Raw genomic sequence first — 144,179 nt, forward strand, 5'->3', positions numbered from 1 at the left:
AGTGTTTTGTTTGTTTATTTTTATTTGTTTTATTTCTTTATTTTTAATTTTACTATTACTTTTTTTTTAGGAAAAATGGTGTTTTGAAGGATGAATATGATGAAATCTCACGAGAGAACTTCACAAGCTGCTGCAAACCAATATGCCACGGCAAAGCTAGATGTAATTGAGGCTTTAACAAGACGCAGTCGTGGCACCTGTTCAAAAGGAGATGCTTCCACATTGGGCTTATAATCTTCCGGTCATTCTGGACAAGATTTTGCCATCATTTGAGGATGCCACGATATTTGTAAATGTCACTCAGCAAGACACTACACCCAAGCAGACGATGCTAACCCAGTCAATATGGATTAGATGATGTCTGAAGTCATATGTTGGGCATATGAAGACCTCAACATCAAAGCACATTGAAGGCCCTAGCACACCACCTGCTGAACCTAGTTCTAATCCTGACAAAAGCCCCACATCACTGAAGAAGTGCACCAGACGCAATACTACTAGCACTTCCAGCGCGACTCCACCACCATCTTAGGAAGACAAGGTACCTTGTATTGCATTGCATCGCATCACATAGCATGTAGTCTAGTTTTAACTTAGTTTTTATTTAACATTGAGAACAATGCTTCTCTCAAGTTTGGGGGATGTAGTGTTCTTTGTAGAACACGTGCATAATAATATTAGCATAATGTTATGCTATGGCATCAGTAAATGGTAGGACAGTTAGATGAAATGTTTTGATGATACCTGATGAAGATGAACTTTTTAGGCTAGAAATTGAATGTAAATGACTATTGAGAATGATAGAACTGACTCTAGGGCTTGATGCTTTGTGAATTATTATTACACGATTTGTATGTTCTCTATACTTAATGAACTTAGGAAATTTTTATGAAAGAACTTTGGTTAGCCTTGGCATTAAAATATAGTATTATGCTTAAATGATAAATCAATTAAAAAAAACTCCCTTATCTTTGTATTTTGTTTAATCATGAATAAATGCTTCGGCATAGCTGTAGAGGGATACTCCTCTTTGCCGTGGCATTGCCTGAAACTCTCTTTAATAAATGGCAGCCACGTGCATACGAGTGAATGAAAGTAGTCACGAGATGACTCTGTCTGACTAGCTTGGGGGTGGAAGGTATGCTCCCTTTCACCTAGAGTGTGAGATGGTAGGTGTGATGAGATGACTCCCTTAGTAGCAACGTAAAAAAAGAAAAAAAAATAAGAAAAAAATGTGTAGTAAGTGAAAAGGGAGTATAAATGTGCTTAATGAATGAGTTAATGCCGTGGCAAAACTAGGGAACTCAATTAGAAATTGTCTAAATTCGTTAAGTATAGATTAGATACAATAAATCACACACACAACACCATAAAGGATCTTGACCTAGGGAAAAGTACTTGAATTCTTGATATGTCTAGCATGTTGAAGCCAATTGTTCTGAGGGTTGAAATTCAATTTTTGTCTTGTTGTCCTACTGTTGAAAATTGCCATGACATTTTGATTGTGTTAATTGTTATCCATTTCTTGAGGACAAGCAATAGCTTAAGTTTGGGGGTGTGATAACTCTGTAAAAAGACTACTTTTAAGGCCTTTTTGACTTAAGTTATTGTTTGTTTAAGGGTACATATAGGTCATTTTAGATGTATGTAGCTGCATATAATTGCATTTTTGGTGGGTGTGCCATTTTATTTGCTTAAGGTGCTATATGAGGAGGAAGGTGTGGTTTTTAGTGATGTGCAGGAAACAACAAGCAAAATAGGCGAGCTGGGAAGTAATGCCGCGGCATCACACGTTGTTGAAGAAGATTGAAATGCCTCGGCATTTATGGTGCAGAAAACGACAAAAATATATAGTTGTTCATGGATAGCTGGCTCTGTATGTGAAATGATGGCTGTAACAGCCTGCTAGGGGACCACTGACACCTGGAGGATAAGGTTCATGCACAATATGTGATTCTAGGGGTATGAGGGGTATTTTGTACCCAACAATATCCCAACAACCTCATCATTACCCCTAGATATTTTTATTATATATTACACCTCACAAGAGAGAGAGTGTGTGGAAGAAAAAAGACACATACGGTAGCAAAAATCACATTTTTATTTTCTCTTTTCCTTTATTCTTCCTTGGGATATTCCTCCATTGATAAAGCTCCAAGAAGTGGCGAGCTAGGTGCCGAAAGGAGCTAGCGAGCTAGGTGGTTCGTGGTGGCCGAGAGGAGACCTCCGGTGGCGCGTCGAAGGCTTCTTCTCAATTTCCCTTTTTACTGTTATTTTATATTTATTTGTGGGTTGTGGGAACAAATATTTTCATGACTTTGTGTTTGGATATTTTGAACCCAGCCATGAACTAACTTATTTGGTGGTGGTTGATTTAATGGATGTTTAAGCTTTATTTTTAGTGGTATATTTAAGTTTATTTTGGTTCTTTATTTGCTTTGCTTATGAATGCTCACCATCTAGGCTTGTAAGAGGCATGAAATATCCATTTCTTAGATGAAGGTTAGGTATTCGGAAGAATCCTAAGCTAAAAATACTTGTAAGTATTCAGAAGAAATGCAAGATAAGATCCTCATAAGCAATGGGTTATAGTATTTTCAAGGGGCTTTGAACCGGCCTAGGAATATTATAACCTAATCCCTTAGATCTCGAAAGAGACTAGGATATGATTTCAACGACTAAAAAGGGTGTCTTTATTAATAGGGTAGGCTGTCCAACATCGTTGAGTGAGAGCAGATGCCTTGGCATCCTATTCTGTTAGGTTCTTTAGAACACTTTAGGAAAGCCCTGTCGAGTAAGTAAAGACCAGTTAGCTTAAATATACTTGAGAAATAAGTTTAGCATCCTTAGATCAATCCCTACCACTCATTCCATTAGAAGCTTGTCACGTGAGGATTATTTTCTTTTCTGTTTTTACCATTTTTCATTGCCTTGACATTTCACCATACTCAACATTAAACATCCATCATTGCCATTGCATTTACATTTACATTTGCTACACCATCAGACCATCACTCCATATCCACCAGCATACACATTTACATTGCCGTGACATTTGTATATATCAAGACTAACTATACTTAGATAGAATAGTGCATTACTTTGGTTAGACTTTTGTAATTTCACCCAATCCCTGTGGAGATGATACTCACTCATCATTATATTACTTGAGCGATTTTGTATTCTTGCACATTATTTGCGTATAATTTATATCATGTTGCTTTCCCCCAACCTCGACTTGTTGGTTAATATTTGTTCCACTCTGAAGAGTCAATACATTGCATTGTTCTTTTCTAATAGATTTAGTGCCTTCAATGTCTCTCGGATTCGTCCTTCCTGACGTTCTTTTAATGCCACAACAATCTGACCAACTTGACATTCTAAAGCTCTTAGAGAAGGGCTATGGCTTTGAAGTAAGGCACATTGACTATGAAGTAAAACTGCTTGATTCTTAATTGAAGTACAATGGTCTTGCAATATTATCTTCGTTGTAAATATGAAATCTTGAATCATGACCTCCAAATAACTAATGTTTGCTAAAGATGAGGCTCCCTTGTTTGCATTTTGACATGGCATAGTGTTTTGATAGCATTTAGATTCAGTATAATTTTCCTGACGAGTAGGTTGACTAGCATTAGGGGCTCCTTAATTTCTCATTAGAAATTAGGGTATTGAAGCCATCCTGCATTATAGGTGTTAGAATAGGGATTGTTATTGCCTCGATTAAAATTACCTAAAAAGTTGACGGACACATGATTAGTTGGACATTCTCTTTCATGATGATTACTTGGCACAATAGATATGCCAAATTAGTTGCTTTCACTTCCTTTACCTCAGTAGAGCGTTATAAAATTTTCAACATATTAGTGATAGCTGAGAGTTGAGTGGACACAGAGTCCTTGGTATCTAACTTAAATTCTCTAAGGGTTTTTCACCCAGTTCTAAGCCTTGAGGAATGAAATTGATATTCATTGTTAGCAATTCTATCCAAAAGAGAAAATGATTCAATATGTGATTTATCCATCAATGTCCCATTTACCATGGCATCGAGCATCATTTTTATGGTTGCATTGACTCCATTATCAAACATAACTACTTGAGTCCAGTCTTGAAAACCATGATTAGAACATTTGTGAAGCAAACTCTTGTAACGATCCCAACATTTATACATAGATTCATCATCACCATGGCGAAAAGATGCTATATCATTCCTTAGCTGAGTGTTCTTGTTTGGCGGGTTACAGCACAATAGAAAACTTTTGCAAAGATCGGCCTATGATTCCATTGAACCAGACAGAACACCACTCAACCAAGCCCTCACTTGGTCATGCAAAAAGTATGGAAATAGCTTTAATTTCAACACATCCGTATGCACTTCTTATTGGTAAAAAGAATCACAAACCTCCAAAATGATACGAATAAGCTTCCTGGAATCTTCAGTGGGCATGCCCCTAAACTGTCCTATAGAATTCAGCATGTTGAACATCATAGGTTTGAGCTTAAAATGGGTTGCTTGAATTTTAGGTGCCACAATTCCAGGATTCAGATCATCCGGCCAAACTAATTAACTTAATGTTGTCAATCCCCATTAACGGTGCCAAAACCTTGTTGCGTGTTGTGAGTACTATAAAATTATATACAAATGATGTGCAAGTATAAACAATCAAACAAGTAATAAAGTGATGAGTAAGTATTATCTCCACATGGATTGGTGGAAATGAGTTTGACCACAACACTACACTAATTTATCTAAATATAGAAATGATATATACATTGATGATGTTTCGATAATAGAAATGTGAGAGTGAATGAAATGATGGTGAGGAAGTGTGATGGAGTGAATAATTTCATAGAAAACGAGTAGTTTATAATGATGAATATGATGAAAATGTTGAGGCAAAGTAAAATGGTAAAAATAGAAAATAAATGAATAACTTGACAATCCTCACAAGGGAAACTACTTTGGAAATGAATGGTGGGGAGACACTTAAGGAGATGGAAACTTATCTCTCTAGCTGATTTAGTCTTCTAATGTTTTACTTGTTCGATGAAGCTTACTAAAAGTGTTCTGGATATCTCTAGTCATAAGAACCTAACATAATAGAATGCCATTGTATCTTCTCTTGGTCTCAACTAAGGCAACCTATACTATTGATGATGCACTAGTCCTCATAGTCATTTAAATCCTAGCTTAGTCTCTCTCAAGCACTAAGGGATTATGCTATAGTAATTAATTATACCCCATTGATTATGCTAATCTTACTTAAGTTTCTCTTGAACACTTAAGAATTAATAACTAGATTTTTCTCGAGCATCTAGTCTTCATCTAAGAAATGGACACTCTCATGCCTCATACAATCTTAAAAGATGAAGCAAACATAAACAAAATAAGTAAAAACAAAAGAAAAACAATCATCAACCATTAAAATAAAGTTTTCAAGCATCCATCAAATGAACTCCCACAAAATATAACTTAGTTAATGGAGCAAATATTGGAGAAGAATACACAAGGTGTGCATGGCCGGCGCTTCCTCAAACCACCATGAATAGCTATAGCATGAGATCCTCTCTGATGCTTACGCCACTTTCTCGAGCTTCACAAATGGAGGAACACCAATAAAAATGGAGAAAATAATAACGATAGAGAGAATGGATAAGATGATGATTTTCAAGCTTGTGTAATTGTCTCATTCTCTCTCTTGTGTGGTGTCCTTTAATAACAAAAATTATCTAAGGATATTCTTGGGATTTTATACTCAAAAATACCCATCATAATCCCAAGTCATTCCTTGTGCGTGAAGCTTATCTCTATAGGTGTCAGTAGGCGATTACAGGCAGCAGACACGTGCCTTGACAACTGTCCTCTTGTGAAAATATCTTTTTGTCCTTTTCTACACCAGAAATGCCAAGGCATTGTAGTCTGCTTCAGCAACGTGTGATGCCACAACATTCTTCTCAGCTCGCCTTATGCTTCTTGTTTCCTGCACATCACTAACTGACCACACCTTTCCCATCATATAGCAACTTAACAAAGTAAAACAACACAACCACCACAAATGCAACTATATGTACCTATAATGACCAATATGAACCCTTAGAAAAATAATAACTTAAGTGGAAAAGGCCTTAAAAGTAGATTTTTATGAAGTTATCAGTTATCACATGTTAGTAACAATTGTATTTGAAGTACCTGAAGGTATTGACCCAACGGTTCTCAAATCTTTACTGAGATCCATTTCTTTCAAAAAATAAAGATGTGGATTAATTCATTATTGAAATCTTCTTCTTTAACATGGAATTATGAAATGAAATCCCTGCTAACTTTGGAATTTCTTTCAAATATTCAAAATTCAGATGAAAATAAATGAGTAAAAAAGAATTTTACTTCAAGATAAGCTATCTTATATGAGATTTTTCTTTCAAGTGAAATAATTTTAAAGTTTGTGTTTCAAGAGAAATTATCTCATGCGAGATAAAATTTTGTTTCAAGACAAATAATCTCAAGTGAGATGAAAATTTGAATGAAATGTTTTCAAAATTCATATTTTCAGAGAAAATATCTTAAGTGAGATAAAAAAATTTCGAGATAAACAATTTCAAAATTGTATTTCAAGGAAATTTGTCTCGAGCAAGACGAAATTTGTTTTAAGAAAAAATGTCTCAAATGAGATAAAACTCATCGTATTAAATGAGAAACTTTGAAATTCGCTTTCTCATTTTTCACAAATCATATGAAAACATCTTAGTAGTTGGGTAACATGCCCCACTCCAAAGCAATGATTCTTCTGTAGATGGGCTTATTTTTTTCTGGTTCTGCCACTTTGGCATGAATTCCTCCATTTGAGGTTTGAATTCTGATTTTCTCTTCTCGATATCTTGACATCATAAATCTTTTTATTTCATCGAAAGATCTATGAAGAATTGTGTATCTATTCATGAAGGTATGAATACAATTAAAATGTATCTAAATGTAATGCATTTTTCTTATACAAATGATGTTTTCATGGATACAAAAATGTTTTCGTTTTCTTTTGAGTTCAAAGTGGAGAACTCTGTCTTTCTTCACTTGATCAATCTTGTCTAAAGCCTACTCTAATATTGGCGTGGCAACTTGTTAATTTAATCTCACATTTTTTTTGTTTGAAGAACAATCTGATCACCTCATGTCGTCATGTCTTCTATCTCATCTTTTTTTTATTTACGAAAATCTTAGAAGAAATGCTCTCTCTTTAATTCTTGTTGCAGTCAGATATATGATCTTGACGTCCTTTTTATCTTTAAACTCGTCTACTCTATTAGAGTTGTTTCCAAGGTAACTGAAGAATGAACGATTTAATTTCCAAGGTAAGCTCTTCTTGTCTCTATCTTCTACCCCTGTCAGTCCAAGCAACGAAGCTCATTATTGTCGTCTTATTTATTCGAGTCTTGTTACCTCATCACGATCTGAGTTTTTTGAACATCAGCTTTGAACCTTACGAAGCTTTTAAACATCATTGTCTTCTTATATTCAAACTTGCTCAAAAAAGTCATCAATTCATCCGATACATGAATGCCCTGAATATTTGTCATGACATGAGATACAGGAAAATCTCATAACAATACATTCCCCTTCTTATTAAGGCGATCGTTTGGTTCTAGGTATGTTATTGATGATGTCAAAAAGAAGTGTGAAAAATTTTATTCTTGAGACTTTTGATCTATCAGACTTCATTGTTCCAAGGATCGAAGAATGCCTTCATTACTCTTACATCACTTTTGTTTGAAAAAAATAAGCCTCATCAATTTCAAGGTTCTCCTTCATGCATCTTGTTTACTTTCCCCATATCATACCATCTTGAAAAAAAATGTCTTTGATGATGATTGAATAGTTATCCTCACGTAGTCACGTATATGAATTCAGCTCATATATCTTTCCTTAACATACACTCTTTAACAAATGAACACAAGTGCCAAGGTCTTAGGATACTTTGTATTCCCTACATTTAAAATATTAGTTCCAAGTAATTCCAAGAAATCTTTTGTTTTATTTTAAACTATGTTAATCTACTTATAAGATGCTTGTAAATGAAAAAAATTGGGGCTTTAAATGATGAGATTGGAATTTTTACATAGTCATGGTAACCATAGAAAGAATAAAAATCAAGAAATAAAGTCAGATGCCCTAAGCATCACTAGCATAAATGTGCCTAAACCAATCAACTTGATATAAATTAGAGCACCGGGGTAAGTTTCTTTCTAGAAGATCTCAAATGTTTCCATAATGTTTGTAGATGTGAAGCTCCTCTCAAAATATCAGGCTCTCTAAACCAATCAACTGGAAATATCCCCGAAGCGTAGAGGTAAGTTCTTGTCTAAATGACTTCAAATGTTGTCACAAATTTTGCAGATGTGAAGCTCATCCAAAAGTACCAGACTCTTGATAGGGTTTTACTTGTCGGATGTCTATTATCATAATGCATTTTAGCAGCACTTTCAGGTTTTCAACTCAAATCCTTTATTTGGTTTCAAGATGTTCTTCGTGTATCAACATCTTGAGACCCCCTTTTCTTTTCTTTTCTTTTCTTTTTCTCTCTCTCTCTCTTTTCACTTTTCACTTTTTTTTATTTTTTTCTTTCTTTTTTCTTTTTCGTTTTCTTTTTTATGTTTTTTATGTTTTTCCTTTTCCTCTTCCTTTTTCTTCAACTGTAGAACTTCTGGATCATTCTACTCATCTTCAGTTATCTTTGTCAAAATTAACACTTCTTCATAAAAATACCTTTTTGACAATGTATGGTTCTTTTCCAATCAGACATCCATTTTTCATGGAAATCTTTATGAATTGGCAAGATCTTTTCAATCACTAGATCACCCTCTTAGAATTCTCTTGGAAAAACTTTCTTATCATGAGCTTGCGTCATTTTCTTCTGACATGTTTGTCCGTGGTAGATAGCTTTTAACCTCTTTTCTTCAATGAGGTTCAAATGCTCATGTCATGCTTTAGCCCATTTAGCTTCGTCCTATATTTACTTTTGTCAAGACTTGAAGTAAAAAAATCTCAAATACGATGAACAAGGTTATTTTTTTCCAATACCAAAGATAAAAGGTGTTGCCCCTTTAAAATCATGTACTGAAGTATGACATGTATACATGACGAATGGCAGTTTCTTATGACGATTCTCACTATCCTCATAGTTGATAATGTTATTAATGAGGAACTTCCACCTTCTTTCTACACCGAAATATTCTTTTCATGACCGTTCTTATCCACAAAGCGCAAGCTTTAAATTATTTCATAATGTTGGTACAAAAGAACTCCAATCTACTTGTAAAAGGATAATAGATATTTTCTGGAGAGATTGACATTACCCCAGTTCCTCATCCCAAAGCATTTGATGCCCCATCGAAATAAAGTTTCCAAGATTCGTTACCTGATTCAATTTATTCTTCAGTAGAGATACACATCAAATCCTCATCTGAAAAATTAAAACTCGTGGACTTATAATCATATGATGCACGGCTCTCGCCAGAAAATCTATTTTAGCACTCTTTTTTATTGACTTTTGGCTCACATGCACAATGTCAGATTCTAATAATGATATTTTCTATCGAGTCATTATTCTAGTTAATATTGGTGACTCTATTAAGAACTCCAGTAGATTAATTTTGGATACTGGCCAAGTGGTATAATATAAATTTATTGTTTGAGCATTCGAATTACCCATACCAAATCACGTCATAACTCTTAGATTGGTGTGTATCAAATCTCATAATCAGTGAACTTCTTACTCATATAATATATGTCTCTTCCCTTCCTTCCAGACTTATCATGCAGCCCCAGCACACATCTCAATGAACTTTCAAAGACTGTCAGATAAAGGATTAATAGTCTATTAAAAACTTGTGCACTACTACATTTGTATTCAATCCTGGCATGTTTTGATAAGACCAGGAAAATATGCCTTTGAAATCTTGAAGCAACTCTATCAACTCTTGTCTTGTTTCATGTGACAAAGTAGTATCAATCTCTATCTCTCTTCTTTCTTCATTCGTCATAGATTCAGAATTTTAACTTATTCTTTGTAAGATGAGATCTGGTTATCTTAGTTATCCATCAGACTCGATAATTTGTTAGATATATCACATTCTACCTCATTTTTGCACTCATGTATTTTTACTTAACACAAGTCACTCGAAATTTATCTCAATATTAAAATTCAGAAACATTCATGTTATTAATGAACACCTGCAAAGAAAATTTGAAACTAATATATACATTTGAGAAGAGTAATGGACATTTGTATGGAATGAATGAAAGAAAAAAAATGTCAAAAATAGTAAAAAATATAAAGAATGATAAAGAATGTGAAAATGTATAAAATGATTACAACTTGAGAAATAAAAGAAAGTTTCTTTAATTGTAGAAAAAGTAGAATTAGCATAGAAACCCTCACAAAAGACTCCTTAATGCTCACGGGCAAAAGCATAAGGGTTAATTCCGAGTATTACTCTAAATTTTATCTAAAAACTACAAGAAGATCATTTGTGGTCTAATTGTTTAGTTCTTCTTTTGGGAAATATGGTCATATTTTCCAACCCCATCTCTTTCAGACATCAAACTAATGTGCAACACTTGCTCCTTCAACTTCTCTTCAACATCAATTGCTTCCACCAATTATGGTTCAACATTAACCTTTCCAAACAAGAAAGTATTCTTCATGTTTTCCAAAAGACTATCCCCTCCTTTCAGGCTGACTTCTTTCTCTTCTTCTCCTTGCTTCTTCGATTTTTTCTTTCTTGACGGGAAAATGGGCCCAAATTTGGGTCCAAAATGATTTTCTTTAGGGATGGTAATTTTGGTTGAGTTTTGAGCATATATTGCTGCAGCGATTGGTGTAGTATTTTTCAAACTCTTCAAAATGTCTAAGGCCCCACTTTCCATAAGAATATCTTATATAGGTATCTGAGATGTCTTGAGGATTGCATCTGACCAATTCGTTCTTAAACCTATGGTTCTATCATGGATTACATCCATTGGAACCTTATTGGTTGGATTTCCCTTCTTCTCCTATTTTAAAATGTGGTCTTCACAGGATTTGACTTCTTTTATCTCTGTAGGGAAAGAGATTGCTAGGCAATGAATTTTAGCCTTTTGATTTCCAACATTTCACCTCTGAATTTCTCACTCCAAAGGATCTTGAAATTTTCCTTCAAGGTTAATATAAACCTTTGTTGAACATCCTGAAGTTTTAGTCTGGTTTATCCAAGGGACCTCCTTATAGAACCATTTTCTCTTTCGGAGGCCATTGTGGCTAGACATAACATGGTGCAATTAGTCCGGCTTTGAGCATTTCAGAATGTAATTTTTTGCATGAAAAGTGGAAATGGGGAACAAAAAACTCTTCAATTTCCTTTTATTATAATCTGACTCTCCTAATGGAAGGCCAACTTGTTTTGTCTTTGGAAGTTGAACTTGGTTGCTCTGACTTGATGGTTGCGAGGAATTAAAGCATTGAATCATAAGAGTTTGACCCTTCTTAGCTTTCTTGATCTACATTCGATCTTCTTATATGCCCCTCTTCTTCGAGTGAGGCCAATCTCTCATTAGGAAACCTTTATTTTTCATTGCTTCTTTATTCACTATCAATTCAGCAATGCCCTCTAGAATCACATCCAATTTTTGGAGTTGGCTTGAGTTACCTTGCTTTTTAACAGTTTCTTGATCACCTGTTGATGTCACTTGGGCCCCACAATTTAACACTCATAATCTCATTCAAAGTTTTTTCAATGAGATTCTCTAGCGGTTGCTTCCCATGGATCACAACATTCACTATCTTCATTAATTTGGTCATTTGTTCTCTTGACACATCCTAGAATTTTCTTGTTTGATCAGTCATCTCTTGACGAGATGCTCTTGGAGTTTCTCAATTCTACTAACATGTGCTAAAATCTCATTCATTGCTCTTATATTTCTCTAGGAAAACCAAGGTGGCTACAATTTACTTTTAGAATTTCTGTCATGGAATCCTCCACAAGTTATTCCCCAAATTTTCATGATTAAATGCATGTAAAATATTTTGGAATAAATATAATGTAAAATTGCAAATACAAATGAAAAGATGCAAAGATGTGGACGCAAATGAAAATGAAAATGCAACGAAAGTGTTGATTATAAAGTAATTGTCATAAAACAACTTCTAAATGACACATAATGTCTCAATACACCGAGATACATGGAAACTACAAAATCATGTCATATTGCTCAACTTCCTAACTTTTTGATCGAATATAAAAGAAAACAATCTTCTTTGATCTTTGGCTTGATGGGCAATTCCAATGTTCAACTTATTTTACCCAGAAATGTACTTGTTGAGCGAGCATATGCGACTAGTATCATCCACTGTCTCGTTATTGGCTTTTGTTGTTGTTTGTCGACTTCAATTATATTACTTCTTTTCAGCTAGTTGTATTAGCATTATCGTAGCATCCTTGAAAAACTTGTTCTATTGCACCATTTGAGCTTCATGTATTCTAACTTGGTGTACCTTATTCAGCTGTTTCCTAGAGCACCCCTCTGGACCATTGATGCATTTTAGCAGTTCTATTCTACCTCTTCAAGTGACATTTTTGTATTAAAAGCCTTATAATGTGACTATTAACTCGGGAATCAACACCTTCTATGATATGACATGTATGAAACATGTGTTAATTCCAAGGTAATTATCTTAAAACAACTTTCAAAGAACGCACAATGTCTTAATACGTCAAAGTAGATAAAAATGAATCTTATCCACCCCTTCATGTGGCTTTGTCATTTTGAAAGCCTTCTCATTTTAATAATTAACTTGGGTATTAACACCATGTTTATGCACAAACAAAGTAAGGTAAATAGTTAAATCAAAAGGAAAATGAATTAGTAAAGCTAATAATAATCATATAAAGGAAATGTGTGTTAGAAAAAAAATCTGAAATGATTAGATAAACCATAAATATAATGAATAAAAAAATGGAATTTAAAACCATAATCACATGCATTCTAGTTCTTATAAGGTATCCATCTGGCTCTAGTGGGGTTGATTTACTAAATTATCTATATGATGTTTGGTTTTAACAAGGATTCCCAAACTGTCCTTACAACCTGCTAAGGTAAATAAGGACTTTGATCCTGGCCCATTACAGACTTTTCAGATCGTGTTCAGTCCAGGGGATCATATCACTAGATGACTATCAAGGAAAATGATATCTTGATAGACATAAATAATGCTTTCTAGAGGTACTCTACCAGACCTACACAAGGTAAAACAATATTCCTCGGTGGTGTGGTGTTTCCCACTACTTAGGTGAAACTGGACAAAGCTCGGGTATAGAGCTTGATATGCAATAATCCTATTTATATTCAAACAAGAGAAAACATTAACCAGAGAGAAAAACTTCTTTTAGTTTTTTAAAAACATAGTAAATCGTAAATTAAATAAACTCTAACTCAAATTTTCAAACTTTTAAAATAAAGGGTAATTGATTTGTTGCTCGACACTCTTTTTGTTTTATAAAACAACATTCCCCTGCAGAGTCACCAAGCTGTCTTAACTAATTTTCGATGGGAAGATCGATTCAACTTTTTGAAAATTAAAATTAAATTATGAAAAGATGGGAGTCACAACTAATCATTTTTAAGGTGAGATTGGAACACCTAAAATCATGCAATTTTAATAAAACAATTTATTTTACTAAAAATACCCAGTTTTGGTCTGCAAAATCAAAAATCGGGTTCGAGAGTTAGTTACGCGTGGGGAATGATTAGCATCCCCCATAGTGCCCAAAATTAGTACCTAGTCGATTACTCTATATTTTAAAATTAGCAATTTTGAGATCAAAATTTTTATATAATTTAAAATCCACTATGCATACATATTTTAAAAGGAAGTCGATTTATCAAAACTAATAACGACCACCCCTCATGTAACATCCTCAATACCGAGTTAGTGATTAAATTATAAAGTTTCAGAATTTGGTGATTAAAGTAGAATAATTTCATAGTTTAATGAGTTATATGAGAAATGTTGTGTAAGATTGAAGTGTAAAGAAGAAGAAAGTGAAGGACAAAATGGTCTTTTTGAAAGGAAAATAATTTAATTTGGGATATGGTTATATTAACCAACGTGGAAGGCAAGGAAGTTAAAAATTTAAGCTTCCAAAGATATCTTCTTCTTCTCTTCTCTTCTCTTCAAACGTGAGGACCCCAAAGTAAATGTAAGTTTCATTGTTAATTGATTATTAGTTGAAATTCAAATTGTGTTTTGATTATTAGTTGAAATTCAAGTTGTGTTTTGATTATTAGGTGATAATTAAGCTTAAGGAAAGCTTAATTTGTTTTAAAACAACAAGAATATTAATTCCTTAAATTTGTTTAAGTTATTAGAAGCAAGTTACAAGGTTTAGGTATCTGATAATCATCTTGCAAATTTTATTTATATAGATACAGAGCCTAAACAAGTTCCGGAATAATTGCCTAGTAAGATCGATCGGGGGAAAAACAAAGAAATATAGGTGAGTGCATATTAGAGATGTAGTTCAAAGGAATTAAGACTTGTGATAAGTGTATTTCCTAGAATAATTTCATAGTATGGTAGTTCTGAACATGAATACATTATAGTCTTTATTAAATATGCATAAGTTATATATGTTGACATATGATTCAATACATGATCCATGTGAATGTACTCAAATACTTATGTTACATGATATGAGATTAATGGTTATATGCATATGGGAAATATGATAGAACCAATGATATATGTGATTACAAGGGAAATGATACAAGTACATAGTTATTTGAAATATAATATTAATGCCTATGTGATGTAATGTGAGAGCTATAGGTATAGTTGGCATGCCAAGAGTCGAGGTTTTCATAGGTTATTCGGGACAACTCATAGGTCCTTCGGGACATACTCACAGGTCCTTCGGGATATACTCACAGGTCATTCGGGACAAATTTCATATGCCACTCAGTGGGAATTATACGAGCTATGGTGACAGTAGATGTGAACAACCTCTATGTACTCGAATACCTTAAGTTCTCAGTATATACACGGGCCTATAAAAAATATGGAAAAATGTGTGTATTGCATTATAGGATATTATACTAATATTGTTCATAGCGAATCATATGAATGAAATGAAATTGTGAATGATAATGGTGATTTTATGTGAATAACATATCACATATTCATATACATAGGAAATGCATTATTATAGATTTATGTCTCACTAAGTCTATGACTTAGCGTGTAAGTGATTTACACGTAGGTACAGAAAAGCAAGAAGACCGGTCTTAGGAGCAGCAGAGCAGCATATCCTCATTTGAAGATCAGATCAGAAGCACCTTACATAGTATGTTGATTTATATTTAATATGTGTTGACATGTTAATAGAGTCATATAGTATGTACGCTCTGATTGAGGTGTAATGTTTTGAACTTGGTTATGTAAATATAGTTTTGTGTTAATGAAAGTTTTAAATTTATGATGGTTTTATAAATGCACATGCTTTGAAAAGTCAATGTGAAACCTCAAATTTGTATTCGGGTTAGATACGGGTTGGGGGTGTTATATTTAATGGTATCAGAGTTACGGTTTAGTCGATTCTCGACATAAATCGAAGTCCAAAGTGTCTTAAAAAGTGTACATGCCAACATAGTAGTAAGAACTTCTGATCTGATAAGAGTAATGACTATGTTGTTTAGCTAATATAGATAATTGATTATGTTTTATTAGATGACCGGACAAGATAGCTTCCGAAGTGAAGCGAGAGATGAGAGATTAGCTAAGAGCAGTGATTCACCTACCCTGATCTGGTAATATGAAGAACATGCACCTTATGGACTGCCTATAGCTGATTAAGAAGTATTCTTCAGGACATTGGATGTGGTATTGGCGCATTTCCAACCTCCTGCTACTTCAACTTCGAGAATGAATGTTATAAAGGAGTTAAAAGGTTTAGGAGCTTCAGAGTTTCAGGGTGAGGCCAAAAAAGGTCTCGTTGCTGCGGACCTTTAGCTTAATGACATGAAGATTATGTTAGAATGACTCAACTGTTCTGATGTTGAGAAGCTTGACGGAGTAGTCTCTTTGCTTCGTGGGCAAGCGAGAATATGGTGGACAAATGTCACGTTGAGGATGGCAAGTGATCGTGTGACATGGTCTCTATTTCTAGAAGAATTTTGGCACAAGTATATAGGGGACCAGTTTATTAAACAAATGAAGCAAGAATTTCTAAACTTAAAGTAAATGAACTGCACGGTGTATGAATATGAGTGTGAGTTCAACAAACTAAGTCACTTTGCAGCGGAACTAGTGCCTACAGAGAAGGATGCCTGCGAATGGTTTGTGGAAGGTTTACGCCCGAGTTTGAAAGAGATGTTGATTGTTCTGAATTTGTCTTCATTCCAAGAAGTAGTGAACCGTGCTAAAGCTCTAAAGAGAGCTCAAAATGAGCGGTTTGGGGAGCAAAGATCCCAAACATCCAAAAGAATTGGAGTTTCATCGAGTTTTGCACCGCCCAAGAGAGGTAGAGATTCAGGCTTCCGATCTCAAGCAAGGTTGGAATCAGTGGCATCCTCTACTAGAGGATCAAATCAGATGAGAGTCAGACAGACTCAATATGTAGGGTTTGGTGAAGGGCGAGTACAACAGAGTCAAGTTAGGTAGTGTCAGATTTATGGGAGAAATCATAGTGGCATATACAGAGTTAAAACAGGAGCTTGTTTTCGATGTGGGGAAACAGGGCATTTTATGAGAGATTGTCCTTTGAGGACCAAAGAGCCAGCCCAATCGGAAAGATCTGCTTCAATGTCTCAGAGGGGACGAGGTAGAGGAAGAAATCTGACAGAATTTGCTACTCATCAAGAGATTCGATCCATTGCTTGGGTATATAACCTCAAAACTAATGAAGACCGGGATGATCCATAAATTATAACAGGTACCTTTTTACTGTGGAATAGATGTGTTATGGTATTGATTGATCCAGGATCTACCTATTCATACATTAATAGTAAGATAGTGAAAGAACTGAACTTTCCATTAGAAGACACCAGTAATGAAGTTATAGTTATGAATTCATTAGGGCACAGTGCTCGAGTTAATAGAAGGTGTCAAGGGTGTCCCATACAAATTTAGGGAATTGGATTTCCAGCTAATCTGATGGAATTGGCTTTTGACGAATTTGAAGTAATCTTGGGAATGGATTAGTTATACCGTTATCATTCAAATGTCGATTGTAGATTAAAGAGGGTAACGTTAGTCAACTCAGATGGATTAGAAGTGGTAGTATTAAATGAATGATGGAATCCATTGGCAAATGTTATTTCTATGATGTGAGCAACGAATATATTGTTGCAGGGATGTCAGAGGTTTATTGCGAATGTGCTGGATGTGAGAACTAAAGAGATGGGGATTGAGGAAATTCTCATAGTTCGAGAATTTCCTGATGTATTTCCTGCAGAATTATCGGGTTTGCCTCCGGATAGAGATGTGGAATTCCAGATCGAATTAATACTGGGAACTACACTTATTGCCATGGCACTATATAGAATGGCTCCAAAAGAGTTACAAGAGTTGAAATACAGTTACAGGAGTTATTGGACAAAGGATTCATAAGACCGAGTGTTTCACCATGGGGAGCTCCCGTGTTGTTCGTGAAAAAGAAGGATGGGTCAATGCGTATTTGTATCGACTACAGGTAGCTCAATAAAGTAACCATTAAGAATAAGTATCCTCTCCCTAGAATTGACGATTTATTTGATCAGTTGAAGGGAGCTTCAGTCTTCTCTAAGATTGACTTGCATTCGGGATATCATCAATTGAAAGTTTAAGAGAAAGATATTCCAAAATCCGCATTTAGAACTAGGTATGACCACTATGAGTTCATTGTGATGCCCTTCGGAGTTACAAATGCACCAACTGATTTTATAGACTTGATGAATCAAAATTTTCAACCTTATTTGGACCAATTTGTAGTGGTGTTTATCGATGACATATTGGTGTATTCAAAGACGAAAGAAGATCATAGTGTACACTTGCGAACAGTGTTGTAAATTCTACGAGACAAGAAGTTATATGCCAAGCTATCCAAATGTGAATTTTGGTTGAATGAAGTAATATTTATTGGACATGTGATCTCGGCGGAAGGAATTCGAGTAGATCCTAAAAAAGTACAAGCTATTCTTGAATGGGAGGTTCCCAATAATGTATCTGAAGTTCTAAGTTTTCTAGGACTTGCCAGTTATTATCGAATGTTCGTTAAGAGCTTTTCGATGGTCGCTCTACATTGACCAAGTTGATGAGAAAAGGTGTAACATTTCTGTGGACCTCTGAATATCAAGAAAATTTTGAAAAGTTAAAGAAGATTTTGACAGAAGCTCCAATCCTGGTTCAACCCGAGTCTGGAAAGAACTTTGTTGTGTATAGTGACGTGTCCCATAATGGCTTGGGATGTGTACTAATGCAAGAGAGTAAAGTGGTAGCGTATGCATCGAGGCAATTAAAACTGCACGAGGAGAATTATCCAACGCATGATCTGGAGATGGCTGCAGTGGTATTCGCCCTGAAGATCTGGTGCCACTACTTGTATGGTGAACGATATTATTTATATACAGATCATAAGAGTTTGAAGTACCAGATGACTCAGAAGGAGTTGAATTTAAGGCAAAGGAGGTGGATAGAATTTCTGAAAGATTATGATGTTGTGTTAGATTTCCATCTTGGAAAAGAAAATGTGGTAGCGGGTGGTTTAAGCCGAAATACGTTTGCAGCCTTACGAGCCCTGGATGCTAGGTTATCATTAAATGATGATGGTGCTTTATGTGTGGAATTAACCCTTCGGCCATCATGGGTAGATAGAATCAAAGAATTTCAAGATAGAGATGAAGAGTGTTCAGAGAGGTTACAACAAGTATAGAATAGAGAGCTTATTGATTATGAGGTTAAGGCTGATGGGAATTTATACAATCGAGGGAGACTAGTAATTCAAGATGATAACGAGTTGATAAATGAGTTATTAACAGAAGCTCATTGTAGTCCATTGACGATGCATCCTGGACGAAACCAAATGTATATGGATCTCAAGAATCGGTATTGGTGGCCGGGAATGAAAAGGATCATTACGGAATTCATATCCAAGTGTTTGACTTGTCAGCAAGTCAAAGCTGAACATCAAGTTCCATCAGGATTATTGCAACCCATGTCGATTCCTCAGTGGAAATGGGAGAATGTAACGATGGACTTTGTGACGGGGTTACCTCTAACTCCGAACAAAAGAGATTTAATCTGGGTGATTATAGATAGATTGACTAAATCAGCCCATTTTATTCCGGTGCGAGTAGATTTCTCCATGGATAAGTATGTTGAGATGTATATCAGAGAGATTATATGGTTGAATGGTGTACCTATTTCCATAGTTTCTTATCAAGATCCTCGATTTACTTTAAGATTTTGGAAGTCGTTGCATGGACCGCTAGGGACTCGATTGAATTTTAGCACAACATTTCATCCTCAGACCGATAGACAATCTAAACGAACTATTCAAATCCTAGAGGACATGTTGAGAGCTTGTATGATTGAATTTAAAGGATCTTGGGAAAAAATATTTTCCACTTGTTAAATTTGCTTATAACAATAGCTATCAGTCGAGTATCAAAATGGCTCCCTATGAAGCTCTATACGGGAGGAAGTGTCGTACGCCTTTAAATTGGTATGAGCTTAAGGATCGAGAAGTTCTTGGTCCTGAATTAATTCAGAAGGTGGAAGAAAAAGTTCTTGTAATCCAAAATAATCTCAAAGCAGCCACAGATAGACAGAAATCATATGCAGATCTGAAAAGGAAAGAAATTGAATTTCAAGTTGGTGATAAAGTGTTCTTAAAAGTGTCTCCATGGAAGAAGGTGTTGAGGTTTGGTCGGAGAGGAAAGTTGAGTCCTCGGTTTATTGGACCATATGAGATTGTAAAAAAAATGGGACCAGTAGCATACCAATTGGCTTTGCCACTAGAAATGGAAAAGATTCATAATGTATTCCATGTCTCAATGCTTCGGAAGTATAGATCGGATCCCTCCCATATCATAACACCAGAAGAGATCGAGGTGCAACCGGATTTGACTTATGAGGAAGAACCTTTTCAAATTTTAGCTTATGAGGTTAGACAATTAAGGAACAAGACTATTCCATTGGTTAAAGTCTTGTGGAGGAACCACAAGGTTGAGGAAGCAATATGGGAACATGAAGAATATATGAGAAATCAGTACCCACATCTCTTTGCCCATTGAAAATTCAAGGATGAATTTTCTTAAGGGGGAGATTTGTAACATCCTCAATATCGGGTTAGTGATTGAATTATAAAGTTTCAGAATTTGGTGATTAAAGTAAAATAATTGAATAGTTTAATGAGTTATATGAGAAATGTTGTGTAGGATTGAAGTGTAAAGAAGAAGAAAGTGAAGGAAAAAATGGTCTTTTTGAAAGGAAAATAATTTAATTTGGGCTATGGTTATATTAACCCACGTGGAAGGCAAGGAAGCTAAAAATTTAAGCTTCCAGAGATATCTTCTTCTTCTCTTCTCTTCAAACGTGAGGACCCCAAAGTAAAGGTAAGTTTCATTGTTAATTAATTATTAGTTGAAATTCAAGTTGTGTTTTGATTATTAGGTGATAATTAAGCTTAAGGAAAACTTAATTTGTTTTAAAACAACAAGATGAGGAGAATATGAAAAATTAAAAAAAAAGGAAGTGGAAAAGTGAAATCTTGATAGGAAAGTATTAAGTAGATTTCAAGATTAAATTTGACTTGTCATTAGTGGAATTAAGGAATGGAAAATGTTAGAATGGGAATTAGAACATGTTGGAAATTGAATGTGATTTTTGAATGTCATATAAAGAATAGGATGTAGAGTTTAAAGAAGTGATTATTGAGTAGGAATGAGTGTAAGTATATGTATGCAAGTTAGGGATATTAAAGGATGTGAAATATGAAGAGTTGAGCTTAAAAGAGAGAGATTTTAGTGTTAAAATGACATTTCTCGGCTAGGGGTATCGGTACTCATTCAATAGGTACCGATACCCTCTCAAACGAAAAGAATCACAGAATGTAATGAGGGTACTAATACCCCCATATAGGTACCAATACCCTCTTGAATGAAAATTAACATAATGCGGTGAGGGTACCGATACCCTAAGGAGGGTATCGATACCCCCTAAAGAAAACATAGAATATTGATTCCTTAAATTTGTTTAAGTTATTAGAAGCAAGTTACAAGGTTTAAGCATTTGATAATCATCTTGAAAATTTTATTAAAGTAGATATAGAGCCTAAACAAGTTCCGGAATAATTGCCTAGTAAGATCGATCGGGGGAAAAGCAAAGAAATATAGGTGAGTGCATATTAGAGATGTAGTTCAAAGGAATTAAGACTTGTGATAATTCTATTTCCTAGATTAATTTCATAGTATGGTAGTTCTGAACATGCATACATTATAGTCTTTATTAAACATGCATATGTTATATATGTTGACATATGATTCGATACATGATCCATGTGAATGTACTCAAATACTTATGTTACATGATATGAGATTAATGGTTATATGCATATGGGAAATGTGATAGAACCAATGATATATGTGATTACAAGGGAAATGATACAAGTACATAGTTATATGAAATATAATATTAATGCCCATGTGATATAATATGAGAGCTATAGGTATAGTTGGCATGCCAAGAGTCGAGGGCTTCATAGGTCCTCCAGGACAACTCATAGGTCTTTCGGGACATACTCACAGCTCCTTCAGGACAAATTTCATATGCCACTCAGTGGGAATTATACGAGATGTGGTGACAGCAAATGTGCACAACCTCTATGAACTCGAATACCTTAAGTTCTCAATATATACATGGGCCTATAATTAACATGGAAAAATGTCTCTATTGCATTATACGATATCATACTAATATTGTTCATAGCGAATCATATTAATGAAATGAAATTGTGAATGATAATGATGATTTTATGTGAATAACATGTCACATTTTCATATACATAGGAAATGCCTTATTATAAATTTATGCCTCACTAAGACTATGACTTAGCGTGTAAGTAATTTACACGTAGGTACAGAAAAGCAAGAAGACCAGTCTTAGGAGCAGTAGAGCATCATATCCTCATTTAAAGATTAGATCAAAAGAACCTTACATAGTATGTTGATTTATATTTTATATGTGTTGGCATGTAAATAGATTCTGTTAGGATTTTCAGAAGCTCGAATCGACAACCGGAAGAGTTTGCAAAGAGGGGTCGAAACGGTTTTTGTGTTTAAGGAGTAAGGAGATTGAAAGATAGAGAATTGCACAGCGATTTATAGTTGTTCGACTTTCTCAAACAAAGTCTACGTCCACTACCTTAGCTCCTCACCAAGGATTTCCAACAAATTCACCGATTTGTTCTTTCTTTTGAGGACAAAGAGTAACCTTACAACTCCCTAGTTTTTCACGGGCTAAACTAGAACCTTTCCCCTAGCCTTTACAAGGCTTAGCTAGAACCAAAACCTCTTTATAAAAGGATAAAAGATGTAAACAAGAAAACCTCTCTAAGGTAGGTGTTTAGAAGATTGAGCTCACAAGAATAAAAAATTTACAAGAGAAAGATAAAATAAGAATGAAAAACTCTTCTCTTGTGTTTGATTGCTTGGATAGTTGTTATCTTACTTCTTCAAGTGTCCTTAGCTTGCATTTATAGCGTGGAATGTGTTTGATGTTGTATATAGCCGTTGGGGATGTTTTGGAGCCTTTTGGGGATGATTTTCCTACTCAAAAAGGCTGCCCATAACATGGTACATCGGTGCACTATCATGGTGCATCGATACCCCTTCATTAAATTCAAATAAACTAGTTGTTGCAGCCTTGGTGCATGGATGCACAACAGGGTGCATCGATGCACTAATTGCATTCAGTGTTTAAGTGCATGGATGCACTGCAGGGGTGCATGGATGCACTACAGGGGGTGGATGGATGCACTTTGACACTCTTTATCTTTTTTTCTCAAATCTGAATTTAATGGACTTTGAATTATTTTTTAAACCTTTTTAAAACTTTGAATAAATTCAATTCAAGTCCAAAAACATTTTGCCTTTAAATTTGTTATATCTAAACATAATTCAACAATATATCCGTTTTTGATATAACAAAACATTTGAAATATTGTTTTTGGCAAAACTCCCCCTTAATAAAATATTTAATGAAAAATATACCAATTGTTAACAAAATGATATCAATTTTTACGAATTATTGGAAAATATATAAAAATGTTAAGCTCCCCCTTTTTCATTAAGAAATTGAATTTTTTATTAAGAAATTGAATTTTCCAAACCAAACTTCTCCTCTTTTTTGTTATATAAAAGAAAATTCAATTTTTGAAGTTCAAAATAACTTTGGAGAGTAAGTAGTAAATTTGACATTTAAAATTTATTTGAAAAATCAAAATCTCCCCCTCAATAAGTGCATTCCAAACAAAATTTAGCTTTAAGATCTTGACACTAAAACAAAATTGCATTTCAACAAAGAATAACAAGCATGTTAGTGGTACATGAAATTCAATATATTCAAGTCTAAAATACTTTATGCAATACCAATAGTTGAAATTAAGTACATATGCATAAAGTTTTATAAAATTGTTATGCATTAAATTTTTTTTATATCAATTGTTAGAGAGATATCATTTTCATTTAAACCACATGCATAAACATTTAAATTTAGGTCAAAAATTTAAAATTTATAAAATCAAAGTATTTGAAAAGTTGATATCAATTGTTAGAGAGATATCATTTGCTTTTAAAATAAATTTTGACCAAAATTCATTATGATGAACTAAAAATTATGAACAATCATTAAAAATTGTTCATCAAACCAATTGTTTTCAATATACATGAGATTAAAACGAAACATAATCATTCAATATCAAAACTCATGCATGCTTAAAATCAAAAGAGCAACTAAATAAACAAAATTAAAAGCATTAAGCTTAGAGGTTACCCATTCCTTTTTCATGTGTGGCTAGAACATCTTGAATATCATCATTTTTATCACCATTTCTCCCACACACCTACAAGAGACATTTAAGTAGATTTTGGTATCCAAATTGCTTTGGATCCTTGAACGTTAGTTTCAATGCCCCTTGTTTCTTTCGGAATCCATACTTGTCTAATTTTAAAATGTTTTCATTTCTTCAAAGGACAAGTATGTTCCATATGACCATGATAATGGCAATGTGAGCATTTTGCCATATTTAAACATAATAGGTTGTTTTTAGAAATTAATTCTTTTTTCTTTTATTAAGCTTTCAAGCATAACTTCTAACTCAAAATTTTGTTTTTCTAAATCATTTATTTTGATTTTTGAAAGCTCTAAATCATTTTTCAAAAGTTCATTTTGATTTTCAAAATCAAATTTTCTTTCAAAATCAAATTATCTTTAATTTTGAGTTTTGAAATTAATTTTGTATATTTGGAATTCATGGTCTTAAATCCCAAATACAACCTATTATAAGCATCTTGTAACTCATCAAAAGTAAATGAATTAAATTCATTTGAATTAGAAGATACCTCAACTTCTTCTTGAGTGGTCATAAGGCATAAGTTGACTACTTCATCTTCATCATTGGAATCATCTTTATCACTCCAAGATGAAAAAAAATGCTTTCTTCTTGCTCGATCCCTTTTTCTTTAGAAGAGGACATTCATACTTGACATGCCCCTTTCTTTGACAATTGAAGTACACCGGGGAACTCTTCTTCTTGGTTGATTCATGTTTCACTTCCTTGGAAATCATGAAACCATTTCTTTTTCTTGTTCATCGTCTTCTTCATCCACCTCATCACTTGAATCTTGATGGTTTTCATTGGTGGATTTGAAGCCAATGCATACCTCCTCCTCTTTCTTCTCTTCCATTTCTCCATCTTCCTTTACCATCATCTCATGAGTGAGAAAGGAAACAATTAGCTCGTCGAGAGTGAGATACTTTAGGTTTCTTGCTTCAATAATTTTCGTCTTCTTCGATTGCCACTCCTTTAGAAGAGAGTAGATCATCTTCCTCACAAGCTTTTCAATAGGGATTACTTCTCCAAATCCCTTGAGATCGTTGATAATCATGGAAAATCTATCCATCATAGCTTTGATGTCTTCATCGGGTTTCATCTTGAAGTTCTCATAGCTATAGTTGAGAAGACTTTTATTTGATTCCCTCACTTCGTCGATTCCTTCATGAGTGACTTGGAGCTTATCCCAAATCTCCTTGGCACTGGAACAATATGAGATTCTTCCATATTCATTCAGGCCTAAAGCATAAAAGAGAATGTGTATGGCCTTAGAATTAAGCTGGAACTTTTTATGCTCTTCTCTACTCCAATCGTTGTACTTGCCGGGTGGAGAGGAGTAACCATCCAAAATTGAGTTCCATGCTCCTAGATCGTATGCTTGAATAAAGAACACCATCTTATTCTTCCAATGATCATAAGCTCCATAGAATAAGGGTGGCTTGTTGACCGGCATAATAGGTATATCTTCAAGGTAATAAGCACCGGATATTGAAGCCATTTCTTTGTCGGTTGTGTCGGGAATTGGTAGAGCATCTTCGAGGATCGTCTCAAGGTGGTTAAACCTTCTTACGAGTTAGGCTCTGATACCAATTATTGAGATTTTCGGAAGCTCGAATCGACAACCGAAAGAGTTTGCAAAGAGGGGTCGGAATGATTTTTGTGTTTAGGGAGTAAGGAGATTGAAAGATAGAGAATTGCATAGCGATTTATAGTGGTTCGACTTTCTCAAACAAAGTTTACATCCACTACCTTAGCTCCTCACCAAGGATTTCCAATAATTTCACTAATTTATTCTTTCTTTTGAGGACAAAGAGTAACCTTACAAATCCCTAGTTTTTCACGGGCTAAACTAGAACCTTTCTCCTAGCCTTTGCAAGGCTTAGCTAGAACTGAAACCTCTTTACAAAAGGATAAAAGATGTAAACAAGAAAACCTCTCTAAGGTAGGTGTTTACAAGATTGAGCTCACAAGAACAAAATATTTACAAGAGAAAGATGAAATAAGAATGAAAAACTCTTATCTTGTGTTTGATTGCTTGGATAGTTGTTCTCTTACTTCTTCAAGTGTCCTTAGCTTGTATTTATAGCTTGGAATGTGTTTGATGTTTTATATAGTCGTTGGGGATGTTTTGGAGCCGTTTGGGGATGATTTTTTTACTCAAAAAGCCTGCCCATAACATGGTGCATCGGTGCACTATCATGGTGCATCGATACCCCTTCATTAAATTCAAATAAATTAGCCGTTGCAGCCTTGGTGCATGGATGCACAGCAGGGTGCATCGATGCACTAATTGCATTCGGTGTTTGAGTGCATGGATGCACTGTAGGGGTGCATTGATGCACTTTGACACTCTTTAGCATTTTTTCTCAAATCCGAATTTAATGGACTTTGAATTATTTTTGAAACCTATTTAAAACTTTGAATAAATTCAATTCAAGTCCAAAAATAGTTTGTCTTTAAATTTGTTATATCGAAAAATAATTCAACAATATCCCCGTTTTTTATATAGCAAAACATTTGAAAAATTGTTTTTGGTAGAACTCCCCCTTAATAAAATATTTAATGAAAAAGATACTAATTGTTAACAAAATGATATCAATTGTTACCAATTGTTGGAAATATATGAAAATGTTAAGCTCCCCTTTTTCATTAAGAAATTGATTTTTTATTAATAAATTGAATTTTTCAAACCAAACTTCTCCCCCTTTTTGTTATATCAAAAATAATTCAATCTTTGAAGTTAAAAATAACTTTGGAGAGTAAGTAGTAAATTTGACATTTAAAATTTATTTGAAAAATCAAAAGCTCCCCCTCAATAAGTGCATTCCAAACAAAATTTAGCTTTAAGATCTTAACACTAAAACAAAATTGCATTTAAACAAAGAATAACAAACATGTTAGTAGTACATAAAATTCAATATATCCAAGTCTAAAATACTTTATGCAATACCAATAGTTGAAATTAAGTACATATGCATAAAGTTTTATAAATATTTTATGCATTAAATTTTTTTTATATCAATTGTTAGAGAGATATCATTTTCATTTAAACCACATGCATAAACATTTAAATTTAGGTCAAAAATTTAAAATTTATAAAATCAAAGTATTTGAAAAGTTGATATCAATTGTTAGAGAGATATCATTTGCTTTTAAAATCAATTTTGACCAAAATTCATTATGATGAACTAAAAATTATGAAAAATCATTAAAAATTGTTCATCATACCAATTGTTTTCAACATACATGAGATTAAAACAAAACATAATCATTCAATATCAAAACTCATGCATGCTTAAAATCAAATGAGCAGCTAAATAACCAAAATTAAAAGCATTAAGCTTAGAGGTTACCTATTCCTTTTTCATGTGTGGCTAGAACATCTTGAATATCATCATTTTTATCACCATTGCTCCCACACACCTACAAGAGACATTTAAGTAGATTTTGGTATCCAAATTGCTTTGGATCCTTGAACGTTAGTTTCAATGCCCCTTGTTTCTTTCGGAATCCATACTTGTCTAATTTTAAAACGTTTTCCTTTCTTCAAAGAACAAGTATGTTCTATATGACCATGATAACGGCAATGTGAGCATTTTGCTATATTTAAACATAATAGGTTATTTTTAGAAATTAATTATTTTTTCTTTTATTAAGCTTTCAAGCTTAACTTCTAGCTCAAAATTTTGTTTTTCTAAATCATTTATTTTGATTTTTGAAAGCTCTAAATCATTTTTCAAAAGTTCATTTTGATTTTCAAAATCAAATTATCTTTAATTTTGAGTTTTGAAATTAATTTTGTATATTTGGAATTCATGGTCTCAAATCCCAAATACAACCTATTATAAGCATCTTGTAACTTATCAAAAGTAAATGAATTAAATTCATTTGAGTTAGAAGATACCTCAACTTCTTCTTGAGTGGCCATAAGGCATAATTTGACTACTTCATCTACATCATTGGAATCATCTTCATCACTCCAAGATGCAAAAAATGCCTTCTTCTTGCTCGATCCCTTTTTCTTTAGAAGATGACATTCATACTTGACATGCCCCTTTCTTTGACAATTGAAGCACACCGGGGGACTCTTCTTCTTGGTTGATTCATGTTTCACTTCCTTGGAATTCATGAATCTCTTGAGTTCCTTTTAGAGCTTGACCATCTCTTTTTCTTGTTCATCGTCTTCTTCATCCACCTCATCACTTGAATCTTGATGGTTTTCATTAGTGGATTTGAAGGCAATGCCTACCTCCTCCTCTCCTTCTTCTTCTCTTCCCTTTCTTCATCTTCCTTCACCATCATCTCATGAGTGAGAAGGGAACCAATTAGCTCGTCGAGAGTGAGAGACTTTAGGTTTCTTGCTTCAATAATTGTCGTCTTCTTCGATTGCCACTCCTTTGGAAGAGAGTATATCATCTTCCTCACAAGCTTCTCATTAGGGATTATTTCTCCAAATCCCTTGAGACCGTTGACAATCACGGAAATCTATCCATCATAGTTTTGATGTCTTCATCGGATTTCATCTTGAAGTTCTAATAACTATGGTTGAGAAGACTTTTATTTGATTCCCTCACTTCGTCGGTTCCTTCATGAGTAACTTGGAGCTTATCCTAAATCTCCTTGGCACTGGAACAACATGAGATTCTTCCATATTCATTCAGGCCTAAAGCACAAAAGAGAATGTGTATGGCCTTAGAATTAAGCTGGAACTTTTTCTGCTCTTCTCTACTCCAATCGTTGTACTTGTCGGGTGGAGAGGAGTAACCATCCAAAATTGAGTTCCATGCTCCTAGATCGTATGCTTGAATAAAGAACATCATCTTATTCTTTCAATGAGCATAATTTGTTCCATAGAATAAGGGTGTCTTTTTAACCGGTCGAGACTCCATAATAGGTATATCTTCAAGGTAATAAGCACCAGGTGTTGAAGCTATTTCTTTGTCGGTTACGTTGGAATTGGTAGAGCTTCTTCGAGGATTGTCTCAAGGTGGTTAAACCTTCTTACGAGTTAAGCTCTGATAACAATTGTTGGGATTTTGGAAGCTCGAATCGATAACCGGAAGAGTTTGCAAAGTGGGGTCGTAATAGTTTTTGTGTTTAGGGAGTAAGGAGATTGAAAGATAGAGAATTGCACAGCGATTTATAGTCGTTCGACTTTCTCAAACAAAGTCTATGTCCACTACCTTAGCTCCTCACCAAGGATTTCCAACAAATTCACTAATTTGTTCTTTCTTTTGAGGACAAAGAGTAACCTTACAACTCCCTAGTTTTTCATGGGCTAAACTAGAACCTTTCCCCTAGCCTTTACAAGGCTTAGCTAGAACCAAAACCTCTTTACAAAAGGATAAAAGATGTAAACAAGAAAACCTCTCTAAGGTAGGTGTTTACAAGATTGAGCTCACAAGAACAAAATATTTACAAGAGAAAGATGAAATAAGAATGAAAAACTCTTCTCTTGTGTTTGATTGCTTGGATAGTTGTTCTCTTACTTCTTCAAGTGTCCTTAGCTTGTATTTATAGCTTGGAATGTGTTTGATATTGTATATAGTCGTTAGGGATGTTTTGGAGCCGTTTAGGGATGATTTTTCTACTCAAAAAGGCTGCCCATAACATGGTGCATCGGTGCACTATCATGGTGCATCGATACCCCTTCATTAAATTTAAATAAAATAGTTGTTGGAGCCTTGGTGCATGGATGCACAGCAGGGAGGATCGATGCACTAATTGCATTCGGTGTTTGAGTGCATGGATGCACTGCATGGTGCATCGATACACTAGTGGCAGGTACATGGATGCACTACAGGGGTGCATGGATGCACTGCAAGGGTGCATGGATGCACTGCAGGGGTGCATGGATGCACTTTGACACTCTTTAGCATTTTTTTCTCAAATCCGAATTTAATGGACTTTGAATTATTTTTGAAACCTTTTTAAAACTTTGAATAAATTCTATTCAAGTCCAAAAACAGTTTGCCTTTAAATTTGTTATATCGAAACATAATTCAACAGATCCATATAGTATGTACGCTCTGATTGAGGTGTAATGTTTTGAACTTGGTTATGTAAATATAGTTTTGGGTTAATGAAAGTATTAAATTTATGATGGTTTTATAAATGCACAAGCTTTGAAAAGTCAATGTGACACTTCGAATTCGTATTCGGGTTGGATACGGGTTGAGGGTGTTACACCTCAAGCAAAAGCGGAAGCTTCGTTATCAATCATGATAAATGGACATTGCCTTAATAATTTAGAAATTGTGATGTGGGATTTTGAAAAGGATGTTGATTTACTTCGAGAATCAATAGCGGTCACCCCGGGCAAAAGCGGGAGATACACTACTAACACCCTAATAAACGAACATTGCCTTATTTTGAAAACAAAATGCAATCAAACAAATGATAATGGTACCTATTTATACTAAATGAATTAATTAAGGCTTTAACTAACTAAAGTGTCAAATTATGAATTTTAATAGACTTAACACAATAATTAATCATAAAATTGAGACTCTAATATTAAACATAGAAGATTTTAAAAATGTATTCGAATAATTAAAATAGAACCCCGAGCACAAGTGGAGATTATTTTAAAATTCTCCTAATTAATCTAAGTGAATACCTCACATTTAAGAGGAAATCTAAAGGGTATAATCTAAATCAAGTTTATTATCCATGAGAATCAATTAAACAAACATGAAATCATATGAATGAAAATTTAAAAATGTCAAGATACCCGTAAATGTATAAAAATAAACCAAATAAAAAAAAAAAATTGATATAAATGCTATAAAATAATAGGAAAAAAACTAATTAAAATTAATAAAATAAAGGAAACAAAGCAGTGAAGGAAAAACATGGATCGCGCATAAACAAGGAAACGTGAACAAACAACAAATAAATCCAAAATGAAACAAATTACTAAATTTAAGGAAATGATGTGATATTTTTTAAAAGAATAAACAAATTGGAACAGATATAGAAAATAAGAATGATAAACAAATAACGGTTAAAATCAAGAAAAAGATAGATAAAAATCAAATAAAAAAATGAAATCCCACCTCTAAATTCAAATAAAAAATATATGTATGTATATCTACCACAAAAATAAATATATATATATATATATATATATATATATAGAGAGAGAGAGAGAGAGAGAGAGAGAGGCCTTGCAAAGTATTCATGGTGTAATAGGTAAGATATTAAATAGTAGCTATATATATACATATAAGAATATTTACAAATATAATACAGAGTGAAAACAAACATTTAGCTTACACACGTGGTGTAATAATATACGTATATAATATAACAAATGCAACTATAATTACTTAAATGTGAAAAAAGAACATAAAGTGCTAGCGAGGATTAAATTAAAAAGAAAATAAAGTAACAGTATGACTAAAATGCATAAAAGTAAAGTTAGGGGGTTAGATTAAAATAAAAAATTGTTAGTGATAAAAAAGATGAAAAAGCGCATAATCTGTACATTAAATTTGAAATAATAAAAAAAAGAAAATAAGTGACTGAAATATAAATAAGCGCCTAAACTAGGGGGACCTGGGCATGATTTCCCCTATTTATTGACCTAAACATAAAAAAAGCTAAAAGAGGGAGGGCCTCTGCGTGATTCACCCCCAAAACTTTTTAATATAACACATGTTTTTTCATTTTAAGTAAAAAAGAATTCAAAACCTAAATAACCCCACCCTTTTTCATGTCTCTCAACTCTTCCTCCTTTAACTTACCCCCGACGCACTCTTAGGAGGTGCTTGGTTGGAGGAATGTGGGATTCTCATAGAAATGAAATTCACATTTTCCCGTTTGGTTAGCATGGAAATCTCATTCCCGGTAATGTAAGATTATCAATAATGGATTTTTTGGGGTATATTACCGGGAATGTCACTATCTTCATTTCCTTAGATATTGTTGGATTACCGGCGTTTTGGACTAAAATGTCCTTAAAAAAATTTTTCTTCAAAAATATCATTCTTCTGTCATTGAATAATAAAAATTCTACAAAGGTTAAATTACAAATTTATCCTTCAACTATTTTAGATTTACAAAAATAATCTATAATTAAAATTTTATATGAAGTTCAGGGGTTAAAATAAAATTTTACCCTTTCATTAAACCTTTGTATATTTTCAATTTTGTAAAAACAATTATATAAATTTTATGAATTTAAATGTTTTAAAGAAAATATATAATTTTTTTCTAACTTGTTAAAAAAATAAATATATAATTAGGACAATTTGTCAAATATACATTCCAATAATCTTTTATTCATTTAACCAAACACGGTAGTCTTACATTCCTGCTAAACTAACCAAACACAAAAGACAACATTCCCAGTAATCTTATTCCCTAGTAATCTTACATTCTCACTAGTAATCTTACATTCCGTGAACCAAACGCACCCTTAAGGCTTCCACAACCGCGCCGCTTTCGAGGAACGACAAACACCTCCCTAGTCGGTCGACGACCGTGCTACGAACAACCCTCGAGACCCGACACACGAATTGAACCGCCCTTGGATGATTCCCCTCCCTTCTCTTTGTAACCGGCCGAAAGGCAAAAAAACTCTAAAGCACCACCACATATGGTGGTGCCTCTCATGGCCACCATCTATGGTGGCCCTCAGCCACGAAACCACTCTCCCTACAGTAGAAACGGAGCCTACACCGAAACCTAGACAACACAAACTCAACCCCCACCCAAACGGCCTACATGGTCTTCGGTCGTCGACTTAGGCGCCACCGTCACCTTTAACGCCGGCGAGGATGCACTCACTAGATTAAAGGATTATCCTCTTTCCTCTCTTTGTTTTTCACGCTCCAATCCACCAAAGAATGGAAAAATCAAAACCAAAAAGACTTCAAAATACCTTCAGAATTTTTTTTCCTCTGAATCAATTTTTGAATATACTTTTGATTGCTTTTTTTTTACACTTTGTTTCCTTTTCTTTTTTCATTTCAATGTTGGATGATAATAAGGCCTAAAAATCCTATATTTGTCTTGACAACATCTTGATTTCCTTTTTGCGTGGTTGCCAATTTGGTGTTGTCTTGGTGCAGAAACAATAGATAGCAGAGGTAGCAGCTAATATGAAGGGATTATGTTCCCTTTTGTTTTGGTTTTTTTCTTTCTATATTTTTATAAAAATAAAAATTATATATATATATATGAGTGGAAAAATTGGTGATTACAAGTTCAACGTTTAACGAAGAGTTGAGGATTTGTTGAAGGGGATAATTGAACTTGGTGCATAAAATCAGGCCTCACACTTGTATATATCCATATGTGGCATTTTAATCGGGGAAAGAGTTGTGTGATAGAGCAGCTCAAGTGTAGTATGTAGGTAAGATTCATGGTAGACACGTTATCCACGACAGCCACATCGACATCTTCGTAGAACTAGACATCAACCCTTCACTTGATTGATGTAATGTTGGGTTGAATGCCTCAGCCAGATTGATATATATCCAACGTATCTTATTAGAGCCTGGATACATCATTCCTCCCATCATTTAGACCATGTGAGCTCTAGTATATTCATCGATTTGATCGGATTGGGAGGACTGACGAGATTGTTATTTTTTGAAAATTTTAAATTTTTATATAATTTAATTAGTTTTGATATTTTTTTATTTATAATATATATTTATATTAAAATTTTATAAATTTTTTCAACCACATGAATTTTTTTCCACAATACTTTTTCAATATGTAGCTAACATCTTTATCTTTTCTCTTGCAGATATTATATGCATTAAGAGTGCATTTGGTTCATGGAATGTAAGATTACTAGTGGGAATAAAATATTACCAGGGAATATGATTACTGGGAATGTTATATTACTGTGTTTGGTTAGTTTGGCAGGAATATAAGATTATAGTGTTTGATTGAAGGAATAAAAGATTACTGGAATGTATATTTTATTAAATTATCCTTGTTCTATATTTTTTAGCAAGTTAAATTCTAAATGTTTAAATAAAAATTATTTATATAAAAATTCTATCTGTTGATAATATATTACTTAAGTATTTAAATATATCATGTATTATTTTAATTTTAATTAATATTAAATTTTACAAAATTTACGTAAAAATATATTAAAATTTTACATCATGAAACTAAATGTTTACATTGTGAAAATTCTTCATAGATATTCGTAATAATAAAAAGATATAAATTATTTTTGTTATCTAAGATATAATATTTATTATATTTTCTATATACAATAATTTATTTATTTATTTATCTTTTATATATATATATATATACAATAATATAGGTTCCAAACTAAATCCAAGACCGAGCAAATACTACCTGTTGATGTAAAGCTCTTGCACGTGCAAACCCAATTTGATGCAGTTGGTGCTGCAGCAGTCGTCGTCACGGCTCACCGGAATGTAGGGACAATACATACAGATTATCATGAGACGTAGTCCTTGCTTGGTTTTGACTTGATTTTGGTAATAGGGGTTTCTGTTTAGTCTTAGCATGGTTAAAAAATCGGCCTCAAGAATGTCTTTCGATAAGAACAACAACCCGTGTTACCAAACTCATAACTGAAGAAGCAATTATCTTCATTTGTGTTGCATCCGCCATTGTTGGTCTTTGCCCCGCCATGGTTTCAAATGGAAGGCTTGTGGTTGCCGATGGTGGACCAAGACACAGTCACAGACTCATGGATGTGAAATGGTGTGAGCAGCGCTAAAATGTGACGGGAGAGACACCCGCTTTTGTTAGGATTGGAAGAATATGCAGTGGCAGAGTCATAACTCGGGGTTACCGATTTGGCAACGGCCGATACTTACGGGGGAAATGTAAGTTGTGGTTTAGTGAGCTGATTTTGTACGGTGAAAGAAGGCAGTTACCTGATGATTTATCAAGAGAAGTTTCGATCAAGCGATCAAGAGGCGATTTTATGTTCTTAGACTTCCATAGCTAAAATCAATATTGTATTTTTACTACAATGTCTCGAATGAAATTTACAACAGAGAAGCTCTTTTAAAGACTTAGTGGTTTATTGATATTTTGAGATTTCGGATTAGAATATTATATATGTAAAGGTACGAGCAACAACATATATTGGTTGAGAACCTTTAAACATGTATTACCTTGATTTTAGATTAGATTTATATATATCAAGTTCAAATTTAACTCAGCTCGATTACACCAAATTCTCTACTAACGTAACATTGTTTATAAGATGAACTTAAATAAATAAAACCTTAAAGATTAATATTTTTTTTCTTTATGAACTTAAAGCTGTAATATTTTCACTCTGTTTAAGCTTTAAGTTTTGTTTGTTGAATCTAAAAAATAGTGAACAATAGAAAATCGTAAATTTGAACCAAATTAAATCGAAAACTATGCTTTTTATGCCATTTGATTCGATTTCAGTTTCGATTTTTAAAAAATTTGTGCTGCTAGATTAATCTTTTATTAAAAATCAAATCGAATTAAATACACCCATAGCTTATATTATTGCAGGTGAAATTCAATGCAGTGGTGAGAACAACACTGAGTTGCCTCCTTCAATTTTCGTATTCTACTAGATGTTACAAAGAAAAGTTTTTCCCAGAATGTAATTGAATCCTTTGCCTTTTCAAAATACGAACATCATTTTAATCATGATTGATATAATCTTAAACCAAATATGAAATATGTAGTTAAAAAATTGATTTAACAGTCGATAGCATCGATACCAGTATGATACAAACTAGCATGATTAACAGTCGAAACTGAGTAACTTGGGCAAAGGATATTGAAGCTAATTCAAGTTATCTAATCTAAGCTGAAATCTAACAAGTACTAGCTTTTCATTTCTACAGAACTGATGAGAATCCTTCTTAATTCAATTTTCTACAAGTCTGGAACCTATATTATTCCGACCCTTAATTTTCCTTTATGTATTTGCTTCCGAAACATACTCGAACATCCGTATCCAAAAATTGGTAATGCTTTTGAGGTTAAACAAGTAAAAAGAGACATGGCAGGAAATCAACCTCGGTTTCCTTTATGCATTCAAGTGAGCACAAATTGTGTTCAAATGTGGTAGGATGCAAAAACAGTAGCCATATGTAATCGAATCGGTCTCAAGCAGAAATCGGGTTATGCTTCTCTCATGTATGCAAAGCCTAGACACTTCCCCTTATTAACTCAGAGTGCTGACAAACAAATTTGTTCAGACAAAGAAATGGAACACGCTCAGGAAAATACAACAAACGAGATCATACATCAAGATTCTTGTCACTATACACCTCAACATAAAAAAAACTTTCCACCAGCATACCATCAGAAAATTATCGAAGCATAGAAACAGAATATAAAAGTAATTACCTATTCAAAGAAAAAAGCAAGAGTCACGCGTGTGACACCATGATTGGTTCTTGGGATCATTCGAAGGACTTTGTTTTATAGTAGAATTACAACACGAGTTGTAGAATCCCCAACACAATTCCAATTCCATTTGGAACCTGAAGCACAAAGAGGTGATGTTAACAGATAAGATTGACAATTATCAAATTGAAAACAAGAAGCTGTCATCGATGTTAGAGGCAACTCACGTAAATAAAGGCATCGAAGTTAAAGATGTCATATAGGAAGAACGAGGTGCTCAGCAAGAATATTGAGAGTGAGAGATAGAATGGCATGAATTCAACACTCTTTGTTCGAATTACTAAATTGTGGGAACAAAGATCATGTCATTAAAAAATTTAAAAATTTCCAAAATCAATCAAAGTATAAGAGAAAAGAAAACTACAAGCGCATTTGATCAACCAACTTACGATTATAAACAACAGGGAAGCAAACATTGATACGAGAGAAGCACAACTTAATAACCCAACAAAGATCCATCGCATTCCTCGATCGGCTATCTGCAAGCTTCCAGCAACTATGATTGCGAGAAAGCCAAAAAATGCCAGTAGCAACCCAATCATCCTAATTTTCCATCAACACAAAGAATATGATTGACAGTGGAAAACAACACCTATGGTACCCGGACTTCCCTTTTTTCTTAAAGTACTTAATATTCAACACCTAGACCGATGGTACGAGAGGAGGCTCCTCATATCATACGAGAGCACGAGAGTCCAGGCAACATGAGAACAATACAGATTACAGGGTGCACTTAAGAAACAAATGGTCTGTAAAAACAAATGCATCTAAAGATAACCTTTTTCTCTCTATCAGCATGCACAATGAAGATGATAATGTGGGTCATTTGAAAAACTGCATCGATCGAATTAATCGTCATAACCAGCACATTGTCATAAGATATCAAGGGCGTGCCATACCACGTACAGATCAAGCAGTTCAAGAGAGCATATATATAAGGCAATCCCGAGAAGTTCTCAGTAGACTGGTTTCTGATAATTCTTTTAAATGTGGGTCTGAAAAGTTAAAACAAAATACAATAACCAGAACTAATTAGAGGATAAGATATGCCAATCTATTCATTTCAAGGATAAATTCTTAAAACTTGGAAAGTAGAACATACAAGGGTGATACGAAAAGCCCGAAAGAAAAGATGTTCCCTGAAATGAAAAGGATCAAGATCAGATTGAAGCCACTTCATATGATTTTACACATCAAAACTTGAATATAAAGCAAAAAAACTGAAGACATTGAATTATCAAACAGAATTCATAATTACGAACGAGTGAGAAACTCCAGATTTATTGAGTATCAAAGGAGCATTGTATCAATAACACCATTGGTGAATGTAAGGTATCCATAAACGAGACAACAATTACCATTCAGAACTTAGAGACTATGGAAGAACAATAACAAGCTTTCACAGGTGCAACCAATAGTTAGAACAACTACCTCTAAATCCTCATCGAACTCGAGTTTTAACTCGATAATAAGCTAGAAAAAAGATTTCAAACCAAAAAACCTAGAAACAATAGACATCATTGACATCAATGTTTGAAGTGCTTCTTCAACTTCCATCAAATCTACATATAGACATTGAATTGTAAAATTGTAATAAGATTTCCCAAGAAAATGGATACGCTAATGAAGATCATATAAAATCGAACTCAACTTGTTTTAGTTCTAGTTTCTCAAAGAAAAATTATACCAAAAAAGAAAGAAAAAAATAGCTTTTTCAGCACTTTCAAGGACAAAAGCAATCTTTTTTTATGATTCAATGACAAACTGATCATCCCTTAACCTAAAAAATCTTCAAGAATAGACTAATGGATCATTTGCAGCTCAATAAAAAAATAATGAGAAATTAATCAAATCAGTTCATCTTCAAGAATAGACTTATGGGTCATTTTAAATTCAATCCAACAACCAAAATGTCAACAAAAATGTAATCAAATTAGTTTCTAATTAATTTCCTTCAAATTACAATTACATGAGAAGGAACAAGGGATTTAGAGCCATTGATAAAAACATAACAATATATTACACAAAAGTCTCTCAAATCCTCTCTTCAAAATAATTTTAACAAAAGAAAGAGGAAACCCCTGACAAGGGCGAGAGGTATTACCCTTTCCTTGTAGAAATATCAAGTATCCATTTTTTATTTATTTAAAGCATCTACGACTATTGAGGAACCATCAACTTTCTTTAACTTCATAACGCAATTTGTCTACCTAATTTTTTAGAAGACTCTGCAGATTAGGGTGTGTGAGTGGCGTATATCATTATCCTACACCCATGTCAAGAACATGCACTTTAAGAAAAGACAACGAAGCCCAACAATATATGCTCGAATTTAACAATAAATGGCGGGAAATCAGCATACCCTTCGATTGTTCTGGGCTTAACAATGGAGGAAAAACAGGGTGAAAAATTTAAAAGAAACAAAGGGTACAGAATTATAAGACATTGTAACTTCAAAAACAAATAGCAGTGTAGTAAAAACAGAGTCTCGGAATGACCAACAACGTGAAATAAGAAACTATGTTAAAATTCACAGCAATATGTAAATAGTCATGTAAAATGAAAGAAAGAAAAATCCTACAGAAATAAATAGCAGAGCATTAAACAACAGTACAGTTCAAAATCGCATAAAAATAAAAGAAAAAAAACATGAACCAGAAAAAATAAAAAAAACACAGAGAACAACGATCAAATATTCAACAAAGGATCAGAAACCATACACTAGAGAGAATTTCTAGGGTTTTGAACAGAAGAAGAAGAGAATGGAAGAGTTGAAGAATCGGGTCTTTGACTGGGTAAGAGAGCGACAATGGAGGGTTTAAGGGAATAGTATTGAAATAAATAATCCCGGTAAAGAGAAGGGTTCTTTTTTACCCAAAAACATATGCTAGCGGGGGAGAAGAAAGGGAGTAGAAAAGAAATCTTACCAGGAGCGATGAATTTTTCGCAGTACGGGGAGAAGAAGATATCATGCAGAGGCAAGCTGGAAAAGAGGGGTATTTTAGCCCTTAGCACGTGAATAAAATAAAACCTAACACACATACAGGAATAACATTCCCAGGAATAAAATTCAAAAATTACTGTTGGTAATATAAAATTACCCTCACTTAGGAATCATACCCCAACCAAACATGGGTATCCTTCATCAGTAAACAAATATGTGGAATACTAAATTCCTTGATCCAAACATACTCTAAGGGGATGACATGACATGTTAATTTAGTATGAAATATTTCATTTGACCTTTCAATTATAACTAAAATTTTATTTTGATATTCTTTTCAATGTTTTTAAGTAATAATTTTAAAAATAAATTAGAAACTTTTTGATTTTTTTTTTTTGAAAAAATATATGAAAACATATTATTTTAAAATTATAATTTTTAAAATTTATTTATTCATCAAATTATTTTATAATTATTTATTTATTAATCATGATTGCATTTTTAAAATTAAAAAAATTATAATATTCGAGATCCAAAAATTAAATTATCAAACAATGTAATTATTTTTTATTTAACGAAATAATTCAAGCATATGACTTTTGTTTAAGAAGTTTAAACACAATTTTAGAAAATAAATCCATAAAATTACAATATCACATTAATAAGAAAAATTCGTCCAAACTCAAATAAAAATAATAGAAACAATCCTTTACTTTTAATAATGTATCAAGTAATTTATATGGTATTACAGACACTTAATTTCGTCCGACCCAGTCGAAGAGCCCAACAAGATACCCGAACTCACTGGAGCAACCCGGCTTCAACCCAAACCAGCCCCACGACCCGGAACGGTTAGGGTTTCCAGAACCCTAACTCTCATTCCCCCTTTAGAGCCTCTTGACCAGCATACGAAGGGTAAACCAGTGAGAGTCCCAGCCGCAACCAACTCCTCTTCCACGTTTTCCGGAGTGTCATGGATTACATGCAACAACAAGTGAAGAGTTTTAATTTAATCAGAACTCTAAATCCACCCAAAAATAAGGGGCTTCATCAAGCTATAAATTAGTGTAAAAATCATAGAAAAAGGGGGAGAAACACGATGGAGAAAAAATACGATGGGCAGATCACAACCAGAACCATAACGAGAGAACATCAGCAATTAACAGGGGGGATTTTTGAGAGCATTCATTAAGGTATCAAAAAACCAGAGAGATTTTGTAAAGGGTCTTCCCCCATTTTCTTCTTCGAAAGCAATAATAATCCAGGCAAGATTTCGAAACAAAGAGAAAAGAGTAAGAATAAAGAAGCCTTACCCTGTTTGGATGAGCCATCGTCATTGTCGCCGGAACAAAACGGAGCCTCTCGTCGGTTGAAGGGAAATCTCGTAGCCATCGAAGATGGTCAAGGTCGATTGAAGCGGCGGAAGTAAGAGCAAGGTCCTGGCCGACGGAGGAGTTCACATCTCGGAGTTCCCCTTCGTGGTGAAGAGAACGGTGAATCGTCCTCACAGTTCCGTGATGGTGATCGTGGCGTCTGAACGGTCGGGATTCATGGGTTGCGTCAGATATTTCCCGCCAGTTGTGCCGACTGTGGAGCCACACTAGCACAGACTCCTTCCTGCTGCTAAACGCATCAAAAACATCAGACTTTAGTTTACGCTTTTACTTTTTTATATTCCCTTTGTACATTAATCATTTATTTTTACTATTCATTTTACCGCTTTGATTCATTTCATTATGATAGTTAATTGCTCAACTTTTTAAGCCAGAAATAGCTAGGTCTACCTCCTGCTTTAGAGCCCACATTATGGCCCATATCACTTTCTTCTTTTTGTTTCATTGATAAAAAAGGTTATATATTAAATTATGACTAAAAGTGATTTTGAGCTGCTACGATGGGCTCTTTTAATCGTGTACATGTTGGTAACCTTTCATGGGGTGTTGATGATTTAGCTCTGGAGACCTTGTTCAGTGAGCGAGGAAAGGTTTTGGAAGCGAAAGTTGTATATGACAGGGAAAGTGATAGATCGAGGGGTTCCGGCTTTGCAATTAAAACAACCGAAAAATTAATTGGTAACGAAAGGGCAGTACAAGGGTGCTAATCATTCCTTGACTGGACTGTAACCGACTCTCGAACCCGACATATTTCTAGTAAAACGCATATCTTATAAGATGTTGTCCGATCTACCTAAATGATTTTAAAATGATCGGTGGCAACTTTAACTCATTCATTCAAGTTGAAGCCCAATTCTAGGTCCAACCGAAAGGCGACAGCGATAGGTATAAATTTAATATTTATAATATGACACTAAAAATAGTATTTAATTTATTTATATCCATTTTGTTTCAATTTAAGGAATATAATAAAAATTAGGGTAAAGTATATAAATAGTCCCCGAACTTTTAGTGCACTTGCAAAACAATCACTGAACTTTTAGTCCATTTTTAATAAGGTCACTGACGTTACCTCAAATTCTAGGATTATACCAATTTATCATAAACCAATTTTTCTTCCTTATTTTGCTATGGAACTTATTACACTCACATATATATATAAGTTTGATGTCTTTCTCTTGGCTTACATCAATGGCATTTGGTGCAAAACAATGCTTAATTGAAAAAGACGAGGAATTCATGTGTACATAAATACCGGTAGTAGTGAGCAAGGCCAAAGGTAGTAATCTTGGCAGAAAAACGGAAGCAAGGCCAAAGGGTAGTAATATTGGGCGGGTTATTTCAGTTACCGATTTTTTTTAAAAAAATGGATTTTCTTGCTACTGCCGAAATTTATTCCAATATGCATGATAAAAAAAACCCTACAATTCATCAAAGTTAAGCATTGATACAAATGGAGAGATCCCAAATTCATCAAACCTATTTCCAAGTATCAAAAAATAAAAACATAAATCAAAATCCTTCACTAAAAGATGAAGAAGAAGAAGAAGGGTTAACGAAGTTAACGTGCCACATCAGATAAAATTAACTGGAGGTAATGTCAGGGACTTTACTGAAAATGGACTAAAAGTTCAATGATTGTATTGTAAGTTTAAAAAGTTGGGTGACCAAAATGCAAGCTCTCTAAAAGTTTAGGGGCTATTTATATACTTTACCCTAAAAATTATATTAATTAAAATTAATAGTATAATGAAATTTTAGTGAAAAGAAGAAGGGTTAATGGAGTTAACGTGCAACGTCAAATAAAATTAATTGGATGTAATGTTAGGGACCTTAGTGAAAAACGACCTAAAAATTTAATGATTGTATTGTAAGTTTTAAAAGTTGGGTAACTAAAATGTAAGCGCCCTTAAAGTTTAATGACTATTTATATACTTTACCCTAAAATTTATTTTAATTAAAATTAATAGTATACTGAAATTTTAGTTACAATTAAATGGTCAAATGAGATATTTTCTTTTAATTTAGTATGTCACATCACCGCTTTAATGATAGATAATAGTGTTGTGTCCATTTTGTAGCAAAATTTAAAGTTTAATGCCTATTCTATAACTTTTGAAAATTTGGTGTCTAAAATAGTCATTTTGATATAATTTAATGTCCATTTTTAAATTTTACCTTATAAAATTAGTGGTGAATATCAATGTTTGACATCAATTCTAGAATTTTCTTTTAATAATTAACATGTTGCCAAGAATATAGCAACCTCGGTTGTTAAGGGATTTTTTATTCTATCTAGAGATCTTGAGTTCGAGTACTAACAAGAGTATGAGTATTCAATGTCAATTGATTGATAATCTTTGAATAGATTGGTTGTATGCGACACTAGTTTGATATTGATTGTTAACCAATAGTATTCATTTTTTTTTTAATTTTTTAAAATAATTTTATCTTTGTCACACATTTTTTTCTGTCATTATGGCATGTTTTCGTCTATCTTTTGTTACGTTTCATACTTTTTAATCAGTTGTTTGGCCGCTCTAATCATTTAATTTTCTCATAGTTGGATTTGACATCGCTTCAATTGATAAAAAAAATGGCGCTTATTGTTATCATGTTGATCTGTCATACTTTGGACCCTCAGATGAATTTGGATAAGCAGTTTGCATTTGGAGATAATTTTCTAATGATGCTTGATTTTGATATGTGATTGTCGATGGTCTTTCAGTAGCTTGATCCTCTGTTGTGGTTCGTTTGCGAATGCAATCAGATCTATTTGTATATTTATTTTTTTCGAGTTTTTATGGGTTTTAACATTTTCTTTGTATAGTCCTTATAAGATCTTAAGTGACTAGTTTCATGTTAATAATTATATGAAATGTCCTAATTATGTACTTAATTTATACTTATGATTATAAATTGTCATTATAACTATTTTTTTTTTCTTTTTCTAATAAAACTAACAACTTCTGTTTGTATAAAATATGATCCTACTTCCTTATGGTTATCAAATTGATTAAAAAAGGAATTAGAACATTCTACCGGCACTACAGCAAAAGTGGCTTATTGCGGCGTTTTTTTTTTACTTATAGCGGCGTTTAAAACGCCGCTAAAAACACCTACGGCGTAAAAACAAACGCCGCTAAAAGCGCCGCTAAAGTTTGTGGCGTTTGTCAACCAAAAAACGCCGCAATAGGTATTGATATTTAGCGGCGTTTAGCATTAAAACGCCGCAATAGGTGTTGATATTTAACGGCATTTGGCAGACAAACGCCGTAATAGTCGTTGATGTTTAGCGGCGTTTTCTTCAAAAACGCCGCAGTAGATGTTTATTTTTACCGGCGTTTTCCTACAAACGCCGCAGAATATGTCTTGATATTTTGCGGCGTTTTTATCAAAAACGCCGCTAAATGTATGGTATATTGCAGCATTTTTGTTACAAACGCCGCTAATAACAATTAACAATTCTAAAAATTATTAATACCCCAAATCTGTTTTTTCAACCTGTTCCATTATACAACAGCAATAACATCTCCAATATAAATAAAAGTTTTCATTAACGTAATAAGTTAAGTTAAACACGGTTCATTAACATATGCTCTAACATAAATGAGGCTACGATGGTGGATTCTGAGGGTTGCGCTTTTTATCATCATATCATTGATCGTTTTTCAAATTCTTTCATCTCTGCTGATATATTACTTCTCTCTGTTCTGTCGTTGCCTCTCTCTGTGCTGTCGCTGCTTCTCTCTCTGCTTCCGCTGCTGCTCTAGCTACTTCTGCTGCTGCTCTCTCTGTTTCCCTTGCTTCATTTTCCGCTTTCAAGTTAGCCATTTTTTGATCCATCTCAGCCAACTTTTCTTTTAAACGACCAACTTCTAATTGGGAAGATCGAGACTGTGATGACATGTACTGTGATGAACTGGATCCAAAATTTGGTGGGAGTAACGAATGACCTTGACAGCGCACCCGACCATATCTTTCAGGACCCAAAACGTCATTAATAGCTTGGTTTTCAATGTCATCATCATTAACAATACCTTGACTCGAAGCAGTAGCATGATACTCTGCCCTTTTCTCCCTCAATTTTTCCTAATAATAAAGTGAATAATTAATTAAATAAAAAATGTCATGGTACAAATATAATAAAGTCAGGTAAATTTAAAACATACCCAATAAACGTACCATAATTTCTGCAGCGTCAGCAGTCATAGGAGTGCCATCCATCTTCGTATGTGTCATGTCGAAGAGTTGGATTCGACCAACTTTAGAACCGGATGTATTTTCCTACAATGTACCATAATGTAATTACTATGAGTTAGTATGTACATGGAATACAAAAAAAACTATTTCAATAATCTATAATACCTCCTCATGAGCTATACAAGCAAAGCTCTTCGATCCAGCCGTGTGCGTAAACTTTTGTTGTTGCCTGCTAGCAACACCAACATGCTCTCGGTCCTACAATGTCAAACAACCACTTATAATGATGATTTAATTTTTACAAGTATTTATGAAAATACATCATACCTGTCCTTTTTGAGAACTCCAAAATCTGACTGCATCTTCCCATTGGTACCTGAGCATTCCTGGTGGGACTGTTTGCAACTTCTCTTCAAGGCTGAGATCATTCTTGAAGTATTTGCTTGATTTTTGTTACTATTAGGCATTTTGCGCCATGACTCATAATTGATCGGTAACAGATTCGCATTACGTCCAACTATGCCTAAGTAACCTGCTAGAAGACGTGATTCTGGGCCAATAGGTTGACCGGCATCGTTTCTTGAAACTTTGACACGATTCCCAGGAGGAAGTTGGTATAATTCCTTTAAAGTTGTACGTCCTCGAGTCTTGCGCGTTCCAGCATTTTCAACTATATAAGAAATTATTAAATGTCAGTTTTGAAAATGAACAAAGTAGTAAATAAAGTTTCGAAGATTACCTTGAATTTCTACTTCTTCAACAATTTCAGGAACTTCAGAAGACTCAGGTGCATTCGTTTCCTCGTTATTTCTTTCTACATGGTCTTCAGAAGCTCGAACAACTCGCAATCAGATATTTTTCTCCTCGGCATTATATCTGTAATAACAAATGAGTAATAAAAATGATTTAATTAATGAATACATTGAAGACAATATTAAGGGTTATAACATTATAAATAAATAATGAATATATAAAATCGTACAACAGTCTTATGTAATGTCAGTTGTCATAAATATCTTCATCAACGTCCTCCCGAACCCATTGAAATTGTGTTGTATTACTGATAGTTCATCTAAGTTTTGTGGTAGTAGAGGTAAACACTCTGATCTTGTTTCAATGTCATCTCTACTTCCATCCCCGATGTCTATCAAGTCTCTGGGAGTATTTCGAAGCACAACATACCAACCGTCATCCATTGGATCGTGACAATAAAATACTTGTTTCACTTGAGAGGAAAATACATATGGTTCATCCATCAAACGTTGACCCGTGTGAATTAATCGAGAGAAATTCACCATTGAAAACCGAATTTATCTCTTTTTACATCTGTTTACACCAACCCAGTCACACCGAAACAACACAACTTTCGTTTTCCATAATAATCTAACTCAATAATGTCCGTAAGATTCCATAATAATCGACCTCTCCATCCTGCGAATTATTGTCCCTTACAGTAGCATAACTTGTAGTGATGAAGTAACTACGACTCCACAATTTTGTGTCCTCCTTAATCTTTCACGAGATTTCGTGTGAAGCCTGAACCCATTAATGAGGAAGGCATTATATCTTTTAACTATTCTATTCGGACCTTGAGAAAGCCATTTAACTTCTTCACTAACTTCTCTCCCACTCCAAACCTATTACACATGAATGGTGAATTAATTTGCATTGATGCGATATAAAAAGCAAGACATATATATTTATAAGTGTTCCATAAGATTTAGTTGTTACGTCTGGCCTAACCATTCATGAAAAGTTTCTGTGAATAACTTATGTAGCTCTCGCTGATTTAATCTTCGGGAGCGTGCTCGAGATCTCAATACTTCTTTAAACTCACTATAAGAATATTATGTCGTTAAAAATTGATAAATATAAAAGATAAAGATATTTCATTAGGATTGGGTCCGAAAGACTTACGTGCAAAAGTGATCTATTGAATCGTGATGGAAAAGACATATCGGTGTGCTTGTACCCAAGACGTGTCATCTAAATGTGCAATTTCAACTTTCCCTAATGGTTGACCATAACTTCCAACAAATAATGTTGAGTTAAGTCATCAGTACCTAACTCATCATTTCGATTTGGTCTATTCCATCTTGTTTCAACATGTTCCAAATATCTAGAGCAAATGTCATACATTCCTCTGCCAAATACCCTTCAGCAATTGATCCTTCCGGATACGCTTATTACGATAATAAGACTTCAAACTTGCCCAAGAACCTATACAGAAAACAACATACTACGTAAATACATTTATTCAAATGTATAATCAGTAGTAATTGAAACGTGCAATTCAATTAACACCTCTCTATAGGGTACATCCATCGATAGAAAACGGGACCACCACTCTTGCTTCGTGAGGAAGATGAATTAACAGATGCACCATAATTGTGAAGAATGAAGGCGGAAATATCTTCTCCAAGTTGCATAAAGTCAAGGCAACTCGATCTTGTAGTTTATCAAGTTCTTCAACCATTAGAACTTTCCCACATAGGCTTCATTATATTAGAAAGTTCAATGATACAAGACGTCACCTTACTAGACATGCAACCGCGAACAGCTATGGTAGTAAATCTTGCATTAAAGAGAAAAAATAGAAGGCGGCAAGAAATTTCTTCCATTCGGACGTAATTGCGGATGAAGATCATGTCGAATTCCCATGTCCACTAAGTAAAGTCGACTCTTAAGATTATCTTTAGATTTTCTGCCATCATTCAGAATGGTCCCGATAATATTCTCACAGACATTCTTCTCAATATGCATTACATCAAGATTATGTCTCAAAATCTGCTTTTCCAATAAGGCAACTCGAAGAATATACTCCTCTTTTCCACAAGTCTACCTCATTTGGATCATCCTCTTCATCATACTCATCATCAGTTTGTTCGTCAACTTCAAGCTCTTCATTGACTGTTTTTCCTTTTTCTTGATCGTGTACTAGTTGGTTGATTCATCTTTCCATAAGTAAAATTGATATTTTTCAACATTCTGAATATTTCAGAGCCGGTTGTTTGGTCAGGAGCATTTCGAAACTCTTCATCACCATCAAACATATTCTTTTTACATCTAAATCTATGATTATCAGGTAACCACCGACGATGTCCCATATAAGAGAACTTTTTCCATTAACCAACCACTTCGAATGTTGTGCAGCACAACAAGGACAAGCATAATGACCTTTGGTACTCCAACCAGATAAATTTGCATACGCAGGAAAATCATTAATTGTCCATAATAAAGTAGCGCGTAAATTAAAGTTCTCCTTCGTCAACACATCGTACGTTTCGACCCCTTCCCATAACTGTTTCAACTCTGCAATTAGCGGCTGCATGTAAATATCAATATCATTTCAGGGCCTTTCTCGCCGGGGATTATCATGGATAAGATGAAAGATGATTGTTTCATGCAAATCCAGGGAGGCAAATTGTATGGAACAAGTACAACAGGCCAAGTACTATACAAAGTACTCATGAGTTTGAAAGGATTAAACCCATCAGTTGCAAGACTGAGCCTGACATTTCGAGGATCTCTCGCAAAACTTGGATACTTGTTGTCAAATGACTTCCAAGCTAAAGAATCTGCAGGATGCCGTAATAATCCATCATCGGTTCTGCCATCATGATGCCACCTCATAGACTCAGCAATCTTGGAGGACATAAACAATCTTTGTAGCCTAGGTATGAGAGGAAAATATCGCAGAATCTTGATCGGTTTCTTTCTTGATCGTGCTTGAGCTTCATCCTCGGTAACATTTTCTGCCTCTCTAGTAATCCATCGAGATTTTCCGCATACATGACAAGACTCCTGATTTTTTCGATCACCCCAATATAACATACAATCATTCGGACAACTATGAATTTTGTCATATCCAAGACCCAAATCTTGATCATTTCTTCATATCTTTGCATGATGAGGGATTTTTGCAAAAGGAAACACTTCTCCTAGTAACTCCAACAATTGCGTAAAGGAGTTACCAGTCCACCCTCCCAGGCATTTTAAGTGGAAAAGACGAATGCAGAAAGAAAGCTTTGAAAACTTTGATCCCTCATAAAGTTGTTCATTCATTTCATTCAGCAACTTGTAAAACTTTGCCGCTTCTCCATTTGGCTCTTCATCACATCCACTTCTTCCAATCTCAGTGAAATCATTAACATCATCCTGACAATAATTTTCTGTATCATACGACTGATGATTGTGCATATTAAATGCATCTCGTAACATCCCTTCCATGTCATCTTCTCTAAAAGTTGGATGGGGAGAAGGAGCACGATAAGTCGAGTAACTCGTGGAAGCAGATCTATCTGATACAATCTCTCCATGAAAGATCCATTTTCTATACCCCCGAACAAATCCAAAAATTACTAGATGCTCGTACACAACTTCACGAATGTGCCAATTAATGTTCACACAATTCTTACAAGGGCAAAGAATCATATTTTCTTGGCTTGCATTCAGAAAAGCTAAATTTAGAAAGTTTTTGACTCCATTTCGATATTCGACGCTTACCCTTGAGAAATCCATCCAACTCTATCCATTTCGTATTTCTGGAGTTTCAATTTCAATGTTAATTGCTAATAATATAGATAAAATTAGAACCTAAACAGAAGCATTAAATTATCATATTTAGTGCATAATATTTGCATAGTATAAAACTAATCACTCGTAAATTATACAACTTTAAATTGATAAAATTGTATGGGAGCAAATGTATCTCAGTTAATTTATAAAAATTATAACGAGAATTATATACAACTGCATACTATAGAACTAAATACTTACACATGTTTCATCGAAATGTAGCATTTACATCTAAACAGACTCATGTTTCATTGTTACAGAGAGAGGCATTAAGAACTTAGAACGAAATATAAACCCTTCCCACAACCGTGTTAAGATCTATAAAACTTTTTACTTATATTTTGAGAAAACAAAGCTTATCATGCAACCAAAAAATCTTTGTTAACAACAATGCAACAATAAAATAATTAGACTTTCCAGTTTTCCATGAAACATTAGCTTATTAGCAGCAAAATCCGAAAAGAAGGATGTGTTATGTAGGAGGGTGGGTGAACAATCTACAATTTTGCATTCGTTAGTCATATTAAGTTTATACAATGGGCCCTTAATAAGCTGGAAATTAAAGATAATGAACATAGTAAAAACCCTAACACATATGGCAAAAGACTATGTATTTATTTGCATTAATTTTGATACATAAGCTGAAAATTAAAAACCACCGAGTTTTGCAGGAGGAAATTCAAGAAACAAAAGCAAATTTCACTAATCACCAAGAGAAATGGCATAATGCAAAAAAAGAGAATGATATATTTTGCAGAGCGAATGATATCTGCACAAGAGAAATGGCATAATGCAAAAAAAGAGTGGTGATGAGGTAATTATGAATCCTTTAAGTTATTGGCTTAAGATGCTTACTACATAGGTTAAGTCCTAATTTGTAGTTTTCAATGCATGCCTCTGGTATTTTCATTGCTGAAATTGGATGCTCTCTCGGTTTGTTGCATATAATGATTGCCCTGCATGTGCTATATTTTGAACCTAAGTCCACACTTCTAGTTAGTTTGTGGTTCACTTCACTTCTATGAAAAAAACAATGAATTTGAACTCATTGGATGGAATAAAAAAGTGTACTAGTGGTTGGGTTACTTCACCTTCTATCCATTAATCCTTCTTACAAGCTTCATGTTCTTGAGAATAAGCCTCAGTCTTTTTATCAAACTTTAGATATCAATGAGTGTTCATTGTTATAATAAAAAGGGATGTTTGGGAGAAGAAAAAGATATGATACCAACCGATGTAGGAGAGATTAGATGAAATGTACCACTTGGAGTTATGGTCTATTATGAGTAAAAAATGGAGGATATTAAGGTTCATTTAGGGATAATGTGAATAGAATCCACTACTACCATCTCTATTGACCCATTCTACAAAGCGGGCGTGTGGAAAAAAGGATGACGGGACTCTTTACTTAATCCAGAATTCTAAACTGTTTGTAACCTTTCTTGACATGGATGAAGCTAGGGATGGGTATGGGTTGGGTCGGGTTTTTGACCCACCCACCCGACCCAAAAATTCTAACACCTCCACCAGAAATCCGACCCGAAACAAAAAAATTTCACCCCGACTCGAAACATATATATGATACCCGACCCGACCCGTATTATTATTATTATTTTATTCGAAAAAAGTAAAAAGTTTCTAAAACCCAATATTTGCAGTGAGATTGATCATTAAAATTCAAACAAACATAAATGATAAAAAGGGAAGAATCTCTCAAATAGATGATCAAATTTCTAAACTCATCACCAACAGTTACTAAGAGCAAAAAAGTCCAGCAGTTACTAATTTGCATGGCATGGCTGCATGATCAAGTTTCTAAAACCCAATATTTGCAGTAAAGATGTAAAACCCAAATCTCTATTCAAAATTTGCATGGCATGGCTGCCATTCTCATCTCATCTCATTTCATGCTAATTACTAATTTTCTCATCTCATTTGAATTTCTAGTAAAGATGTAAACCCACTTTGCTCAATTTAATTGGGAGAATTGTACTCGTTTAAGGCATGGCTGCATCGAGAAAACAATAATTAAAACCCTAAACCAAGAAACAACTAAATGATAGTTACTAATTTTCTCTGAAATTGAAACCCTAAATCTAACAATAGGTTGAATAGAAACATGATTTTCACATATATAAAATCAGCAGAAAATCAAAAACAAAAAGAGAAAATACTTACCTTAATAAAATTGAAATTCTTCACTCTTACAAAGCACCGATTGTGAGAAGACAAGTTAAAAAAATGGAACTCTTGAAGGCATAAACTGAAAAAGAAAGATTTAAGTTTTAGTGGGTGATGAAATGGGTGATGAAATGATGAACTAAAACTCCATAAAATTCAATTTTTTGCACGAAAATGAAGAGAGAGAAAAAAACTTACCTTTCGCTCGTGAGTTCTCTGCGCAGAGACACAATGAAAAACTAAGACTGTTGGATAGCTGCCTATTGGTAGTACAAAAGCTCACTAAACAAAGTCACAAATGGTGAAAGAACTTTAAACTTAGTACTTCATTTACAGTATTCTGTACGAAATGAGTGACATGATAACCTAACTTGTGGTAACAACACAAAGCCCTTCCGTAGCAATCCTTTGGAACCCTTAACCTTGTGGTTCAAAAGACCCTACAAAAATTCAGTTTAGTGATCCAATCGAACTGAAGTCACGGTAGAGCTGAAATACCTCAAGATTGCATTCAATTCAACAATCTCTAAATTTTAAGCAGAAACTGTCTAGCATCAATAATCACAATGTTATGTATGATTAAATGACACTTGATGAAAACGCATAAATTCATCTGAATCCTAAAACCCTGAATTATTCCCAACATAGTCATAATAAAAAAAATCCAAATAATACCAGCTCAATAGTTTCAGATATGACCCAATTTTGCATAATTCAACAAGTGAATAACACACCTTATCTCGTATCAAGCCCCCAGAAGGCTCTAATTCCTAAAACTCAAATGACATTTCAATGAAAGAAACGCTAAAGTTATCAATATGTTGACTCAAACAAAACCCAGGAAAAAAAACTTATCCATGATACACCAACGCTCTCTCCTAAAACAAGAAAAGAGGGCCACTTAGCAGCTTGTTTGAAAACTCTTTTTAATGTTGTTGGCAAGAAGAGAAACTCGATTGAAACTACATCACACGAATCGCTTGAGATTAGGTAATGATTGTACATACCTTGTTTCAAAGCTGAGATTGAGATGGTCGGAAATTTGTGACTAGAAATTGACGACAACAGCTTGATGCGCCGCGACGTTGATGATTGGTTATGCAACAGTGGTCACCCGCGGCGTGATGGTGGCGAGTGGTGCACCGATTTGTCAAGTATGCACTGCTAATTCGAGGAAGAAGATTTGGGGATAAAACAAATAAGGGATTCGGGCTGCAGAATTGGGGATATCTAATAAATTAAAGGATAATTACGGCGTTTATATTAAAAACGCCACAAAGGAACTATTCTATTACGGCGTTTATTACGAAAATGCCACTAAGGGACACACTATTGCGGCGTTTATGTCACAAACGCCACTAAAGTACAACTTTTTAGGGGCGTTTTTTAAAAAACGCCACTAAATTCAAAGTATTTTACGGCGTTTTCTTAAAACACGCCGTTATAAATGACAATATACAACTCTATTGCCACTACAATATTACTATTTTGCGGCGTTTTTGGATACAAACGCCACAACATGTCAGATCTATAGCGGCGTTTCTGGATACAAACGCCGCTAATTACCTTTTATTTAGATAATATTAGTTGATTTTACATATTTCATTTCTAATGTACATCAACTAAATTGACTGATATATGTATAAACATTATATGGAGAGCTATTGTTGTTCCAGAGAAGAAGCTTTGAGGGAAGAAGAGTTTAATTGATTTTAGGGTTTGGGTAAGAGGAAAAGAGGACTATATATTTAACATTTTGCGGCGTTTATACAAAAAACGCCACTATTGATCACACTATTGTGGCGTTTGTTAAAAAACGCCACTATTGATTAACACTATTACGGCGTTTGTGGTATAAACGCCGCTAATTTACCGATATATTGCGGCGTTTTTTAACAAACGCCGCAAAAAACCACACTATAGTGGCGTTTTTTGTAAAAACGCCACTAAAGTATCAATTTGTGGCGCTACGATTGTAAACGCTGCTATATGTTTAACTTTTGTGGCGTTTTCTTTCCAAACGCCGCTACATATCAATTTTACTGTAGTGCGGTCATTAAAATCAGAATCCGTGAACCCAAATGAGGCAATAAGAGAATTATTCCAAAGTTACCAATTCAAGCAAAAACAATTGGCAATAAGCCCCTGGTTTTGTTCCTTATACTTTCCAAATGACCAAAAAGGTTTCAGTTTTACAACAGTTGAAAGAATTAATTTTTTTAAAAATGGACTGAATTAATTTAAATTATGAAGTAGCATGTTCACTCGATCCACTGTACCTTACAAGTATTGAAATTGAAATTATTAATTGTTACAAAAACGATAATTGTGCTTGTTTTTCCAACATTAGGATCCTTGTGCTCGTTTTAAAAGTACTAAAATACACTTTGTGCTATATTACAAGGACATATACAGTATTTCTATCGGTATTTGTTACTATGAAATTTGCTAACATGATTCATGTGGTAGTTAGATTTACTTGAAATTTATGCAATTATCTAACTTAGTATAAGTATATGACACTGTTGATGTCATTAGGAGGTAAAAGAGCGACCAATGAAGAGGAAAAGTCTATCCTTTCTTTCGATCTTGATCGAGAAATTATATAATAGATTTTATTGTTAATATCAGACATAGAACTATGATAGTTATTCGTAAACTGACATGATAGATAGACTCGATTGATATAGTCACTTGTTAGTTGACTAAAACTTTGACAAATAATGTTAGACTTGTCAGAGGTCTATTAAAAGATCACGGCTTCTTAAGAAGTACGAGATTTCGAAAATTTTTATGTCTGAAGATATTCTTTAAGATATCAACTGTGAAGATATTGTTCGAATATCTTAATATATGAAAATGGTACAACAAGGCTGATGATTGCTCCCTTCTGTTATTGCAACACATGCAAGCATATATGTCAAGTAAATCTTGATAGTATCAGCAGGTAAAACTAGGACCAAACCCAGAAACAAAATCAGGATTGAACATTAAAGGTTTAAAAACTTGATTTTAAAAATATATAGATTTATTAAAGGTTTAAACTTAAATTTAGAGATAAAATATAATTTATCTAATATTTCTAAACTATCATCAGATAAAAAAAAAGATATTCATGGATTATATTTTTCATGTATAAATGGTAAATAGGTAAAATTAGTCAGATAATGATTTAAAAATATTATTTTTCTCATATAAGGTGTTACAGTAATAATTTTTTCATCTAAGATAAATACTACAATGTTCCGTAGAAGAAGCCCAGAAGACATTACGACTTTCGAGAGATGCCCATAGGACACGACATTTTCTCTAAGTTTCATGCATGCCCATGAAATTATGTCTTTCCAAAAATACTGAAAACATCATGTCTTTTGAACGTCTTTCAAAAGTCATTGTGTTTTTTTGGTGTTTTCTATGGAGCATAGTAACATTCACCTTAAAATAAGAAAATAATCCCCTAACATCTTAAGAAAATCATTTTTTTCTAAAGCATTATCTCATGAAATTTTTTATCCTAAATGTACATTAAAATTATTAGAAATAAATAAATAACAATGAGATAGAGTTGGATGAGACAATAATGAATGTATCAAACATTCATTCATGGATGTGATAATGATCTTTCAAATTAGTTGGCAGCGATAAAATATCTTAAATTGGCTGCTAAGAACCGGTGGCTTTCTCCTCAAAATTATACAAAGAATTGATTTTCCAAAGAGAAATTTCTACTTAACCTGAAGCTTATTGTGTATAGAGATGGGCATGGGTCGGGTTTTTGGTCCACCCGACTCGAGAATAAGTAATCCTTCACCCGAGATCCGACCCGACCCGACCAAAACAAGATTTCACCCGACGAATCCGACCCGATATATAACTTAAAAATCCAACCCGAAATAATAAAAAATATTATTTTTATTCAATAAAAATAATGACTTAATTGAAAAGAATAATATATAGATGGGTATTATTGTAATTAATTATAAATATATAAGGTAAAATTATATATTTTTTTCAAGTCAGGTCGGATAAAGTATTTCTCACCCTAAACTTGAACCCGCTTCAACCCAAACCTAAATTTTTTTTAAAATCGGATCGGTCAGCGGGTTCGGGTTCATGGCCATCAAATTGTGTATATGTTTTGATTTGGACGTCACCAAAATCTAACAAAATAAACAATTCAACTCTCTTTCTCTTTCATATATATATTTTCTCACAATCCAAACAAGAAGCAATCGATTGATGCAACACATACAGAGGAGAGATGCTGGGCGAGGAAATCAACAGCTTCTTCAAGGTATGGTTAACTGTTCTAACATCTCTCTGTTATTGCCATGCCATTGGCAAAATTGTTCCCAAAGGTACCAAAAGACTCACTTTTCTCCTCCCTCTTGTCTGCCTTTTTCTCTTCCTCCCTCTTAAAATAAATTCGCCCCATCTCGGCGGTCTCACCGCCTTCTTCATCGTTTGGCTCGGCAATTTCAAGCTCTTGTTATTTGCCTTCGACCGTGGTCCTTTAAACACCCATCTTTCTCTCCCACTCTTTGTTACCCTAGCTTGTTTACCAGTTAAGATCCAACAAAACCCATCATCGAAACCACAATTAAACAAAGGAATCTCTTCGTCTTCTAATGTTAATTATGCTGTAAAGGGTCTGCTTCTCGGGATTATATTGTGTGCCTATGACTACGTTGAGTTCATGCATCCTGTTTTTATCAAGCTACTTTACTCTTTGCATATATATTTCTTTCTGGAAATCGTTTTGGCCATCGGAGCAGTCGTGGTTCGATCGTTTTCCGGGCTAGAGCTCGAGCCGCAGTTCAATAACCCGTTCCTTTCTACCTCATTGCAAGACTTTTGGGGCAAAAGATGGAACTTGATGGTGACCAGTATCTTACGCCCGACCGTATACGAACCCACCCTAAGATTTTGGTCCTCCGTGATCGGGAGAAAATGGGCTCCTTTGCCGTCTGTGTTTTCGACGTTTGTTGTGTCGGGTGTAATGCACGAGCTGATGTTTTACTATCTGGGGCGCGTGAGTCCCACCGGGGAGGTGACGTGGTTTTTCCTGATCCATGGGTTTTGTTTAACGGTGGAGATCGGTTTGAAGAAGGCATTCAGAGAGTGGTGGCAGCCTCCGTGGGTGGTAACCGGACCGTTGACGATTGGGTTCGTGTTGGGCACGGGATTTTGGTTGTTCATTCCACAGTTCACGCGGTCCAAGGTGGATGCTAGATCGTTTGAAGAGTACGCTGAACTGGGCGCGTTGTTGAAAAGCTGTAGTGAAAGAGTGCTTAGGGTTTTTGGGCAAAGTAAACGCTTGTGATCTTTCAGGTTGATGTGGTTGGACGGATCTGATTGGGGAACTGTTCTGATTTTGTTATTTAATAATTTAAGAAAGAAAAGTCAAAATAGTGGTATTGGACCGACCGCATTTTCCAGTTTATAATGGTAAGTAAACAACACATATCTTCATCAATTGCATAAGACTAAGTATGCTTTTTGGCATATCTTTCCAACTATATATTTTGGCATATCTTTCCCGTATTGATGATCAAGGGTATTTGGCTCAAAATTTTTAACTACCTCAATCTTAATTTTGAAAATTAAAATTTGATAAGATAATTAATATATAGATAAATAATTATTATAATAAAAGTTAAAATTTACTTATAAAATGTAATTTTTTAAAAAAATTTACATAAATTTAATATCGTTATATAAATCAAAATAGATGATTAAAATCGACTCATTATTTTTTTAAGAATATCTTTTTATTTATCACTATTAATTTTAGTCGTAGACAAATTTAGTCAGATAATGTGATAAAAAAAATTATCATGTAAAGTAGGACGAAAATTATTTTATAATCTAATGTTATTGTTACAATACACATCTGAAGAAGTCCGAACGACTTTACGTCTTTGGCAAGATCATAGCAGACTTCCAAACATACATCCAGCTAGGAAAAAGACGCTATATCATCTACACATCTTTCTGAAGTCATTGTGTCCTCCGAAGATCCTAGAACATATACTGTAAAAATCATGCTACCTGGTTCAACAATTATTTTCTTCACTTTATCTAATCAAAATTTGCCCCAATAAATCTCTACAAAACCCAATTTATTTATTTTTTAAAATAACCCTATATAATCAAATCAAAACCTATAAAAAATTTTGACCGTTCTTATTCACGTCATAGGTTCAAGTCGCATGATTTGTAAGTTAAAGGCGTATGATAGTAGTTTACTCCTATCAAGCGCGAGTTATATTATATATTTTAAATTAGATTTTAGATCAACTAAAGAGGAGAATGAATTTTATCATTTTAGATAAAATTTGAGAAATTTCTGTATTTACCGTCAATTTTCAGAATTTGAACATTGCACTTTATAAAAACTGAAAATGTTAATAAATTGGTTATATTAAATTAAACTGATACTTTTCTAATTACTAATATAAAATGCCAACTCTACTTTCTGGAGGGAAAACAATCAAACATAATGTCCTGAAATGTACTTCAAGTAACCTGCTTTTCTTTCAAAAGGAGTATTAATGTGAAACAACAAAAGTCAATTACCTATCACTACCAGTTTTATGTAATGAGGGACCAAAAAAACCAATATATATCATGCAGTTTGTTTGTCTAAGTCTTCCATTGCCCCAAAAGTATTCGAGCAAAAATGAAGACAACGTCGGAGTTCTTTTCCTTTCTTATCACTTACCTTACATTCTGCCTCGTCTTAATCATCCGTTTCAGGGTTGCAAGCCAAAAGTTGCATTCATCCCACTCGTTAGTAGTAAGAAGAACCTGTTCCAGAAACAAAGGTAAAAACAACATTGCAGCATGACTTGCAGGCAAAACATTATTATATACAACGCCTGTACCTGGATTTGTAGTGCTGTACCGAAATCGTTATTGTCCAATGACTGGCAGAGCTGAATAAGCTTATCAGAAGCATTTTTTGAAATGTCTCCACTGTTGAGCTTGGCAAATAAGGAACCCATTTTCTTTGAATTGTCTTCTATTTCACGCCTCTTAGCTGGGTTTGCACGTGATCCTCCCAGTGCTTGAGAGGTCTCGTTGAAAAGTCTAGTTAAGGTCGTGATTACAGGTTTCAGGTGGGCTGAAAACCAAACAAGTCATTGCAATATATAAAACATCTATATTTCTTCATCTATTAGTTTGCAGAAATGCATCAATAGATATTATTTTGGAAACAAGCACACATTTGATTGATCTTTATTTGGGAAATTATGATGTGATGAAGTATACCTTCAACCTCATTCACCTCAATCATCATTTTTAAAACAATGCATTTTGTTTTGCAAAAATTCTTGTAAACGGTGATGATGTAAAACCACTAATCAAATTTTCAGAAAGTAAACTGTCATTCTGGAATAATCCAAGAAAGTCGGACAAAGCATTGGGCCGGTGAGAACTACAAAATCCAATAAACAGACATGACATAGTAACATTATTTGAAGCCAAGAAACTAGCAATTACCAGGTACATTTGAAGTGTCAGCAGTCTGCACAGTTGGTGGGGGTGCAGCAGGTGCTGCAGCTGGTTGTATTGATGCCGATTGTGTAGGGTTGCCCGATTGCACTGGGGTCATCCCAGGCCTTTGAACGACGGATGTGTCAGTCACTGGCATAAATCCCCTTGGTGTTGGGGTGGGACCTACAAATTAGGGCATTTGGGGGCCAGGAACTGGTCCAATTTATGATGGGACAGGTGCAGGTGAACCAGTTACTTGGGGTACAGGATAAGTAGGGTTGGCACCACCCTGAAAGGCATGCAAAAATCATTTAGTATACCAGAAATAGATGAAAACTATGGCATTGAACATGAATTAGTTGGCAGCTATAGCTATACAGACAGGATATAAATGAGAACCCAAGGTTAGCTGCTGGTATTTATCTGCATTTCTTAGACCAGGAGGATTTGCAGGAACGAAGGGTTTAACAGCAGGCTGAGTGGTGCCAGGGGATGGAGTGAAATTTGCCTGGAAGGAAAAAAAATATTTAGTCAAGCATCAAATTATAAATGAAAATATCACGCATATAAGAAACTAAAAAGCTAGAAAAATGAGAAAGATTGTCCAATTTTCTCTCATCACTGCTGGGTTTTATGGATAGCAACAATAGAAGGTTGTTTGTACAGTAAAAAATGCTAAGTTAACAAAGATTAATTGCAAACCCAAAGATGCCCCGCCAAAACAACTTATAGCAATCTCTTGCTAGTAATAAGCTGACCATACTGTCATCATTAAGATATTACTTGAACCAAATTGTTCTAGGCGTTAAGATACCAAGACAGATTAACAGTAAAATCAGAAGAGAAATATTATTCCATCACTTAAATCTACCATCAAATAGACTGCTATGCACAGAAAGAAACCCATTACAGCATACCTGGGTAACATGAGGAGCTTGGGTTGGAACAAAAGTATTTACAGGCGCCAGTGGTTGAGGTTGATATGAGGGAGGTGGTGCATATCCTCCATACTGAGAGAAAGAACGCTGATAATTTTCATCATAAGCACTACTGCGTATACCTGGCTGAATTTGTGATGTAGCCGACTCCTAATCAATTACAAAAAGTAACAAAAAATAGTCATTCACAACATCACAACAATTATCAAGGACCATTCAATAGACACATAAAATAGAAGTCAAAGACAAAGCACCGGATATATCTGTGGTGTAGGTTCAAAGACCGATTCACTTGCTAGATGAGAGCTATCAAAAACCATAGATTTAGTTTCTTTCTCTGCAAAATAAACAAATAAATAATAAATAAATAAGTACATCCTGAACAAGAACATATTGCGAAGCAGAAAACATAGCTCAGACTTGAGTAACCTAAATTTCATGTTAGTCTTCGTAAATATTGTATGCGAGAAAACCAGCTGTAAAATACCCAAGAAACTGGCCAGAAAAAGTTCTCAGAGCATCACAGATTTAGAACTCCTAAATCCTTATTACATGAGCTGAGAACCATTTTCTACCAAATTAAAAAACCCATACGTAACAGCACTACAGCCAGCATAATATGTCCCAACTCCCAAGAACATACCAGGTTCTGTTGAAAGTGCAATACGATCTTTTAAGATCACAAGCTCAGGTGACAGTTCATCAGACTCCAAAAGTTTCAAGTACTCCATTGTTGTTGTTAGAAGCCCTTGACTAGCCAAAATTTCAGCATATTTCTCAACAAGTTTGCACAGAGATGAACTATATCGCTTCTGGCCAGTTGCCAAAGCAAGGACAATGGTCTTTTCCATCAAATTCTAGAAAACAAATATCTATTGTTGGATTTCTGGCCAGACAGCTTACGCTTGAAATGTGTTTCGACGAATTGCCAACTTACCTGGAGAAGATCAACATAAGATTTCCCATCATGTTCAGTTGTCAGGCACCTTGACCAAATCTCCACTGTTTTATCAATATTTCCGGCACATATATAACAAAGAGTTGCTTCCAGAGTATTACCAGAAGCAATTAGTTTGGAAGCAAGCGTATCACAAAGTATAGTCCATTCCTCTCTTTGGGCAAACTGCTCATCAAATATGACAAGTCCATAAATAATTTGCTGCTAGAGCACTATAAATCTAAAATTAGTTCCAAAATATGTACTGTACAGAGGAGTGCAAGTGTTTCTTTCCATAGTTTCAAAGGCCTCCCGTTGACAAAACTCATGAGATCATTGTTCAGCATTACAGAGACAACCTAAAGATAAAGAGCATAATTAACACATAATTTCACTCAACAAACCAATCAGTAAATCTTGCAACCAATGAGAAATGCAAACCACGAAACTAATTACTCTCTCAAATTCCTTTTCCAAGAAACTAATCATTTAGGGGTAAACAAATATAAGAGTTGAATTCACCTTCAGGTGTGGTGAATGACTCATCTTAAGAAACTGATCACGTGTGCTCTCCCACAAGGAAGCACCGCCAACATGTGCAATAACTAATGCATCAGCCATCTTATTTGCTGCAATGCATTGTGCAACCGCTCCCTTATAGTCACCCACCACCAAGGCACATTGAACAGCATCATCAAATGATGGATCTGAACTTCCCTCCAGCCCATATGATTCCTGAGGTGTTAGATCTGTGCTAGGAAATGTGCTCCCAACATGAAAATTATTTTCAGAAGTTGTAACTGGTGTATCAGCTTTAGGACTAGGAAGATTGTTGAAGAAATCCTCCCCATTATCAGCAGCAAATAGGGGAGCTTCTTTCTCATAGCCCACTTTTTCCTCAAGGGTAATATCATTTACACTCTGATGGAGGTCATCTTGTACAGTACCTTTTTCTTCTTCAGGTGCGCAAAAACCTAGATGCATGAGCAACTTTGTCCTAGCTGTTCCATCATCTTCAAACATCACCTTTAAGAAGCCCCATGTTTCAAGATCCTGATGAGATCTGCACAGAATTCCCAATGAATCGTGGAATAAGTAAAAGAAATTACTTGAAAAAAGACAAGAAAAAATAATTAAAATTTCTTAGTATGGATGACATACTCAGACTCTTGAGATTTCTTTTCACATAGAGCCCTTAGCAAAGACCTGTCTCCATTTTGGATCGCAGATTCAAAGTCCGATGAACGACTAACCAGACTTTCTTCGGAAGCTAAGTTGTGCAAGAAAACCTGAACAGAGTATACAGGACCATAAGATCCCAAAAAGAAAGAATTGGCTTTCATATTCCAATTATTACTGTTGTTATGTTTTAACAAAGCTTGCTGATATATTTACCTCTGATGATGGAGAAGTACCTATCCGAGGGCGAAATGAGACAACTTTTCCTCCAAACCCAAAAGATGCCCCAACGGAACGTTTGTACCATTTTGGAGCTCTCAAAGACACTGCATAAAGAGTCATTGAAATAATTAGAAAGACAATGTAAAATGGAAGTATATTTAACCTATAAGCAATACAGTAAAAACTAATTAAGCAGAGACCAGGGATTTAAAGTGCCTTCACAGTTGTGTTTATCGCGGTCTCAGACATAACTAATGGTATAACAGTCATTGCAGACATGAATTTTCTTTTCCAAATTCACACAGCTCATGTTAAAACATAACCATAGTAATCATATTTACAAAAAATCATTGAAGATGAGTTCGAGTGGTTAGTGACACATGGATTTTTATTTACATGAGAACACATTTTTTTATCATTATAGCAACATATTTTAATTATTAAAATCCTTTTTATTTATGAATTTTCTATTAACAGAGCAATATTCTCATTTCTCCTATATTTAACCATTTAAGTTTAATTAATTTTCATGCAATTTCACATTTCTTCAAGTTTAAAAAAGTTCTTCCTAATCAATTTTAATAAAACACTTACACAAAGTGAAAAATATTTCAATACATTATTAAAACTAATTGTTACACTAAATTATAATTATTATAAAAATTAATAAATTAAAAATAATAAAATTATCTATATCCGCATTTAAGTAAAAAAATCCACCCATGACCATACATTCTACAACCCACCCACCAACCCATGACCCAAACGGCCAGCTAAACTCACAACATTCCAAATACCAATTTATAGTTGCAGATGGCTTCTTTTTCGTCAAAAAATCCCTAACTTTTCCCTAAAATATTTGTTTAAATTTCCTTAAAGTTTTAACTAAATTGCTTCCTACCAAAATTATCCAAGGCATCACTGAGTTCCTCTTGCAATAATTTTGCCAAGATTTTGGACCAATTTTCTTTCCCTAAATCATCTGAATCTCACAACTAACAAGCACGAAGCTTGCTGCCCTTTATTTTTTTTTTATCAGTCTTTTTATCAAAATAGCTTTCTGTCATTTATTCAGAAAGAATTGAGAACTAATTGAACCTTTTTACGATCTGCTTTACTCGTTTTTTGTTTTGTTGATCTACTTTCCTCTGTTTTGTGCTTTGCTTCTCAAGATGGAAAGTTTTTAGTAAAAAATTGGGTAATAACAGAAATAATATACCGTTATTACCAGTATCCTCCATTACCCCACTATTTCACAGCCATTAACCACCCCCATTGATGTATTTTAGTTCAAGCTGCTATTTCGGGATTTACGGTGCCGGACAGTGGCCATACCACTACATAGCGGCCACTATACAACTATAGCACTATTATTTGAATCCCTAGGAGAGGCAGCCCACATCTGCCTCTATTGGCAGTCATCGATCCTATTTCTTTCTCCTAGACTGCCAATAGAACTGTCACATTATGACAAAAGTTGAACAATGGGTTGCTCCGTGGAACCAAATAGAAGAATGCCAAATCAACTCCAGCAATTGAATGGTTCTGTTAGATGAATTACCTGCACCAAAATCAATCTCCCCAACACCGTATCGGCTGCAACCCTGCAGAATAAAGGTGAGAAGTTAAACAGAACAAGTGCTAACCTAAACACACCAAACTGCCAAGAAATTTTTGTTTAACAAAAACATAGTATGATAGGAAAGATAATTTGGACAAGGTCACACCTCGATGTTATACATGCCAATTTTGCCATCAAAAGAAGATGCTGATATTACTCCAGGTATCTTTGGATACCAGTGCACATCAAAGTTCCAGTTGGTACCAGCAGGCAATTCACAGACAATCTATGCCCCAAAATAGAAAAATATCACAATTCAGAATGTAACCTTTTGATCAAAGGTTAAGGAACATACAGAACCAGAAGAAGCGAGGAAGCATATTAGTAATTAAGTCATTCCCCAACCTCTCCAGTAATCATATCCCAACAAATAGTTCGATTATCTTTGGCACATGTGACCAAATAACAGCTGTCAGAGGGACACCATGCCATTGCAATTACACCTGTAACAACACATGCAAGCAAATATTCTCATGAACTTAAAATAATAGAACTATCTTTTAGCTTGCAACATGTCACACCCCAATATAGGGGTCAACTTATAAGATTTTGAAATTATAGGCATTTTTAGAAAATTGCAGGAAATTCGGAGACTCAGCCCTGAATTTGCCCATTTATCCTAAGCAGTGAAAATTAAACTCCCCGTGAAACCCCAAAATCCTCCCAATGTTTAATACTTTTGCACTATCATCCCCCGAAACTTATTCTTCACCGACGAGCCCCAGCGTCGTCCAGTTGCCTCCTGCCAACGGTGGAGCACACCGCCACCTCCAGTTGCATGGCCACCGTCTCGCGCCCCTGTCTCCGACCCCTAAACACCCTGATCGATCGCCGTTCATAGCAAAACGGGGAGAGGACGCTCAAAGAAGCGTCTCCCTCGTCCGATCATAAATCAATGACCCACTCGTCGAGCCTCGCCGTCGTTCTTCGGGGAGAGCTCATTGAAAGTTTGTTGGAAACCTTAAGCTTTCATTCGAGTTTTGATGATTTCCGATCACACCGACGGTCTGTTCGCCTCACCGCCACCCTAGGAAGACTCCCCATCTTCGTGCGATAAAAACCGACTGGTGGGTGAGGTTGTCGTCGCCGTTTTCGCTGACCGTCGGCGTGGGTAAGCGTTTCGATCCTCTTCTTTTAATTCTGATGGATTATTTTGGCAGACTATGATGTTGTTGGAATCGATTTTGTCTAGTGCTTGAACAGGGTGTAATGAGCAGCTCGAAACTGCCCCCATCGCCGTCGCACGCGCCGCCACGCGCGTGGGGCTCTTCCGCCGGTTCAAGAAGTTTCTGGAACCGGTCCAGTCAGACCGAACCGGGTCTGTTTGACCCGACTGAGTCAACTCGTCCGACTCAACCCGTTAACTTTGACTGTTGACTTTGACCAAAAAGTCAACTTTTTCGAAAATGTCTCATTTTATGTTTTTCGACGTCCTGAGTCCGAAGTCCGTTTTGCTAAATTCGGACCCGATAAACTATTTTTCAGTGATTTACCTTTGATTCAATAGGGTTTCTCAATTAAGTTTAGTTTCTGACGTAAAATTGTTTGCTATGTATCCGAGGAATTATTGGACATTGAATTAAAATTCAAGGGCGATCGAATAGAGTTTAAATGGTCGATTGATATGGAACGAAAACCGAGGTAATACTCTACTACCTTTTGTATTCTTTTCGGAACTCATTTATAAATGGTAAATGCATGAATGGAAACGATTGGTCCATTAGGTGTATTTAACTATCATTGGACTCGGGCGTAAATTGGAATAAAGACAGAACATTGTGTAAGACTCTAACGGCTTGAAAAAGAAATTGGTAGACTGATCGAAAACAAATCTAAGTTCAATAATTTAATCAGTAAATCAATCAATCTCAGAACTTGTAAATTCTGATTAACCTCATTAAAGGTTAAATGCTAAAGGTACTTGGATGAGTGGTTATGAAAATACTTCGATTGGGTAAAAAATTTACGAAAATACCATATGGGGTAAAATTACGAAAATACTCTCAAGTTGCAAAAATGCTATGTATTGATCCTGATAGTGGAATTACCCCGAGAATATGCAATTCAACCCGATAAAATTTATGACGCACCGATTAACTCCTAATTTATCTAGAAAATATATTTTTATCAGTTTTAAACCTTAGAGAAAGCACAAGGCCAATAAGCCTTGATTCTTAATTAAACACTTAAAGCCTAAGTTATCAGAAGTAATGCCACCGACATAATTGAATGAAATGACGATAATTCCATTAAAGTGTAAAAAGGTCTATGGATGGCTATGATAATGGAGACGACCTGAGAACTCAAATCTTAATCCACTTGAACCTTGGAATCATCAATTTAAATTTCGGATCTATATTGGAATGCCCCTAAAATGTAAGATGACCCAAGGAACGTCTAAGCACTGTAATAACTAAATATCTCCAACTCTGAAATGAATAAATCAACCTCGAATATCAAATGACCTAGAATTTCTATTTTCTGAGATAACACCCAGAGACTGAATTATCGAAGGTACTTTAAACGTCTAAATTTCATGAAATGACTAAATTATATGACCAAGTTGAACGGAATGGAAAAACTATATGTATCCGAAATTCGGAAATGATTGAATTACTCTGGAAACTCCGAGGTGATTGGGATAGACTTAACTAACAAATGACCTAAGTACCTTCAAAGACCTATAATTAAATGAATGACTCAGGCAAGTCTGGAAACGTTGATGAACTCATATTTTGTACCGCCCTCAAGGGTTTTCAACCCCGAATCAAGCACGTCGACATTTATTGATATCGCTGCAATACAGAAAAGAAATAAATACCACTGGAATACCTATTCGTCTCTTCAAGAACTGATCAAGGATGATTTTGATATTGATCAGATCAACTGGTGCAGTCAGTAATAAGAAGTGAATAATAATAATGAAGTATCATAGTCCGAATGATTGACAAGTATAGCAGAGTTGCGATCGTTGGTTCAAATGGGACTCAAAATCCTGATAATTCAATACATAATCCTGAATACCCCTGATTGTTTGAGTAATGGAATCACTCTCAGTAAATCTGAATCTAGAATTATTCTGATATAAAGGTTCTTTAACACCTTTCAGAATGCAACTAAATAAAAAGGAGTCCGAAGGTATCAATTTTAATGGTCTAATAGATCTGTTAGTAATCGATCCCTTTCAATAGGACCTCGTTCCTTGAATCCGATCAAATTGCATAAGTTTCATGTTTTCATTCCTGATAACTATAGAGTGCCTCTGAAAAATAATTGGATCCTCTAGTGTGTTCCCCATGTATTACATGACTGTCTTATATGTTTTGAAATACGTTTCACTAAAATTATTGATTTACTAGAATATGAACCATGGCTACATGGTATGTGTTCTCTGATTACGGTTTTCACCGAAAAATATGATTGTTCCTGATTTATAGAATCATGGAATTTATTGGTTTATGAATTATGATTTTCTGTTTTCACTGGTTACTACTTGAACTGTTTTATTGGGACATTATCTAGGTAAGCTGAAGGTTCAGCTCTGATCAAGCTAGTAAATCCTTACGGAGTTGAGGTGACCCTTGGGTAGGCTCTTAGGTCTCGAGAAACTTTTTTGGGTAGGCTCTCAGGCCCCAAGGCACTCCTTTGGGTTAATCATGAGACTACATATGGTGCACGGGTGGAGGACAGTTATATGGTTTATTTCATTGTCACATTTACGAGATTTTACTGAATCACAATCCAAATATTACGATTTACTGTTAAAATTGATTTCTACTGGATTTTATGTGGGTAGAATTCTGGAGTATGGAGGTTTAACCCTGATCCAGCTGGTAAATCCTTACGGACCTAAGGTGATCCTTGAGTAGGCTCCGAGGCCTCGAGAAACTTTCTTGGGTAGGCTCTTGGGCCCCAAGGCATTTGATAACTTCCTAAAAATGCTACTTTTAAGGCATTTTTCACTTAAGTTATTTTTTGATAGGAAAAGTAGGTCTCATAAAAACCTCCTTCTTAGTAGTCCTTACCATGAGGTCAGAACCTACTAGGGGAAGGAGGAATAGAGAACCTTAATATATTGATAATGTAAAAATTACATAAAACTAAAACCACTCCTTTAAGATACATAAAACTTAAGCACACTCTTATAACGCCTTAATGAAAAACCTCCGAACCCAGTACTAAAAAAGTGACCCACTACCCAATCCCCTCCTTTGCAAGCAAATCTGCCTCGCAATTACAGCTTCTCGGAATCCACCTCACAATGACCTCATACTCAGAAACCGCATCCGCAATATCCTTGACAAAATTTAAAAGAAAAGGTGGAACTGACTCCTGATATTTCAACCACTCCACAGCTAACTTGCAATCAGATTCAATAATAAGCCTTCCCTTCAATACCCATTCTGATGACACAAAGATGTCTATTCCTCTTTTGATAGCTTTTAACTCTGCTAAAATGATAGGAGTAGGCCCTATTTTTTCTGAAAACGACATCAATTTAATCTGATTCCAATCTCTAAGAATGCCCCCAATTCCTGCTAACAACCCAACCCTACTAACTGCTCCATCCACGTTAAACTTAAAAAAATCGACTGGAGGAGGACTCCAGTAAACCACAGGCCTGTTCGAATCAAGAGAAGCTGAAATATTATCAGCCAATGAAGGATCACCAATTAGAGAGTCCACTTGAATAGAGGATAAAGGATACTTAGCTAGGAACCATTTCGCAAGCCTTAACCTGACTGTGAAAAACAATGAGGATGTGTCCAGCTTGCCTCTTTCAAAAACAATTTCGTTTCTCATCTTCCAAATCGACCATAAAACAGCCCCCGGAATAAACTTCCACATATTAGAAAATGGCCTAAGAACAGACCATGAAATTAGAATTGAAGAAGGATCAGTAGGTAAGGCTAACTTGATACCCCAGTAGGCTATGATTTTGTTCCATAGTACCCAGGAAAACTGGCAGGAAATAAACAGATGCTGAACTGATTCCTCTGCTTGATTGCAAAAGGGGCATTGAGAGTCCTCCCCTAAGGGAACCCCCATTTTCTTCAATTCCCCTCTAACCGCTACTTTATTAAGTGATACTTGCCAAAGGAAAACCTCTACTCTAGGAGGAACCAGACCTTGCCAAACACATTTGTTCCACCTAAAGTTATCCTCATCCACTGAGTAGAAAGATTTCGTGCAAGCTTTAACGGAATACAAACCCTCACCCGCACCAACCCAAAGCATACAATCCTCCAAAGATTCATTTAATTTGATAACATTGAGCTTGTCCAATAGATCAACCAGCTGAGCCACTTCCCAATCGCATAGATTCCTCCTAGTCTTAATATTCCACTCCCAACCATTCAAATCAAAACTACCAAATTCAGCAACCTTACCCCCTTGATTTGTTGACAGAGCAAAAATCCTAGGGAAAAGAACTTTCAATGGAAAATCCCCCAACCATGTATCATTCCAAAAGAAAATCGAATTGCCATTCCCAACTTGTAACCTCGCATGAGATCTAATGCATCCTCCAAAGAAATCATCCTTCATGTAGCTATTCACAATACCTCTCCAAATCCAAGAGTCCTTGTGGGAGGAGACTTTATTGACATCCATAGAAAGACAACTAACACTATGTTTAGAACATAAGAACTTTTTTCACAGAGATTCTTTTTCGTTGGCAAACTTCCACACCCACTTTCCCAATAGTGCTCTATTAATAAGATTCAAATCAACAACTCCTAGACCACCTCCACACTTCGGTTTACAAATCTTAATCCAACTCACCCAATGCATTTTCTTCTTTTCTTCTCCTCCACCCCATAAAAAATTCGCCATCAAAGAGTTTAATTTTTGACAGATTTTAGCTGGAATCTTGAAAATAGAGAGATAAAAGATAGGTAAAGAGGATAAAACCGACTTAATAAGCACCAATCTACCGGCCATAGACAAAGAAGAAGCTTTTCATCCCGCCAATTTCTTATCAAAGTTAGCTAGGACTGGCTCCCACAGTTTCTCACAGTTTCTTTTAGCCCCTAACGGAAGGCCTAAATAAACTGTCGGAAAGGAACCAATAGAGCAGCCAATGCCCATAGCCCAATTTCTCAGTGTGTCCCCCCCCCCCCACATTAATACCATACAATTTACTCTTAACTAAATTAAGATGAAGCCCCGTCATAAAACTAAAAATCATCAACACTCGTCTAACGTTTTTAATTTGAGTGATGGAGGCTCGACAAAAAATAATTAAGTCATCCGCAAACTGAAGATGGGTCAAATTGAAACTGTTTTGCACATTTCCAAAAGAAAACCCTTGAAATAATCCTAATTCCACAGCTTTATTTAACATCATATGAAGGAGTTCACCAACCACATTAAACAAAAGAAGAGAAAGACTACATCCTTGTCGCAAACCTTTAGCAATATGAAACTCTTTTGTAGGAGACCAATTCAGTAGAATAGATATAGAAGCTGTAGAAATACACTGATTTATCCAAGAACACCACCTTTCTCCGAAGCCCATCTCCTTCATAAACCTTAACAGAATCTACCAATCCACGGTGTCATAAGCTCTGCTAAAATCCACTTTGAAAACAACCCCCTACAGCCCTTGTTTCCTCCAATAATCGATGCCTTCATTTGCTAAACAGGCACAATCCAACAATTGCCTCCCCGGAATAAACGCGAACTGTGTAGGGCTAACAATATCTTTAACACAAGAAGAAAGTCTTTTCGAAAGAACCTTAGAGAGAATCTTATACAAGCTGCCCACTAGACTAATAGGTCTATAATCTTCAATACTCTCAGGATTACCTTTCTTTGGAATCAAGGTAATAAAAGCATGATTCACCCCATGAACCCACTTCTTTCCATTGTAAAAATCTGAAAAAAACTCCATAATCTTCACCTTTAACAAATTCCAATACTTCTTGTAAAAACCCATTGTGAAACCATCCGGCCCTGGAGCTTTTGCACTATCAGAAGATGAAATTGCTTGCCACACTTCTTGCTCTGTAAACACCTCTTCTAGAGAATCACTTTGAACTTGAGACAACTGTTTAAAATCAAAATTCAAGCCCTCAACTTCCAGTGTAGTTTTTTCATTATATGCATTCTTGAAAAACTTAAACACACTGTCTTTTATCTTTTCTGGATCCGAAATAACTTTGCCTTTAAAATTGATAGAATGAATAGTGTTGAATCTATTCCTTTTCAATGCACTAAGATGAAAAAACCTTGTATTCCTGTCGCCATCTTTAATCCATCTGTTTCTAGATTTTTGAAACCAAATTCTCTCCTCGATCCTTAACAGTCTCCATAATTCCTTTTTAGACTCAATCAATTGTGCCCAATCCCCTGCAGACTGCTTTCCACCTTGACACTTTAAATCCAGACTGTTAATTTTAATTTCCAGCAACGAAATTGACTCTGACAGCCCTAAATGTCCACTTAAGTTATTGTTTAAAAGCTCATTCTAGGCATTTTAGGATCATGTAGTTGCATATAGTTGCATTTGTAGTGGTAGTGTTATTTTATTTCTTAATGGTGCTGCTTAAGGGAAATGTGCAGTTTGTTTGTGGTGTGCAGGGAATAGCAAGAAAAAGAATTCTTTGGGAAAGCAATGTCGCGGCATCACACGTTGCTAAAGCAGAATGAAATGCCTCGACATTTCTGGCGCAGAAAAAGACAAAAAAGATATTTCTGCACAAGGACAGCTGGCACTAGACAGCTGTCTCTGCACGTGAAGACTGTTGTAACCGCCTTCCAGAGATGCCAGAGGACCACTGCCACTTGGAGGATAAGATTCACGCTCAACATGTGATTCTAGGGGTATGAGGGGTATTTTGCACCCAACAATATCATCATTACCACTAGATATTTTTATTATATATGACACCTCATGGGAGAGAGGATTCACACACACACATATTGTAGCAAAAATCAGATTTTTATTTTCTTTTTCCTTTCTTCTTCCTTGGGATATTCCTCCATTGATAAAGATCCAAGGAGTGGCAAGCTAGGCGCCGAAAGGAGCTAGCGAGCTAGGCGGTTCACGGTGGTCGAGAGGAGACCTCCGGTGGCGCGTCGAAGGCTTCTTCTCAACTTCCCTTTTTGCTGCTATTTTATATTTATTTGTGGGTTGTTGGAACAAATATTTTCATGACTTTGTGTTTGGATATTTTGAACCTCACCATGAACTAACTTATTTGGTGGTGGTTGATTTAATGGTTGTTTGAGCTTTATTTTTAATGGTGTATTTAAGTTTATTTTGGTTCTTTATTTACTTTGCTTATGAATGCTTCACCATCTATGCTTGTAAGAGGCATGAAAATGTCCATCTCGTAGATGAAGGTTAGGTATTCGAAAGAATCCTAGACTAAAAATACATGTAAGTATTCAAAAGAAACGCAAGATAAGATCCTCATAAGCAATGGGTTATAGTATTTTCAAGGGGCTTTGAACAGGCCTAGGAATATTATAACTTAATCCCTTAGATCTCGGAAGAGGCTAGGATAGGATTTCAACGACTAAAAAGGGTGTCTTTATCAATAGGGTAGGCTGGCCAACATCGTTGAGTGAGAGCAGATGCCTTGGCATCCTATTCTGTTAGGTTCTTTTGAATATTTTAGGAAAGCCCTGTCGAGTAAGTAAAGACCAGGTAGCTTAAATATACTTGATAAATAAGTTTAGCATCCTTAGATCAATCCCTACCATTCATTCTCTTGGAAGCTTGTCACGTGAGGATTATTTTCTTTTCATTCTATTTTCTTTTCATTTACTGTTTTTACCATTTTTCATTGCTTTGACATTTCACCATACTCAACATTAAACATCCATCATTGCCATTACATTTCCATTTGCTACACCATCAGACCATCACTCCATATCCACCAGCATACACATTTACATTGCCGTGACATTTGTATATATCAAGACTAACTATACTTAGATAGAATAGTGCAATGCTTTGGTTAGACTTTTGTAATTTCACCCAATCCCTGTGGAGACGATACTCACTAATCATTATATTACTTGAACGATTGTGTATACTTGCACATTATTTGCGTATAATTTATAGTACTCACAACACGCGAACAGCATTCCCTTAGCGTGGCTCCCTTTGTTGTGTGTTTAAGGTAAGCCTTTATGGGTGCAGTTCAAGGGAACTACATAACGGTGCTCGGTTGGAGGGTTCTAATATGGTTTTAAAAATATGTTTTAAACTGTCATTGTTTTAGAAAGATATGTACCCTTTTTACTGATTTTTGGTGAGAACACACTAGACACCCTATTATGATCTCCTGACTCTAGTCCTCCAAATGTTTACTCTGAACTTGAAGCTTTCTGGTGGAACCTCAGCTTATTACAAAAGTCTGTAGACGGCTGAGTCAATGAGGAAAACTTATGATGCTCCTTTTATATGCATGTTTTTCAGCATCATCTGGTAGTTTTTTATTACTGAGCTTCCCAAAGCTCACTCTTTTACTCCCATTTCAGGTTAAAAGAATCAAATCAGTGCAGCTATCAACATCAATAAAATGAGTTCCACCGACGTTGCTTGCAGAGTACGGTGCATGTGATTAGCGGGCATGTAGGTTGTATTTTGTTTAATATACGAGTCTGAAATCTGTTTTATCTCTGAAAATTTGTAAATTTTACTTTTGTATTTATAGATTATTTTATAATTTTATGCGTTTTAACAAAAATTTTAATTTTCTGGGATTTTTACGGTGGATCCACCAGTATCGGTCTGTGGGTGTTACACAACAATAAAAGCCCGACAAAATAATGAATCAAACTTCTACATGAACGGGGAGATGAATAGTTGTCAGAAAAATTAACAGAAAATGACCTACACCATGAAACGCTGAGAGTTCTAACATTAACTGGCCTCATAGATACCATTTTGACCAGGGGGTACCAAATCAATTTCAAAGATCTATTTTCACTCTAATTTTAGGAAGCTAGTTATTTACATCTTATATTCTCATATTATATGGTGTAGTATCAGGTTAAGCTTAAAGAGCATACAATTCTCCAATCAAGTGCAGAAACAAACACCCCAATGTAAAGATGGCAAATATCAACAAGTTCTAAAAATGTTGCATCAACTTCTAAAGCATTGGTACCTTTTGTGTGCCCCGCAAACTCCTTCACTGGTGACATTATATTCCGCATATCCCAAAGCTGTTAGCAAAAAATACCAGAAATTAACAAATTCCAAGCAAATAGAATCCACATTCGAAGCAACATAAAAAAGATGATTACCCTTAAAGTTGGTGAATCAACTTCATCTGAAGCAACAATAAGTTGAGTGGCAATATCAGGATGCCACTGCAAAACAGAACATCGCCTTCTAACTGAATCTGCAAAACTATTGTTTAAAAAAAGGATTAGGTCAAAGATGCGGTGGGTCAGGATGGAAATAAAATGCAGAAACAAGAAGAAAACTTTCACTAGGTAGATAACATGAACTTTACCTTATCACTGGTTTTTGCTTCTTCAAGTCCCAAACAACTGGACAATTATAAATATATACATTACCTACCCAACTAAACTTAAATGACAAAACAATAAGTCTAGAGCCCATTAATTTCCTCACCAGTTGTTCCATTATAAGAAGTTGAGGCCAGAATATGTTGGACTTTACTATTCCAAGACAGAAATGAGATTTCACCTTGAATAGCAGAACCACTACCCTGCATGATAACAATAAAAAACTATGTCAGATACCTCCATAGTCCATACATATATATCCTTTTGCTTTCTCATCAATGAGAGAGGGGGTTGACTTCTAAGCTAACCAATTGCATACTTTGAACATGAACAGAAATAAGAACGGGTACAGTGAAGACATGGCAATTACGAAGAATGAAAATGCATTTAGTTGAACAACAATGGTGTGAACTATGAAATGTGTTGATCTTAATTCTATACACAGCTCAGAATCAACAGACAATAATCATGCAGTACTTAACCATGGTGAGCGCTGAAGAGATAGATGAAAGAGCTTTACAATTCAACAAGTTATAAATGATTTTCCCAGACCTTAAGAGGAGGAAAATGAGACGGTTGTGAAGGTGCTGACAAATCCCAGATGCATATTTCACCATCATTGGCCCCAGACGCTAGCAAGTTTGGAGTAATGGCATTGAACTCAAGACCACGAACCTAAAGTATAAGGATGATAAAAGAAGAAATATACCATGAAATCTTCAAATGCTAGATGAAAAATATCATATATGTCAAAATAGTAGAGGTTTTATTATCCAGAAAAAGAAGGAAACTCACAGGCCCTTTGTGTCTTGAAAGATGTCCAACAAGAGCTTGTTCACTTGACATAGAGCTGAGGAAATTGTCATGTTTAAACCAAATTATAATCTTCTTGTTTCAAATTGGTTACACAGCAATAAATACTAATATTTGGCAAAAAAATTGTGAAAGTAACCAATTCCAATCATCTAGAAAAAATGACTATAAATGACAAGCTAGAAGAATTAAATCTTCTCTGAGAAAGGTCCAAATTAAGAATAGTGTTATCCATAAATATTTCCAAAAATGATGTTCTTTTTATTTTGATTCTTAATCTAATAAAATACAGCATGATCAAAATTAAGCAAAAGAAGTGTTTGTGCTCATTTAGAAATGATCCAACCATAAACTAACACAAAACAAACAGTGCTCATAAGCTGCTATACAAATTATGCATGCAGCTTGCTAAAGCAATGGCAAGATTAGGCACAAGGAATTACTTATCCAACTTATTCCTGATTGCACAACAAAGCAAATTCATTACAATTTACAAAAAGGAATTCAGTTTTAATAAGTAATCTAGGTCACAAATCATGGGAACATTATTACAATACGATGTCATACAAAAGCTAGCTTCGAAGCAAACAATCCGAAAAGTTTGAATAACCACTTGTTTAAATCATAAAAAGCACCAACTTAACACAAGATGTGAAAAGTTGAAAGAAGTCTGTATAAAAATGCGTAAATGAGCATTATATAAGAGCAGTAGAATCCCAAGTAGATGGAAAGCGGCCACAATTTTCCCATCCAAACAAACATCGCACTTAAAACCTGCAACAGAGCCAATTTAACTTTATCTATTACACTATTCTGTCACTACATGTCCAATTTAATAGAAAATTAAAGTGAAGTAGATTAAATCAACCGTTATGTACAATATGTCGATTGATTATGGAAAGAAAAAAAACAATACCGAATCAGGTTTAAGGGGTTCCAAAGATCGATATTGCCATCAACGAGGCCACCAGCAATTAGCCCGAGTGAAAACTCATCGGAGCCAAATCCGTTCTTTCCCCAAGCGACGCGGTTAAATCGCTCAGATGTGGGGCACTCGCCTACCAAAGGAAGGTCGCGATCGTCACTCTGGAAATCAAGCTTGAAGATCTCGAGATTCGCCGATGAGCTAAAGGACAGATCCACCGCCCCAGCCATCGTCCCGGCCGCCATGTAAGGAGCGTCCGGCGCTAGTGCCACTTGTGCCGATCTATTCACCCCTTTTATACACGCCATTTTATTAGAAGCCAACTCCACGGCAATCATTATCATCCTAAAATGCCTACAGTGAATAATAAACAAAGACCGATAACAATTATCTGCCCATATGCTGATTTCGGATTCAAATGGTGAGGATTCGAAGGATTAGGGTTTGATCTAATTTTGGGAATTCAAAAAGAGGGCGAAACACAGTGGAGTGAGATTCTTTTTTTAAAAAAAGATTTTCTGGATTTGGACTGATTGCGATCGATGGAGGAGAGTGGTAAACTGGTAATTTTATGAAAATTATTTGTGCTGCAGCTGGTAGTGGTGGCGGTTTCGAGCTCGAGCGATCCCTTCTGTTAATTCATGTTCTCTGTTTGGTAATTTAATAAATGTTACACCTTACAAAGGCGCGCTTGGGGGAAGAAAACAGGAATGTAGGATGGAATTGTGAGAATGTACAAAATTTATGGTGATTTAGTGAAGATGAAGGGTTGGTAGGGTCATGCCTCCCTAACGGTAAAATGACATATTTAATCCCTTAAAAAATTTCAAGTTTTAAAAGTAAAATCATATCCTTTTTTGAATTAAAACGAAGGAAATTAGAGAACTAGATTAGCTAGTACTGGTTTAACAATAAAGGGGGCATCAATGCCTCTATGAAGTAATGATTGTGTGTAGTACGATGGAAGATCATGATGAAGTATCTCAAACTAGGAGGAAGAAATGTATTTGACCAAAAAAATCAACTGGACGATTAACTTCTCGTGGGACTCAGATGATGTCAAATACCCATCCTCATCGTTCCATCATTGAGATGTCACAAACTAGAGCCGAAAGTCTTGAGTGAGCATTAGTATCTTTGAGAGCTGATATGAGTCGAGAGCAATCCGATGGAACCTACACCATTTCAAAACCATATTGCCAGCCAAGACGTATAGCCTAGAGTTATGCTTGGAGGACATCCGGAGAACCAATGGCTCTTCCGAATCCATAAATCCAATCCAGGATCTAATACTGTCAGCTAAATGCAGCAAAGAGTATGTTTCAAGAAGTGTCAGCTTTATGAAAGCTTAACATCGATTTAATATCCCTCTACAGGTTATATTATTTTTTCTTATAAAAAAATGTTCGCGCTGAATGTATTTTAAGAACTGTAAGTAATGCTAAATAGATAAATTTTAAAGAAAAAAAATGCATTTGAAAAGTGTTTTTTTTAAATGTGAAAATTAAATTTGTAATTTAACTTTAAACCTTTAAAAAGATTTCAGACGCCGCTCCTGATCACAGAGTAATTGTAATTTGTAAGAGAAGATAATTATTCCACATGGTCTTCCAACCATTTGAAACTAAAATTCATTGTGCATTTTTTATTGACAAAGTCCAATTACATTCAATTTAGTATGATACATTAATAAATAAAAATGAACAATAAAGGGTTTGGGTTAATAGTAACGTTCAAACACCCCTGCAGACGTTATACTCAAATCCGAAACCTCTAAATATAACAATTATTCCTTTAATCAATGAGATCACATGGATCGAATTACACATTGCTATTTGTCCAACTCCTCCTAGGCATAAATTGAGCCCATAATATGGGAAACAAACCTGGTTGAACTTTTCTGTGCAACAAGTACGCACCAGCAGTCCAACTTGGTCCTCAAATTCACTATCAATGGCTTCAATAATGAGCAGATTCGATCGCAACCTGTTGTCCACAACAACATGATTAATGGACCAAGGAACTCAAACTGAGGATTAAATGCATTCGAAGTACAACAATATGAACCAGTTAGATTTGTACAACAAAGTTACTTGAAATGAATAAGCTTATTTATTAAGTTCCTTCCCATCCTTCTTTGGGCCAATCCATGGAAGTTGAACTGAAATGGTTTGTCCATTCAAACAAAAAGAATACATTTACCTCGACTAACATAAGCCAAATTGCTGGAGCGCGCTAATCTGTAGGGTCTATCTCCACGCAGGGAATAGGAGCTATCATGGGCCAATATTCTCCTTTCTTAATTGAGCATTTGCCTTTTAGACGTGAGCAGTTCCTAATACAAAGTCTTCCAAGTGTTGCAGGCAACCCTTCTAAGTACCGAAGCTTAGGACAGTTGACGACCTCTAGCTCTTCAAGCGAAGACAGATTTCGAAGCTCCTTGGACAGGGATTCTAGATTATGGAGTTTCGTGATGTATATCGAAACTAGAGTCGTTGGAAGTAGACAATCTTCATCTGGAAAGGAAACCATCTCCTGTACACCAGCAATCCTCAAGTCTTCAAGTGAGGTTAACGTATGCAAGTTCCAACTCGATACCGGTTCCTTGAGGTCTTTACAATCCCAGATCTCGAGTGACAATAGATTAGGAGGCAAAACCCCTCTGGGAAAACACACAATTGGACAGTTGCAAACCGTTAAATACCGAAGTGAAGTGAGATTTAGCATCTGATTAGGTAGAGACTTGAGGCTGACACAACTGATGATGTCCAAAGATCTCAGGTTTGGGAGGGACAAACCGGTCTCTGGGAAGTATTTCAGATCCCGACAACTGCTTAATTTCAGTTCCATCAAACATGAAAGGTTGTTTAGAGAATCTGGCAAGTTTATTAGAGTATAACATTTCCAGATATCAATGTATTCGAGTGATGCATTATCAGGCAGCATCTCATCTGAAAATGGCTCCAGCTCCGAGCAATCCAAAATCTTAAGCATTTTAAGGCTAGTTGGAAATCTACCTTCTGGAAAGCGAGCAAGAGAATGACAGCCAATGATCTCCAAATGCTCGAGACAAGATACAATTGCGTCGTTACTGGCCTGCATCAGTCCTTCGGGTAGCGAACTTAGGCGAACGCAATCTTGTATTCTTAACCTTTTTAATGTGGGAGGTAACCTCCCTCTTGGAAAGCATATGAGTAAAGGGCATGCTTCGATTTCCAAGTCTTCAAGAAGACAGCCAGTAAGTTCACCGTGCCTCATTATCCAACAAGGCAGGTCTTTAAGCAGTGGAAAACCTCTGAGCCAAAGACATCTAAGCGTCAACCACAAACCTGTCTCGGGAAAGGATACAAGTTTCGGGCATGATTCAATACACAAACGCTCAAGAGACGCAAGGCGATGCAGCTCTTCCTTTCCTGTCAGTGAGAAAGATATGTAAGAGAACATACATTAATTTTTGCATGAACAATAGAACTAACATTCAAAAATTCAGTACCTTTCCGCCACAATGATGTCAACCCGGTGCATTGGGAAAGGATAAGATGCTTAAGTGCTCTGGGAAACTGTTCAAACCCATCGGCCAGACATGTAAGGTCCGACAAACTCTTGATTCTCAGTGTAGTTAGAGACGGAAGGTTGACCATGCTCCTTGGAATCATCTTATTGCAATCTTCAATACTAAGGTCAATAAGAGATGGGAGGCTCGAAACTGAATAAGCCACATGGGGGCATCCTTTGATTGCAAGTTTCACCAGAGAAGGCAAGTATCCGGGTAATTCTCGATGCAACTTTGGACAGTTATCAATCATAAGCTCACGAAGACTCGGGAATTCCCCATATTCTTTATTAGCTTTGTTAGGATAGTCCCAATCCTCCCAGTTCAACATGTTTTTGAACTGAAGAACTTCCAAAACTGGGAAAGGTTTTAAAGAAGGTAAGCCATATCCAAAAAACTCAAAATCCAATCTTTTGACTCCATTCATGCCTTCTATCAAACACTTCTTGAGTGAGGGTAGTCTCCCAAGTGCAGGAAGGGACGTAACGTTTCTACAGTTGGAGAGGTTTATATCCATAATATTAGTCGATGAGGAACCTCCTAACCAAGATGGAAACTTAGTGCCAGGATAAAATGCAACTCGAACTCTTTCAAGGTTTTGATGAGGTTGTAGCATGTTGAAAACATGTATTCCGTCGTCACCGTTTCCATGATTAAGCGATTCATGACTCCATTGCAAATCTAACCTCTTAAGGCCCTGCTTATCCTTCAGAACATAAGCACTAGCATCTCGAGTATCAACCACATTTTCCAGTCCAAGAATGGAAAGGTCCTTTCGCAAATGCAACAAGCCCTTCAATTCTGTGATGACAGAACGGCTACCCCTTTGCACTATGAATTTGGACAAAATCTGTAGCTTTTTCAGGTTGTCAATCTGCATTGGCATCTCTGTTAAACTATCAGTATCGGTAAGATCAAGAACATGAAGATGAATCAGATTCTCAATCGCTTGAGGCAACTTGGAAAGGTTGTTGCACCCATGCAATATCAATGACTGTAGGTTGAAAAGAGAACCCACGGAATCTGGCAACGATTTGATTCTGGTGTGAGATAAATTCAGGTACCGTAAGTGTATCAAACCGCCTATATGATGCGGTAGCTCATCGATGCAATAACCACTCAGACACAACACTCTCAAGCAGACTAACCTTGGCAACAACTTTTGTAAGACATTATTGCTTAAATAAGATTCTGCTGCCCATGGCAATTTATGAACTGGTAATGCCACCAGAGTTCTTAATCTTTCCATTTGATGCAACATTTCAAATCTTTTTGAAGTGTCGTATTGGTGACGAACGAATGAAAAATGCCGAAACTGTTCGACTCGATCATTTAACTTGTCTCCATGAAATTCAAAACTGAAGCATATTTCTCTGGAAACAAATTGAGCAAGGTCATTTATGAGGTCATGCATCACATACCGAGTTTTGTTACCGATTGACTGCTGGAAAAAGGATCTCGACGATAAATCACGAAAATATTCAACTCCTATGTCCTCCATTTGCTTCTTTCGGTCGGTGGGGTGCAAGAAACCCTCTGCCATCCACAACAGAATCAACTCTTCCTTGTCGAATTCATAATCCTTTGGGAATATAGCACAATAAGAAAAACAATGCTTGAGATGGAAAGGAAGGTCATGGTAGCTCAATCTCAGAGCAGGAAGGATGCCGCTTTTTGCTTCGGGTAAATCCCAAATCTTGCTCTTCATGATGTCTTCCCACTCATCAGGTTTCCCTTTAGTACGAAGGAGTCTTCCGAGGATCTTAGCTGCCAATGGCAAGCCTTTGCACTTCTTTACTATTTCCTCACCGACTGCTTTAAGACGTGGATGACCTTCGAAATCCGAAGCCCCAAGAGCATGCCGAGCGAACAGGGAGAGACAATCATCGTTTGTGAGTTCCCTCAGATGATGAGTCCCACAAGTAGCCATCATCGATACAACATCTTCGTTTCGAGCTGTCACAAGAATTTTACTTCCGGCTGCCCCTTCAATGAAAGGCCGACATAGAAGCTCCCATTTTTCATAGTTCTCATTCCACACATCATCTAAAACAATAAAAAATTTCTTCCCACACAGCTTCTCCTTTAATCTAACTTGGAGTAAATCCAGTTTCTTTACACTGCAACTCTCTAAAGTAACAGCCTGAAGCAAGGCCTTCGTCAGCAGGACAACGTCGAAGTCCTCGGAGACACAAACCCAGACATTCAAATCGAAAAAGCTCTCGACTTCGATATCATTGTACACCAACTGAGCAAGAGTGGTTTTACCCACACCTGCCATACCCCAAATGCAGGCCACACCGATACTACCGGTATCATCGCTATCATTCAACAGCATATCGATAACGGCATATTTATCCGATTCCCGACCGTAGACAAGAGACTCGTCGACAAGAGAACTACTGATTCTTAGCTTCTCTTTCACTATATCATACCTTCCTCTACCATTCTCAACTAAACCCAAATTATTCTTCATTGAAACAGCCTCTTCAAATCTGGCAGTTAAGTTCTGTATCTTGGACTCAAATTTGAAGCTAAACTTAATATTTGAAGGATTACATATAAGAAAGCAAGTTGGGATGTATTTCCTCACCATGCGAGAGGAGAAAGAGGGGTCGGAATCTTCCTTCATTTGGCGGCGCTGTGCTTCGTAGGCGAGCTCGTCGACGATATCCTCGGCGTCATACGCAATGTCCCGTAAGTCACGGAGCCAAAACTCGACCGATTTGCTTGTGATTTGCTTTTCTTCAGCATCTTCAAGGTAAGCATTGATTTTGAGCAGCAACTTTTCCCACTTCTTGAGCTCGGATAAAATCTTGTCTTTGCGTCCGAATTTGTTGAAGTGGGTGGAGGAGATGAGGTCCGACAACGAACGGATCAGTCCGGACATGACTGCTTCGGCCAGAGAAACTGCTATGGCTTCCATATAAACAAGGACACGACAAATACCGGTGAACTCCCGCTTCCTCTTTTTTTTTTTCTTTTCTAAAGGTTTATGTTAGAATTGTTTATGATGTTTCATAGCCCATAACTTAAGATATCACACCATTCTTTGTTTAATTCAGAATCTCCTTTTGCCTTTATTCCTCTTTGCTGTGTAAGAAGATAAAAGAGGAAGGAAAGAGACAATTTCATATCCATAGTGGTGTTAGAAAAAACGGAATAATATATCGTTAATATACGGTATTATTAGATACATTAAAAAATATTTAATAAATTTAGTTTAACGTTATCAAAAATGTTAAGTAATAATAATATTGTAGGTAGAAATCATGAAGAAGTTAAAAAATTTGGTAACCGATAAACTTAGTTTATCGATTTGTGTCGATATAAATAAAAAATGTATCGATTCATAGTAATATAACAGGTAAAAATATGACAAAATCGGTTTTATTATGATAAAACCGGTAAAGCGCTACCGGATATGTTGAAAGTATCGATTAGATTGAAATAAGTATCGATATTTTTGGAATTTAAAAGAGAAGCAGTAATAGCGCCTATAAAGTGTCGATACTTTATAAAAATGTATCGATCTATAACAATATAACAAGTAAAAATATATAAAACCGGTCTCAAAATGACAAAACCGATAAAGCGCTATCGGATATGTTGAAAGTGTCGATACATTAATATAAATATCAAAACTTTTAGAATTTAAAAGAGAAACAGTAATAGCGCTTATAAAGTGTCGATACTTTATAAAAATGTATTAATCCATAACAATATAACAGGTAAAAATATGACAAAACCGATCTCGAAATGACAAAACCGGTAAAGCGCTATCGGATATGTTGAAAGTGTCGATACTTTAATAAGTACGCGTAAAATATTATCGATACTTTTTAAAGAAATAGGTAAATATCCTATCGAAAGTATTGACACCTGACATAAAAGTATCGACACTTTGGTAATTGTATCGATTAAATATAAATAACATATCCGGTTAAAATATAAAAGGCATAGCTAAATTTCCTCTGAAAATAGATAGAACACGGCCGAGTTTTTGAGAAATCGAAGCGTAATTGTTGTTGCATTTCAGAAGGCGTTTTTAAAGCAAAGTTTGTTTGTTTGTTACTGCAGTCGAATCGAAAAGTACGTTGTCAAAACCTTAGTTTTTTATTATTACAGTAATCGGAAATAGATGTATTATGTGTTGTTTAGGGTTTTGAAAGTAAAGAAGCATTTGAGACCAATTACAGGTAGAAAGTGATATTCTAGGTAGATGATAAATATCAATATTTTTATTAAATATTATAGGTAGAAAATGATATTATAAGTTGTATAAATGTGCTGATACTTGAAGTATTGAGTGTTTCCATTCGTTTGAAGGAAATAGAGATTAGGATTTTTGGGTTTGGTTTGGGGATTTCGAATCGAAGCCAAAAAGGATTTGGGATCGATTATATAATATTATAGTAGAAAATAAATATAGATACATGTATATAATATTATAGGTAGAAAATGATATTATAGGTTGTGTAAATGTGCTGATACTTATAGTATTGACCATTCAAATTCTTTTTAAGGAAACTGTTTTACTACAAGAGTAGTTATCGATATTTGCATATTGAATAAAGTGTATGTAACTATTATTTGATTTTGATTTGCGTAAACTGATATATAAAGGAAAATGAAGTAAACGGATCTTGAAATTGTTGGTGGCGAAGATGACTTTAAAATTGAGGCCGAGAGTCGAAAGCAACCAATGGGTATATATATGTACTTCTAATAAGTATCAATGTATTTTTGTTATTATTGTTGAAATAGTAATTGGATTGAAGTATTTAAGAACTTTAAATTGATAACAGATTTTAAATGTTGACAGTATGACCGAATGCCAAAGGATGAAGGAAGCTGGCAATCACATCGGTTCGGTATTGATTAAGAAATGTTTATGCTTAATATTAGGTGAAAAATGATGTGTTGGAGAAATGGAAGTCGATGAGTGATGCTGAGAATGAACCTTACATCACACAGTCAAATATGGATAGTGAAGAATACAAAGCTTAGAGGAAAGCACATGAAAAGAATGTATTCATTAAACTTGTAAATACTTTGATACAAGATATATAAGAACAATAACACTATACATTGTTAAAAAATATAGGAAGTATCGACAAGGTGCAACATAAAAAGAGTGAATTTATTAATTGAACACCTTAAGGAGAATGAGCAATTGAATGTGCTGGAAGAAATGGGGTTTGGATAATTGATAGGAGTAAGGGATCGACCTATTCGGAGAAAATTGTGTCGATCCTTGATGGAGCAATTCGATGCCCAACAATGTATTGCTATGGTGATTATTCATTTCCTCTTGGGGGTCTCATGTGTTGCAGCCGTCTTGGGGTAGAAAATGAAGGCAAAAGTGTTGTATAAGTCACTAAAAGTAAAAATTGGAAAGCACTTGCCTCCAAATATGATTTGAAGCATAAGGTGACATATATTGAACTTGAAGAAGAAATCAAAAGTGAATCTTACAGGGGGATGACCTGAAGGCCCGAGTTCTATTGTACCTTCTCGGGATCTTTCTTTGTCCAACGGGTGATACATCAATGAACAAGGACAATGAAGTTGATTTGCGATGAAGGCTTGAATGGTGAATTCAATTGGGTCGAATATGTACATTCAAGATTGATTGAATCAATAAACAGCTTTCAAAAGGACAACCAAAGATACCTCAAAGGGTGCATAGCAATCTTAGAGGTAAATGAATTGAATAACATTTTTGTTTTTTTAAATAAAATGCTAGTATAGTTATTATATAAAATGATAAATTTTATTATAAATGTTGGTTGCACTGTTCGATTTTTGGTCGGGCTGTAATAGTGTGTTGACATATGAAAGAAACAGAGTGGCACGCATTCGTGCATGAGGGAAGGAAGAGGTGGTTAGAGTGATGTCGAAGTTGAAGTTAGACCGAGAAAGTAAGAAAGGGTAATAAATGTAATTAAATAATATTAAGAATATAATCAATGTATTAATATTGTAATTTAATTTTGAAGGTTATTGGCAAGGAGGTAGAGACGGCAGAGGAGGAAGTGGAGGCAGTGGATGCAGTAAAGGCAGTTGAGGAAGAGGAGAAGGAAGAAGAGATGGTAGTAGGGGATGACAGTGAGGGGGATGACGGTGAGGAAAACAGAGTAAATTCGACATTTTGATGTCTGAATTGGCGGATGTAAAAAAATTCTTTTTTGATATTTTGCAAAGACAAGTCAAATAAGCAATGGAGAGGCTTAAGGGGGAAGTGGGTGGAAAAATAGATGGAGATGTGAAAGAAGTCGTAGAGTTGAGGGGTGAAATTAAGATGGTGATGGGTGGAAAAATTAATGGAGTGGTGAAGGAAGATGTGGATTTGAGGGGTGAACTTACGGGGGTGAAGGAAGTGGTTCAGAAAAACTTGGATGAAGGGGAAAAAATGAAGGGTGAAATAAAAATAATGAAGAGTTATGTAGAGGAGAAATACGATGAATTGAAAAAATATGAAGAAGAAAAGATGGAGGAAAAAGAAGTGAGGAGGAAGAATGTCAATTTGATCTATACACCGAAGAGTGTTATAGATACAGTTTTGGATTCATAATGTCCTACACCCAAGAAGAAGAAGCAGAATGTAAGCTGAATAAAAGAAAACTTAATTTGATTTTTATTATGTTGTTGTGACAAAAATTTGTATGCAAAATTGTAGGTTGAAAAAACGAAAATTCCAAGCGGAATTGGTGATTACGAAGCTGCAATATGTGAATATTTATGGAATAATGGGTTAGAATCGTCGTAAGTGAAATATATTGCTATGTTAGTGATATTTAAATATTTCATGACAAAATATTAATCCTAATGCTTTATACAAAAATGTTGTAATCGCAATGGGAAATCAATTCGCTATCGTAAATGACGTTCAAACGTTGAAGCCTATGGAATGGGTTGGTGGTGCGGTAAGTAGAAAATAAAAAATGTTAAAACCTAGTGAATATGTTCTGATTGTGTAATTAATTTTGTTAGGTTATTGATTTGCTCGGCTGGACATTATGTTACGAATCGAAAAATTTACTCGGGAAGATTGACTACCTTTCATATCACTTAGCGTTGAGTTAAATTAATAAATTTTGAAAAGTAGTGTTATAGACGGTAAATTAATAATGATTGTCGCGTAAATATAGCAACAGGCGTTAGAGGCCAACGGCAATGTAACTCTTGATGGTCTTGTGAGCTTTTGGGGTTCTATATTGGATGATTATGTGAAATTCACCGAGTGTGACAAGGTAAGACACCATACGAATTGCAAATGATGTTTTCGGATATATAATGTTGAATTTTGTCAAATTGGGTGTGAAATTTATTGCAGATCATTATCACAATAAACTACCAAAATTCCCATTGGTATTTGTTGGTGTTGGATATGGTAGAATGTGTTGCAACGGTATATGATAGTATGTTTTCATCTCAAGCAGCCAAACAGAGAGTGAAGGATGCTAAGAAATTGGTATGTATGAAATGAAATTATGTAAATTATAATACATAATTTGTTTGGATCATAACTTGATATTTTTAATGCAAATGATAATATTATATAGGTATAATAAGGAACGCATTTGGGTAGAAGCATGTGGCTCTCTAGGAAATGTCTCATTGCAAAAATTCAAATTTGTGGAGCATAAGATGAATGGGCAATTAAATGGTATGAGATGTTATCATAAATAGAAAGCTCAATTTATGTAGGTTTTATAATTGACATGTGTGGTATTCAAATTTTGTAACAGATATGATTGCGGCATTTATGTGATGATGCGGATGGAATTGATCGGTTCTAGAGGGGCAACTGATGATTTTGTAAGTGGAATTAAAAATTTGTTTGCGGATAAATTGTTAAAAGTTGTAGATTGAATGTTGTGGGTTACAATACTTAACGTACTGACAATTTGAATATAGGTTGTTGGACAATGAGATCGTATGCGAATATTAAAAATCTCGTATGCCACAATCAAAATAGACTAAGAGATGAGATGACAAAAGCTTCCATGAGACACAAGAATAACAAAAGGAAGCGATGATGTCAATTTAAGGGAAATTTTGTATTCGATTTATAATTTTGTATCTGAATGTAATTATGTATGAGATGAGAAAAGTTAGTACTAGGTTATTGTACATATTTCTTATACATAGTAGAAGTAATTATGTATGAGATGAGAAAAGTCAGCAATAGGTTGTTGTATCTGAATGTAATTATGTATAAGATGACAAAAGTTAGCAATAGGTTGTTGTACATATTTCTTATACATGTTGATACTTATGTTATATGGAGATCGTTGTCTGAATTATTCCAAATGTCACTAACATAATTGTCATCATGTGCGGGACTGAATGGTTATTCCATTCCGTCTTCAAAAAAATCAGTTGATGTAGGTTGTGTGCTTGTTTCCAAACTGATCTTGACTCGAGGACATGTTAGTTTGTTATGTCCCTCACCGTTGTAGAACCCACATCGCCTAATTTTCTTCTCGACCTTATTCTTTGGTACTTCTTTTCGCTTGCGTTGTTTTCGTTGAGGGTCGCGAACGTTGTTTACTACACTGCTCTGGTTGACTGAATCATTCAAACCAAATGAGTTTTCAAATTCTGTTGTTAGTCTTTTCATCTCATCTTTTGCGGTTTTGAAAGACACATCTCTCTTTAATGCAATGTAGTATAACCGACTTGACGTTGCACGTAGAGCAGCGAACCTTGCCATTTGCATGACTTCTGGAGGCACATTCAAGTCAACAAAACTGGGTGCACAAGCCTTCACATCCTTAGTCCACCTACTTTGAATCAAAGACTCGGGCAAATGTGTGCAATCCAAGTGCTTCAAACGTGAAGTTGATAGTGACATGGAAGTCCGACGGTCTCAAATTTTTTACACGAGTAATTTAGGGTTTTCGTACCGAAATCAAAATTAACTTCAAATGTCTTATTTTTTTCTTTGTACTTTTTCAAAATATAATTTTGACATTCATCTGATAAGGACTGAATCTCTTCTTTAATCTGGTACAACGTCTCTTGTTGAAGTTCTTCTTGGAACAAACGAAAAGATTTGCGCGTATAAATCTCAGCAGTATGACTTTCAAGGTCAATCAGTTTTGTGATCTGAAAGGGCTTTGTCTGGGAACTTAAGTAATCCAATTTCAACTCGTTCATATGCATTCTACTAATTCTTTCTTCAATTACACGAACAACATCTAAATATGTCTTCTTGTGTTTCAGTGCAATCGCGAGTGAAGCATTTATAGACTCGCACCTTTGTGTTGAGCGAATTTTGACAAAGAAATGACCGATTAGATATGCTTTTGGCCACAAGTGTCGAGTACTTCCCTTTTTAATCATCTATGGATGCTTTTCGACATTGAATTTTGAAACAACTGAACGCAGGTAACTATCAAATTCGTCGGTTATCCACCAGGAAGCCATGCATTTTGAGAATGTTACTGTAAATTTTGGGTTATTAATGTTACCTTGTGCATTGCGAGAAAGATGTCAAGAACATAATATGTGCTTAGCATAAGGGGTAACAGATTTGATAGCCCTCTGCATTGCCCTATCCCCATCGGTGACAACTGAAATAGGCGATTTATTCATCATGGCTTCTAAAAAATTCTTGAGCACCCACTCGAAAGATTGGGACGTCTCGTCAGTGATTATGGCAGTAGCAAACACAATTGTATTATGGTGATGATTGACACCGACAATAGGCATAATTAGTCGGCCATACAAATTGTCTTTATACGTTGTGTCAAACGCAATTACATCACCGAAGCATGTGTAATCTGATCTCGATGTAGAATCCGACCAAATAAGATTATGCAATGCCCCTAATTCGTCTACCGAGTGTGTCATAAAAAACCCGGGATCATCATGTTTCTTATAATCAGAGTAAGCAATAAGCGCATTCACATCCCCATTGACAATTTACTTTACTTTACCTCTTTGAAGTGTATTGTAGAGGTCTTTATGTGTAAATCCAACATTATGATAGCCCCCTGCAAGTTGCGTTAAATAGTTCATTACTTGTGACGTGCCAACACCGACCTCTTTCAATGTTGTTACCTCATCGATATCAGCCTTACTTACAGCTCTATTAGAACGCATAAATGGTGTCATAGCAGGTGTGCACAATACATGATTATGTTTCTGATAAGACTTACTTACAACCCACTGATCTTTTGTATTTGTGGCTGTAACTATGACTTTGGCCTTGTATCCCGTTCTTGTGACTGGCGTATGAGCACGTTGACGATCAATAATATTGACTTTGGATACTCGAAACCCTTCTTTGGAATAAAAAAATTCTTGTGTCTTCACATTCCCTTGCATATCAAGCCGTGTTGTTCCCCGACGTGCACTAAAACCATGTTCCCGTGTGAATCCCTTCTAAAAGTACCAAGCTTGATCACGTGAAGAGAAGAGCTGACCAACCAATCTGTCAGATTCATCAACAATATGTACTTCATCGCATTCCTCGGTTGGCTTAACATTATCTGATGCAGTATGATCCATATAGCAAAAATTTTGTTATGCAAGTTCAGTAGTCCCAATAGGAGTTGATGGAGATGTAAGTAGAGGTTCATAGTCATAGAACAACATGTTTCAGTGGTGCTTTCAATAGGATGTGGTAGTTGAAAGGTGGGTACAACATTAATTTCGTAGGACATATTTAGGTATTACAATAACTACAAAATTCAATTTTTATTACTTTAAAGTATTAGGTAAATTTACAATATAAGTGGTAAAAATACACTTTTTAATGACAAAATTAGTAAACATAATGTATCGATATTTTTTAAAATTGTATCGATCCCAACAACATCGAAACCGATAATTATAATGTAACCGGTAGAAATATACCGGTTTAATTGGAAAATAGGTCAACATAAAGTGTCGATACATTTATTAAAAGTATCGATCAGAAAAACATCGAAACTGATAATTACAATGTAATAGGTAAATTTATAATGTAATCGGTATAAATATATCGGTTTTATGAGAAAATAGGTTGTTGAAAGCATTTGATGTTTCGATATAACAAATTAAGTTAAATGAATTTTAAGAATTTACAAACGATTTTCTATGTATATTCGATATAATTATTCGAATATCAAAATATTACTCCGAGTTTTTCAAAGATCATTTTTAAAACCTTACTAAAGTGTAAAATTGTGTTTTATACTTGAACCATTTTTAAAACATTTTTCACAAAGTATTTTGAACAAAAAATAAGCCAAAATTCCATATTGTCCAGAGGGAACTGATTCCCCCCAAGGGGGTGCCGATTCCCCTGAATGGTTTGGCTTCGAGAAATAACAGATTACTCAGAGGGAACCGATTCCCCCTGTTTAACGGTCGAAATATTTGAATTTTACACTTGGAGAATCGATTCTCTATGAGGGGGTACCGATTCCCCCCACACTCCAAGTTGTTTTATTAATTATTTTCACACTTAAATGACTCCATTGACTCCACTAATCATCCCCAACGTTCAGAATCAATTGAAGGAGTATTTAAACAAGCTTAGAAGCCATTGATCAAAAATAAGAAACAACAATCAACAAGAATCAAGAGAGAATCAAAGAGAACGCATCAAACTCATTGTTTGAGCACTTCAAGTATATTTTCATTCAATATTCATTGTGCTTTCAAGAACACCATTTGTGCTCTATTGTATTTATCCTTGAGTGTTCTTTCTTTGTTCTAGAATTGTACAAACAATCTACCTTGTGAGGTTTTCCTTGTAAGTTTGCAAATTTGTATATTTCTCTTTGAAAAAGAGTGTGCTCAAGAATTTGGGGTATAATTCTTGAGGGAATTGTAAGGTTACTCTTTGTCCTCAAAAGAAAGAACAAATTAGTGAATTTGTTGGAAAATCCTTAGTGTGGATAGCTAAGGTAGTGGACGTAGACTTTGGTTGAGAAAGTCGAACAACTCTAAATCGCTATGCAAATATTTTCAATTTTCTGCAAAAGCTTCCACCAAAATTTTTATTGCCAATTCACCCCCTCTTGGCCAATTCCATCGATCGATTAACTCAACAATTGGTATCAGAGCTTGACTCATTTAAAGGTTTAACCACCTCTTGAGTAGATCCGGGAAGAGTTAAATCGATAAAGATGGCGTTCACTTCTGGTTCATTCTCCATGGAAGAACCCAGACCAATTAACGTGCTTCCACACTTTAATGAAACAAATTATCATCGTTGGAAGAAGCTTATGATGATATTTATCCAAGCATTTGATATGGAAGCTTGGATGATGATCGAGAAAGGATATTCTTCTCCTACAAAGAAGACAAAGAAGTGGAGTGATCAAGAACGGAAGAAAACTCAACAAAATACAAAGGTTATTCACATGTTGTGTTGTGCAATTGATCCTAATGTATATAAAGGAGCTTCTTCTTGTTCAAATGCCAAGGAGATGTGGGATAAGCTTGAGGAGATCTATAGATACAAGGAAGAAGAAAAACCAATAAAGGTGATGTCTCTATTAGCTCTCACAGAGCCAAAGGTATCTTCTAACTCAAATAGATTAAAATCAAAATCTTTTAATGAGTTACAAGATGCTTATGATGAATTATTTTCGGAGTTTGAGACCATGAACTCCAAATACAATAAATTGATTTCTAAATTTATAGCTAAAAAATGATCTTCTTTTGAAAGTCAAACTAGATTTAGAAAATCAAAATGAAATTTTGAGAAAGGAGTTAGAGCTTTCAAAAATAAAATCTGAAAACTTTGAAAAAGAAATTTTTAAATTAAACAAACTTATCCTAGAAACGAAAATGGATTTTGAAAAATCAAAATGAAATCTTGAATAAGGATTTAGAGCTTTCAAAAATGAAATTTGAAAGTATTGAAAAAGAAAATTTCGATTTGAAAGTTAAGCTTGAATGTTTAACAAAAGAAAAAGAGATCATTTTAAATAATTAATCTAGTTCAATAATGACAATATGTTCACATTGTCATTATCATGGTCATAAGGAACATACTTGTCCTTTAAAGAATGGAAAACGATTTAAAATTAGACAAATATTGGTTCCAAAAGGAACAAGAGGCATTGAAACTAATGTTCAAGGATCCAAAGCAATTTGGATACCAAAATCTACATAAATGTCTCTTGTAGGTGTATGGGAGCAATGGTGATGAAGATGATGATATTCAAGATGCTCTAGCCACACATGAAAAAGGAATGGGTAACCTCTAAATTTAATGTTTTTATTTTATTTGGTTGCTCAGTTAGTTTATGCATGCATGAGGTTTTAAATGTTGAGTAATTCTAAATGATTATGTTTTATCTCATGTATGTTAAAAAATATTATATGATGAACATAGTAATTTTTTGGTAATGTTTTATAAACTCTAGTTCATCATATTAATTTTTGGTCAAAATTGTTTTTAAAATGTAATTGATATATCTTTAACAATTGATATCGATTTTTCAATAACTTTGGTTTTGCAAAATTTTGACCTTAAATTTTTCTTAATGTTTATGCATAGATTTTTTTTTAAATATTATAAAGTTTTAATGCATAACATTTTCAAAAACTTTATGCATGTGCTTTTAATCTCGATAATCAACATTGCATAATGTTTTGTATGTGAATGGATTAAAGCATAATCCGATTAGATGAATTTGACAAAAGATACAATGTCTTATTTTTAAATTAAGTGTTTGCAAAATTTATTGACATTGTATCTATTTTGATTATGCTTGTTGGTCATAGAATAGGAAACATACGCATGGTGCATTTAGATTCTATTAATATGACTAATTTATGCCTAGTTGCTAAGGATGATCATGATAGTTGATTATGGCATAGGAGACTAGGACATGCTAGTATGAGTGTTTTGCAACGATTGATTCAAGGAGATAAGGGTTGCCAAAGCTAAAATTTGATAACGATAAAATCTGTGATGCTTGTTCTAAAGGAAAACATAGAAAAACTTCCTTTAAGTCAATTAATGATGTATCAACTAGTAGAGTATTACAATTGATCTATATAGATCTTTTTGGGCCATCTAGGACTACTAACTTGGGTGGAAAACAATATGCATTTGTCTTGGTAGATGATTATTCTAGATATACTTGGGTTCTATTCTTAAGTACTAAAGATGAAACATTAGAAAAATTCATCACGTTTTCAAAAGTAATCCAAAAAGAAAAAGGTTACTTCATCACTAGTGTTAGGAGTAATCATGAAACTGAATTTGAAAATCTTGGATTTACTGAGTTTTGTAATTCTAATGGTATTATCCATAATTTTCAGCACCTAGAACCCCTCAACAAAATAAAGTTTTTGAGAGGAAAAATCGAACTTTAGAAGAAATGGCTAGAACCATGCTTTGTGAAAACAATTTGCCAAAATATTTTTGGACGGAAGCCACAAATACCGCTTGTTATGTTATTAATCGAGTAATGATTAGGCATATTTTGAAGAAAAATCCATATGAACTTTTCAAAAATAAAAAGCCTAACATTAGCTATTTTCATCCTTTCGGATGTAAATGTTTTTTAAACAACGGTAAAGAAAATCTTGGCAAATTTGATGCTAAAAGTGATGAAGGAACTTTTCTGGGTTATTCCTTAAAATCTAAAGCTTATCGAGTATTTAATAAAAGAAATTTGGTTGTAGAAAATTCTATACATGTTGTTTTCGATGATAATCCCCTTCCGAGGAAGGATTCTTGTGTTGATGATGATGTAGGTTTATAAAAGCAAATGACGTTAGACATGACGTTGGAGAATAATCATCAAAGGAAGAAACGAAAGATGAGGAAACTCATGATCCCCTTGAGAATCCAACCATTGAATAAAGGGAAGTATCTTATCCAAGAGAGTACAACTATGTCAAGGATGGTGAGATTATAGGTAATCCATCCAAAGGGGTAACAACTCGATCTTCTATTAGAAATATATGTAATTATGTTAAATTTATTTCATGCATGGAGCCTAAGAATATTAAAGAAACATTAAATGATGAACATTGGATTATGGCTATATAAGAAGAGTTAAATCAATTTGAGAGAAGAAGAGTATGGACATTAGTTGAAAGGCCTAGTAATAAATCTATTGTAGGTATTAGAAGGGTATTTAGGAATAAGCTTTATGAAAGTGGTAATATAGTGAGAAACAAGGCTAGACTTGTTGCTCAAGGATATACTCAAGAAGAGGGCATAGACTATGATGAAACATACGCTCTCGTAGCTAGGATGGAAGTAATTAGAATGTTATTAGCATTTGCATGCTTTAATGAATTTAAATTATATCAAATGGATATTAAAATTGCATTTTTAAATGGTTTTATAAAAGAAGAAGTGTATGTGGAACAACCTCCTGGTTTTGAAGATTCAAAATTTCCAAATCATGTTCTTAAATTGACAAAAGCGCTTTATGGTTTAAAACAAGCTTCTAGAGTTTGGTATGAAAGATTGTCAAACTTTTTAATTGAAAAATGTTTTTCAAAAGGGAAGGTTGACACTTCATTGTTTTTAAAGCATAAAGGTAAAAATTTATTAATAGTTCAAATTTATGTTGATGATATAATATTTGGTTATACTAATGATGTTCTTTGCCAAGAATTTTCTAAGCTAATACAAAGTGAATTCGAGATGAGCATGATGGGGGAGCTCTCATTTTTCTTGGGAATACAAATCAAGCAAAGAAAAGATGGCATCTTCATCAATCAAGCTAAGTACGTCAAGGATATGCTCATGAAGTTTGGACTGGAAAATGGGAAACCTCATTACACTCCAATGAGCTCATCAACAAAGCTTGACAAAGATGAAGGAGGTAAATGTGTGGATGTTAAATTATATAGGTCAATGATTGGCGCTTTGCTTTATTTAACTGCAAGTAGACCAGACATTATGTTTAGTGTTTTCTTATGTGCTAGATTTCAATCATGCCCTAAGGAATCACATTTACTAGTTGTTAAGAGAATCTTTAGATACCTTAAGGACACTCCTAGTTTAGGACTTTGGTATCCTAGAGACTCTAGTTTTAGCTTGCATGCCTTCTCTGATGCGGATTATGGAGGATGCAAATTAGATAGGAAAAGCACCTCCGGTACTTGTCAATTCCTTAGAAATATGTTGATTTCTTGGTTTTCAAAGAAACAAAATTGTGTTGCATTATCTATCACTGAAGCGGAATACATTTCAGCCGGTAGTTGTTGTGCACAAGTTTTATGGATGAAACAACAACTTTTTGATTATGGAATTAAAGTAGGTACCATTCCTATCAAGTGTGACAATACTAGTGCTATTTGTCTAACTAAAAATCTCATCCAACACTCTAGAATTAGACATTATTTGATTAGAGATCATGTCAATAAAGAAGATATAGTTCTAGAATATGTTGATACTTTGCACCAATTAGCGGATATCTTTACAAAACCTTTAAGATAAAGAAATATTTTGGACACTTAGGAGAGAATTAGGTTTGACCAACCTACCTTAACTTAGTGTTTAAAATAAGTTTAGCATATTTAATTAGTTTTGGAAAATACTTATAAAAATAACACTTTTGATTGCATTCTTTGCTATTAGTTAAGGGAGTTTATGATTCTTTGTGAAAAAGTATATGTTCAAATTGTGTTTAAGGATAGAATTGATTGTTTGAACATAGTTAATCTTCTTAATATGAGTTTCCAATACCAATAGAGAAAATAAATTTAGCATTTTGAGTGTTTAAAATACAGATTTTTGAATTTTAGTGCAGGAGGAATCGATTCCCCCCACGGGTTCTGGTTATTAAACGCCTAGAAGAACCTTTTAGCTCAAAACCCTGTCTTCTATCTTAAACGTCGTTCATCCTCTCTTTCTCTCTAAATCTCCACTTTTTCCAAAATCATCAAATACAAGTCAGAATTAGATCGTTCTTCAACTTCTGATCCTGCTAACATCATTAAACCCTTGCAAACAACATCACATTCTCATAAAATCCAAAATTTCAAGTTAATATTTCTAAATCCTCTATTTCATTGATTTTTGAACTTAGGACTAGTTTTGATTAATTCTAAGATGAACATTACATCGGGTATTGGTTATATGATGATTTTACAACCAATTTCGTCAAAAACACTCAATTTTTCAAAATTATCTTTAAATTTCGAAATTAAAAAAAATCGAAAATTGTTGTTTTAATTGATGTTATGTTGTTTTCATAAAAACTATATGTATTATGATTTTCAAACATTATTTTCCAAATAGTTTTTCAAAACATTTCCCTTTAGGATTCGGTTTAGAGAACCTTGAAATATTGAGGACTCATTTGAGTTTTGGAATTGATTGAAATTGTGTTTTAAATTGCAGGTTACCTATCATTTTCCGATTTCTTAAACCATGTCAAATCCTAAACAACCTAGAACATCGTCTAGTCGCTCGAGTAAAAAACGACCTCCTATTCCTCCACTTAATCCAAATCCAAATGCCCCAAATATGACTATTTTGAACTCTTATTTCAATGTACCTGGTCATAGACAAGATCTCTACCATAGGTACCATACTTGTTTTGAGTCATACAAAATCCAGGAAGAGCGTATCCCTACGATCCAAGCTATGGAAGATATGGACTTCCAATATCTTCCTACTCTTAAATCCTAGAAGTTTGATAAACTCTTTAAACTCAAACCTTTGGTTTATCATCGATTAGTCAACATTTTTCTATTCCAATGTGATATGTTTCCAAAACGAGCTTCGATCCAAAATTATAGGAATTCGATCCTATCTTTTAGGACAATTCATTTTTATTGACTCCGTCACAATCGCTACCCATTTTGGACTAGATAACTTAGGTTTAATGAAAAAGAGACTATGGATTCACCCTATAAGTCTAAGGATAGTGAGAGTACCCTAAGAACTCATCGTGATAGATTCCTTCATTATATGATCTCTTGGTGGTTTAGACCATCCGGAGGTAGGTACTCTTCCTTTAGGAACATAAATATATGGTGGATATACTGTATCCAACATAATAAGAAGATTAATCTGCCATAGATCATCTTTAGTGAGTTACCATAAACATTGTTCCTTCCAAGAATATAGAAACCTTGGTTTATGGTTGTATCCTTAGTAATTTGTTTATCAAACTCGATTTTAGGATCTCTCCTGATATTCTTACCCCTCTCCAAAACCAAATCAATCTTACTTCCTTAAAGAAAAAGGGATGGAAAAAGGATAAGGAAACGGGCCAATGGGTTTATCGTCCCGAACTCAGAACTTTGAATTGTGAAATATTTTGATGTTCATGGATTGTTTTATTTTGGATGACTGGATATTTGAAATTACATGCTTATATATTTGGTTTGGTTTTTAACTTTCATTTTGAGCTTAATGTTTATTAATTTTTGCATCATTTCCATATTAGTTGCATTATGACCAATTTACTATGTCACATTGATTATGAATATTGATTATGAAACTAATAGCTAACTTTCTCTTGATTTTGATCTTAGCAGCTTAAATTTCAGAATCAATTGGTTTCAATTTCAAAAACCTTGTTTAAAAATGTCTTAGAGTCTTTTTGATTTAACAAAAAGGGGGAGAAGATGTATTATAGTAAGGGGGAGTAATTTCAAATTTGATTTCAAAATGATTTTCTTAAAAATCTTAAAATTAATCAAATGTTTTGTTATATCAAAAAGGGGGAGATTGTTGAAAACATTTTGATGTTTCGATATAACAAATTAAGTTAAATGAATTTTAAGATTTTACAAACGATTTTCTAAGTATATTCGATATAATTATTCGAATATCAAAATATTACTTCGAGTCTTTCAAAGATCATTTTTAAAACCTTACTAAAGTGTAAAATTGAGTTTTATACTTAAACCATTTTTGAAACAATTTTCACAAAGTATTTCGAACAAAAAATAAGCCAAAATTCCATATTGTCCAGAGGGAACTGATTCCCCCCAAGGGGGTACCGATTCCCCCCTGAATGGTTTGGCTCCGAGAAATAACAGATTACTCGGAGGGAATCAATTCCCCCTGTTTAACGGTCGAAATATTTGAATTTTACACTTAGGGAATCGATTCCCTATGAGGGGGTATCGATTCCCCTCACGCTCCAAGCTGTTTTATTAATTGTTTTCACACTTAAACGACTCCATTGACTCCACTAATCATCCCCAACATTCAAAATCAGTTGAAGGAGTATTTAAACAAGCTTAGAAGCCATTGATCAAAAATAAGAAACAACAATCAACAAGAATCAAGAGAGAATCAAAGAGAAAGCATCAAACTCATTGTTTGAGCACTTCAAGCCTATTTTTCATTCAATATTCATTGTGCTTTCAAGAACACCATTTGTGTTTTATTGTATTTATCCTTGAGTGTTCTTTCTTTGTTCTAGAATTGTGCAAACAATCTACCTTGTGAGTTTTTCCTTGTAAGTTTTCAAATTTGTGTATTTCTCTTTGAAAAAGAGTGTGCTCAAGAATTTAGGGTATAATTCTTGAGGGAGTTGTAAGGTTACTCTTTGTCCTCAAAAGAAAGAACAAATTAGTGAATTTGTTGGAAAATCCTTAGTGTGGATAGCTAAGGTAGTGGACATAGACTTTGGTTGAGAAAGTCGAACCACTCTAAATCGATGTGCAAATATTTTCAATTTTCTGCAAAAGCTTCCACCAAAATTTGTATTGCCAATTCACCCCTCTTAGCTAATTCCATCGATCGATTAACTTAACATAGGTTTACATAATGTATCGACACTTTTTAAATTTGTGTCGATACTTTTTGTCCATAATGAATGACAAACTGGGTGCATACATAAAGTGTCGATACATTTATTAAAAGTATCAACCCTAAAAACATCAAAATCGATAATTACAATGTAGTAGGTAAATTTACAATGTAACCGGTAGAAATATATCGATTTTATGAGAAAATAGGTCCACATAAAGTATTGACACAAATTTAAAAAGTGTCGATACTTTTTGTACATAATGAATGAGAAACTAGGTGTACGCATAAAGTGTTGATACATTTAAAATTGTATCGATCCCAAAAACATCAAAATCGATAATTATAATATAATAGATAAATTTACAATGTAATCGGTATAAATATACCAGTTTTATGAGAAAATAGGTCTACATAATGTATCGACACAAATTTAAAAGTGTCGATACTTTTTGTCCAGAATGAATGATAACTAGGTGCACACATAAAGTGTCGATACATTTATTAAAAGTATCGACCCTAAAAACATCAAAACCGATAATTACAATGTAATAGGTAAATTTACAATATAATTGGTAGAATATACCGGTTTTATGAGAAAATATGTCTACATAAAGTATCGACACAAATTTAAAAAGTGTCGATACTTTTTGTCCAGAATGAATGACAAACTAGGTGCATGCATAAAGTGTCGATACATTTAAAATTGTATCGATCCCAAAAACTTCGAAACTGATAATTACAATGTAATATGTAAATTTACAATGTAACCAATATAAATATACTGATTTTATGAGAAAATAGGTCTACATAATGTATTGACAATTTTTAAATTTGTGTTGATACTTTTTTTAATTATGTGTGTTTTTTTCCTTCATTATTTATATGTTAAAATTAGAATCGATACAAACTCCAAATCGAAAAACCCTAAACCTAAAGGCAAATGAGAACTCTTCGACTCCGACGAATACCAGCGTTCATAATAGTTACGATCAGATATTCAGGTAAATTTATCGATATTTTTCCATAAATTAGGGTTTGATTGATTTCCAAATCGGACTCTTTTTTTCCTTAATGTGTTTGTGTTCCAATGTAACAGCATCCACACCCAAATGGCTTTAAAATGTCAGAGGTGCGATGTTGTTCAAACTTCTTCTCAACCAAGCTCTTCTCAACGACAACCACTTTCTCAACCAATCGTTTCTTCTGAGCAAATTAGGTTGTTCGAAACTCTGAACTTTAGAACCGATGAGGAGAAAGAAATATGGCAGTGGAGTTTTAAAGTAAGGAAGATTAATCCCGAACGTGTCATTGACCTGGGTTTCTTGTTTGATGATAAATATGATTTTAATTTTAAATCCATATTTACATCTTGGGGTTGGTTTGAATTCCTTGGTGTAGAACCAAAATATTACCCCCAACTTAGTTAGAGTCTTCTACAATAATGTTTCCTTCCAGAGTGAGCCTAATAAGACTACTATAATAGGAATTAATACAAATGTCATGGGGAAGGATATATATATATATATCTCCGGATACTATTGCTTCGGGTATAGGTGTCGAGAATAAAGGGGATGATGATGAAAATGATTTAGATACTACAATACAACGGGTTACTAGAAATAGCCCAATTCACCTAGATGTAGAGTCGAGAGTGTTTCACAAAATGCTCACTTGGTTTATTTGGCCTACTGGGGGAAAATATTCAACGATTCGAGACAGCGATTATTGGTGGTTAGCAAAGTATAGATCCAAAACGGCTTCAAATATTGTTAAACTGATATTTAAGACAATTGTATATATGGTCACAAAGGGAGCATCAATTTCAACTTCACTACCATATGGATGTGTCATCACCCATCTGTTGAATAAGGAAGAAGTAGATTTTTTCGCTTGACTCCCTTGTTCGATTAACCCGCAAGATTGACATGTTATTTATTACCAGAGCGAGATATGACTTTGTTGAAAATGTCAGTTGGAAGCGTGTCAAGGATGTCAGATTAGATCAAGAGAAGGAGTAAACGAACCCTATTATCCATGAAGACGACCAACCAATGGGAGACGCAATGATGAAATAAGCTCCAGAAGCTCTAGTTGGAGAGGATGTCACAACTAAGACAGTGATGGAATACATGGTAATTTTTTAGGAGCATATTGATTCCATTGTGAGAGAAATGCGAGCCAATATTGCATCATTGCGCGATGAAGTCTCCATCTTACGTGATAAATTTCATTAATGACATCAAATGAGTTAGGTAATTAATTATTTATATTTCTAAACATTTACACGTTGTGAAATGTATTTTATTTTCTTTTAACATATGTGGACAACCAAGCGCTCAATGAAGATGCCGATGAAGATGAAGATAATGATGATCCAAACAAGTATATCGTGTCTGCAACGCCGCCTGCAAGAAAACTTATAATTTTTTATGTCAATAGTGTCTTTACCTACTTCTAAAGACATTCAAAAGGTTTTAATTCTATTCATTTGTATCCATTATTTTAACATATAAGCATACAACTTTAATCTCATTTTCTTCATGTTGTAGATTTTATCCTCAGAATATGAGTATATGAATTTATGCATTTTTGTGTACAAAACTTTGCTGTTGCAATTTGGTCTTCCAAGATGAGGTTAGAACTATTGAGCAATTAAATTACTATAGCCAAAATCATTAATATACAATTAAATGTTAACATTCAAACTTGATTACAATCTCAGGCATAACATCGACCGTGTAATTCAGAAACTACCTTTGTTGTCTGATCAGTTTCTATTTGTTTGGGTAAAATGAATGCCCTAAATTACTTTGTTGACTTTTATTTGTCTATGATTCATACATATTTATGTTCGACTGTTTGTGAACAGGATCAAGGAAAGTGCATAAAAAAAGATAATGCTACCTAATGTAAAGATCTCAATGATGTTTGGAACGAGTATCCTGATTTTAACGCCCTAAATACACTGATGGTTGATGATTCAGCGCGAAAAATAATTTATAATCCGGTAAGTTACATTTATGTCATATGTTTTTCCAGTTAAACAAGTGTTCATACATTGATTGATTAACAATTTATGTTTTTTTTCATATAGAAATACAATTACATATGTCCATATCCCTTCGACGCTTCCTATTCGGACTACAATGCTCTAGGTATGACACAAATTTATTCTTGCTTATGTGAATTTAGTTTCTTGTTAGTAAAATTGCACCTGATTAGTTTGATAATTGAAATTATTTATATATGTCCTCAGAAAAAGGTGGTAACATGCGAGAGTATTTGGAAAATTTGTTGAAGGCGCCTAATGTTCCGGACTTCGTTAGAAATAACCATTTTTCATTGGATTAATTTCGTTGTGGGTACATTATTTGAACATTGTTAACATTCAATTTTGTTATGTATGTATGTTTTGGTTTGATTATATTGTGTTTATATTTTCATTCGATTCAAAAATATTAAAACATATAACACAGTGTCTGTGTATTTTAATATTTAACAGTATAACATGTGACTTATACAATAAATATTCCATTCGGATGGGCTGTGCATAACAAAACAATCTATCTATGTCTTCATGTGAATACTTTATTCCCATGTGACAAGTGTGACAACACCATCAACTCAAAACTCAGCTTTGAACTGAATCAATATTGACTTTTACCCGCTTGATGGTTCATAACGCATGTTACTTGAACAATATGAATCAATTATGCAATTTTCATGTTCAATTTAACACTGCATTTCATGTCCATTTCATATATAATTGGAGTTTGAATTTAAATTTCAATTTGAGTTTGAATTTCAATATAAATTTCGGCTTCACTATAAATATTAGCCCGAGCCTTTGTTCCATCCAAACAACAACTTACTCAATGGAAGCATCGGGAGGCAACATCAAATTCCATTTCTAAGGTAACAACTTACCTTTTTCAAAACTTATTAACTTAGACAATATTCATGTTATCATTTATTATTCCTAATTTCCATTGTTTTTTTCAACTTTAAACGCGAAGGAAATACTGACCATCGTAATTTTTAGTTAACAAGCAGGAAGATTGGATATCCGAAGAATACCTTTCGGATACTATCCATTTCAGCCAGCTCATTGAGATAGGTTAACCCTAAACCAAAACCATCTTAACGAAACATACTTGATGTTGAAGAAGCTGTAGATTTAAAATCTCAACGGTGATGCATTTGGTTCTCAAATAGTTAAAGTGTCAGAAACGTTTCGGACGTATGATCTTGGTGATATACGGGAAATGCAACAAATGGCAACTAAAAATCCCGATAATTGAGAGCTACAACTTGTAATAATAACAAAAATAATTGAAGGGTACATGTGTATAAACTATCGATACTTTGCTAAATTAACAATGTAAATGGTAAAATTTTACCGGTGCAATGATAATAGGCATACATGACAAGCGTCTCAACTTGTCATTTATGACTATTTTCATTATACCAGAGAATTTTTATCCATTTACATTTGTTAATTGTATTGGTACTTATGCTTTACGTGTGTATCTTCCATTATTTAACATTATTATTAAAAGATCTAGCGTTTAATTCTCGAGAATTTTTTGATGCATTTTGTTGCATTACCCGTGGACCACTCAAATTATAAGTCCGAAATGCTTCCGATGCTTTAAATGTTTGAGAACCAAATGGATCGCCTTCGAGATTTTAAATATGCAGCTGCTTCTACATCAGCTATGTTTCTCTCAGACAGTTTCAGTTTACGGTTATCGTATCTTCAAGAGCTAGATGAAATGGGTAATATTTGGAAGGCATTCTTCGCATATCTAGTCTTCTTGCTTGTTACTCAAAATTATGATGGTCGGGATTTCCCTCGCATTTCATTTAGGTTGATTGCTCCGAATGTATAACGACATTTGATCTTCGAATCGTTGTTGGTTTATTGGTCGGGATTTTATATCCATATTTGCTTCTCTGTATACCGATACATTTGAGGATTGTTGAAATATCAATACTAGTTATTAATGTATTTTATATTTGCGTGCAAATGTATCGAAACGCAATATTAAAGAATCGTTTTCTATAATCTCCACAACAAAGTTTCCATACTTAGAATTTCTAAATCGATTAAAATTTGAGAAAACGGTTAAAATTTAAACAATCGATTAAATATAACAAATTTAAAATTGACACAACCGGTTTCTCTAATTTCGCCTATAAAGTATCGGTAACTTACAAACATGTATCAACACATAAATTTTCCAAACATAAAGTTTCCAACAAAGTGTTGATATATTTATTGTAAGTATCGATCTTCAAAACATCGAAACTGATTATTATAAAGTAATAGGTAAAATATATCGGTTTAATGAGAGAATAGGTAAACAAATGTGTTGATACATTTATTAAAAGTATCGATCTCAAAAACATCGAAACCGATAATTATAATGTAATAGGTAAATTTACAATGTAACCGGCAGATATATACTAGTTTAATTAGAAAATAGGTCAACATAATGTATCCACACTTTTTAAATTTGTGTCGATACATTTTGTCCAGAATGAATGCCCAACGAGGTGCACGCTTAAAGTGTCGATACATTTATGAAAAGTATCGATCCCAAAAACTTTGAAACCTATAATCACAATGTAATAGGTAAATTTACAATGTAACCGGTAGAAATATACCGGTTTTATGAGAAAATAGGTATACATAATGTATCGACACTTTCTAAATTTGTGTCGATACTTTTTGTCCAGAATGAATGCCCAAGGAGGTGCACTCATAAAGTGTCGATACATTTAAAATTGTATCGATCCCAAAAACATCGAAAGCTATAATTATAATGTAATAGATAAATTTACAATGTAACCGGTAGAAATATACCGGTTTTATGAAAAAAATAAGTCAACATAATGTATCAACACTTTCTAAATTTGTGTCGATACTTTTTGTCCAGAATGAATGCCCAACGAGGTGCACACATAAAGTGTCGATACATTTAAAATTATATCGATCCCAAAAACATCGAAATGTATAATTATAATGTAATAGGTAAATTTACAATGTAACTGGTAGAAATATACCGGTTTTTATGAGAAAATAGGTCTGCATAATGTATTAACACTTTTTAAATTTGTGTCGATACTTTTTGTCTAGAATGAATGCCCAACGAGGTGCACGCATAAAGTGTCAATACATTTAAAATTGTATCGATCCCAAAAACATCGAAACCGATAATTATAATGTAATAGGTAATTTTACAATGTAACCGATAGAAATATACTGGTATAATTAGAAAATAGGTCAACATAATGTATCGACATTTTTTAAATTTGTATCGATATTTGTTTTAAATTACACATTTTTTCTTCATTATTTATGTATTAAAAGCGTCGATACAAACCCAAAATCGAAAAACCCTAAAGACAAAAGAAAACTCTTTCACTCCGACGAATACCAACGTTTATAACAATTACGGTCAGATCTTCATGTAAATTTATCGATATTGCGGTATTCAAATTAGGTTTTGATTGATTTCCAGATTGTACACTTTTTTCCTTGATGTGTTCGATATGTATGTTGTTGAAACCCTAATTTTTTAAAATGTTAGTATTCAGAAATAGGGGTTAGGTTTTAAAGTTTGTTGTTTTTGAATGGACCTATTATAGGTTGAAAGTTCAATCTTTGTTTGCGAAGATGATGACCTTCAAATGGAGCTCAAGTGTATCAACATTGAAGAAAATCAAAAGTGACCAGTAAGTATCAATGTATTCATGTAATTGTTCTTGAAATGATAATTGAATTAAAATATTTAAGAACTTTTAATTGATTACAAATTTCAAATCTCTACAGTCTGATTGAATGCCAAAGGATAAAGGAAGCTCATAATCATGTTGATTGCAAAACCCCCTTGCAGGGTCCAAATGGTAAGCTAGGAATTGGTAAGGCAAGCTTTCTTTGAGGGTTTAGGGACTGAATCCCTCCAACGTAAGGAGTGCATGATTGAACATTACATATAATAGTTGTATTCAGTTGTTGAAGAATTGTTCTTCATTTTATATAAGGATAGTTGTAATGATATTCGTTCACATTTCGGGACCAATTAGTTAGATGCATACAGTACCCTATATCCTCGAGGTAGAGCACAAGAAATATGACACTTAAAGATTTATCAAGAGCGGTAGCTTTTGCTCTGCATGAAGACTGAACCTAGAATCAACTTTGCAAATATGCCTATACTGTTGAAGAGAACCTGTTAAATGATAGGATTTATACACAATTGCAAGCATTTTATGGGAAATCCTGAGATATCTGTTGCATAATTTTAGCAGAGTAGTTGGGTTTAAGGTTTAAAATTCTTGCAATTGTGTGCAAATCCTATAATTCAGCAGGTTCTCTTCAGCATGATAAGCATAATTGTAAAGTTGATTCTAAGTTCGGTCTTTATTCAGAGCAAAAGCTACCGCTCTTGGTAAATCTTTAAGTGCCATATTTCTTGTGCTCTGCCTCGAGGATATAGGGTACTGCATGCATCTAACTAATTGGTCTCGAAACATGAACGAATATCATTACAACTATCCTTATAAAAAATGAAGAACAATTCTTCAACAACTGAATACAACTATTATATGTAATGCTCACTCATGCACTTCTTACGTTAGAGGGATTCAGTCCCTAAACCCTCAAAAGAAGCTTGTATTACCAATTCTTAGCTTACCATTTGGACCCCCAGGTTTTATTGGCTATACAGTCAACATGATTAACCTGGATAATCCCAGTTACAGAATTGATTCTGGCCATGATTTGCGGGAGACTCTATTCTACATATTGTTTGGCAAGGTTAAAGTATCAGAGTATCCAAGTACTTGTTAAAAGTAAGCAGTAATTGCTTTGACACCCAATTGACGATTTACTTTGCTTGACATCTTTCAAGTGCGTTGTATATGTCTGTGTGAATCTAACATTCTGATAACCCTTAATGAGCTTTGTATAACTAATAGTTAAATTTACAAGGTACACGATAAAATGATATCGGTATAATGATAATATCATAAACTTTTATATATGTATCAATACTTTTAAGTAATTTCATTCTTATAATTCCGAAACCTATTACTTTTAAGTAATATGTTAATTGACAATGAAAACGGTTTAATTCATTCGGTATCGTGAGAATATAAGTAAACAATGTACAAGGTTCTAAGGCTCCATTTAACCCCACACACACATTATATATATATATATTACATACTTATAATTTCGAAATCTATTACTTTAAAGTAATAGATTAATTTCCAATGAAAACGTTTAAAGTCAATCTGTATCATTATAATATGCGTAAACAATTACCATGTTATCGTTGGATTCCTAATGGCTCCATCAGTTTAAATTTTGTTAACATTTATTCCTAAGGTAAGTTTATCATAGCTGATAACAAATTAAGTAATTACCTATTTTGTTATCTTCGGATTTTAAGGCCCCATTAGCTTTAATAATGCGCAACCTATTACGTTACATAAGCTCTGCCCAATATGTTATTATGCTTGATAATGTTTCCAGTAATTAACCGGTTATGTTATCCTTGATAACATTTTAGGCGTTTACCTAATATGTTGTAATAACAAATTAAGTAATTAACCTATTTTATTATATAAGCGCTACCTATTACGTTATATAAGCGCTACCTAGTATGTTATTGTGCTTGATAATGTTTCCAGTAAATAACTGGTTATGTTATCCTTGGTAACATTTTAGGCATTTACCTAATATGTTGTAATAACAAATTAAGTAATTAACCTATTTTATTATATAAGCTCTACCTATTACGTTATATAAGCGCTACCTAATATGTTATTGTGTTTGATAATGTTTCCAATAATTAACCTATTTAATTATATAAGCGCTACCTATTACATTATATAAGCGCTACCTAATATGTTATTGTCTTGATAATATTTTTGGTTAAATGATATAACATAACCGGTCTAAATTTTAACCGGTCACGCCGTTTTTTAGCCATTTTTTAACCGCCGCACAACATAACTTCTCATCCGTAGTGACTTAAAATATTCAGACAAAAGTCATGACATTTTGCCGTTTTCTTTTATTATTATATATTACGATAAATTATATTATTCATTACTGAACTATACTTTCTCTCTTATTTTACTCGTTATACTTTCAACTTTTCTAATTTACTCACTGCTCTTTCGAATTGATCCTGTTTTGATCACTCTAAATTATTTTATTATTATTTTGCATGATGTGATATTTTTTTATTATTTAATTTAAAATAATTGAAAATATAAAATAAAAATAAAAGGTGGTTAGACGCCACCGCTGACCATCGTCAATCATCGTAGATGGTGGTCATTCAGTCTCAAATTCATGAGTATTGTTCATCTCAACACCATAAGTCTGAATTCTTCCTTCATTTTATATGAACTTGCTCTGAAGTACATGAATTGGAGATTGAAAGTGAGAACGCTGAAACGTTTCAGTCGAGATTCATGGGTTTTGAGACATTTTCTGGTGAAACAACCACCAGATTCGGACTCAATGGGTTGAAACGAAGAAAACCCAAGAAATTTAGGACCGAACGACCACCATCTACGGCGTTCGACAGTGGCGTCTGATCACCTTATTTTTTATTTTAAATTTTCAATTATTTTTTAATTAAATAATAAAAATGCCATGTCATACAAAAATAATAATAAAATAATACAGAGTGATCAAAATAAGAGCAATTTGAAAATTCAATGAGTAAATTAGAAAAATTGAAAATACAATGAGTAAAATAAGAGAGAGTATAGTTCAATGAGGAGCATTGTATTTTACCCTATATATTATGGTTTGTCTTTAATAAATAATATTTTGTTATTAGGCCTGCAAACGAACCGAACGCACACGAACAGAGGTATGTTCATGTTCATTTATTTAATAAATAAACAAACATAAACGAACACGAACATAAATGAACAAGTTTTTTTTGTTCATGTTCGTTTATTAAGGAATACAACTTGTTCATGTTCGTTCATTTAATAAATAAACGAACATAAACGAACACGAACATGAACATAAACAAACATAAACGTTGGAGACCCTACCTTCCATTGTTCTTTCATGAAAAATAGTCGACAATGCAAATCAACCAAATCTACAGTGATAAATAGCGTAAGAGCTGATTAGCAGTGATGAAATGTTTGAAGATATCAAATATTTCGACCGATCTTTTAAAGATATTAAATGATTCACACGACTTTAATTTAACGCTATAACATTTATCTTAGTGGCCCATGATTACATATGAACAATCATTTTTCGCTATTACACTCTTTTCAGAAATTGCATAGAAACATTTGTTTTGTTTTCTGGCAAATTCTATATATTTTTCTCTTTACTAATGCTCATATACTTCCGATTGTTACCTTTATCTTCCCATCTATTTCTAGAAAGAAGTATGATGTTTTCTTGAGTTTTAGATATGAAGATACCCGTAATAACTTTACATATCAACTATTAAGCCAAATAAAATAGAGAAAGAGATGAAAACAGACCTATAAAACTTCAGATTGCACTATAATATAATTTGTTTTGAAGCTTTCAGCAATTGTCTCCACTCTCCAGTGAACACTAGGGTTTGGGGAAAAAATGGCGAAAATGAATATAGGTGCGAAATGCCTCACAGGTTAACATGTTGGATTTAATCTCCAAATAAAAATTGGGTTAATTATGGAGTTGGTAATCAGAATATCAGATTAATTAATATTTTTAAGATACTTACAAATTGGTCACCAAAATTGATTTAAGAAGATTGGGTTAAACATAAGTGAATAAACATAAACGAACATAATCGAACGAACATAACCGAACGTCCACGAACGTAAATGAACGAACGAGACCTATGTTCATGTTCGTTCATTTAATTAAACGAACAAAAAAATCTTGTTCATGTTCGTTCATTTAATAAATAAACGCACAACAAACTTCCCGCCGCACAATTCATGAACGGTTCGTTGAACGTTCAGTTCATTTACAGGCCTATTTGTTATAGTCTTCTATTTAATAGTATCAATTAAAATTAGTTTAAGAGTAAAGCACACAAATGGTCCCCAATTATAAGTTACTATTTTGTTGAGTCTGTCGACTATTAAAAGTTATAAAATGATCCCTAAACTACATAGCATTGCTTTGTTGAGTTCCTCGACTATTAAAAGTTACAAAATAGTCTCCCACTATTCATTATGTTCCAATCTCGTCCTTTTTCGTTAAAAAATTAACGATCGTCTGAGCTGAACATTAACATGCTGACCGAGATATGATAAATGTTTGAGATTATGAGATCATGTTTTATAATATTTCAGTCAACAAGTTAACATTTTTTTAGCGGAAGATGGTAAGTTTGGAACATAATGAATAGTTGAGTAACCATTTTGTAACTTTAATAGTCGAGAAACTCAACAAAGCAATGTCTTATAATAAGAGGATTATTTTGTAACTTTTAATAGTCGATAGACTCAGCAAAACAATACCTTATAGTCAGAGGACTATTTTTATACTTTACTCTTAATTTAATTAGATAAATTTTGTTTTTTTTTAAAATGAAGTTTAAATATTACAAATATTATATTGATTAAATTATAATATACGAATTAAAAAAACATGTTAATTTTTTTATTTAAGATATATCGTTGATATTTTAATTTTTCAATTCTGTGAAACTAAAATTTAAATCATGGTGTTTAATGATAATGTGATAAATTTTAAATATTATTTTTAACATAAAATATTTATATTTTAATAAATTCTTGTTATTTTCTGTCAAATTGACATTTATGTAGGAAATATTATTATTTTATATTATTTTATTAAAATAAAAATTTTATTTTTATTTAAAATATTTTTTTATTATTAAATTTAAACATAAACGAATTTTATTCATTTATATTCATCTTGAATCACGTTTGAAATTTTTTTAAATTTTTATTTAAAAAAATAAATAGATTAATTTTATATTAAATTATTTCTTAGTCATAAGAAAATATTTTTTGTTATTATCTTAAAACTAAAAGTTTGAAAAAATAAAGTCTAATAAATATTAAAATATATTCTATGTTCGTATAGCATTACACTTTCATTATATTTAAACTATTCAAATTTGGCAAAATGGCCCAAATAGTGTGGTTGGGAAGATATTTTTCCTAGAATAATGTGGTTCCCCGATTAATTCCTCATCTAGGGTGTTTTCTACAGTACAAGGTCAAAGGCTCCAGGAAATCTCGGCGTCTTCAAGCAAAAATAAAGGATACGAGATTACTTGGTTTCTTTAGGCAAGTTGGCCATGCAGAAGATCCTGTATTCAACGTCTTTAGGCTAACATTCAGCATGAAAAATGCCCAGTGACTACGCAACATCTTCAGGCCTGCTACATGGGAACGCGCGAAGATTAAAGGTTGACTGCTACTGTTGCACCCAAATCATGGTGACATTATTGGACACTAATAATGGTGCCATTATTGGACACTAATAATGGTGTCATTATTGTTCACCAATAATTCAATGCATGGGCGAGATTTATATATAGGGGGAGTTCGGAGAGAAAGGAAGAGTTGAGAAAAGAAGAGAAGAAAGTTTGCATGGCCGAGAGAGAGTAGGGAAAAAAAGGAGATAAAAAAGTTCGAACAAAAGAAGAAAAAATTCATACTTTTTGGTAAGTTTAATATAAATTTTATTGTTTCATTTTTTTATTTTAAATATAAATTAATTAGATAATTTATAATGAATTTGCATATTGAACTATATTTGTGTTGTTTGGTAAGTTTAATTTAAATTTTTGTGTAGTTGTTAGTGTAATTTTTTTATTTTTAAATAATAATTATTAGACTATTTATTTTGATTTTACATATTAAGTTGTATTTGAGTAGTTTGGTAAGTTTAGTTTAAATTATTTTTTTTATTTTTTTAATGAGTAATATAAATTATGAGACTAATTATTTTTATTTTAGGTATTACATATATTGTTTAAGGTTTAGGATTTTTATTGTAAATATAAAGTAATTAGACTATTTATTTTGATTTTACATATTAAATTGTATTCGAGTGGAAACATGTAAGTTTAATTTATATTTTCGTGTTATTTTTAGTATAATTTTGGTTTTTTAATTTGAATTATAATTATTAGACTATTTATTTCGATTTTACATATTAAGTTGTATTTGTGTAGTTTTGTAAGTTAAGTTTAAATTATATTTTTTATTTTTATTGTGTAATATAAATTAGAGACTAATTATTTTTATTTTAGGGATTAAATTGTATTTGAGTGGTTTGGTAAGTTTAGTGTAAAATATATTGTTTAGGGTTTTTATTGTAAATATAAAGTAACTAGACTATTTATTTTGATTTTATATATTAAATTGTATTCTAATGATTTGGTAAGTTTAATTTATATTTTCATGAATTTTTTAGTATAATTTTGGTTTTTAATTTAAATTATAAATATTAGACTATTTATTTTGATTTTACATATTAAGTTTTATTTGAGTAGTTTTGTAAGTTTAGTTTAAATTATTTTTTTATTAAGTAATATAAATTATGAGACTATCTATTTTTGATTTATCAGATTTTTGTGTTTAAATTTTATTTAATTATGATTAATATTATAATTTGATATATTTAATTTTTTTTATAGATTTGTTGAAGCATGGCAGAACCAAATGTTCTTTTGAGACTAGATAATTGACACATTTATAGTCATTTGGGATCATTGGTATTATGACCGAAAAATATATTTTATTTGAGAACGATGAATTAATTCTAATTACATGGATTAACAAATTGAAGGATGAAAAACAACGAGTCCTTTGTAGTCGAGTGAACACTTGTGAGAATCCAAATGAATGTATTGTCCAGAATTTACAAATGGTGGGCTTTTACGATGTAACATTTGTAAGAGAATATAGGTTGGTCCTCGGTTTGATCAGTGCATTAATTGAAAGGTGGATACCAGAAACTCATATATTTCATCTTCCGTGTGGTGAATGTACGATCACTTTGGAGGATATGGCTTTACAACTCGGGTCCCTACAAATGGAATGGCAGTGGTGGGAAAAAATAATCAGGACGAGTTTGAAATATGTGGGTTGTACCTTGGGAAGGTGCCAGAAAAAACATTTACAAAAGGATCATGTGTGAGATTATCATGGTTGGTGAATGAGTTTAAGCTCGGTCGTTATAGTACTAAGCAAGACATTATATATGCAACTCGAGCATATATATTACAGTTGATCGGGAGAGTCTTGATGCCGGATAAATCTGGTAATCTTATTCATATACAATATCATCTCTTTTTTGGTAACTTTTTGAATACTCATCACTATAGTTGGAGATCGACAATATTGGCGTTCTTGTATCGCGAGATGTGCAAGGCGTCATTACTTGTAAATGATGTGTGTACGATGGAAATCGGTAGATGTCTGATGTTATTACAATCGTGGGTCTAGCACATATTTCCATGGTTAACACCGATTAGCGTCTTACTCTGGGGCTTCATATGTTCCACCGACTTCATTTGCACTTTCCAACATCGCCACGAAGCTGTTTATCGACCTATATGTCGGGTTATCAAACTGACTTTCAAAAGCCATTTGAGATGAAGTTCCAACTGCATTTCTTGATGACCCAAGCACATCAGATATATTACACACCTCAACAAATAACTTAATAATTGGAATATTTGTTGAGTTATGTAATTCAATCATAGTTATAATATCATCATCTTCTTGAAGTGATATTGCAGCATACCTGACTAGATTGGGACATACCATAAACCTGTACCTCAAACCATCAACTGTAACTCAGATTTTCCTTTCTATCCTCTCCTTCATTTCTACAAATATGATGTCCCTTTTAAACATTATATTTATAGGTGTTCCAGACTGAAAAATAACTCCGACCCCATTTTCAATAATCTGTCCATTGTAATGGATAATCTTGAAAATTTGTTGCCCATTTTCTCTACACGTAAAAAAATAAATATTCAGATATTCAGAATAAATTAAAATAAATGATAGTAAAGGCGATAAATTGCATTTATGATTATAATGAAAATAATTTTTTTACAAAATAATAATAAATATTATTAATTTTTAAAAAAAATATAAATATATTAACAATATTTTTTATTATATATGTAAATATATTAACAATATTTTTTTATAAAAATAATGCTTAAATACTATGATTACATTATAATAATGATTAAATTTATTACTTTGGATTTTTATAAGTACTTATTATTACTTTGAATTTATTACTCCCTAATTCATTATATTTTCTCGTTCAACTACCAACCACCAACCTACCCGGGTTATTAATAGATAATTAATAACCACCAACTAACAACATACCCGAGTTATTAATGGATAATTAATGGTGTCATTATTTTTTGCCATTATAATAAATATTATTTTTTGTCATTATAATAAATATTATTTTTCTACTACAAATACTAAATCAAATATGTTCATCTAATTATCTTAACATTTCTACTACAAATACTAAATCAATAATGTTAAAATTATAATAATGATATTTACATAACAATAAATCCTAAACTAATATTTACTAAGTAAATATATAACTAACAATAAATTGTAAAATACTTTAAATAATATATTTTTACATTTACTTGAGAGTTTCTTCCGACAAGTTGATGTTATAAAAAAAACCTTTTCGAATTTCTTACTCACTTCTTTTTTACCTGCAACAACATATTAAAACAATATTTTAATAACATTTTCGAAGTAGATATATTTTATTCGAATAATACTTACAGATTATAGATTAGAAGAAAATTTCGTTCAAAAATTTCTCTACTATTTTTCTCGTATATTTACTCTTTCAATTCTTCTCCAGATTTTGCCTCTTCTCTTCTTTCCTCGTCACTACTTTACTCTCCAATTTTCAATCAAAACACCCAATTTTATAACTTCCCTGATATTTATTACAATTTTTCGTTCAACCACCAACCACCAACCTACCTAGTTATTAATGAATAATTAATATTTCCATTATTACTTACATGTTTCCAAGTCGGAGGCAACCTACCACCCTACACTGAAGACGTCGAGTAGTCACGGGGTCTTCTGCATGGCCAACTTACCTGAAGATGCCAAGTAATCTCGTATCCTTTATTTTTGCCTGAATTTCCTAGAGCCTTTGGCCTTGTACCGTAGAAAACACATATATGGGGAATTAATCGGGGAACCACATTATTCTGGGGGAAATTCTTCCCAACCACATTATTTGCCATTCAAATTTATAGACAAAAGATATCTTATTATTTTTGAATTATTTATTATTTAAACATAAAAAATATTTTTATTATCGTATTAATAATTTAAATATTGAATTAAAATTTATGTTAAATATTTAATCACTCTTTCAAAAAAAATATAAAGATAATTATTTAATAACATGTATATCCGTATTTAATGAGATATTATTATTTTTAATATTACACTTTTATATTGAAAAAACTAATATTACAGCTACTTACTTTATTATAATGTAATACTATTTTGAAATGTTTTAATTTTAAAGCTTATGAATATGTTGTCGATGCTATCATTTGTGAGAAAATAAATAAATAAATAATTTTAATAAAATATTAATTTTATGTTTTATTTACAATAATTACTCAAATAATAATTTGAAAATCTTCAAAATCTTCAAAATATTTTATATTTATATGTTTAATTATCTTTACATAAAATAAATAATAAACATTTATGTACGTACACCTACAATACACACATCGATACAACTAACCAAAGTATATTATATAATCACACCATTACAATTTGTTTTCTCCTGCAAGTGCGATCACGTGATAGACAATAATATATATTAATTTAAGTAAGATATAGGATTCAAATTTTTAAAAAAAATGTTTGAGAAAACTTTATCTATTGGTTAGAGACTTAATTTAATATATAATTTGAGTCGGATCCGAATGACTCCTACCAACAAAAATAGGGTAAAAGAAAGAATTAGGTAAATATGAGATTCTTTAATAAAATCTTTAATAATTAGCGTAAATTACTTTCTTACCACTAAACTTTTTTCTCACTCCTATTTTGATCACTTAAGTTTACTAATTTTTAATTTGATTACTCAAATTTTGAATTGCTCATGTTTTGGTCACTCCACCGTTAAATAATTAACGACATTATCAAATGGCAATTTACACCAAAACAACATCGTTTTGGATCCCTAGAGAAAATCAAATATAGACAAAAGTAATATTGTTTTAGATCCCTAGAGAAAACCAAATATAGACCACCGTATTTGGTGAATTCTAAAATCCCCCCCCGAACTCGTCTCTCCCTTATGAATACGAATTTGGTGTCAATGTAATTGAGAAATGCCACAAGCTTTATGAATTTGTCATTGAAAATTTCAATCCATCGAATTGTCACCGTCCGACATCACTTTCAACCAACAATAATGTTGTTCAACTCAGCTTTTCTTCATCTATAAGTATTTCGACTTAGTTCTCATAGAAACTCCACAAAGTCTAAAAAATTCTCTTATAATTTTGGCCTTCTTCTTCACTGGTCTAAGCATCCGATTGGCAGGTCACCACGGTTTTGAGATATATTGTTATCCTCGCTGACATCAACCTTTTCACCTTTAGGGTTCTCCATCTCACCACTAGAGCGTTAATGGCAAAAATAGGATTTATGGCCGAAACAAGTTATGAGATTTATGGTTTGATCATGGTTTAAGGTTTAATTTTTTTATTGATATTTATAGTTTAGGGTTTAATTGACATTTATGGATTTACGTGAAAAGAAGGTAAAAATCAGCTTTGATCGATTGAAATATGCCAATATAAAATTTTCGAGTATAATGGCCATTGACAACGATGGTCGGCGCGATGACCAGTCTAAAAAATTATAAAAATGCTAAGTTAACACACAATTAGATAGATAAACAACTGAACGACCAAAACATGAGCAATTCGAAAGTTAAATGATTAAATTAAATATTTTTAAACTCCAATGCTCAAAATAAGACTGAGAAGAAAGTTTAGTGATGATTTGTATAATTTATCCTAACAATTATGATAATGGAGTTTGAAAAGGAGTAAAAAATGCAAGCAGGTTCCAAGCGTCCTTATCTTTCATTTGTTCCTTTACTGGGCGTGCGGAGCAAGGGAAGAACCTCTGAAAGGAAAACATAAAGAAAACCAAAGGTAAAGGTTATGTTGCTTGATTTCTAAGCGCCCGATGGGGCCACTTTATTTCGAAAAATTCGAAGAAACAATAGCTTAATTTAAGATGAAAACAATGATTTTGGCTGTAATCGAAAATATAAAAAGAATTATTACATTTTAGATTGGACGTAATATAAAATGTTATATTTTTTCTAACATTTTAATTAGACAAAAAATGTTATATTATTCATAATATTTTTTGTTATACTCAACCTAAAATTTTATGAGTTTTATCATATTTTTGATTACGTCCCGAAATTGTCAAGTTTTTAACCTTAAATTAAACTTTCGTACAACAGAAGTATTATTTATTCCGTTCCCTTTTCCTTTTCTTGTTTGATTTCTTTTCATAAACAAGTTTGAGTGGCTTTTCCCATTATCAATTTAAGTTAGACGTTGAATATGATCTTAAAGATTGAAGTTTCTTTTGTCATCTTCTAGTGTTATTCCTAAACGACATTATGACGTGATTAGGTTATAAATAAAAGGGTAAATTACACATTTAGTATTTAAATTATTACTTTTATTTTATTTTGGTACTCAAACTTGATTATTTCAAAATTATACCTAACATTTAGTTTATGTTTCAATTTGGTACCTAGCCTTTAAAAAATCAACATAACTATTGATGTGTCTTTTTTTCCAATGATGACTGACATTATCTTATGGTGACATGTCAACATCGCCGTTAAATTTTTATTTAGGAAGTTTAAATTTAATTAACTCTATATATATGAAGTCACATTCAGAATTTTTTAACAATTCCTATTTAAAAAGAGGGAAAAAGAAATTTTACTCCTAATGAATATTGAACCTATGATATAAAGGATGTGTTAACTAAAAACTTTTAACGATCAAAATTGTTTACGAATCACTCTCAAAATTAAATTTTAAGAACAAGTATAAGAAAAGAATAGCCAATTTGTAGGAGCCGGGGTTCACACCAACCCAACTCATGAGAGTTATTTTTGAATGATTTTTCGATGTTTAGTAATCAAAAGAATCTTAATTAAGTTTAGAGTTGAGTTAATTTGGATTTTGTTTTGAGGATAAAATTAGGGATGTATATTTGATTAAAGTTGATGAGTTTTGATTTGATCTGATCATATAAGATCGCTTTTTTAATATTGAATTCAAATCAAGTCATGTTGGATTTTTTTGAAGGATAAGATCGTGTCGGGTCGAAGTTAGGTTTAGGGTGAAAATTATTTGACCCACTCTGATATGAGAATAATAATATAATTGACCTTTATGTATTTAGGGATAATTACTATAATATATTTCTCTATATATATTTTCAATTAAGTCCATTTTATTAATGATACATATATTTGCATCGGATTAGATTGAATGTAGATTTTTACCTTAAAAATCAGGTATACATTTTTTTTTCTAAATCCAGATACCAGGTGAGGGATAGAAAAATGTTATACTTGGATCAAGTTCGATTGAGCTAAAAACTGAACTAGTCTTAACCCGACCAATGAGCATCTATCGATAAAACTAATCTTTCAGTGATCAGTGCTACCCTCTCCTCCTATAATGTTTAAATTTAGAATCTTATTTAATAAATATCAAATTTCTTATCATTTAACGAAATAAACGAAAATACCTCTATTTGTTTTTATAAAATTTGTATCTTACAAATATGTTTCCATGTTTAGTATAAAACCTTTTATTTCCTAGTAGAAAGTATGTTTGTAGAGGCATAATACTAAAATTAATTGTTTCTCAAAATAATCAATTTAATTTTTATTTTTTTGGGAGTATTTTGACTCTCAACGTTTTATTTAGGGCAAAAAGATCCTTAACGTTTAACCAAATAATCACTTTTGTCATTTTTTTAGAACATTTTGACCATTAACATTTTATTTTAGTATAACAAATACGCCTATTTTAGAACATTAACATTTTATTAACTAATGCTTTTTATCTATAGAGGAATTTTTTTTACCGCAAAATGAAATGTTAGACACTTAAGACTTACAACACTCTTAACAAATAATAAAAGCCAAACTTACTAAGATATTTTTTAACATGATGCATTTGTAAAATACTAAATTGGTTGGGCCATGCTTCGAACCATAAAGTCGGGCTATATGGTTTGAAAATCCAAGCCCAAAACCCTAAACGATTAATTAAAACTAGTTAAGCCATGCCATCCAATTCCAAGCAGAAACCGAATCGAAAACCCTAGCTCCCGAATAATTCTATTGGGCAAGAAAAGAAAACCAGCGAGAAGAATCCACGATGGTGTGCATTCGCAAGGCAACCATGGACGACCTTTTGGCGATGCAAGCGTGCAACCTACTTTGCCTTCCCGAGAATTACCAGATGAAATACTATTTGTACCACATCCTCTCCTGGCCTCAGCTCCTTTACGTCGCCGAAGACTACAACGGCCGCATCGCCGGCTACGTCCTCGCCAAGATGGATGAAGAAAGCAACGAGTGCCACGGCCACATCACCTCCCTTTCCGTCCTCCGCACCCACCGCAAACTCGGCCTCGCCACTAAGCACATGAGCGCCGCCCAAGCTGCCATGGAACAGGTCTTTCCCCTTACCTCTTTTTCTTTCATCGTTTAATAAATATCACCCGTAAATTAGATTGGGTTTACAACTGTGATCAGAAGACGTTTACATTGTTGTTCAGGGGCGAAGCATGAAATTTCATGACTAAAATGATAATTTAATCATTTTAGGGGGAGGATGCAATTTTATCATGTATTAACTTATAGTTTTATGATTTTATAGGGGCTTATGTACAATTTCCCATTTTAAGCTGAGTTTCTCCCCCTGTTGTTGTTACTAATATACAAAGAGATGCAGGTTTTTGGAGCAGAGTATGTTTCTTTACATGTGAGGAAGAGTAACAGGGCAGCGTTTAATCTGTACACCCAGACGTTGGGATATAAGATTCATGATGTTGAGGCCAAATACTATGCTGATGGGGAGGATGCATATGACATGCGGAAGCAATTGAAGGCAAAGCAGAGTCATCAACACAGTCACCACCACCACCATCACCATGGTGGTGGATGTTGTTCGGGTGAGGCAAGAAGCACCCAAGTTACTCAAACAAGAGGGGACTCAAAAATGGAGACGAAAACTAGCACAAAATCCAATTCGAAAGCAGGATGATTACACAGGTAAACACGAGTGTTCGGGTGTTCCTTTTGTTGGATAGATTAAGAGTTCTATTTATCCAAGTAAGCAAAGTGTTCTTCAAAGAAAACTAAACTGATATGTATCAAACCAATAAGAGAATGCTAGATGGTACACTGCCTTTTTCAAGTACTGACATTCGTATCTGAACTTATATCATTGATGAATCTGCTAAGAACTACTCCCTGTTGAGGTGGACGACAATCGGTCCTCTTCTTTCTTTCCTACCTATTATGTAAATGAAGCCATTCTAATAGTCTAGAAAAACTGTTTTCAAGTGACTTGCCCTTGAGTTGATCGGGTGGCTCTTGCCAATAGTTGTAACTGACTGCATCGAAACCTTGTTTGAATCCGCACCCCAGAAGAGATGGTCGCTGGTTTCAGTATCAATTCGACATAGAATATATAATCCTAGGATACCCTAGTATTCTCATGATTGGTGACCATCCTTTGTAGCAAGGACTGCCTGCCAAACAAGTATGTGCCATGGTACTTTGTTATGTACCCTTAATATTTTCCAAACCTCCACTGCCTTTTATCAAGTTCTTTCCGAGCTTCAGATGAAGTTATTCCCCCTGTGGTGTTTCGGAAATGCCCCAAATGGTTAATAAGAATTATTGTTTTCAAAATAGTCCTTTCACCATTAACAATTGCTTAAAGGTGGACCTTCTCTCTGGATGAAGCCAAATGTCTCTTTTGCCATGGCATCAGTATTTACCAAGATTTTCTTTTTAAAAATGCTAGACTGTAATATTTGTGTTTAAATTATATTAATTTTCATTTAAGTTCCAAAGTTTTTTTAAAAAAATCTATGAAATAACTATTTAACATGTAATATACATTTAGTTACTGTTTTTAAAAATAAAAAATAATTTCTTAAAAAAGTTTAAATCCTTAAATTTCCTCGTAGACAACAAAATAAAATTGAGAAAATAACCTCAGTGACCAAAACTGCCTTATAATATACGATTTTAACAATTTTTTTTAGATTTGCCGAAATGACCAACTAAATCGCAATGCGATCGATAATTCGCAACGCGATCTCCGGTATCGCTAATCAGTTTTCAGGTTCGCAACGCGATTCTGACTATCGTATTGCGATTTCCCAAATTCGCGTTGCGATTTTCCTAATTCGCAACGCGAATACGTAAATCGCAACGCGATTCTGACTATCGCAATACTGAATTTCAAATTCGTAACTCGATTTCTGAATTCGCAACAGGTTTTAATTTCGCAACACAAATGTTTTGGGTATATAACTACGCAGCATCAACAACTCATAACCTAAATCCTTAAATCGCAACTCATTCCATCTCCATCTATCACTCTCTCCGGCGACATCCGTTCCTATATCCAACGACATCCTTCCCCATCCGGCAACAGGTTTTAGTTTCGCAGCTCGTTTGTTTAGTAAATTAATTTACAATAATGAAATCATCTAATGTTGATCATGTTTGGATAAATTTGTGTTTTGGAGGGTCATGAGAGAATGTTCATGGTGTTTTACAATATATGCCTTTACCCATGAATCTTCAACTAAAACTGTCATTAAAAAAGTTAATTTATGAAACTCTAATGTTACGTGTTGCAAATAAATTGAATTTAGAGCCCCTAAGTGGATTTAGGCTATCTTATCAGAGAAATGGTAAAGTTTATTTGTTAACCGACAATGAAGATGTTGAACGATTCATTGCTTACATTAGTGTTTCAAGTGATGATGTTACATTGTATGTTGTTAAACCTAGAAATAGTGAAGTTGGGTCAGTAGCGGGTAGTAATCAACTAAGTTTTTCAACCCCAGTTTATGGTGCTCAAAATTTAATGGTTCCACCACAATTTCATCACCAAGCAAATATTGTTTCACCACATTTCCAATACCAAACACAATCTCAAAACCCACAACTTTCCATAATCTAAATCCCAATCAACTTTCAGCACCAAATTCCGGTTTTCGTATTGACCAGTTAGACGATGATGAGCCAACAGAAAAAATTGTGAGTATTATTCAGTATTCGAATTTTGATCTTGGTCAATACCCGGACTTTGATCTTGGTCAATACTCGGATTTTGATGATTTTTCAGAATAAGAAACAGACCCTGCGTGTAATGATTTTGATATTGGTCAATACCCGAATTTTGATGATGAAACAGCCGTTGCCGAGAAAGATGTTGTTGATGATAATGAGGAGGAAGTTACGACTGTAAATGAACATGTTGAACATCCATTCTGTAATTCATATAACACTGAAGAAGAAAAAGAAGAAGAAGAAATCTCCAAAGAAAAGTCCCCGAATAAAATGCCACGGAGTATAACTGGAATATGCCAGAATTACTTCAGATACCGGAAGAAGAGTTGGTAAAGATAACAGTTGATTGTTACACAAAAATTATTCGTATCAAGAAAGATGATTGTTTTGATACAAAGGAAGACTTGAAGATAGCTTTGTATACGAAATGTGTGGAAGATGGCTATCAACTAAAAGTTAACAAATCAAGCAAAGATTGTTTCAAAACAAAGTGTATGATTGACAAAAACTGTATGTGGCGTATGATTGCAAAAAGGATAAAAGATTGCGAAATGTTTCAAGTTAAGATTTTTATTGATAAACATACATGTTCAAGAACCCAAGTTTTTCCTCACCATAGTCAGGCAAACAAAAAGGTGTTGGGTGGTTTTCTGGTTGAGTTAATGTTTTTGAATGGTAGGGTATATCAGGGACATGAAATTATGACTGACATTAATGATCGGTTCAAGATTAGTATCTCATATTCTCAAGCTTGGAGAGCCAAATGTTATGCCTTGAAATTGTTGAGGGGGTCGCCAGAAGCATCGTTTGCCCAACTGCCGGCTTATTGTCACAATTTAAAGCTGAAAAATCCTGGGTCGGTAAATCATATCAAAATAGATAGAGATGGACGCTTTGAGTTGCTGTTTATCGCCATTGGTGCTGCGGTTAGTAAATCAATATAATTTTGTTGACTCATTTTTGTTAGTTACATGCATTTCACATTTAAATGATTATATTTCTTGTGTATATGATTTTGTAGATTCGTTCGTTTATTAATTGCATGCGCCCAGTTATTATAGTTGACGGAGCACATTTAAAAGGTCGATATCTTGGAGTAAACTTATTAGCAGTAGCCATGGATGCTAATAATGGGATACTGCTAATAGCTTACGGTGTAACATCTCAAATTATGGGTTAGTGACCAAATTGTAAAGTTTCATAATTTGATGACTAAAATAGAAGAATGAAATAGTTCTATGATTATTGGATACATATGATGAAGGTTATTTTGTAATTGTTAAAGGAAATAAAGGGTAAAATGGTCATTTGATCATTTAAGGAATTATATACACGTGGGAAATGGGAGAAACATCCAGAGTTCTCTTCTCCTTTCTTCTTCTTCATGCGTGGGAGAGCAAGGCAAAGGTGAGAGTTTTATTAGTTGATTATTATTTGAATTTTAAGCTTGGTTTTGATCTTTAGTTGATGGATAAACATAAGGAAAGCTTGGGTTACAGTAAAAATCAAAGAATGGAGGGGTTAAGAGAGATTAAAGATTTGGAGTTTTTATATGAAACTTTGGAAAAGAATTGATAAGTAAAATTTGAAGTTAAATTTGACTTGTCAATGGTTAAATTAATAGATTTGAAGTGATAGAATTTGATTTTGAACATATAGAAAATTTGATATGATTCTTGAATTACATATGGAAGGTAGGATTTTGAGGTTTAAGATAAAATAAATGAATATAGATTGGTTTAAGTATGTGTACTAGAGTTAAGAATGAAAATGAGATGATATATGAAGTGTTGGGCTGAAAATGAAGTGATTTTCGAGCTAAAAATATGATTTCTGGGCAAGGAGAATCGGTACCCATTCAAGGGGAACCGATACCCCTTCAAACGACAGAATTTCAGAATGTCTTGAGGGAATCGATACCCCCATAGTAGGGAACCGATTCCCCCTAAAGGATAATGTGAATATTGGTTTAATAAGTTCGTTTAAGTTGCTAGTATCCAATTACAAGGTGTAGGTATCTAATGATTGCCTCAAAATGTACATGTATGTAGATTCTACGCATAAAGCAATTCCGGAACGTTTGGCAAGTAAGATTGATCAAGGAAAGATAACAGATCGATATTGACTAGTGAGGCCAGGTGAGTGCGTACTATTAGAATATACGTATTGTGTATGGAAATTTGACTTGCGACAAGTCTGTTTCCAATATGTTGAATATATGATTGTATGATTATGTTTATATTACATGAATATGTTTAGTTGTATTACATGTTAGGTGGTATGAATTTATATGATATGTGTTATATGGCAATGATTTATGTATTATAGGAATTAGATGAGTTATATGAACCTGAGATATAAATTATAGGAGCATGAATTATGTAAAATAGCAATGATTTATATGATAACAAGAGAAAGGATATAAATTACATGAGTTAGATATATATATATATATATATATATATAGGAATTGTATAACCAACTTATGAGATTAGATGAAAAGTGAGATAAGTTAAATAACATTGATTTATAGGGCAATATAAGAATGATATATAAGTGAGGAGACATTGACAGAAGTGATTATATGAACATGTAAATAAGTTATATGGAGAGGATATATGAGCGGAAATGAACATATAATACATGAGTCATATGGTAAAGATTTATGAATCTATAGGAAAATGTTATGGGAACTATGTGATGATAAGTTATGAGAAAATATTTATATAGGTAACAAGCTATGTGATATACTTGGTGTATGAGAATCATATGAGAATAAGAGATGACAATGAGTTACATGCCAGATGAACACAAGAGAAGTGTTATAAGCTACGTGACAGATGATTATGAAATCATACGAAAAGTGAAATGTGCATGTGAATATGTGAAGTGATATGAATATAATGCCCATGTTATATGATACGAGAGCTAATAGGTATAGTTGGCATGCCAAGAGTCGAGGGTTTACCTATGTCTTTCGAGACATATGGACAGTTTACCTAGGTTCTTCGGGACCTATGGACAGTTTACCGAGGATCTTTATGACCTCTGGACAGTTACCGAGGATCTTTATGACCTCTGGATAGTTACCGGGGTCTTTGTGACCTCTGGATAGGTCCTTCGGGACATTTATATGAGCTGCGGTGACAGCATAGTGGTGCACAACCTCAATAGACTCACATATCTACAGTTCTCACAGGTGCACATGGGCTAATAAGAGATAACATAGAATGTAATGTATAAGATATATGTGATGTATATACTTATGGTGATATGTCATGTGTAGCTTGAATTATAATGATGTTGATAAAGATAATAATATACATGAGTAATGCAATTGGAAGACAAGCGAAAAGTGAAAGTAATACAAGAAGATATGTTGCGTGTGTGTATGACATGATTATATATATTGTTATCATGCAATAGATACATGCATATTGAAATGTCATGATTCAATGGTATGAATGCACGTTCATGAATTTATTGTTATATGTTTAATTATTGCCTCACTAAGTCAACGACTTAGCGTGTGATTGTTTCACACGTAGGTTTCGAGAAGAATAAAGAGTAATGCGGAGCAAGACAGGGCAGTTCTCCTTACCAAATGTCAGATCAGAAAATGTATGTACTGTTTACAGAGTGTAGTTGGCATGTAGTCTAAAGATATAAATGGTATGAACTCTGATATCTGTTGTAAACGTTTTGAAATAATTTAAATGTTATCAAAGTTTTTAAATTACTCACTATTTTATACGAATAAATGTTTGAAAAGTCAATGTGATACTTCGGACTCGTATCCGGGTCGGATACGGGTTGGGGGTGTTACATACGGGGTTGGCAAATCTGAAACCTCTGATTCATGGACATGGTTTATGGGGCATCTTAGGGATTGCATAGGTCCTATTAGCAATCTGACAATCATATGCGATAGGGAAAACTCAATTGACAACGCTATTAGAAGGTGTTTCCCAGATGCTTTTCATGGACTTTGTGATGTTCATTTGTATAGAAATCTAAAATCAAGGTCTGCTGGTATAAAAAATCAGAAATGGACATACTGGAAGGCTGTAAAAGCTTATCGGGAAGTGGATTTTAATAAGCATATAAACTGTTTAAGACGTGTTTTGCCTCAGTGTGCTCAAACACTAGAAGATGTCGAGTTTGAAAGATGGTCAAGAATACATCAACTTGGAGCAAGATATGGTTTCATGTCGTCTAATAGTGCAGAATCAATCAACGCTCTAAGTCGTCATTCCCGGAAATTACCCATTACTATGTTAATGGAGTTTTTTCGAGCCTCTATTCAACAGTGGTACTACAAGAAAAGAAACCATGCAGGTATTATTTCTTTAAATTCGTAACTTATCATATATTTTACTAAGTATTATTTATTTAAATTTACAGGAACATTGGAACATCGTGTTACACCATGGACAAAAAAAAGATAACGAAACGTGTTGTGAAGTCAACGTCATGGAGAGTTGAACCATGTTCAAACACTTTGTTTGAAGTACTGGATAATAACTTAAATAGGCTTGTCGATCTAAATGCAAAGACGTGTGGTTGTATGAAATGACAAACATTTGGTTATCCGTGTGGCCATGTTATAAAAGTTTATCTTCATCTAAACCAAGATGATTCAAGCGCATACGCTATGGATTGTTACACTACAGAAGTATATCGACAGACTTATGGCGAGATTGTCTACCCTATTCCACATCCTTCTGAGTGAGACATACCAGATGACTTACAAACAGTTTTGCCACCAGCCATGGACAGAAGTCTACCTGGCCGACCAAAAAGTCACGATCGTATACCGTCTAAGGGTGAAGAGAAGAAGAGATCGAAATGTAGTCGGTGCAAGGAAAATGATCATACAAGGTTGACATGTGGATCACCAGTGCCATCACAATCATCTTTTCCTCTACCAAAATATGGATCATCATCAAAATCCAAAGCTCATATGGTGTCAAGCAAAAGGCAATTAAAATCGCAATCATCTTTAAAATCCCAATCACAACCGGCTTCACCTTTTGGGACTGTTAACTTAGGTGATTTTTAAATGCAAACGTTATATTATGTGGATTTTATGTGTGAACTTTTAACATTTTCAGTTAGGCATGTATTAGTAACTTGAGTTTGAAAATTGCTATGATTTGTTCAGTTGTTATCACTTATTAGGCATTCATTTGACTATCGCAACACGGAAATGACGTTCGCAATCATCTTAATGTCTATCGCAACCGTAAATTACTATAGCAACGAGAGAATCGCAATGCGAAATGAAAATCGCAACGCGAATATGAATATCGCAACGCGGAAATGACTATCGCAATGCGAAATAAAAATCGCAATAAGAGAATCGCAATACGAAATGAAAATTGCAACGAGGGAATCACAAAGCGAAATGAAAATCGCAACGCGAATTTAGTGTCTCTTAATTTTACTGATATTTTTACTGATTTGTCTCTTATTTTCAACTATAAATGGAGGGTCTCTCTTCGTTAAAAGTGTTATGGCGCTTTTTTCTAGTAGTGTTTTATTGAAGTTAAAAGTCTTGTATGAAAAGAGTAACAATATTAAGTGTTTGATTTCCTCATTTCCGGGGGTACAAAATCTAGAAGACTACAGGTGTATGACCTCTTAGGACAAAATATATTTTGAATTTCCAATATTTTATTGTTCAAATAAGTATTAATAATCCAATAAATATTGAAATATTGAACCATGACATATAATGCATAAGGTTTCAACAAAATTAAACATATGAGAAAGATTAAAATACAATAATTTACGTATTTCAGCTGATTCAGTTAATGTTCAAACGACAGGCATCAAAGTAAACACACTATTACAGATAATGAACCGAACAGCCAAATTAAGTTCAACTTGGATAATAGATTCATGCGGCTTTTCAACCTGACATCGCCGCCGCATCACTGACTGTCCGGAAGCAGTTTACGGGCCAGAAAGAAATACACAGGCGTAAATATCTCTTTCCTGAAATCGAAACGAATAACCATATAAGGAAACACATTCTCAAAACATATCATGCAGATGCAACTCACCTGCCACCTTCAACCAGCCCTTCTGCAGCTTTCTCTAGAAATTCTTGAACCCTTAGACTTCCCTTGGGAGCAAATCCTAAAAATTCCAGAGCCTTCACCTACAGACAGACCGATACCATAACCGGTAAGATCTTACTATTCTTAGTAATAAGTCCATAGTTCATGAGAATGGAAAGGTCTGGTGCCTGGTAGTTTTTACCAGATTTCTAGTGAAAAAGCGTCCCAGAGGTGTTAGACGGAAGCTACTCAATGATAAATGGTTTTTGTCAAAAGGCAAGTACCATGGGACAGGGCAGTCACTGGCAAGATCTTTCTCCCAAATTAACTAGAATTCGATACATAAAACAATTAACAACTTAAAAAGGACTAAGTAAAAGGGATGGGTGCAGGGTGGAGACAATGATAAGATTTTACCTCAAAACCAGCCTGTTTTAGAGCTTCCAGGCACTGTCTAGTCGACCTGAGTAGACCATCACCAATCTCGATTTCGGCCTATATAAATAAAACTTCCATTTAAGCTATACTCATGGATGCACAACAAACTGGTAGCATTTTCAACCCTTTTAGATGCCCACCTTAATTTTCTGATGTTCTGCGTTATTTGGATCGAAAGCATCTGTCATGCACCACTCGTACGCAGCAAAACACTGACCCGGCTTCAGTACTCTGTAAATCTCCTTGTAGCATCCGTACTATGTCACAACAGAAAATTGATGAGGTGGTGTAACAAGAAAACAATCAAATCAAAACAAGGATCTTGATTGTGATGGGGAAATTTGAATTGACATACTATATCCGCAGCATGGCAGGTAGCTGCAATTGCATAAGCTGCATCAAAGGTGTTGTCAGGAAATGGCATCTTCATAAAGTCAGCCTGCATTACACAATAACCATAAGAAACTGTGAACCTTTATTACAAACTAACACAGAAAATTACCAACCTTCACAAAAACACAAGTCTTCTCCACTCCAGCAATGCCGTTCAATTCCTGTAAAAGACCAATAAACTTACAATCAGAAACATTTGCTGCATATGAATTGACATATCTATTTGAGAATGAAGGATATTCACCTTTCCTCTGGTTATTTGATATTCATTGTTGTTTATCCCAGTGACAGATGTGGAACTGCAGCAATCGCCATAAAAACATAATATAGAAGAGATAAAGCAAATAAGAACTGAAAACAAACTGCTATGTACCTGAATCGAGCAATTTCTCTAAGTGGTCCACCAATTCCACATCCAACATCCAACACCTAGAAGAAAAGTAGAAGCTTAAGTAAAAAAAAAAAAAAAACTAACAGAAAACTCAGAGTGCAATTGCTTCATGCCCTAACGAAGTGGGAAAACCTTTTGTCCAGGCTTCAAGCCAAGTTGTAGAGCAAGAAAATGTTCATTCCTCTTAATGCTTTCTCTGAGAGACTCCCCTTTCCATCTGCAGAAACAATGATAATGATCAGCAGTGATCTACCTTGCAGATACTATAGAATTGAATGAATGGATACCTGGCAGCAAAATGGAAAGATTCACCCCATCCATACTCATAAAAGCTGGTGACCAGATCATAGTATTTGTTAACCTGAATTCATAACATCATATGAGTTGAAAATAAGCAAAACAAAGGAATCAGGCAGCAGGTTGGAAGGATGATTGATTGCAAGGTTGGAAAGAGAAACAATTCTAACCATGTCAGTGTAGTTGGTCTTTCTCTCTTCCTCTTCACCTCCATAAAAGGCATGATATTTCTCGTACCTGAATCGTTAACATAATATTATACGACATTTCAAAAACACTTACAAAATTCGAAAAACATTTAATGAATCTTAATCTTATCTAGAGGGGAGGGAATAGGAGACTATGAAAAGAAAATGAAATGCTCAATCTAGAACCCATGACTTAAGAATATAAGGAAATAAAGATAAGCAACCAAATATACTTGCTCTGTTGCTAAATTTACTTAAACATTAATTTTGATGAAATTTTAATAAAATTTTAACTTAATTTAGTGGTTAAAAGTAGGATCTTTTATGTAAAGGGTCTTGGGTTTGATTTTTTCAGTTTGACCCTAATTTTTTTTTGTTAATCTTATTTGACAAATTTTATTTGAGAAACTTGAATACAAATTTGGGTGAAATTATAATAAATTTTCAAGTCTAGTTTAGTGGTTAGATATAGAAACCTCATTCAAAGGGTCATTGGTTCAACTTTTCTTTACTTCAAATGAACCAATATATTTGGTCCGAATAAAATTAATTAAAAATAACACTTCAATCCTTATTAAGAAAATATTATATGAAAAATAAAAAAAAATAAGAAAAATCATATCAACATAATCATTAAATATTTAACAATCAATAATCAAAATAGGAAAAAAAAGACAATATGTTATTGATTACTATATAATTTATCTTATTTTTTTGAACTTTATATTTAAAATTTTCTTTTGGTAAGAAGTGTCCTCAAAATTTGAAACATGACCTATTTCATCCCATTTTAACTAATAACCTCATGTTACGTCAGCATTCGTACATGTTTTTTCAACTTAGTATTTAAAGTTTTTTTAATCAAAATTGTCCCTAAAGTTTAAAACGGTACCTAAATTGTCCCAATCTGTTAAAAAGAACTCATGGACAAACAAAAATATAACATATGTCACCTTGACTAGGTCAATAAGTGTTTGACTTTTAATAAAAGGGTAGATGATATTAGGAATGGCAATGAGATGGGTTTGGGGCGGGCTGTCCCCGAATCCAAAATAAATCTCCATTCCTGACCTCGACCTGATCTACGTCGGATTTTTTATCAGGGCGTCCCGTCGGAGATTTTTTTTGTCCCGTCTCCGAACCCAACCCAAAATATTATACTCAAACCCGAACCCGAACCCAAAAATATTATATATAATTAATATGAAAAATATAAAATATTATATATATATAATCGGGGCGGGGCAGAATACCTTGTCCCGTCCCCGAACCTGACCCAAAAAAAATCCCGAAAAAAATCCCCGATACCCGACCCAAACTTGACCAGGTTTCGGGTTTCCCGTCGGGTTCGGGTCATTCTGCCATCCCTAGATGATATGTTAAGTCTTTTAATTTTTTATTCAATTTAGTTCCTAAATTTTTTATTTAATCCTAAATTGACCCTTATTTATTATTAATTTTTATAATTTATTCCTATAGTGTTTATTATCGATAATATTATTTTGTATTCAATATTAAATTTAGTTAAAATAATTTTCATGATAATATTGGACAAAATTATAAAAATAAAAATGAGAATAATACTTCTCAACAGAGAAAGGACTTGGGTTTTATGGATGTTGCCACCCACACCGGAAGCCATATCAAATGCACCAGTCTTCGACATTTTTCCCTAATTCAAAAAGGAAGGACAAATGATTAACAATGTTAATTCAACATTCTCTCTATCGGAGGATGACGAAAACAGATAAAAAAATCAAAACGAGTACCTTTGAAGCTTGGAAAAGAAAAACAATTATAATGTGTACCAAGATGCCCAAGGCAAGGGCACACAACCTTTCATTTTATAGACAAAATTTCATAGGGTATTAATTGGGGGTAGGGACTAGGAGCAGTTACACATTTAATATTAGTAATTTATCAAGTGAGCTCGATGATAAATGTGAATGTTGTTCTTCTTAGGAGTTTTGGATTCGAACAAATGAGTTTGTAGTGTGCGCGCATTATCTATAGCTTAAAAAAATTATGAACATATATTATCTTGTAAATCACCCAAATTATTTAAAAAATTATGTTATAAAGGGGATATTATTCTTTTCAAAGGTCTTAAGTTTAAATAATTGTATTTGCAAGTTGTGTGTTATTAGTAAATTAAGAAAATATATGAACATATATTATCTTATAATGATTACAAGGAGTGTTCATGGTTGGTTAACCGTACCATTAAGTATAAATGGTCAGTTAACCTTTATAAAATTTATTAAAATTTGTTAACCATAACCTAACCATTAAAAAACGGTTAGGCGCTAACGGTTAACCATTATTAACGGTTCGGTTATAGGGTAACTTATTATTAACCTATTACAATATTTTTTCAAATATAACACAACTTAAAAGTTTTAAAATTTTATAAAATTTAATATGATAGAAACATATATATTTGTAAAACTCTTATTTATTTGTAAATGTATTTTAATTTATAGACATATATATATATATATATATATATATTATGAGGTATATATATATTTTTACAGTTTAAAATCTTACGTGTATATCCCCTCCCCCAATTCAGTAATAGAAATCCCCCAATTGGATGTCAAACCTTGGCCAAAGTGTTCCTCATTGCTTGAAAATTAACCATTGGGGCATTACGAAAACGACCCACCAAACAGTAGTCGAAAGAAACTTGTGTACAGCTATTTGTTTTGACCAAAACCAAATTCTCCTCCTCATCATCCAAACGCAACTCTTCCAAATCATGTGTAACATCCCCATCACTTTTAATTAATCACTTTAATATTATACGACATTTCAAAAACACATACAAAATTCGAAAAACATTTAATGAATCTTAATCTTATCTAGAGGAGAGGGGAAAGGAGACTGTAAGAAAATAAAATAAAATGCTTTATCTAAAACCTATGTGTTAAGAGAATATAAGGAAATTAAAATAAACAACTTGACCAAATGTACTTAGTCTGGCGCTAAATTTACTTAAACCTTGTCAATGTCGTTTTTCGCCAAGGCGGGGAAAACTTAGTACGAACATAGGGGTTTTTCTTTGAAAAGAATTTTGAAATGTGAGGAGTCACCACCAATCATTTAATATACGATTGGGACACCATCTGGGTGATTTTAATAAAACATTTTATTTTTATCAAAATACCAAGTTTTAAGGTCTGCAAAAATCCAGAAATCAGGTTCGAGAGTCGGTTATGTGTGGGAAGGATTAGCACCCCCACAAGCACCCAAAAATTGGTACCTAATTGATTACCTATATTTAGAATCGGAAATTTTGAATTCATACTTTATTTAATTTAAAAATCATTACGGATGCAAAATTGAAAAGGGTATTCGTTTATTAAGGTCGATAGCATTCACCCCCTAGTATGAATGAGGGAGATCAACTATTGTGCCCAATAATCGAATATTGCCTCGATATTTTAGAAATCATGATGCGTTTTGAAAAGGATGTTGACCTATTTCGAGAATCACCAGTAGTCACCCCTGAGTATACTTGCTGGAGATATACTATTTGTTGAGTTAATCGATCGATGGAATTGGCCAAGAGGGGGGTGAATTGGCAATTAAGAAAATTTGGTGGAAGCTTTTGCAGAAAATTGAAAGTAATTGCACAGCAATTTAGAGTGGTTCAACTTTCTCAACCAAAGTCTACGTCCACTACCTTAACTATCCACACTAAGGATTTTCCAACAAATTCACTAATTTGTTCTTTCTTTTGAGGCCAAAGAGATAACCTTACAACTCTCTCAAGAATATACTCCAATTCTTGAGAACACTCTTTCTCAAAGATAAGATAACAAATTTGCAAACTTAATGAAAAACCTCATAAGGCAAATGTGTTTGCACAATTATAGAACAAAGAAAGAACACTCAAGAATGAATACAATTGAGTACAAGTAGTGTTCTTGAAAGAAAAATGAATATTTAATGAAAAATAGGCTTGAAATGCTCAAACAATGAGTTTGATGCTTTCTCTTTAATTCTCTCTTGATTCTTGTTGATTGTTTTTTCTTGTTGTTGATCAATGGATTCTAAGCTTGTTTAAACACTCCTTCAATTGATTCTGAACGTTGGGGATGGCTAGTGGAGTCAATGGAGTCGTTTAAGTGCGAAAACAATTAATAAAACTGCTTGGAGTGTGGGGGAATCGGTACCCCCTTATAGGGAATAGGTTCATGCAGTGTAAAATTCAAATATTTCAACCGTTACACAGGGGGAATCGGTACCCCATTTGGGGGGGAATCGGTTCCCTCCGAGTAATCTGTTATTTCTCGGAGCCAAACCATTTAGGGGGGAATCGGTTCTCTCTGGGCAATCTGCCCATATTGGTTTGAGATTTATTAAGAAATGCTTTTTGGCTTGATTAAGGCTCGAAATACTTTGTAAATTTGTTTAAAAGATTAGAACATATTTTTTACACTCTAGTAAGGATTAAAATGAACTTTGAAAGACTTTGAGTAATATTTTGATATTTGAATAATTATATCGAATATACTTAGAAAACCTTTTGTAAAATCTTAAAATTCATTTAACTTAATTTGTTATATCGAAACATCAAAATGTTTTCAACAATCTCTCCCTTTTTGATATAACAAAACATTTTAGTTATTTTAAGATTTTCTAATTGAAAATAAATTTTGAAATCAAGTTTTGAAATTACTAAATTACTCCACCTTACTTTAAAATTAATCCCCCTTACTTTATCACTTCTCCCCCTTTTTGTTAAATAAAAAGGACTTTAAAAATGTTTTTAAACAAGGTTCTGAAAACTTTAGCCAATTGAATTAGAAAGTTAAAGCTTTTAAGCTGCTAAGATCACAATCAAAAGAGATATTAGCCATTAGTTTCATAATCAATATTCATAAACAAATGTGAAATGGTAAAATTGGTCATATATCTAACATGATGTAAATGATGCAAAAAATAAAAATTTAAGTAAATCGACATATATAATTAAGTTCAAATCATCCAAAACATAAAAATCCAACATTCATATCAAATTCAAACATCCAAAATGTTAAAACAATAAGTTCTAAGTCCCATCTAAGAGAACTAAAGCACGTCAAGAATCAAACATCCTTAGGAGGATCGGGAGGAGGAAAATGAGCTCGCATTGCTGCCATATCATGTGTGAGCGAATTAATATGTTCATTTATTTTTGCGTTGTTCGTGCGCATCTCCCTGAGAATTTCCAATTGTTGAGCTCCCATAGTGGATAAATTGGATTCTATGGAAGTAAGTCGTGAATCCATGGATGCATATCGGAAATCAAATGTCTCCATAAAAGATTGAAAATATGGAGGCATTTGATCTTCTTGTTGTGCTTGATCCGCACGTTGCTCCAACTCATCATCGGCTTTGTCTGCTTCCGGAGGTTGCTCACTGGAACGAACCCAAAGACCAGTTTCTTCATTTATTTTCCATCCCAATTTTGTTAATGAAAAGAGATTGATTTGATTTTTGAGTGAAAAAGCGGCATCAAGGCCAACCCTAAGCTCGACTTTAGAAAATAGATTACTCAGAATACAACCGTAAACTAGAGATGAACAGAGTTTCTTGTTAGGAACAAGGTTTACGGTTTCGACAATTTCGACAAAGATAATCTGAGGTAGGTTTATTTTAATATTATTTTGGACACAGTGTAGCCACCAAAGATCCAAAGCTCGAAGAGTGGAGTATTTGCCTCCGGATGGTCGAAACCACCAAGAGATCATTAGATGAAGGGAACGATTATGGAGATCTAAAACACTTGCACTATCCCTTCTTTTATAAATAGAACCTATAATTTGTTTTTCATTTTCTAAGCTGTCATTATCTAATCCTAATGCGTTGTCCATGTATTTCGGGTCAATATAAAAGAATTTTTCTAGAAGATAGGATCGAATTCCTATGGTTGCGGTTTAGCTCGGTTTTGAACGCAAATGGCATTAGAATAAAAGATTCGAACGAGTTGATGATAAACTATTAGTTCAAGTTTGAAGAGTTTATCAAATTTCCACTCTTGTAAGGTAGGAAGATGTCGAAAGTTTATATCTAACATAGCTTTGAGAGATGGGATTCTTTCTTCTCAAATTTTGTAGGATTCAAAATATTGAGAATACCTAAAGACTAGATTTTGTCTACGACCTGGTTCATTGAAGCACGAATTAAGAATGATCATATTTGGATCATCGGGTTTAGGATTAGGAAATTGTTGGATAGGAGGAGGATTTGGAGGTGAGTTTGGTGGTTGGTTAGATCGACTAGAGGAAGGCCTAGAACGTTTGTGAGACATGACGTAAGATAATCGGAATGGAAAGAGTAACCTACAATTTTAAAACACATGTATGCAACAAATATCAATCCCAAAACTCAAATGAGTCCTCAATATTTCAAGGTTCTCTAAAACAATCCTAATGGGCAAAGTTTTGAAAACTATTGAAAAATAATGTTTGGAAGTCTTAATACGTGTAGTTTTCATGAAAGACAACATAATTGAATCAAAAACATCAATAATTTTTGAAAATAATGATTTTTTTATTTCGAAAATCAAAGAAACATTTGAAAAATTGTTAGTTTTTGATGAAATTTGTTGTAAAATCTAGTTTCTAAACACTAAACAATCAATGCCTGATATAATGTTCATCCTAGAACTAATCAAAACTAGTCCTAATTTCAAAATCAATAAAATAGCGAGTTTAAAAAAATTACCTTGAAAATTGAAGATTGAGTGGATTTTGATGTTGTTTGTACTAAATTAATGATGCTAGCAGGTTTAGTAGATGATATTTGAAGTAATTCCGACTAGAAAACGTTGTTTTAAAGCAATGTAGAGATAGGGTGAGAGATGAGAGGTGAACGGCGAGAAAGAGAGAATAAAGGGCTTTTGAGAGAGAGGGTTTTTCTGGTGTTTAATAACCAGAACCCGTGGGGGTATCGATTCCCTCCAGGGGGAATCGGTTCCCCTTCAAAGGGGGAATCGGTTCCCCTTCAAGGGGGTATCGATTCCTCGTGCACTAAAATTCAAAAATCTGTATTTTAAACACTCAAAATGCTAAATTAATTTGCTCTAGTGGTATTGACAACTCATATATTGAAAATTAATCATGTTCAATCAATCAATTTTATCCTTAAACTACATTTGAAAATAAACTTAATTTTCACTAAGAATCATAAACTCCACTTAACTAATAGCAAAGAATGCAATCAAAAAATTATTATTATTATAAGTATTTTTCATTTATTCTTAAAAGTGCTAAAATTAATTTAAACACTAAGTGAAAATAGACCAGTTAAACCTAATTCTCTCCTAAGTGTCCAAAATCTTTCTTTGTCTAAAGGTTTTGTAAAGATATCCGCTAATTGGTGCAAAATATCAACAAATTCTATAACTACATCTTCCTTAGCAACATGGTCTCTAATGAAGTGATGTCTAATTTCAATATGCTTAGTTTGTGTTGGATGAGATTTTTAGTGATACAAATAACACTAGTATTGTCACACTTGATAGGAATGGTACCTACTTCAATTCCATAATAAAAAAGTTGTTGTTTCATCCATAAAACTTGTGCACAACAACTACCGGCTGAAATGTATTCCGCTTCAGTGGTAGATAATGTAACACAATTTTGTTTCTTTGAAAACCAAGAAATCAGCATATTTCCAAGGAATTGGCAAGTACCGGAGGTGTTTTTGCTATCTAATTTGCATCCTCCATAATCCGCATCAAAAAAGGCATGCAAGCTAAAACTAGAGTCTCTAGGATACCAAAGTCCTAAACTAGGAGTGTCCTTAAGGTATCTAAAGATTCTCTTAACAGCTAGTAAATGTGATTCCTTAGGACATGATTGAAATCTCACATAAGCAAACACTAAACATAATGGCCCGTCTACTTGCGGTTAAATAAAGCAAAGAGCCAATCACTAACCTATATAATTTAACATCCACACATTTACCTCCTTCATCTTTGTCAAGCTCTGTAGATGAGCTCATTGGAGTATCATGAGGTTTCCCATTTTCTAGTCCAAACTTCTTGAGCATATCTTTGACGTACTTAGCTTGATTGATGAAGATGCCATTTTTTCTTTGCTTGATTTGGAGTCCCAAGAAAAATGAGAACCCCCCCCATCATGCTCATCTCGAATTCACTTTGCATTAGCTTAGAAAATTCTTGGCAAAGAACATCATTAGTGGAACCAAATATTATATCATCAACATAAATTTGAACTACTAATAAATCTTTACCTTTATGCTTTAAAAACAATGTAGTGTCAACCTTCCCTTTTGAAAAGCCTTTTTCAATTAAAAAGTTTGACAATCTTTCATACCAAGCTCTAGGAGCTTGTTTTAAACCATAAAGAGCTTTTGTCAATTTAAAAACATGATCTAGAAATTTTGAATCTTCAAAACCAGGAGGTTGTTCCACATACACTTCTTCTTTTATAAAACCATTTAAAAATGTACTTTTAACATCCATTTGATATAATTTGAATTCATTGAAACATGCAAATGCTAATAACATTCTAATTGCTTCCATCCTAGCTACGGGAGCGTATGTTTCATCATAGTATATGCCATCTTCTTGAGTATACCCTTGAGCAACAAGTCTAGCATTGTTTCTCACTATATTACCACTTTCATCAAGCTTATTCCTAAATACCCATCTAGTACCTACAGTAGACTTATTACTAGGCTTTCAACTAATGTCCATACTTTACTTCTCTCAATTTGATTTAATTCTTCTTGCATAGTCATAATCCAATATTTATCATTTAATGCTTCTTTAATATTCTTAGGCTCTATGCATGAGATAAATGCAACATAATTAGAAATATTTCTAAGAGAAGATTGAGTTGTTACCCCTTTGGATGGATCACCTATTATTTCACAATCCTTGACATAGTTGTATTCCATTGGGTAAGAGACTTCCCTTTCTTCAATGGTTGGATTCTCGAGAGGATCTTGAGTTTCCTTATCTTTCGTTTCTTCATTTGATGATGGTTCTCCAACGTCATTTATATTTATAATACCTACATCATCATTCACACAAGAATCCTTCCTCGGAAGGGGATTATCATCGAAAACAACATGTATAGACTCTTCTACAACTAAAGTTCTTTTATTAAATACTCGAAAAGCTTTAGAATTTAAGGAATAACCCAGAAATTCCTTCATCACTTTTAGCATCAAATTTGCCAATATTGTCTTTACCGTTGATTAAAACAAAACATTTACATCCAAAAGGATGAAAATAACTAATGTTAGGCTTTTTATTTTTAAAAAGTTCATATGGAGTTTTCTTCAAAATATGCTTAATGATTACTCGATTAATAACATAAAAAGTGGTATTTGTGGCTTTTGCCTAAAAATATTTTAGCAAATTATTTTCACAAAGCATGGTTCTTGCCATTTCTTCTAAAGTTTGATTTTTCCTCACAACAACTCCATTTTGTTGAGGGGTTCTAGGTGCTGAAAAATTATGGCTAATACCATTAGAATTACAAAATTCAGTAAATCTAAGATTTTCAAATTCAGTTCTAAGATCACTCCTAACACTAGTTATAGAGTAACCTTTTTCATTTTGGATTACTTTTGAAAATGTGATGAATTTTTCTAATGCTTCATCTTTAGTACTTAAGAATAGAACCCATGTATACCTAGAATAGTCATCTACCAAGACAAATGCATATTGTTTTCCACCTAAGCTAGTAGTTCTAGATGGCCCAAAAAGATCTAAATGGATCAATTGTAATACTCTACTAGTAGATACGTCATTAATGGATTTAAAAGAAACTCGCTTTTGTTTTCCTTTAGCACAAACATCACAGATTTTATCATTATCAGATTTTAGCTTTGGCAACCCTCTAACTAAGTCTCCTTGAATTAGTCATTGCAAGACACTCATACTAGCATGTCCTAGTCTCCTATGCCATAACCAACTATCATGCTCATTCTTAGCAACTAGGCATAAATTAGTCATATCTATAGAATCTAAGTGCACCATGTATATGTTTCCTATTCTATGACCAACAAGCATAATCCGATTAGATGCAATGTCAATGACTTTACAACTATTAGTATCAAACATGACATTGAATCCCTTATCGTACAATTGACTAATACTCAATAGATTATGCTTTAATCCATTCACATATAAAACATTCTTAATTTGTATGGAAGAGGTATTACCTATAGTGCTTATACATTCAATGTGACCTTTTGAGTTATCACCAAAAGTCACCTCTCTTCCATTTTTGGCATTGAGCTCTATGAACCGGCTTTTGTCACCGGTCATGTGTCTTGAGCATCCACTATCAAGGTACCATGAATTTGATTTTGTTTCTCATGCCTTGTAGCAATGCTCCTTTCCCTACAAACATAGATTAATTTTTGATTTTTTGTACCCAAATTCTTTTGGGTCCATATTCATTAGTCTCCAAAATTCTAGTCCCCTTAGGTATCCATTTGTGTAGGATGTCCTTATATTTAGTAGTAATGAGATCTTTAGGAACCCATATACTTCTAACGATTTTTCCATTAGAGATTCTTCGGGGACCTCTATGATTGTAGTTTTTAAAACTTTTTCTAACAAAGTTGGATTTTGAATTTTCTCCATTTTCAAAATGTTTTGTTCTAACTTTATCAAAAAAAAGCTTTAAGATCATCAATTTTCTTTTGAAGATCATCATTGACCTTTGAAAGTAAATTATGCAAATCAAAATTTTTCTTTTCAAACTCTTCTAGTTTGATTTGCAAATTTTTAATTTACTCTCAAGATCATTGTTGGTCTTGGATATGAGATTATTTTCATTTTTCAATTTCGAAATATCATTTTTATACTTTAAAAATAATTTATCATAATCCAAAGCCAACCCATTATATTCCTCTAATAGCTCATCAAACGAATAATCTTTAAAATTAAATAAGCTAGAGGTTACCTGAGAATCTTCCCCGAATGCCATCAAGCACAAGTTTGCTACTTCTTGTTCCTCTTCATCGGAACCTTCTTCATCGCTCCATTTAGCCATATGAGCCTTGTGCTTATTCTTTGATTGACCATTTCTCTTCAATTGTGGGAAATCATATTTGACATGCCCTAGTTTTTTGCATTCATAACAAATGATCAGGTCCTTCTCTTTTGGTTCATTCTTGAAGCCTTCATTTCGTTTGAATTTTCTTCCTCGGGTCGGCCTCATTAATTTTCTGAACCGTTTGGTAAACAATGTCATTTTCTCGTCATCTTCATCTGAATCACTCTCATCCTTTGTTGATTTAAGAGCAACTCCCATATTCTTCTTCTTCTCCATCTCTTTCTTTGGCTCATCTCTTTTCTCGAGGTATTCATCTTCTTTAAGCATCATTTCATGCGTGAGGAGAGAGCCAATAAGCTCATCAAGAGTCAAGGATTTTAAGTTCTTAGCCTCGATGATCGCTGTCTTGTTTGATTGCCAAGCTTTTGGAAGAGAGTAAACTAACTTCCTTACAAGCTTGTCATTTGGAATGATTTCTCCATATGATTTGAGACTATTAACAATTGTGGAGAATCTATCCGTCATAGCTTTGACATCTTTATCCGGTTTCATCCTGAAATTTTCATAGCTATGAGTTAGAAGACTAATTTTATATTCTTTTACCTCATTTGTGTCTTCATAAGTGACTTGTAGTTTGTCCCAATCTCCTTGGCGGTTGTACAAGATGAAAATCTCTCGTATTCATCCGGTCCAAGAGCACAAAAGATAATAAACATTCTTGTCTCTCATTCACTCCATAATCTCGGGTGAGCGGAGGGTTTGATGTATTCATCTTTTATGGCATTCCATGCTCCCATGTCACTTGCTTGAATGAAGTACATCATTTATTCTTCCAATAAGCATAGTTAGCTCCATTGAAGAAAAGAGGCTTGTTGACGGGCATTGAATCGAGAACGAAGTCAGAGTTTGAAGCACCGACCATTGATGACTTGAATATCGATGTAACTCTTCCCGAATTGACTCAAGAGGTGATTAAACCTTCAAATGAGTGAGGCTCTGATACCAATTATTAAGATAATCGATCGATGGAATTGGCCAAGAGGGGGTGAATTGGCAATTTAAAATTTGGTGGAAGCTTTTGCAGAAAATTGGAAGTAATTGCACAACGATTTAGAGTGGTTCGACTTTCTCAACCAAAGTCTACGTTCACTACCTTAGCTATCCACACTAAGGATTTTCCAACAAATTCACTAATTTGTTATTTCTTTTGAGGCCAAAGAGATAACCTTACAACTCCCTCAAGAATATACTCCAATTCTTGAGAACACTCTTTCTCAAAGAGAAGATTACAAATTTGAAAACTTAATGAAAAACCTCACAAGGAAAATGTGTTTGGACAATTCTATAACAAAGAAAGAATACTCAATAATGAATACAATTGAGTACAAGTAGTGTTCTTGAAAGCAAAATGAATATTGAATGAAAAATAGGCTTGAAATGCTCAAACAATGAGTTTGATGCTTTCTCTTTGATTCTCTCTTGATTCTTGTTGATTGTTGTTTCTTGTTGTTGATCAATGGCTTCTAAGCTTTTTTAAATACTCCTTCAATTGATTCTGAACGTTAGGGATGGTTAGTGGAGTCAATGGAGCCGTTTAAGTGTGAAAACAATTAATAAAACTGCTTGGAGTGTGGGGGGAATCGTTACCCCTCATAGGGAATCGGTTCATGCAGTGTAAAATTCAAATATTTTGACCGTTACATAGGGGGGAATCGGTACCCCCTTGGGGGGAATCAGTTCCCTCCAAGTAATATGTTATTTCTCGGAGCCAAACTATTCAGGGGGAATCGGTTCCCTCTAGGCAATCTGCCCATTTTGGTTTGAGATTTATTAAGAAATGCTTTTTGGCTCGATTAAGGCTCGAAATACTTTGCAAATTTGTTTAAAAGATTAGAACATATTTTTTACACTTTAGTAAGGATTAAAATGAACTTTGAAAGACTTGGAGTAATTTTTTTGATATTCAAATAATTATATCAAAAATACTTAGAAAACCTTTTGTAAAATCTTAAAATTCATTTAACTTAATTTGTTATATTGAAACATCAAAATGTTTTCAACACTATTAATTCTCTAATGAGTGAACATTGCCTTAGGTTTAAAAATAAAATGCAATCAAATAAATTTTTATCCATCCTAATTAAGATAAGGGTAAATTAAGGTTCTCTTTGTCCTAAATTATCAAATTATGAGAATTAAAGGACCTA

General features: G+C 33.9%; 7 protein-coding genes across 7 annotated transcripts; 2 read left to right on the top strand and 5 right to left on the bottom strand.

Moving 5' to 3' along the window:
• Nucleotides 1-36,139: 36,139 nt before the first annotated feature.
• Nucleotides 36,140-39,518, bottom strand: LOC120165186 (bidirectional sugar transporter SWEET2-like). Its single transcript, XM_039174764.1, has 6 exons — nucleotides 39,453-39,518; nucleotides 37,628-37,664; nucleotides 37,304-37,520; nucleotides 36,915-37,068; nucleotides 36,693-36,805; nucleotides 36,140-36,602 (listed from the first exon to the last, which is right to left on the bottom strand). The coding sequence occupies exons 3-6, from the start codon at nucleotides 37,382-37,384 to the stop codon at nucleotides 36,552-36,554; spliced, it is 399 nt and encodes a 132-aa protein (XP_039030695.1). The 5' UTR covers nucleotides 37,385-37,520; nucleotides 37,628-37,664; nucleotides 39,453-39,518; the 3' UTR covers nucleotides 36,140-36,551.
• A 16,499-nt stretch (nucleotides 39,519-56,017) lies between these two features.
• Nucleotides 56,018-57,245, top strand: LOC120165164 (acyl-CoA--sterol O-acyltransferase 1-like). Its single transcript, XM_039174746.1, has one exon. It carries the CDS (start codon nucleotides 56,087-56,089, stop codon nucleotides 57,146-57,148), a length of 1,062 nt encoding a protein of 353 aa, XP_039030677.1. The 5' UTR covers nucleotides 56,018-56,086; the 3' UTR covers nucleotides 57,149-57,245.
• Nucleotides 57,246-58,544: 1,299 nt separating this feature from the next.
• On the bottom strand, nucleotides 58,545-59,511 carry LOC120165529 (protein transport protein SEC31 homolog B-like). Its single transcript, XM_039175041.1, has 3 exons — nucleotides 59,332-59,511; nucleotides 58,713-58,951; nucleotides 58,545-58,635 (listed from the first exon to the last, which is right to left on the bottom strand). The coding sequence occupies exons 1-3, from the start codon at nucleotides 59,480-59,482 to the stop codon at nucleotides 58,546-58,548; spliced, it is 480 nt and encodes a 159-aa protein (XP_039030972.1). The 5' UTR covers nucleotides 59,483-59,511; the 3' UTR covers nucleotide 58,545.
• Nucleotides 59,472-77,165, bottom strand: LOC120165528 (protein transport protein SEC31 homolog B-like). Its single transcript, XM_039175039.1, has 20 exons — nucleotides 76,446-77,165; nucleotides 75,512-75,566; nucleotides 75,269-75,391; nucleotides 74,823-74,919; nucleotides 74,701-74,737; nucleotides 74,489-74,594; nucleotides 74,350-74,407; nucleotides 64,568-64,665; nucleotides 64,329-64,448; nucleotides 64,163-64,205; nucleotides 62,596-62,705; nucleotides 62,362-62,489; nucleotides 61,723-62,263; nucleotides 61,467-61,559; nucleotides 61,201-61,386; nucleotides 60,907-61,120; nucleotides 60,518-60,600; nucleotides 60,243-60,413; nucleotides 59,708-59,833; nucleotides 59,472-59,614 (listed from the first exon to the last, which is right to left on the bottom strand). The coding sequence occupies exons 1-20, from the start codon at nucleotides 76,796-76,798 to the stop codon at nucleotides 59,549-59,551; spliced, it is 2,808 nt and encodes a 935-aa protein (XP_039030970.1). The 5' UTR covers nucleotides 76,799-77,165; the 3' UTR covers nucleotides 59,472-59,548.
• Nucleotides 77,166-78,191: 1,026 nt separating this feature from the next.
• On the bottom strand, nucleotides 78,192-83,073 carry LOC120165531 (putative disease resistance RPP13-like protein 1). The gene is made up of 3 exons (XM_039175043.1): nucleotides 79,948-83,073; nucleotides 78,657-79,867; nucleotides 78,192-78,440 (listed from the first exon to the last, which is right to left on the bottom strand). The coding sequence occupies exons 1-2, from the start codon at nucleotides 82,931-82,933 to the stop codon at nucleotides 78,690-78,692; spliced, it is 4,164 nt and encodes a 1,387-aa protein (XP_039030974.1). The 5' UTR covers nucleotides 82,934-83,073; the 3' UTR covers nucleotides 78,192-78,440; nucleotides 78,657-78,689.
• A 37,134-nt stretch (nucleotides 83,074-120,207) lies between these two features.
• On the top strand, nucleotides 120,208-121,250 carry LOC120165175 (N-terminal acetyltransferase A complex catalytic subunit NAA10-like). The gene is made up of 2 exons (XM_039174755.1): nucleotides 120,208-120,522; nucleotides 120,802-121,250. The coding sequence occupies exons 1-2, from the start codon at nucleotides 120,223-120,225 to the stop codon at nucleotides 121,111-121,113; spliced, it is 612 nt and encodes a 203-aa protein (XP_039030686.1). The 5' UTR covers nucleotides 120,208-120,222; the 3' UTR covers nucleotides 121,114-121,250.
• Nucleotides 121,251-128,974: 7,724 nt separating this feature from the next.
• LOC120165276 (cycloartenol-C-24-methyltransferase-like) lies at nucleotides 128,975-130,985 on the bottom strand. Its single transcript, XM_039174828.1, has 12 exons — nucleotides 130,919-130,985; nucleotides 130,739-130,812; nucleotides 130,584-130,668; nucleotides 130,434-130,489; nucleotides 130,305-130,359; nucleotides 130,174-130,221; nucleotides 130,023-130,106; nucleotides 129,808-129,924; nucleotides 129,647-129,724; nucleotides 129,432-129,557; nucleotides 129,233-129,330; nucleotides 128,975-129,164 (listed from the first exon to the last, which is right to left on the bottom strand). The coding sequence occupies exons 1-12, from the start codon at nucleotides 130,919-130,921 to the stop codon at nucleotides 129,101-129,103; spliced, it is 888 nt and encodes a 295-aa protein (XP_039030759.1). The 5' UTR covers nucleotides 130,922-130,985; the 3' UTR covers nucleotides 128,975-129,100.
• Nucleotides 130,986-144,179: the final 13,194 nt, after the last annotated feature.

Source organism: Hibiscus syriacus, unplaced genomic scaffold, assembly GCF_006381635.1.
Source record: "Hibiscus syriacus cultivar Baekdansim isolate YM2019G1 unplaced genomic scaffold, ASM638163v2 tig00111582_pilon, whole genome shotgun sequence".
NCBI classification, from domain to species: Eukaryota; Viridiplantae; Streptophyta; class Magnoliopsida; order Malvales; family Malvaceae; genus Hibiscus; species Hibiscus syriacus.

Bases quoted from the DNA above. Each gene is read 5' to 3' on its own strand.
- LOC120165175 (XM_039174755.1), top strand. From the start codon at position 120,223: ATGGTGTGCATTCGCAAGGCAACCATGGACGACCTTTTGGCGATGCAA. The intron at 120,523-120,801 runs GTCTTTCCCCTT...AAAGAGATGCAG, and splicing joins CCCAAGCTGCCATGGAACAG to GTTTTTGGAGCAGAGTATGT.
- LOC120165186 (XM_039174764.1), bottom strand. From the start codon at position 37,384: ATGACGATTAATTCGATCGATGCAGTTTTTCAAATGACCCACATTATC. The intron at 36,806-36,914 runs GTAAGTTGGTTG...CCCACAATTTAG, and splicing joins CTTCCCTGTTGTTTATAATC to TAATTCGAACAAAGAGTGTT. The intron at 36,603-36,692 runs GTGAGTTGCCTC...TTTGTGCTTCAG, and splicing joins ACTTCGATGCCTTTATTTAC to GTTCCAAATGGAATTGGAAT.
- LOC120165531 (XM_039175043.1), bottom strand. From the start codon at position 82,933: ATGGAAGCCATAGCAGTTTCTCTGGCCGAAGCAGTCATGTCCGGACTG. The intron at 79,868-79,947 runs GTACTGAATTTT...TCTCACTGACAG, and splicing joins GACATCATTGTGGCGGAAAG to GAAAGGAAGAGCTGCATCGC.
- LOC120165164 (XM_039174746.1), top strand. From the start codon at position 56,087: ATGCTGGGCGAGGAAATCAACAGCTTCTTCAAGGTATGGTTAACTGTT.
- LOC120165529 (XM_039175041.1), bottom strand. From the start codon at position 59,482: ATGCCAGTGACTGACACATCCGTCGTTCAAAGGCCTGGGATGACCCCA. The intron at 58,952-59,331 runs GTAATTGCTAGT...TTTGGTTTTCAG, and splicing joins TGACACTTCAAATGTACCTG to CCCACCTGAAACCTGTAATC. The intron at 58,636-58,712 runs GTACAGGCGTTG...TTTCTGGAACAG, and splicing joins GTACAGCACTACAAATCCAG to GTTCTTCTTACTACTAACGA.
- LOC120165276 (XM_039174828.1), bottom strand. The intron at 130,360-130,433 runs GTACATAGCAGT...CGATTGCTGCAG, and splicing joins AGAGAAATTGCTCGATTCAG to TTCCACATCTGTCACTGGGA. The intron at 129,925-130,022 runs GTATGTCAATTC...GTTGTGACATAG, and splicing joins CCTGCCATGCTGCGGATATA to TACGGATGCTACAAGGAGAT.
- LOC120165528 (XM_039175039.1), bottom strand. From the start codon at position 76,798: ATGATAATGATTGCCGTGGAGTTGGCTTCTAATAAAATGGCGTGTATA. The intron at 60,601-60,906 runs GTATGTTCTTGG...TTTATTTTGCAG, and splicing joins TGCACTTTCAACAGAACCTG to AGAAAGAAACTAAATCTATG. The intron at 59,834-60,242 runs GTATGCTGTAAT...TTTTCCTTCCAG, and splicing joins AAGCTCCTCATGTTACCCAG to GCAAATTTCACTCCATCCCC.